The sequence below is a fragment of the Vidua chalybeata genome, chromosome 19, assembly GCF_026979565.1.
Source record: "Vidua chalybeata isolate OUT-0048 chromosome 19, bVidCha1 merged haplotype, whole genome shotgun sequence".
In the NCBI taxonomy this organism is placed as follows: domain Eukaryota; kingdom Metazoa; phylum Chordata; class Aves; order Passeriformes; family Viduidae; genus Vidua; species Vidua chalybeata.
Window position 1 is genome coordinate 4,040,673 of NC_071548.1, and position 121,896 is coordinate 4,162,568.

At 52.1% G+C, this 121,896-nt stretch overlaps 1 protein-coding gene across 1 annotated transcript; it reads right to left on the reverse strand.

The window, feature by feature from the left end:
• Positions 1 to 45,668: 45,668 nt before the first annotated feature.
• MGAT5B (alpha-1,6-mannosylglycoprotein 6-beta-N-acetylglucosaminyltransferase B) lies at positions 45,669 to 117,769 on the reverse strand. Its single transcript, XM_053960016.1, has 17 exons — positions 117,529 to 117,769; positions 111,196 to 111,308; positions 91,152 to 91,296; positions 77,474 to 77,586; positions 76,315 to 76,388; positions 74,725 to 74,895; positions 73,796 to 73,960; positions 72,650 to 72,819; positions 63,606 to 63,737; positions 62,134 to 62,267; positions 60,527 to 60,657; positions 58,126 to 58,281; positions 56,999 to 57,145; positions 54,714 to 54,830; positions 48,046 to 48,120; positions 47,342 to 47,616; positions 45,669 to 46,292 (listed from the first exon to the last, which is right to left on the reverse strand). Exons 1-17 carry the CDS (start codon positions 117,594 to 117,596, stop codon positions 46,094 to 46,096), a joined length of 2,385 nt encoding a protein of 794 aa, XP_053815991.1. The 5' UTR covers positions 117,597 to 117,769; the 3' UTR covers positions 45,669 to 46,093.
• Positions 117,770 to 121,896: the final 4,127 nt, after the last annotated feature.

Genomic DNA, 121,896 nt, shown 5'->3' on the forward strand with positions numbered 1-121,896 from the left:
GTCAAGGGGGTGTTCTGCTGCATTTCCCAGGATTTTAGGCAGCATGTGCATGGATGGGGGTTTTGGTGGCTCTGAGCTCTGGGCTGCCAGGGTAAAACCAGCTCTGAGCAGCTCTGCCAGGGTAAAACCAGCTCTGAGCAGCTCTGCCAGGGTAAAACCAACCCTGAGCAGCTCTGCCAGGGTAAAACCAGCTCTGAGCAGCTCTGCCAGGGTAAAACCAGCCCTGAGCAGCTCTGCCAGGGTAAAACCAACCCTGAGCAGCTCTGCCAGGGTAAAACCAGCCTTAAGCAGCTCTGCCAGGGTAAAACCATCCCTGAGCAGCTCTGCCAGGGTAAAACCATCCCTGAGCAGCTCTGCCAGGGTAAAACCAGCTCTGAGCAGCTCTGCCAGGGTAAAACCAGCCTTGAGCAGCTCTGCCAGGGTAAAACCAGCTCTGAGCAGCTCTGCCACATCCACACCCAGGCCTGGAGGTGCTCCCAGGGTTGTTACAAACCCAGAGTGGGATTTGCAGTGTGTTAAACCCCCCCAAAGATGCTTTTGGAGCCACAGGGGCCTGGGGAGGCTTTAAGAAACATGTTTGGCCAGATCCTGGCTGCCACATTTCAGGGTGGCAGGGGGACAGAGCGAGGCCAGCCCTGAGACCCCTGGCAGAGCCACCAGAGCAGCCCTGCCCTGGCTGCCTGAATAATTCATAAACACCAGGAATAAGAGCTCCACCCCAGCAGCTCCAGCAGCCCCGCTCCAGGCTCCAGTGCCAGCCTTTCTTGGGAAGGGCTGATACAAATCCAGCCACCATCCCGGAATCCACGGAGCCTGGGCGGGCTGGGGGCTGCCTCAGAGCTCCCAGCAAGCAGGAAAACAGCTATTAGGCTTTTTGAAGCCTTCTGAAGGGAATTAAAAAGGAATTAAGTTGCTCGCTTTAGCTTAGTCAGTACAAATAAACCTTCAGCTGTTGGATTAGCAATGCCAGAGCAGGAGCGGTGGCTGCTGGAATTTCTTTCTTTCCATTTTTCCCCCCCTTTTTTATTTTTTTCCTCTCTTTTTAATTTCATTCTTGTCATTCAGGGCAACAGAGTGTCAAAGCAGGCTGGATTTTCTCCAAGCAAGCTCAGCCTTTGCAGTCACGGTGCTACTGCTGTCATCCCTCATGGAAATTAAGGAAGAAGCAAAACCAACCAAACCAAAACCTTAATCCCAATTCTCACTGGTGCCTTTCACCCCCACAAGAGCCCAATGCAGATCTCATTTTTCATGTATTAGAGAATACTTGGGAAATTAATGAGCAGTTGGCTCTGAAATCCAGAGCAGGGCTGGCACAAAGGCAGTCAGGGTGATCCATCCCTGCCCTGAAATACTGAATTAATGTGAGGAGCACTCATTTCTTCAGGTACATGACAGCCAGCTTGGGCCTCAGTTTCCCCTACTGCAAAATCTCACTTCTGATTCCTCCAGTGCATGGATGCACAGAATCATTTCGGTTGGAAAAGACCTTTAAAATCAAGTGTAACCAGTAAAAAAAACTTTAAAATCAAGTGTAACCATTAGCCCAGCACTGCATGACTGGATATCAGCTTGTAACTGTGCTTATTTTACAAATACAGATATATAGACAGATATAGTGATATAGATATAGATATAGATATATATTGACATAGATATAGATTTAATCATGGAAACAGAGAATCATTTAGGTTGGGAAGGACCTTTAATATCATTGAATGCAACTGTTAACCCAGCACTGCATGATTTGGTATCTGCTTGCAAATCTGTTTGATTTATATAGAAATGTATGCAATTATGGAAGCACAGAAAAGTTAAAGTTTTAAAAGTTAAAACTCTTTAAAAAAAATAAAGATCATTGAGTCCAACTGTTAAGCCAGCACTGCAGGATTGGTATCAGCTTGCAAAGCTGCCTCTGTATCTATAAATGCACACACACACACATAAGTCCTATTTCTAGTGGGCAAAATGGGAATTTCTGGCTATGATGAAGGACAGACACTCAGACGGGGTCACAGCATTGCAGCCTGGAGCTGCATTTCCTGAGTTGAACGAAGCAGGAGGCAGGACAAACAGCCAGGAAAGTGACTGCTCTGAGGCCACAGTGGGTGCTGGATCCAAGTGGGATCCTGTGAGCCCCAGGGTTTTCCATCACTCCACCTGGACTGGGTGCAGATGCTTCATTTGGGCTCTCTCCGTGTGCAGGACACCAGCTGGGCCCACTTAAGCTGGGTTTTTGTGGTTTCCCCAAGAGGGTTTTAAGCAGAGCTTGGAACCCCAGCAGCATTGGTAAAGCCCGTGGTGCTGATCAGGTTTATCCACCTCCCATCCCCTCCCAGCTTCACCAGGTCTTGGGGTCTGGGTGTTGGGATGAGCTCAAGATTGGAAAAGTCCTCATTTCCCAGCCTGTGCAACCAAAGGAGTCTGAATGCGCAGGGTCGGCTTCTCAAGGTTGTTCATTTTCCCTTATCTAGAACATTCTTTCTCTGACCTGCTGAGCTCTGTCCAGCAGCTCGGCCATGGCATTCTGTCTGCCCTCAGGGCAGTGTTCACATTTTATACCAAAAACTCTGTGTGCCATGGTTACAATAACGTGCCAATGTCTGTCATTGATGTTGGACAGTGTGTCTGTACTTTAAACCAACAGAAAAGTGTCACCAGCACAGCAGGACATGGAGGGCAAGAAGAAGGAGAAAGTCAGGGCACGCCCAAATCCCTCCATTTTGTACCCTTGAACCCCATTCTAAAAGCCCCAAAATTCTACTTTTTCACCCTGTGTTAATTCAACTACCACACTACTCAAACCCTTGTGGCTTGTAATTCCTCATACAGAGTTGGCAGCTTTTCCCTTGGGCTAAAATGGAAGCCACAGGTGTTTTTGACTTCGTGCCAAGGTCTCTGAGCCCCTGCCAGGGTCTCAGACAGTCAGGGCAGCCAGGGGGATGTCCTAGACTCTGACAACCAGGGAGCCAAAACCCACACCCAGAACAGCCCTTCTGGCACTCCCTGCTGCTGGAAGGGGCTCTGGGGCTAACCAAGGGCCCAGAAGACACCCAGAGGAACACCAACAACTCACACCTATAACCCCCCCGGACTGTGCCTGGCATTTCCAACACCAGAGACTGAGAAGAGACTGAATAAACCCAGCTGCAACCCACAAAGGGGCCTTTTCTCAGTTTATCATCTCTTCTGAAGCAACAAGAGGTTTTATTGTTTAATATCATTAATTTCTTTGTGCTAATAAATGCTTTACCTATTAAATAAACAGTTTTTTCCACTTTTCTCCATGGAAATCTTTTTCCTGAACCAGCTGGGGGAGGGGCCGTTTGAATTTGCTTTTCTAGAGGAAAACCCTTTAGATGTTTTTCTCCCAAAATTACCCTAAACCATGGCAGTGGGGTGAAGAGGTGTGCTCTTGGGACAGGGAAATGTCAGCATGCCCAAGCATCCTGGCTGAGCAATGCCCTGGAACCCCATCCCCTGCAGGACAGATCTTCCCAACGGTGGAGAGAGAGCTCAGGGATCTCCCAGCACCCACACCAGGGTGGGCTTTTGTCACTTTTATCAGGCCTGGGGTCTGGGCTGGTCTTTTGGGTGGTCTCAGGGACCACCTGGCTGCCATTGCAGAGCAGAGGGAGCTCACCAGGTGGGGTTTGCAGGATGGAGCTGCAGGTTCCACACCTGCTGTGACACACGGGGAGCCCACAGACCACAGAGCCTCCCTGCCTCTGAGGCAGCAAGAAGCAGGGGCACAGCTGAGCAAATACCATCTCCACACACAGCTATTAATTGGGTAAACCTCATCTTTTGCTGTTTGCAGAGCTCTTTCAGGGAAGGTTCAGCAGCTGGGAGGTTTTTCCTCCTCACCCAGCTGCTCTGGGTGCTGCAGGGCGTGTGGGGACCCTGCTGCACCAGGAACTCAAGGAGTGAAGGATCCCCATGGCCCTGACAGGCTGCATCCTGCTGCCCCCAGCATCCCAAATGCCCCAGGCCCTTTCCCAAAGAACTATTCCAGCCACTTCCAGTGCTGCTCCCTGCTGATGTCCCCGTTTGCCCAGAATGTTTGCCCAAGCACCAGCCCAAAGGAGAGGTCCAAAGGCAGCTGGAGCAAACACATTTCAAAGGCTCAGGGAAACATTTACAGCCCTGAGCATTTTCTCTGGGTGCCTCACCCAGTACAGGCCCTGCCTGTGCTCTCAGGCACCCTCCTGCTCTTCTCTCTGCCCCCTCTCCCTCCTGAGAGCCCCTCGTACCCCAAAAAGTTGGACAGTGGGCTGAGAGCTGGATGGACCAGAGAGAAAACTCTAGGAGAGGTTCATGTGGCAGGTCAAACCCTGTGGCACAGTCTGGACTGGACTCTGGCACTGCCTGGATGCCCCAAAGCACCTCAGAGCTGGCAGGGGAAGGTTTTCCTGCCTGTGAGGGGGCTTTGGACAGGGGAGAGTCAAGGGCAATGCTCAGATGAAGCAGGAAGGGAGGGAGATGCTGAGATTCTCTCTCCAGAAAGGTCCCACACATGGCACAATGAGGCACAGATAAGGATGGGCTTAGGTCAGCGCTCCCAGCCCTGATCCTGGAATCCTTTCACAGAATTATTTAGGTTTCAAAAGACCTCCAAGATCATTGAGGCCAACCTTTGCCTGATCTGCTGCCAACCAGACTATGCCACCATGGGCCATGTCCAGCTGTTTTTTAAACTTCTCCAGGGGTGGTGAATCCATCACCTCCCTGGGCAGCCCATTCCAATGCTTGACCACCTTTTCCATGAACAAACTCCTCCTGATGATCAACCTGAACCATTGGCCCATTGGCCCAAAACCATTTGCTGTTAGCACTGAGCTGCTTGAGCTGAGGGCTGAGCTATCAAACCATTTTCCTCTTGCAGAGCCTGGAGATGAGAAGAGGGATCAGGAATTTCAACCCCAGTGTGCCCAGGGAGGGGGCTGGGAGCGGGTGAGGGTGGCAGGGCAAAGGGGACAGACAGATCTCACTTGGAACATCTTTGCTGCACCAAAAAGTGCTGTGATTGCTGGGAATAACACCCAGGAAAGTGTTCAAATGGGGTTAAAAATTTCCCCCGCTGGCAGCCTGGGGCTGGCATCACCCTAGATGAGGGCAGGGACTGACTGGCTGCAGCAGGAGCATCACCCCAGGGCTTTAACAGAGGGATTTCCCCCAGGGAGAAGAACATTCACCCAGTGCTGACCTCTTACCAAGTCTTTACACATCTCTTATTTTCCAAACTTCTGCTTGCTTGAGTGTGAACAACACCCAGCCCCTCCAGGGCTACCCCAGAGGGAGGAGGTGTCACACACCTGGGGACAAACCCCAGAGCTGCCACTTCCTGCAGCCCAAGAAGGAGCTGATCCAGCCAGGCATAAAACCCCAGCACAAAGCACCCATCCAGCACTCCCCAAAATCAGTGGGACTGACCTGCCAAAATATGAGTGTGGGAGCAGCAGCTCCTTCAAAGCAAGACTTCGCTGCTGCTACCAAGATGCTGAGCCCCGGTGCCTCCCCCTCTGATGCTATTCAGCTCGACAATGTCTCTTACAATAAATTCTCTGGCTTCCCAGGCCCTGTGCTGTCTGGCATGTCATACTTAGGCTGCTAAGAGGATGTTGCATCCCCGCTTTCCTCTCCTGCTGCTCACCTCAGGGCAATGTTGAGTGGGTTCCTTCCCCGTTGGCTCCTCCGGCCAGTCGGGGTCAGGGTGGGAGCAGCAGGGCCCTCATGGGGGCTCACTGGGCTCCTTTGAGGAGCCAAATTTCATACAAAGAGACCAAAACTGCTTTGTATGAGCCCTCTGGGATGGGTGGTGCAGGAAAAAAAAGGATAAAATGTATCTGGGGAGGGTCCTGCCCCTGAGGGTTCACCAGTCCGGGTGACAGCCCCTGAGTGGGTTTTGTCTTTGCCTTGGCTGCGTGTGCAGGGAAAGCAAAGCACGAGCTGGCTCCACCTTCAGACACACATTTCCATTGCTGCAGGGGCCATGGAGAGCAGGCAGAGCCTCTGGACATCTGGGCACGAGAGCCTCGTCCCTGCAGAGCCCAGAGCGTGGACAGGATCCCTCCCGGGCTGGAGAAATCCAGCTCAACAACTGCTGTGACAGCTCCCACAGGCTCTGGCTCAGGGTGTGTCCGGACAAGATGTGCTGGGACACAAACTGGACAAAGGGACAGTGGCAGATGGGACAGGGAACACGCCAGGCAGTGTGGGATCTGTTTGTTCCCCACAGGAGCCTGCTTGGATTGAGAGCATCCCCTCCACGTCCCCAGATGCACAGGCACGGCTGCAGAGCTGCCTGGCAGGTGATGAATTTGGCCCTGGCCTAAAAATGTCAGTTATGTTCTCCTTCCCCATGACAAACGTGCTGGGGTTTGATGATAATCAAACTGGGGGCACAACTCAGGGAAGCTCCAGACACAGACACAGCACCGAGCTGTCCAATAAAACTTAACCCTTGATCATCCTCTCTTCAGAGAGATCATTTGTGTTTTTCCAAAACATCAGAGGAAATAGGGAAAAAAGCATAAGAGGAAATAGAAATTCCTTCATTTCAAGCAGCTGCTCTGTGGTCCAGGCCAGTGGAGAAGAAGAGGCAGCTCAGTAGCCCTGGGGAGGGTGGACAGGGCTGGAAAACATGGAGCAAACAGCATCCAACCCCCCTGGAGCACCAAGCTTCTGCCCCAGCCTGGAGCTGGTGCACGGAGTCACCGGGGTGAGCCTCGTCCTGCTAATGAAATAATTGACCATGACTGCCTGCCCCACTGGGACCATGGCCAGCACCCTTCACAGAAACATCACCCACCAGGAGATTTATTTGTTACTCAGGAAGGGAAAATAACAGCTCAGTTCTGCTGCCAGACATGGCCCTGGAGCTCGTGGGGGTTTGTGTGGAGTGAACTGGGACCGGGGGCACTGGGACCAGTCCTGGGGGGCTCAGGCTGCTGCTGGACTGGGGGTGATGGTTTGTTCTAGCACTGAGGGTTTAAAAGAGGCTGAATGGGCAATGTCCCTGTTCCCATTCTCTGATTAATGGGGTTTGCTCCCTGCACCTCATTACCTGATCAGGCAGAACAGCTCAGCCACTCCTAAGGAAAAACAAAGAGCAAACAGAAAGATAAAAATGCCTACAATAGACTTTTGCTAATAAAATCCATGACAAGGATAATAAATGAACCTCTCCTTAGCTGTCCTTCCTGTCCCAGAAACCATCCCTTGCTCTAAAGCACCAGTGAATTTTTTCTCTTTCCCACACCCAGAAGGTCCAGCTGCCTGGCACAGCAGGATTCTTTCCCAGCTTGGAGCAAAGCATCTGAATCTGATCTCAGGGACCAGATCCTCATAAAGGCTGGAAATCTGTGAGCAGCTGCCACTCTTCACTGGGATATCCAGACTGAAATTAAAATGTTTTGAGGGATTTAGATTTTGATATTGTGTATTAATTCTTCCTGGATGTTATCAAAGGGATAACAGTGAGCTGGGATCCAGGAGCACATCCCACATCCCTGGGCTGCAGGGGGAAAATCCCTGGGCTACAGGGGGAAAATACACAAGCAAAGGGAAAACCTCAAGTTTTGTTTGTATATGTGCAGAAACTTATTTTTCACTCCCTGAGCATTGGGTAAAACCTGGATTTGCTGGAGGTGTGGGCCAGCACCCCAGGGATGTCACTCTTGGAGCTCCTGGGATGGGCCACAAACCCCACAGACAGTAAACCCCCTGAGTCTGCCGTGCATTAATCAAGATAAACAGGATATTTCCATGGAAATGAATCAGCTCATCAACCATTTGCAGATGGAGCAAGGGCCAAACACCCACCATAACCACGGAAACTCCTCTCTCCAGCCCTGGATTTTGACACATCCCCTGTCCCACAAGCACCCTGGGCTTTGTCCCTGTTGGCACTGCAGGGTCACATCCCTCCTCCAGCCCCAGCGTGGTCAAGGCCACAGCCCACTGGTCACTGAACAGGTTTGAAACACCAAACCAGACCTTCCCCTTTCCCAGGGCACAGGTGAATCCCTCCAGGTGCTGCAGCCCCGTGTCCCCAGCTCCCCTCATCCCCCTTCACTGCTGACACAAAGGCAAAACCTGCCCAGGACCGTTTCTCCCTCTTATTTTTCACATTTTTGCCCAGCCCTTCTCCCGGGCAATGTGCTTCCACAGAACCGAATTTGGAGGATCAGAGCGTTTAAATCCATTTCCACAGGATAGATTTAACTGGACAGGTTGTGCTTTAAACTCAAGTACCCTCCTGGGGATTCATTACCAAAATCCATCCACTTCCCATTTGTTGCTAATGGGAGGGAAGATGAGTTTTGAATAATTAAAACGTGGCTCCTCTCTGCCTGCTGCTGGACAGAGCACAGGATGTGCTGCTGCTCTGCCCCTGCTCCAGGATCCCAGCCCAGCCCCTGCAACCCTCCTGAACTATTTACCAATCCTGCAACCTCCTTAAATATTTACTGAGGCTCCTCTAAACTCTTTAGGAACCCTACAAAACCCCAAACTAATCACAGAAACACAAATGTGCCAGTGTTTCACCAGCCTCATCATAAAGAAGTTTTTTCCTTATATCTAGTCTGAATCAAACCTCTTTTAGTTTAAAAACATCTTTCCTGTCCCATCACAAGCTCTACTAAAAAGTCTGAATCCCACAAACTCCCAGCCAGCTCCTGTTTGCAGGACACAAGCAGGATCCTGGCTGGGGTGTGGATTCTGGGCTTTGCAGTGCATCAGGTGCACATCAGACTGAGCACCAGGTGAAACCAGACCTAAAACAAAAAAATCACAGCTTGAAATTCTTCCACATTCAGTCTGGAGCTGCTGCATCTCCCGAGGGCTGGGCTGCCCAGGCACTTTGGATGGCACTCGCTTCCCCTTCCAAGGGCAGGGGGAACGTGATGACAAATTCCTCCAGTTAATTAAAAAGCCCCACTTCAGCAACATGGCAGAGCTTTTGAGCTAATTTATGAGCATTTATTCATTTTGTCCCGGCACAATCTCTGTGGAAATGTAAAATTCAGCTCCTGCTTGATTTTTTCTTTGCATTGACTGGAAGGAGAAAGAACGAATAGATTCTGCTAAATTAATTATCAGCATTGATTTCTTGCCTTTTTTATATTTTTATCCCAAGACGGAGCCCTCAGTAACTTTGAAGAATCTCCAGCACTCAGGCTTGGAAAATTGATCTAGCAGTTTCTGTGAAGCAGCATTTCCAAGCTCCCCTTCCTCAAAATACACTCTAAATGTTAATTTGCATGCTCGAAAGGAACCAGGTGATTTGTCATTATATTTGCCTCCTCTCCCAGATGTAGCTACTCGTTCCCTTCTTAATTGATTTTCATATTTAGACTCAGTTCTCGGGAAAGTAATTTGGGGACTGAATTGGGGAGAGAATTAATAGCTGACAACAAATGGGAACTTGGATGGGACTTCATTAGGGCCATCCGAGTGCCCAGGCTGGGCCTCTCTTCCTCCAGCACTTTCATTTTCGTCATCTATTATAAATCATTATGGTGAAAAACAGCTACAGAATAGAGACTCCTCGCTGCTTCTGCAAAGCTGAGGTGAAAGCTGCCAGAGAAGGGAGAAGAATTTGCAAACATTCATTGGAATAAAAGCCCTGGAGGGTCCTTCCTGGCTTCATCCTTCGTTGCTGGTGGGAGATGAGATGTGCAGGACCAGGGAATCCCTGCAGCCAGACCCAAAGGCCATGGGGCTCGTCCCCAGCAGGGTGTGATGTGTGTCCCCAGCCAGGTGTCACCTCGGGATGTGTCCCTGTCTGTGGCTGCAGTGACCAAGATCTAATGAGGAGGGGAGAGGGGCCCAAGGAGGTGCCAGGACTTTCACAGCAGAGATCCCGTGTCCCAGAGGCACCCAGGGAAGTGCAGCTGCAAAAAGCAGCATGGAAATCTCCTGGGATAATGGCATGCCAGGCCTCTTACAGCTGCAGCTCCCTGTGCCCACACAGGACACACAGCAGCGCTCGTGTCCCCTCCCTGCCTGGGCACCTCAAAGCCAATGAGATGCTCCTGGTGGCCAAATTCCTGTGACTTTTGGCTGGGAGAAGCCTGAAGCCCAAGAGCTCCTGGTGCAGCTGAGCCCTCCTGCCCCTGGGACTGCTCTGAGCATCCCAGGGCAGCTCCACAGGGATGCCACAGCCCAGGAAAGGCTTTGGCAGCCTCACCCACCCCAGAGCTCTCCTTGGCATCACTCAGCTGACAGCCAGGAGGGCACCAGGCAGGGCAGCAGTGCTCCAGCTGATGGGAATCAGCAAAGCAGCAGAAGCTCCCTGGCTGGCTCAGCTCAGGGAGCTGCACTTCCCTTCCACTTACACTTTTAGCACCTGAATTTTAAAAAAACATGCCCAAACCAACCCATCTTTTAAGGAAGAACTGTTTTTTTTTCTATCAGTATGTTTCCCAGCCCTGGCTGACTGCAGAAAGTTTCATCCTCTCTTCTAAACACAGTTAATTCTCTTATAAATTAACTTACAGTGTCACAGTACATTACCCCACCTTGGAATATTTTTATCCTGAACTTGCTGTGGTTGATGAATGGAACAATGCATGGATTTTCTCTGGGGGTATTTTACCCACAATGGAACTTATTAAAATACAGCTGACTGCAGAAGAAATAGCACTTCCTCAACAGGGCCAGGGTCATCTGGTGAAACCCCAGATAATAAAGAATGGTTTATGGCAAAACTGTTAAATCAGCAGCTCTGGTATGGACCAGCTCTGGGATTTCCTGTAGTCACTGGAAGTTGCCAGGCAGGGTGCCATGGACCAGCTGGAAAGCAGGGCCCCCAGAATGGCACAAAGCCACCTGAAGTGGGGGACAACTGGGCTGAGCCCTGACAGTGACGATGTCCCTGGCACCTGCTGAGGCCAGGGAGCTGTACCCGCTCTGGCGGCTGCTGTGATTTATTCCAGCACTTCACCCCTGGCTGTGAAAAGCTGCTTGTTTACAGAAGGGGCCACCAGGCAGAGCAAGGCGGGCTCACTTGTGTGTGTGTTTGCTTTGTCCCCTGTGCCTGAGGCACCAGTGTGACCCTGGGGTCTCTCCATGTTCCCAGAGACAGGTTTCCACATTTCCAGGGCAGACGTGTGCCAGTGGCTCCAGCTGAAGGCACCAGGATGCCTCCAGCAGCACCAAAGCTCCTCGGGAACGTGGTGCTGGGGAAAGCCCTGGGCAGGGGGGATGAAACCCATGGGAGAGCCCTTAACCCTGCACTGCTCACCAGAGGCACCTCCTCCCTCCCCCAAAACAGAAAAGAGCTGCAAACCCCATTGTCTTGGTTTGAAAAGACAGGAGTCTGTGAAGGAAGGCAAGGGCTTCCTATGAAATGGAAAAGGTAAACCCCCTCTCTCCGAATTACCACAATTTCAAAATAAAAAGGCTCTCAGGCAAAGATATGGGAATGGGAATAACAGTTCTTTACTAGGAAAAAAAAAAAAAACTAAATTAAAAAAAATGTAATTAGGACAAACAAAACTACTGATAGAGTCAGAACCTGACACCCTGAGGAGTCAGGGTGTTGGCGCTAGTCCAGTTAAATGGTGGCTGCTCCTGGAGTGGCAGATGAAATGCTGCTGAAGTGATGGCCCAGTAGAAGGGTGTCGTTTTCTCTGAAGGTCTGGTGATAGAGTAGATGGGCCTGGTCTTCCTCTGGGAATCCAGTGAAGAAGCTGTGCTGATGTCTCAAAAAAATGCTGATTTTATGCAGGTAGGGATGCTTGGCTCCTCCCTCTGGGTGGAGGATCTTACAACGGGATGATGTAACCTTCTCAGTCATGCAGTGAGCCATTCAATGGCACATTAACAGAAGATATCTCCCCGGAGAGAGACATTGTTCTTGGAAGAGATAAGAAAACTGCCCAACAGAAGATACCTGCCCCACCTCCGACAGATGGCAAATAGAATAAATGCTTATCTTACAAGCTAAAACACCCATTTCCCTCCCTTTTACAGCTCTCTGAGTCAGGGAGGGGCCATTAACCCTTCCCCACCCACACACCCTCCACTGTAGCCCAGTTGCCTCCCCCAGCTGGTGTTTCCATGTTGGTCCCACCCCATTTCTTCCCTTTCCAGCCCCCCATCACTTCCCAGGGTGGTGTTTGGCTGCTGCAGGCAGCGCTGAGGAAAAGCAGGTGGTAAATAGAGACATTTTCTGGAGCAAGGTTGGAAATGAGCATCAGAGGAGCAAACAGAGCTGCTTAAAGGACAGAGGAGTTGTGGGAGATGTGGGGGGGACTTGGTTTGAACAGACAGGTGTCTGCTAAGGAAGGCAGGAGCCTCCCCTGAAATGAAAAATGCAAACCCCCTCCCTCTGAATTATTATAATTTTGAAATTAAGGAGCTCTCAGGCAAAGATATGGGAATTGGAATAACAGTTCTTTACTAGGAAAATTAAAAATACAAATGCAATAGAACAACAACAACAAAAAACAAGCCACTGCCACAGTCAGAGCAGGCCGTGGCAGGCTGTGGGTCAGGGTGGTGGCAGCAGTGCCATTCCATGGGGGCTCAGCCCTCCTGCAGTGCCAGCTGTGCTTCTGCTGGAGCAGGATCCTGGACAAGGCTGGAGTTTTCCTCTGAAGCTCCAGGGCTGCTGGAGATGGGCCTGGGCTTCCTCTGGGAATGCAGTGGGACAGAAAGCTGCTCCTCTGGGAATGCAGTGGGGCAGAAAGCTGCTCCTCTGGGAATGCAGTGGGCAAAGGCTGCTGTGCTGTTCCAAGGTCAGATTGTATCCAGGTAGGAATGCTTGGCTCCTCCCCTGGGCGCAGCATCTCCCCATGGGATGATGGAATTTTCTCAGCCATGCAGGGACACTCAGTGGCCATGAACAGAAGAGATCTCCTGGAGGGAGGGTTGGGTGTGGGAGAGATAAAGCAAAAACTGCCCATGAACAGCAGAGAGCTGCCCCAGCTCTGACAGATGGGAATAGAACACACACCCCCAGCTTCAGACATAGGGACAGGGAGGGAAGGAACAGCATCCCTCAGATGGAAGAGGAGCAGTCCAGCCAGCAGGATGTCACCCAACAGCAAAACTGCCCTGTGTCCAGGACTTGGATGTCCTGGGGTGCTGCTGGCACAGCCACCGGCTCTGCTGGGTCACGCCAAGGTGCCGCTTCAGAGCTGTGCCTCAGTTTCCCAGCTCAGACCCTCGGCTGCTCTGCACTGTCACAGCCTCTGCGGTGACTTGTCGCACACATCCAAAGAACAGCGAGAATCTCTGCTGAGGGATGTAAATCCAGGTCAAACACTTGCTCTCCGTGTCTCCTGGGGAGATCAGACGGCGATGAGCTCTGGCAGCAGAGCCCAGCTGCGGGGAGGGCAGCGCCGCTCCCGGCCGGAGCACCGCGGTGTCCCTGCGGCCGGGCCGGGAGAGCCCCAGGAGCTGCGTGCCCGGGCTGTGCTCGCTGGTCAACCACCCTGATCAATTCCTCCTGGCTTCCCTGCCGGGGCAGCAGGCAGCCACAGGGGTGATTTGAGGTGCCAGGCTGCTGGAAGAGAGAGGGCAGCTGCCCCACGGATTTCATGGGAATTCCCCCTGCTGTAGGTGCACAGTTTGTGTTCACTGGGGCTGGGGCTGTGTGTGGCACACAGTTGGTGTCACTGGGGCTGTGGCACACAGTTGGTGTCACTGGCACTGGGGCTGTGTGTGGCACAGTTTGTGGCACTGGGGCTGTGTGTGGCACACAGTTGGTGACACTGGGGCTGTGTGTGGCACACAGTTGGTGGCACTGGGGCTGTGTGTGGCACACAGTTGGTGACACTGGGGCTGTGTGTGGCACACAGTTGGTGTCACTGGCACTGGGGCTGTGTGTGGCACACAGTTGGTGTCACTGGGGCTGTGTGTGGCACACAGTTGGTGTCACTGGGGCTGTGTGTGGCACACAGTTTGTGTCACTGGCACTGGGGCTGTGTGTGGCACACAGTTGGTGGCACTGGCACTGGGGCTGTGTGTGGCACACAGTTGGTGGCACTGGGGCTGTGTGTGGCACACAGTTGGTGGCACTGGCACTGGGGCTGTGTGTGGCACACAGTTGGTGGCACTGGGGCTGTGTGTGGCACACAGTTGGTGGCACTGGCACTGGGGCTGTGTGTGGCACACAGTTTGTGGCACTGGGGCTGTGTGTGGCACACAGTTGGTGTCACTGGGGCTGTGTGTGGCACACAGTTGGTGGCACTGGCACTGGGGCTGTGTGTGGCACAGTTTGTGGCACTGGGGCTGTGTGTGGCACACAGTTGGTGTCACTGGCACTGGGGCTGTGTGTGGCACACAGTTGGTGGCACTGGGGCTGTGTGTGGCACACAGTTTGGGGCACTGGGGCTGTGTGTGGCACACAGTTGGTGGCACTGGCACTGGGGCTGTGTGTGGCACACAGTTTGTGGCACTGGGGCTGTGTGTGGCACACAGTTGGTGGCACTGGCACTGGGGCTGTGGCCCAGCCTCATCCCCAGTGGTTCCAGCTGTGAAAAGCAGGTGAGCAGCACTGACAGCAATGAGCCATGGAGTGCCCAGGTGTGCTGAGCCACCACCCAAGGGCACAGAGGGCACACAGGTGCAGTGCATGGACATCAGGGGTGTAAAAGGGTGGGCTAAAGCACAAGAAAGAGCAGATGCTTGCAGCCTTCAGAAGTGACCTGATGTTATTCTGTATGGGCAGATGCTTGAAGCCTTCTGGTACTGTATGGTGACACCCTGTGTATCGTGGCCATCTCAGCTGTGACATGTGCTGTGACACCTGACACTCCAGAGCCAGCACAGCCCCTTAACCTTCACCCCCTGACCTGGCAAGGCTCAGCTTGCACCACCCCAGACCCATCCAAAACTTTCCCATGTACTGATCATCTCTGCCCACAGCTCCCTGGGACCATCCCTCTTATCTTTAATAAACACTTCCTTTTCCTCCAGTGGCAAATCTGCCCAAAGTCCCCAAGGCCCAATGGCAGGAGCTCCCAGGACAGGGCAGTGCCAGCAGCCACTGCTTCCCAAATCCCTTCTTAATTATGAACGATGAACACTTGAAAATCCGACCCGAGGTGGCTGTCGTTGAGTCATCCTCTCTTTAATTGCTTGCAAATATTGCACTGTCTCACAGTGTGGGCTGTAAATTACCTTCAAATAAAGCGTGGAAGCTGTTTTACAGCTAATATATTGTTTCTTGGCAAAGTCTGGGATTAAATGGATCTTCCTGCTGAGCTAACAGCCCCTTTCCCTGGGAATTAGGCTGTGTGAGTGCTGGGATGGGGCTTGCTGACCTCTTGCTGGACCTTGCTTGCCCCTTGCAGGTAGGAAGAGCCATAGAGGGTGGGAAAACAAGAACTGGAGGTGTCCAGTCCATCTGCTGTGACGATATTGGTGCCTCTCGCTGAGAACCCCAGGAGTGCCAAACACTATTTATCAATATTTCCCAATACCCCCTAAGGTGAGTCTTTCTGAAGATTTCAACATGAGGGTTCATTAAGTGACTTCAAGTGAAAAAAGAAAAAAATAATAAAAGCTGCTGTTCAGCAGTACAGATTTCCCCAGAGGCTTCTGTTATTATCATCTTCCCAGTTATGAGTGATTTATTCTTAATGTTCCTGGCTTGGAACTGCAAATCATTGCTCCTGTTGTGAATCCACTGCAGCTCTCCTGGGATAAAGGGACACAGCCACCACAGGTACCAGCATCCCTGTGCCTTCCCCAGCAGTCCCCAGGGCCTGGGCTGTCCCTCTGCTCCCCTTGCTGATGTCTCTTAAACCCCAGTCCTGGGGCATTAAAAGTCATGCAGGATTTTTTGAGATGGGGATGGAATTTGAAGGTCTTTGCTGTGGGGTGGGGAAGCCTTTGGGGCAGTTTGGCTGGTGCCATGTGGAGTCAGGCAGGATTCCTGCCAGCAGTCAGCCCTGCCAGGAAAATCTCCAAGAAAAGGCTGTTAGAACTGCCCCCAGATCTAACCTCATTTATTAATTCCCAACTCCAGACTCTGAGGGAGCCTGTCCATCACCAAAATATATCTTAAATTAATTCCCATCTCTGGACTCCAAGGACATCTGTCCATCATTCCCCTGTCCCAGGGGAAGGTGGTGGGAATTGTTTGGGAATCTGAGGAGAGGGGATGAAAAGCAGAAAGCAGCAGCCGCCTCTCTGGAGAGGTGCAGAGCACCTTGCAGAACAGATGGTGGCCAAGCAGAGGAAGGAAAAGGTGCCTCCCTTCCATGCCTGGAGGTGTTGGTTTCTTTTCCTGGCACAGGATCAGATGAATTACAGAGTTACAGAGGGGCTCAAGGCTGAGCCACTGCAGCAAAAGTCCCAGCAAGGATTTGGCCCTGGCACCAGCAGGTGACAGCTCAGAACTGCAGCAGGATCTCCAGTCACATTAAAATGACAAATTTCCAAGCATGAGGCGATGACTTGGATGTGCTTGGTGTATGACTAACAGAAAATTAGATTTCACATTGTTTCTAGAGCATTCTCATAGTCACCCTGGGAGGAAATGGAAGGAATTCTTTGAAGCAAAGCATTCCCTCCCAAGAAATCAAGGTTATTTCAGGGGTTTATAACTTCCTGTTGGCCCTCAAAACACAGGAGGCAAAATCCACAGCAACCTCAATCAAACATCCCCCAAGCCACTGTGTCCCTCTGATTATCTAGAAAAGACAAATTAAGAGTTAAGAAGTGCTACTGCTTTTTTCCCAATCTTCCTCCATAACTCCACAATGAAGGATAATTAATTGATGAAGGCACTTGCTCTGCTAACTAAAATTAGCTTCTTTTTTTCCTTTCAGTGTGTGCAACCCACAAATTCTCAGTGATTCCAGGGGCTGCTGCTGGGGGATGGATCCTGGGCAGGTGTGGGGCAGGGGTCTGTCTTTCAGGCCTTTCCACAGCAGCTCATGGAACAAAGCAGGATTTTTCAGGATCAGCCAGTGAGTTTTGCTACATTTTAGCTCCAAGTGCTCTACAACTCCTGAAAGGAGGTTGAGGACAAGTGGGGTCAGTCTCTTCTCCCATGTAACAAGCACTGGGACAAAAGGAAAAGGCTCCAAGTTGCACCAGGAAAGGTTTATTTCAATACCAGGAAAAAAAACTCTTCATGGAAAGGTCAGGCATTGGGACAGGCTGCCCAGGGCTGTGGTGGAATCACCATCCCTGCAGGAGCTCAAAAATGGTGCAGCTGTGATGCTTAGGACATGAGTTAGGGGTGGGCTGGCAGTGCTGGGTTAATGGTTGGACTCCATGGGTTTAGAGACCGTTTCCAACCTTAGCAATTCTGTGATTCCACCCTAAGCAGAGGCAGAAGGAATTGATTCCACCCTGAGGCAGAAGGAAGGAGAAGTGGCCGTGGTCTGTCAGTCCTGCACCACTGCCAGCTTTGAAAAGCCCTGCACATTCCCCCTCCTCCCCATCTGCTTCAGACACCTCCACTGGAGACTGCAAAGGGAAACCACAGCTCCTAAGGTACACAGGGATGAATTAGATTTATGTTTATAAAAAGGGATGATGGATGGAGAGACTGTGGTTGTTTTCTGGAGGTGCCCAGTTGAGCTGTTCCTCACCCAGCATCTCCTGCAGAGCAGTCCCCTCACCAATGCTTAGAAAACATTACCCACCCCTCAGGAAAAGCCTGGTGCAGTCAGCAAACCATTTCCTCCACCAGAAATACCTGGAAGAGGGTAAAAGAAGTAGAGAGGAAGGAAGCTGTAAAGCAGAGGAAGCTGGAAGGCATTCCCAACCTCGGCACAGGGACACTCAGGAGCTGGAAAGGCATAAAAGAGTATCTGGTGTTTGTTCACCCCTGGAGCCACAGCACCGGCAAAGATGAGCAAGAACAATAAAAATTCCACCAGTCCGAGGTTTTCCTGGATGAATGTTAAGGCTTTTCTCAGTAAGAACTCTGAATAGTGTGAAAATAACAACAGAAAACATTTTTGCTGTCTCCAGGGAGGAAGATACACATAAAGGGGGATTTCCTGGCCGGGTTGTGCTGGGTACAAAGAGCTGCCACTCTAATTCCAAAACCCACCTTGAAGGAACGCTGGAAGGAAATGTGTCCTTCCCTCCTTCCCTCTCTCCTTCAGCTAATTTTGTATTTCTCTTTCTGGCTGTGCTGCAGAGTAATGAACATGGGTGATTTGCCATCAGATAAATTGCACACCATTAGCTGCCTGTTTAGAGACCATATTTCCTCTTTGTGATGAGAGCTCAATATCTTTCCAATGACTTATGACTTGGAGATCTTCTAGACCTGGACTGTAAGTACCAAGCAATTACTGTGCTGTAATTCCAGGGCGTAATTCCAGGGCTGCTCGCCTCCCTGCTGCTCAGAGTCTCTTTAGCCTCCTCAGGTGGACTGGAGGAAGCTTCTCCAGGTTTAAAAGAATGGCTTAATGGCAGCTCTTTTCCAGCAGCTCCCTTTTGCCTTCTCCTTTTCCATCCCCTGCCCGGCGATGCTCAGTGGGCTCCAGGGTTGCACTTTGCGGTAGGAGTGGGTTGGAAATCACAGGAAAGTGCCCAGAATCCGGTGCCTACACACAAATTAAAGCCTGGTGCTGCTGGCCCATGGTGCCCAAGCTCCCCTGGAGGGACACAAACCTCCCAGGGATGCTGCCCTTCACTGCCCTGCTCCCAGTGCTTGGTGCCAGCTCCAACGCCTTGGGCAACCACCCCCCTGCCCGGGGCCACCTTCCTGTTTGCATGATGCCTTGGAGTGGCTGTCCAGAGCAGAGGCTGGACAGATTAAGAGAATAAAGTGGGTGTTTATTAAAGGCCTTCAATAGATACACTCTGAGCAGTCAAGATGGACAAGATGGACAAGAGACCGACAAGATGGACAACAGTCACGAGTTTTTCAGATAATTTTAAGTTTGGTCCATTTACATTGGTTAATCCCCCAACTACAGCTTCAGGTAATGAAGTCATATTCCCCCAGTTTGCTCCCCCCACCAAATTCCACTCTTCTGGACCTGAGGCTGTGTGGTGTCCTTGGATCTCAGGCCCAGAGGAATTGTTCTGTCTGACCAAAATGTGAAGGCAGTACCTGACACTTCATATGAAGTTTAGAGTTATGCACTAATGCACTGCAGGATCTGAAAAATATAAAAGCTAAAATCCTAAGGCATCAGTACAACAGAATTTCCCTTTAGGAAAATCTCTGTGCCGTGGGACATGAGCCCACAGTCACGTTAGCACCTTTAATAGAAGTGATTATTGAGCTCTGAGAGCTCTGGGTGGTGGAACCTTCCCAAGCCCTGCTGGGAGCAGAGTCAGGAGCAGGGCCCAGCTCTGGCAGCAGCCCCCAGCTCCCAGCAAACAGCCTCATTCATGGATGATGGATAATATTAATTAAGGAAGAACATTGCTGATGAGCAGTGAAACACCAGAGTAACCTCAGATGGATGAATGGATGGGTGGGTGGTGAGCACCACAAACCCCTGATTTACCAGAGCTTCCCTTTCAGTAAAAATTATAAAAATGAGCTAAGCAGGAAACTTCCTGATCTTCTCTCTTTTTTATTTTTAACAGCTCTTCTCACTCCTGACATCACTGCACCATCAGGCCTTGGAAACCCTCCCAGTACACTCCCAAAAGGATCGAGTCCCTGATAGGCTTGGTGGGGTGACCCCAGCTCTTCCTGGCTGGGGAGCTGCTTGTTTGAATCAAAATTGTTCTGTTCTTAATACTTTAATCCCAGGTGAAGAACTCCATCCTGAGATAAACCAGGTTCAGATTTGTCTCTCTGTTTCCCTTCTCCGGAAAAAAAAAAAAAAAAAAAAAAAAAAAAAAAAAAAAAAAAAAAAAAAAAAAAAAAAAAAAAAAAAAAAGGATTATTCTTCGCCGTGATTTTTTTTTTTTTTTTTTTGAATGATAAGTAACAGCACAAACCTACAGGAGATATTTCAGCCTCCCAAACTGCTGACGTTGAAATGTATCCAGGAGACCATACTGTGAGTATTTTAAATAGATCAAATAATCCTCGCTTTGCAAAGCCAGATTTTTGTGTCCCAGGCCCCAGGCAGGTGGAGTTCAAGTGAGTTTCGATGGAGCATTAATAGTGTGTTAATGAAGCCTCCACCCGCTCGCAATCTTCAAAGGCACTCTTGGTTTTGAACTGTAATTGTCCACTGAGAAATGACAAAACAAACAGCAATTACTCTGGAAAAGGGGTTTTTAAAAAAATGATGCCAGGAGGGCTGGAGCCCGTGAAGCAGCATTAGTGATAGATACACATGAAACTGCTGCCAGTGCTGGAGAGCTGGAAGCACAGAAGTGCCTTGTTTTCCTATTTTCCTTCTTTTGCCTTTTCTCATTATTAAATTTTTGCAGCGGGAGCGATGCCCAGGGACGGAGGCAGATGGTGCCTCTGCAGCCAGACCCACGAGAAGCTCCCAAAACATCCCCGGGATGCGATGGGGACCGGGGCTGGTCCTCTGGCATCCCTGAGCTCACCGGAATTGCATCCCTGGAAATGCCAAATAATTCCCCCTCACCCAGAGGCCATTCCAGCACCAGCCACCACAGGATGTGCCCTGAAACAGCTCCAGCCTCTCCAAAAAGGAGATCTCACCCACCCGGGGGGCGTTTTTATTGGCATGATGCACATAATCCGTTATCTTTATTAGGATGGCCCTGTCCCTGTTTATGTGCAACCCGTGGAATTCTTTTCCTTGAGATAACAACCCCCCCCCGGATCTGCTGGGCAGAAAACTGCTGATAACAGCACACAGCCATTTATTTTATGTGGGATTGTTACAGTGAGAACCCCGAGCAGGCAATAGTGGGCAATTACTGTCGGCTCTGACCTGCAAATGGGAAAAAAATTCCCCTTCCCAGGAAGGAGAACGAGAAGTTATGGACTGGACTCAGTGCTGTGGCAAGGCAAATAATAATAATTCTCCGTGTCTGGAAAGATTGGGGGCTGAAGTGCTCCCTGCCTGCTCTGCCACAGCTCTCCACCTTTATTTTTGGAGTGTTTCCAGTTTCAGAGTGGTTTCTCTTTACCTGAAATACACTTTTTTTTTTCCTTTTAATTAAAAATTGAGTTTGTTGTTGAGATGTACTCCCCTGTCATTTAAGTAGCTTGTATAAAAAAATCAGGCAGCACGTGGGTGCTGTCAGCTCTATAAAGAAGCTCTAAAACCATGGAAGTTTTAGAGGCTGAAGGGGTGGATCCAGCACCTCCCAGCATCCTTACCCTCTGAAACTGCAGGCAAAATAAATTCCTTCTGCATTAACTTTTCCCAGTAATTTAGTCATTGCAAACCCTCGGAATTTGGGATGAGGAAAAGTGGCAAAGCTCCTTTTCCTTTTCCTGGCTGCAAATAAATCTTAAGTATTATATTAATTTTAAACCCATAAAGAATAGGAAAAGTGAGAACAAAGCACTCAGCTCCCTCCTGGTGGATAGTGCTTATCTTGTTTAGGAAATCAGCTTTAAATGAACGCTCAGATAAGCTAATTTCTTCATCTGTGGCTAGCACATTTTAAATGGTTTTATTTAACTAATAAAACCCATTTTTGATTCTGGTTTTTGGGCATCTTAAATTGAAAACCAATTTCCATCCAAATAGACCATGGCACATGGTGTGAGTCCAAACTTAATAATCATCTTATAAAGAAGAAATGCATCATTCCCTATATTATAACATAATAAAATCCAAACACAAAGAATTGCTGTAAATGTACATTAAGCTACATAATTGCTTAAGTAACCTTCCACATACAAAGTGTTTTCTTCTGTTTAGCAAAACAGAGGAGTTTTAAAAAAATCAAAGCTGCAGGCTGGTGGTTACCAATAAAGAATCAAATTATGGGAACAAATAAAACACACACAAATGAGAAACAAGATTTAAAGCTGGCAATTTAAACCAAGCTTTTGGCTTTGCTCATTCAAATCATCATTAAAAGAGGTGGCTGAACTAAATCATCTCTGGAGTTTTCAGCTTTCAACTCCTTCCCCTCCACTCCAGGAAAAGCCTAGGAAGGGTGAGACAGGCTGAGGGATGCAGCTGGAAGTGCTGGGACAGTGGCAGGAAGGGGAATTCAGCGAGGTGCTTGTCTTGGTTTGAACAGACAGGTGTCTGCTAAGGAAGGCAGGAACCTCCCTTGAAATGGAAAATGCAAACCCCCTCCCTCTGAATTATTGTAATTTTGAAATTAAGGAGCAATCAGGCAAAGATACAAGAATAGGAATAACAGCTCTTTACTAGGAAAATTAAAAATACAAATGCAATAGTACAAAAGAGAAAACAAACACTGCCAGAGTCAGAGCAGGCCGTGGCAGGCTGTGGGTCAGGGTGGTGGCAGCAGTGCCATTCCATGGGGGCTCAGCCCTCCTGCAGTGCCAGCTGTGCTTCTGCTGGAGCAGGATCCTGGACAAGGCTGGAGTTTTCCTCTGGAGCTCCAGGGCTGCTGGAGATGGGCCTGGGCTTCCTCTGGGAATGCAGTGGGGCAGAAAGCTGCTCCTCTGGGAATGCAGTGGGGCAGAAAGCTGCTCCTCTGGGAATGCAGTGGGGAAGAAAGCTGCTCCTCTGGGAATGCAGTGGGGCAGAAAGCTGCTCCTCTGGGAATGCAGTGGGGCAGAAAGCTGCTCCTCTGGGAATGCAGTGGGCAAAGGCTGCTGTGCTGTTCCAAAGACAGATTGGATCCAGGTAGGAATGCTTGGCTCCTCCCCTGGGTGCAGCATCTCCCCATGGGATGATGGAATTTTCTCAGCCATGCAGGGACACTCAGTGGCCATGAACAGAAGAGATCTCCTGGAGGGAGGGTTGGGTGTGGCAGAGATAAAGCAAAAACTGCCCAAGGAACAGCAGAGAACTGCCCCAGCTCTGACAGATGGCAATAGAATACACACCCCCAGCACATCTTGTAACCTGAGACAGTGCTGAACTCTCCTGGAATAAAAATGCTAAATTACAAATGCATAGAATAGATTAAAAAATCCAAATGAGAAGAGCCCAGAGCTTCCCAAGTCACTCAGTCCTCCCCAGTCCCAGCTCCATCAAGCACCACATGCTTGGAAAGACACTTGTCCCTCAGCTGTTCCTGAATCCCAGAGTCAAGGAGAGAAAGCTGGGACCTGGGGAGAGCCAGGGGCACAGAAAAGCAGCAGACTCATGGTTGGTGCTCCATTTTGCTGCACATCTCATGATGTTCAGACACTGATGGGTGACCCAGAGCCCTGGTGTGGGGAGATGGGATCCTGACCCCCTGCAGCCACCAAATCCACCCCTTCCCGAGTTTTTATGGGTAAGATATGCAAGTTTGGTAGGAAAATGTCAATAGGGATGCTCCCAAGGAGGCACCCCACCAGCAGGATGAGACGAGAAGGGGCAGCAGGTGTGTCCCAGCTGGAAATCCATCCCTCCTGCTTGGGAGATGGATCCACCTTCCTGCTGCCACCGCTGGCAGGATGCTGTGGGGAGCCCAGGGATGCAGGATCCCAAAGTCCCACAGAATCACTCATGCCAAGACCCCCTGGCACCTGGATTTGCCACCACCTGGGGGTTTCCCACAGCTGTGAAGCAATGAAGGCTCCACATCCCTCCATGCCAGGCTCCCGTGCTCTTGAGGAGGAGGAGTCCCTTTGGAGTGGATGGAGAGAAGTCTGAAGAGAGAATTTTGGATTTTAGCAGGACCTGAGGCAGCCCAGACGACATGAAGGGTCAAGGTGGGGCACCTCCCCACTGGCTGTGGCAGCATCCTGGGAAGACACTCAGGAAAAAATCCAATTCCTTCCTGGCATCTCTGGCTTTGACTCGCTTCCAGAGCACCTTCCTTTCATGAAACAGAGCAGCTCAGCAAAATGTAGCAATAATGTGTTGTTTTCTATTCCACTGCTCAGCGAGGAGCCTCTGGGGATGGCAGGGAAGGAAAGGGACCTCAGAATAGTGGCAGCCACTCTGTGCAGTTGGAGAAGCTTTCCAGAGCACAGAAATCCTGAAATAGGGCAAACATTCCCCTTCCCTGTTCCAAGGAAAGGGCTCGGGTGAGGGCGGTGTGAGGTGCCCTATGCTTTTGTTTGTTTGGGAATAGCTCCCAGCAGCTGCTGGGAAGAGGCAGGAGGATTCAGAGGAGCAGCTCAGAGAGCCCAGGGCCTCCCTGGTCACACCTGCTTGGGAAGTGGGGACACTTCAGTTCCCCCACCCACAGGGGCACAGCCTCCTGGCTTGGCATCAACTGCTGCATCCCAACAGGCCCTTGGCAGATGCTGGGCGTGGGGGAGAGGCGATCTCTGAGCAAGTCACCCGGGCCAGAGAGAGAAATCCTAAAATCACTGCTGTCTCCTCTGGGAGAGGCAGCCACATTCCAGCAGCCAGGCTGGCTCCAGGACCTGAGCTGGGTTAACACTGGGACACTGAGGCCTTGTGAAGGCTGCCCTAGAGCAGAGGCTGGACAGAGCTAAAGAATAAAGCAGGGATTTATTCAAAGGATCTCCTCCATGGATCCACCTTGGGCAGCACCAGAGCCCAGCCAGGGCTGCACCCAAGATGAACCAAAATGGTCCCAAAATGCACGAGCGCTCACGGGGGCTCTCACTGGGATCAGCTCTGCTCCATTTGCACCTTGCAGTTCATTGTCCCATTCCAGCTCCAGCCCATGCACTCCCATCCTGCTTGTTTTTCTCTCTTCAGCCCACGTTGTTTGTGCTCTTGGGTCTGAGATTTGGATAACTTGTCCTTGGTCCCCAGCTGGAGAAGGAATTGTTTTGTCTCCCTGCTCTGTGAAGAGAGCTCACCATCCCCTCATATGAAGCTCATACCCACACACTAAAGCAGCACAGAATCTGAAAAATATAAAAGCCAAAACCTGAGGCATCAACACGAGGGTCCTGCGGTCTCTTCCAACCATAATGATTCCATGGCTGGCCCAGGGCTGCTCCAGACCCTCCTGCCTGGGGACAGCCAAGGGACAGGGCCACCCATGCCCACAGCAGTCACCGTGTGCCCCAGGCTCTGTGCTGGCCCCCAGGGCCACCCCAGGGCAGGCAGGGCCAGACTCCAGCCCCCATTTGAATCCAGTGCCTGCAGTGGGACCACACAGAGCTGTGCCTGCCCTGTCCCCTCCATCTGTCCCCTGCCATGGCTCCAAAAGGACACCTGAGCATCTGAGCTTCATCCTTTCTCCTCATCATCCTCCTGCCCCCAGGAAAGCGAGAAGATGCCTCCAGCCAGCACAGGGAAAGGTGCCCAGTAGCCAGGGCTGTGGGTGGGTTGATGGAAGCATGAGGAGAGTCTAATTCCCTCTGCTGGAGCACCCAAGCAGAGATTTGGTGTCTGGGAGGGGTCAGAGGCCCCTCTGCACCTCCCCAGGAGGGAGCAGAGCCCACAGCTGGGTCTCTGCTCGAGGAGCTGCTGCAGATTTTGGTGCCTGCTTGACTTGGGCTCTGGCCAACCCCAGCTCAGTCACTTCCAAGTTCTTCCATGGCCTTGTTAAACCAAACTGGGCATCAGCTGAAAGCAGCAGCACCGGCACCAGCTGTCCCAGGTCCCACACGAGCTTTGTTTGCCGTATGAGGCACCAGCTCAAGGCTTTCTTTGTCTTGCCAAGAACAAGTGCTAAGGCAAAGCACGGGCCTTGTGCTGCCAGGAGGTACAAACTGGCACCCTTTAGCCATCCCAAAATAACCCAAACCCGTTTGACATAACAAGGAGATTAAACCAGTGTGAGAAATTCTGCTGCTCCAAGCCAACGGGACACGGTGACATAAAAGGAGTTTCGAATCTCAGCTCAATTAGGGGAAGGATGCAGATGGTTTTGGGGAGGGGGACATCTGCATGGGCCTCCCAGAGCTCACTGTGCCATGCCAGCAGTGCCAGGCTGGGGCAAACAGAGGATCTGCATTTACCCACAGCTCCGAGGGCTGGGAAAACACAGAGACTGCCTGATTTGCCTGATTCCACCCATTTTCAGCTCCCCAGCTCGTTAGGGCGTGCGAGGACACTGCTGCCATGGTTCAGCAACCTGCCACCCCCTCCCACACCCACTGGCCACACGTTCTGCTGCTGCCACACTCTGCAGTAGGAACGGGGTGTGTTAAAGCTGCTGTTAACACACACGGGTTGGGCTCTCTCAGCAAGGAACATTTTGGCACAGAGTTTTTGCTTCTGCCTCACCAGGCAGGGGAAGAAAAGCCAGGAAGAGGCTGCACAGCACATGGATCTGGCATGAAAGGGAGGGAATTTGCCAGGATGGTGGGAAGCACCCACACAGTGTCCCAGGCTGGAGCAGGAGAGCAGCTCCACACCACAACGCAGGAGAACATTGGCCAAGTATGAGCACGTGGGTGAGAGCTCCAGAATCCAACCTGCTCCCAACATCTGCTGCCCCAGGAGCTCCCCAGGATCCCTGGGGACATCCCAGACCCCCCAGCCCTGCAGTGCCTGGGGAGACCTTCAGGGACCTGCAGAGCTCACCCTGCAGGCCATCTGCCCCCATCCCCCTGTGCAGACACTTCCAGCAGACTCTTGATGACCTTCACAGGGCTGTCTCTGCTTGGCCAGCTCTCGTCTCGATGATTTGGAACCTCTCTGGTGGCTGTCATGCCAATGGAGGGACGGTAAATCTTTGGCCAGCAGTAATTCACAGCCAGACAGCGCTGGGACTGAAGATAACCAAGGGGTTTGAAATCCAATAGTCCCTAAACACTTTCAGGTGCTGCCTTTGCCTTTCTATCTCCAGGCTTCAGGGACAAATAATTCTTTGCAATCTTTGTTCCCGGCTCCTCTCGCCTGAACTCCAGAGAAGGATTTCAGTCAGGTCTAGCACAGCACGTGCCCATTCGTCATAAAATTATTTTCATTCATTTATCTCCATTCTGCCTTTTCAAGTTCTTTCTTTGCGTGCTACTTCGGCCAAATTCCCAATTCCCTGAATTTATTATCACTATAAAATGGTTGCCTGCTCCACAGCATGACCTAGACACACACCCCACTGCGATGCTTTAGAGGCCTTCGTCTGTTCCTATGGCAACTGGAAAAGGAGGCAAGCACTGCAGCCAGCACGGGGATGGATCCTGCCTGGATGCTGACATCCCTTCCTGGCTGCCAGGAGAGCACGGCAACGCTGGGGGGATGCTCAGTGCAGGAACAAGCAGGGCAGGAACACGTTTTCCTGGTGTTTTCTGTCCCCTGCTCACCTCGCAGCAGCTCTGCTCTGTCCACACCTGGCCAGGAGAATGTGGCAATGCTGGAAGGAGCTCAGCTTGTCCAGAGGGGCACAGGCTGAGCTGGGATGGGATGGAAGCACAGGCACAGGGAGCTGGCAGCCCATGGTGATGTCCAGCTGTGGCCCTGCTGGGCTGGTCACTGTGACGGTCACTCTGATGTCCACCCTGTTTGTGCTCCAAGTGAAACACTTCACACAAACCCACTCCCTCCAAAGCAGGCAGCTCTGCCCCAAAAAGCTGCTTCTGCAAATCCTACTGCCTTCAACCTGTTGATAGACACTGAGGCCTTTCCTTTCATTTACTGATGTTATTCTCTTTTAATTCCTTATTAATCAATTCCCACATCAGCCACTCCATCAGTTTGCCTGGGATCGAAGTGGAGCTGACAGCCCTGTAATTATCCAGGTCGTCTCATTTATCCTTTTTAAACATTGGCAGAAACCTCACCTGGGAAATCAGCGGAGCAGATTCAGTTCTTGCTTTTGACACAGCCACAATTTTGTTTTTCCTCCTGTGATGGGTCCCAGCTCTGAAGCTGTGGATCCTGTGGGAGCTGCCAAAGCAGCACTTTGCACACTGCCATGGGCCCCATCACTGTCTCCTGCAGCAGCCCAGCTTTCATTTAGAGCTGGGAAAACAGCAGGGAAGGGCTCCCCATCCCCTCTGCAGCACAGGGGCTGGTCCCTCTGCTGCTCACAGAGCTGAGCTCCAGGGAAGGCAGCTCTCAGCCCTCACCACACTGCACAGAGCATTTCCTGAGCACCCCCTGCTCTGGGGAAGCTCAGCATGCTTTCCCCTGTTTTCCAGTTTGAAAAATGCTGTTCAAAAATTAATCAAATTTTAATAAGTGGGGCAAACTGGATTATTTCCTTCTGGGGCCTACAGATTTCCCCACTCTGGGTGGTCCTGACCTGACGTCCTCATGTGGCTCAGGGTGACAGCACGCAGGAACATCCCCACAGCTGGCCATGGCTGTGGGCTCAGCCCCAAGGGGAAGGTGATGGGCAGGACCCCCCTGTGTCCCCTTCCTTCAGTGATGCTGGGACCAGCAGCCATCCCACAAGGATTCACAGCTGCTGAACTTTCCCTGGTCAATCCTGCCCAGGCTGAGCTTTCCCTGGTCCATCAAAACCCTGTGAAGCTGCAACAGCCTCCAAGAAAATGAGTAAAACAGCTTTTGCAGGCAGCAAATATCACTGCTAGGGCTCCTGCAGCAGGTAACTTACAGCACCCATAAATCTGTGTGCAGCATCTTCTGAGGCCAGGCTGCTTTTAACACCCATCAAAAGCCACTGGAAAAAGCCAAAGGAGATGGAGAGTCAGTCCTCTAGAGATGAACCCTGGCTGCATGCAGGGGAGGCAGCACATTCACACACCCCCGTTGCCTCTGCTCCAGCTCCCCTTTGCTTCCAATTTTACACTTAGCAAAGATGCTGCTTATTCAGGCAGAGCCTTGAGCAACTGGCCCAGCCCCTGGGCTCGTGCTGCAGATGGTGCAAAGCACTGGAGAGAGGCTTGGGAAAAGCTTCCCCTCCGCTGGCAGCAGCACAGTCGTGACACACTGGCAGCAGAGAGGGGCAGAAAGGCCTCTGCTCGCTGCCATCTGGCAGCCAGAGCTCAGGGAGCTGGGGCTGGAGGTGAAGGGGGAAGAGTTTCTCTGTTTTCTCACTTGTAGGAAGGAGGAGGAGGTTGAACTGGGAGCAAGAACCTGTTTACCAGCCTGGCAGGGAGCACCGAGTTGAACTGGTGACCTCTGCTCACCCCTGCCAGAGCTGCTCCCCGAGGGCAGGTGGAAATGCAGGTTTTGGTGCTGGGATGAGCAGAGCAGGCATCACCAGACTCCATCCAGTGCTTGTTAAACCCCCTCTGGGAAGCAGCTTTACACCAAAGGATTTGTGTGGGATTGCTGCTCAGCAGCACAAGGGTTTGCTCTGAGCAGGGGGATACCAGGGGATGAGAAAACATGGCATTTTAAAGCCTAAGGCTGCCCGGGGCTCCCTGGCATTTCCCTCTTTGTGATCCTGCTTTGTGCCTCCCAGCAGGTCCCACGGAGCCGAAGGGCAGCTGGGTGTGTGGAGGAGGTGATGCCTCTGAGGATGCTCTGCAGGGACTGCTCAGCACTGCTGCAGGGAGGGAGGGAGGCAGCAGCAAACCCCACAGCAGCGTTTTCCAGCCAGGAAAGCTTGGGAAAGGCAGCAGCCTCCAAGGAAGTGTTTGTGGGCTCGCAGGGGAAGCTCAGCACTGCTCCAAGGAGGCTGGAATTCAGGTCAAGAAGGAGATTGAGTCAGCTGCTTGCCTCCCCCCGACCTGAGGGCAGATTTGGAGGCTCCCTGGGCACGGGAAGGGATCCTTGCTCCAGGCAGCTTGGGGGACATCATGGGGATGGTCCCACCCAACACTGAGCCCCGGTGTGCAGAGCTGGGGGGCCCACACCGAGCTGGCAGGTGAGGGGCACCACTGTCAGAGCATCAGGGACATCTCCCACCGAGACTGCTGAACCTGACATCCCTGCCCGTGCTCAGGCTGCTTCGTTTTTCACCTCTCCTGGCTCTGAGCTGCTTTCCTGCTGACCCCGGGGGTTCCTCTCCCCGTTTCCTCCCTTCCCTGTCCTTTCAGCACAGCGCTGGGGTGCTCTCTCTCCAGCAGCACGAGGGGATGGCTGGAGGCAATGGACACCAGAGGTGAAGGAAGCCCAGCAGGATCCTCCTTGGCAGAGCCCTGGGCAGGGGAGGGAGTGCAGGACCACAGCCCAGAGGAGAGCAGCTCCACCAGTGCCACTGTGAGAAATGCTACTCACTTCCAAAAAAATTAAAGGTTTATTAAAACCTTATCAAAAAATACAACAGAACACTGAATAGAGAAAATATTATGGGAGCAGAGGATTTTTCCCACCACATGCTCATCCACACAATGGAGGTTTTGTCTTTTAACCCTTCAGCTCCTCCCAAAGTTTTGTCAGTCTTCTCTGCCAAGTGGTGGAGATCACTTCCTGCCATCCTGACTGGAGGTCAGGTGCTGCCACAGTAACGAGCCACCCTCCCAAATGTCCCAAGCCCAGCCCAGCCCCTGATAACCATGAAAAGGGGGGGGAGGGGGGAGGGACATAATTATAAATCTATAAAACTTCTCCCTCCTAGCATATACATAATATTTGCCCTTTCATTGTGAGAGTTGACCATGGCATTACTCATGTATCACACCACAACCCAAGCTCACACTGCAGTTTGGAGAACCCCCCTGGACACAGGACAAACACCAAACAGGCTTGAGCAAGGCAGCCAGCACTTCCACAGGTCTCTGTTCCCATCACATCACACAGAGGGAGCCCACTGCTGCTTGAAAGGCCCTAAAAAGCTTTGTTCAATACCTGTGTGGTTGTTAAAAAGCCTGGCATCGATTCTCTTTGCACATCCCCGCCAGCCCATCCCTCCCTGACCTCCCAAACTGCAGCGCTGGGATCCCTTTGTGTGGCAGCAGTTTATGTAACACATTCAAAATGCATCAAAACTCTGCAGAGGCACCTGCAGAAAGGCCTTCTGAGCACACCTACAGCTGTTTGTTCACCAGATGGGAGATACAGGGCACAATCTACTCACAGGGGTATTGCAGAGTGTGCTCTTTGCTTGCAGGTCCTGGCACTACCCTGCAAACTTCCCAGGAATTCAGGGGTGCTCAGGATTTAATAGCTGCAGGGATGAGGCTGTGAAAAATAAATGGGCTTTGTTTGGTAGCTTCCTGCCACTTGTGGGAAACAGAGTGGTTTCAAACCCCACGGCTTTTAAAGCTGGGTATTTTTGAAATAAAGAAGTGAAGGAGATTTCCAGCTGACATCTGAGCAGCAAGATGAGCTTGGGAAGAGCTGGGGAAGGAGATGGAGGCTTTGGAAACGCTCAGCCCTTCTTCCCTGCCACAGCAGCACTGGGAGAGAGTGAAAGAGCCTTCAGCCTCACAGGGTCTGCATCACACAGCTGTGGGGTGTGACCCCCATGAATGTCACCTCTCCGAGGTGCCGAGGTTTTGTGCAGGAGCATAAAAGATTTTGGGCAGGAGCAGAGGGGTGTATGGGGTGAGCATCACCCTGCTCACCTCAGGCTGGCATTTGAGGTAGGATGAAGAGCCTCAAGCCCCGGCTGCTCACCTGTGGATACACAGCCCAGCAGCTGGAGGAGGCATTTCCCTTATTTACAGCAACTTCCCGGGACCCCAGGTCAGAACTGAAAGTGCTTTTTGAGAAGCTATTTAGACCTCTACAGAGGAACACACACCATCTCCATAAATTCCAGCTGTGTCGAGGGCAGCAGGATCAGAGAATGTGTCCTGACCACGAATCCATCAATCTCTTCAGGAAAGAATCAATTTTTATGTGCTCGTAGCTGTGGGGATTATTGTTGACCTTGTGCGATCATAAATAGAAGGCACTTTTGGCACAGTCCCTGCTTTCATCTGGCTCCTCTTTATCTTCCTCTCTCTCTCCACTTCCCCATTTTTGGAAGGTAGCTGCCTACTTTGCACCTGCCTACAGCAACCTCCTTTGGAAACATCCATGCATCTTTAGCTGCTAAAGGCAGAATCCTGTCAGAGAATCACAGAGTGCTTTGGGTTGGAAGGGAGCCTAAAGCTCATCTCATCCCACCCCTGCCATGGCAGGGACACCTTCCACTGTCCCAGGCTGCTCCAAGCCCTGTCCAACCTGGCCTTGGGCACTGCCAGGGATCCAGGGGCAGCCACAGCTGCTCTGTGCCAGGGCCTGCCCACCCTCCCAGGGAACAATTCCTTCCCAACATCCCATCCAACCCTGCCCTCTGGCACTGAAGACATCCCCCCTTGTCCTTTCCCTCCACCTCACTGCCAAAAGTCCCCCTGGTGCTCCTGGGCTCCATCTCCGTTAGGGAACACAGTGCCTGGGTTCCCATGAGCAGGACACAGCCCAGGTGGGGGAGTGGGGCACAGAGCAGCCTGGGACATGCCCCCAGACCTTCACCATGCCCCTTCACACCTCCCCACAGCTGTGCTTTTTGCCACTCTGCACCCACAGGTTGATGACCCCAGGATGAGCTGGGCTGTTCTGCCCTCCTCCACCCAGCCCCCACAGCTGCAGGAGCCCGGGAGATCCATTCACAATCATCATGAACTCAGGAAAATTGGGACATGAAATTGGGACATTGGGACAATGCATGAAAATGAACTATTAATATTAACAGTGGCCAGCCAAGGCAGTGGGCAGCACAGAGCCAGCCAGCCCTGCTGGTTCTCTGGATACCCAGCCCAGGCCTGCCTTTTCCTCCTTCTGCAGCACCCAACCAATCAACTGAATAAACGAGGAAGCAGCAATTAACCCGGCCTCTCCATCAGCCTGCTGCCCAGCCTCTCCCAAATGGAAGCTCACAGCCCTCCCTGCTGCTCCAGGCAGCTTCAGAGCACAAGATCACTAATTATTGTTCACCCTCTGCTCATCTCCACCCACACCTGGGTCAGCCTGAGCTTCCCAAAAACCAAGGAGAGGCTCTTCCACAAGGTAGCTGGGGTAGGGTATTGCTGCCACACACGCTGTGACCTGGGGTTTTCCATTCTTCCCACTCTGCAGCCTCTCCCCAGAGCATCTCGCCTCATTCCTGGGAGCATCACAGCAGCTTTCAGCTCTGGGGTGAGCCACGAGGCTGGATCGTGGCTTTAGGGATCCCCCAGGAATGAGACAAGGCACAGGTTCTATGAAATTACGGACAGAAAGAAAAAAAAAATTTTTTTTTTTTTTTTAATTTTTTTACAGACCCATCTCCTGCACAGGCAGGCAGGTCTTTGAAATTTGGAGTGCCTTGTAAAATCTAGGTCAGTTTTGTGAGATTATTTTGAAGGAGTGGAAAATCATTCTGACAACATCAAACTGCCCCATTTTGGCTTTTTTTTTTTCCTTCTTCCCCCTCTGAATGAAGTGCCTTGGAATGACTTTTAGTTCTTTATAATCTAGTGAAGTTAAATCAAAGTTAGAGCCGAATAAAACGCCCCAAATGATTGGTGACAGAGCTGTGAAGTCTCTCCGTGCAGCCGGCAGGGAGCAGCCGGGTCTCTCACCAGGCCAGCACTGCCACAGCTCATCAAGTGAGACAGTTCAATCGCCCCTTCCCTCTCCCCGCCCCTCCTGCAAGCCCAATTCCCTTCTCTTTCCAGGCCAGCAGACATCACCCTGAGAAACAGAGCCCGGGGAGTCCTGTTCCCATCTGGGAACCGCTGGTGGCCTCTTCATGGGGGAACGAGAAACGCTTTGCATCGCGGCAGAGCAGCACCCCCGGCTCGGGGAGGAAGCTGGCACCCATGTGAGGAGACCCAGCTGGGGACATGAACCTGTGTGACAGCTCAGTGTGAGAGCCCTGGGTGTCACTAGGATTCACTGCTCCAGGGCAGATCCCCCTGATCAGCATCATCTGCACCCCTCTTCCAGGAGTGACTGACCCCATTCACTGCTGTCACCTGCCCTAAACACAGCCTGAGCAGAGCCAGGTGAGGCTGCGAGCAGAGCGGTGCCAAAGGGGACAACAAGGCCACCCCATGGCAGTGGGTCGCCCCAGACCCTTCAGGGAGGGCAGGGGATCACCCCAGACCCCTCGGGGGGCTGCAGCTGCCCCATCTGTGAGAGGGCCCCCACCCCAGGGTGCTCTCTTGGCCACCACCTCCAGCCCCCTCCCCGCACAGCTCATCAGGCTCTGCCTGTGAGGACAGCAGAGAGAGCAGGTGATAATTTCATTTCCCTTGCAAATGAGCCCACGTTCCTTCCCCATCCCCAGCACCTCATCAGCAGAGCCATCATCCCCACCCCACTCACTTCAGCTCATCCCCCAGCCCTAACAAAGCCATTCCCACCTCACCACCTCACTGCAGACAGGTTTGCTCACCAATGAAGTTACTGCAGTTAACTATTAACAAGAACAACTTGCTTTTCCAGCAGACATGGGTCCCTAAATCACCATCCAGCACCAGCTCCTGAAGCCATCACCGTGTGGATTAGGATGGGATAATGCAAAAGGTGACCTATACAGAAAAGGTCTTTTGTGCATGTGGGAACGGGGCTGAGGTGTGAGATGTGGGTGCAAGAAACTGGAAAACCCCAACAGGTCCCAGCCCAGCACAAGGACCCCCCCAAATCCCCTCCACTCCTCACAGGGAATATTTTATCCCTGTTTCCCCACCCCTTGCCTTCCTCCATCGAGGCTTTCCCAATCCCACTGCTACCCCTGCAGGGTGGGGGTCCAAAATCAGCCAGCCCAAATCCACAAGCTCTGCCAAAGCTCTGCTTTGCTGTACTTCAGCATCCCTGGGAGCTCTCCTGGTCTCCACAGACCATTCCCATCACAGGTGCTTTAAACTACACCATGCTGGAGCTCAGGAATTAAAACCAAGCCTGAAACCTTCCCAAGCAGCTCAGAGCAAAACCTAGCTGCAGAAAACTCCAGAAAACAAAGATTGGGAGCTCCTGAGTCCCCTCCTGGTCAGGGGAAGGGGGCAGGCACTGGATGGGGGTCACAAGGGGCAGCCACTGGGTGATGGTGTCACCTCGTGAGGTGCCACCTGCCCGGGATCCCCGCTGGGGTTAATGCACACACCCCAGTGGCATCAGTTCAGGTCCCAGCTGTCACCAACCTCCCAGCGAGCTCTGATCCTGCCCTGCCTTGGCTGGAAGCCCTGCAGGGAACAGAGAAGGAGCCATTCAGGGGGGGATTCCTTCTGCCCCCCAGAGCTGTCCTCACCCTGACCCAGCCCAGCCCCTTGGTATCCCCCTACACCTCTGCCCTGGATTTTTTAAGGCACTGGGGAGCCCTGACACACCAGAGATGGGCTCCATCCTGCCCCCAGCCCTCCTCCCTGCAAAACAGATGGGGACCAGGAAAAGCCAGGAGAGCCAGCAGGATCCAGCCCCACTCTCCTTAATTTCTGTTGAATAATTAAACCCTGGGAAGTTAATACTTTCTGCTTAAAAAACACCAATTCCAATGTTTGTAATTACTGTTTTATTGAAGCATTAAAAATTAAAGGGCATGCTGAGGTTACAGTGAACACGAGAGCTGTGTTCAGCCCCAGCCAGGGCAAGCTGAGCTCTTGGGCATCAGCCCAGCACTGGGGGGGCACAGCCCCTCAATCTATCCCCAAAATCTGGGGGTCTGGGCCACAAGCCCTGCCCAGCCCAGGCTGCCTCCCTGAGAAGAGAGCCCCCAAACCATCACCCCTGTGGTTGTCAGCACCTCCCAAATCTCCCCTCAGTGCACAGGGTGGAGATTTCAACCCCCAGAGGAACCTCAGGCCCCGCAACCATCCCTGCTCCTGCAGCCAGGGTCAGCCCAGAGCCCCCCACCTGCAGCAGCACAGCCCAAATCTCACCTCTAACAACACTTTAGAGGCCCCAGGTGCTCCCACCCTTCCTGCACCAAGGAATGGGCTCACTGAAGGCCAGGCTGGGCCCATCCTACTGTGTCCAGGCCCCTGGGAATAGAGAATAAGGGCAGAAAGGTGTTTTTAGTACCACAGCTGTGAGGAAACCTCCTCTCTTCCCTCCCCTAGGTGTCATGAGTTCCATCCCTTTGCCATCAATTCATCCCATCCCAAGGGGAGATAGCCTTGGGATTTGCACCCAGAACATCTCCTGGCCCTGCAGGGCACGTCTGGGGGGGAGGATGCCCTGGTATGGGGCAATTCCCCACCCCAGGGAAAGGGGACACGGCCAGTGCTGTGTCTGACCAGGCAGGGCCACAGCAGAAAATGAAGGGCTGGAAGTGCCCATGAGCGTTTCCATGCCCATGGAATGGGGGAGTGGGCTGGTTGGAGAATCACCAGCCCTGGGGAGGTGCTCAAACCTGCAGATGGAGGATCCCTCTGCCAGCTGCTGGGTGTGGGGAAAAAAAGGGGAAAGGATACAGAGCTGCTGGGGGCACTGAGCAGGTGACCCTCGGATCCCCCACCCCACCTGTGGCAGCCAGAGCTGTGCCAGTGATGCCTCAGGTTTTGGCTTTTATATTTTTCACATTCTGTGCTTCTTTAGTGTGAGGGTCTGAGCTTCATATGAGGGGATGGTGAGCTCTCTGCACAGAGCAGGGAGACAAAACAATTCCTTCTCCAGCTGGGGACCAAGGACAAATGATCCAAATCTCAGGCCCAGGAGCACAAACAATGTGGGCTGAAGAGAGAAAAACAAGCAGGATGGGAGTGCCTGGGCTGGAGCTGGAATGGGACAATGAACTGCAAGGTGCAAATGGAGCAGAGCTGATCCCAGTGAGAGCCCCCAGGAGCGCTCGTGCATTTTGGGACCATTTTGGTTCATCTTGGGTGCAGCCCTGGCTGGGCTCTGGTGCTGCCCAAGGTGGATCCATGGAGGAGATCCTTTGAATAAATCCCTGCTTTATTCTTTAGCTCTGTCCAGTCTCTGCTCTAGGTCAGCCTTCACAAGGCATCACCAGGAGCAAAGCTGGAAGGGCCAGAGGCATCCTGGAGTGTTTGAAACCCTGTGGCACAGGGAGCCTGGCCCATGGGCAGGGTGACAAAAGCCACCTCGGTCCCCATTGAGGACACCTCCCTCTTGAAAAGGAGAGGCTCAGCCCAGGGGTGTCGTGGCCTCTCCTGTTTTCCCAAAGTCCTACTTCAGGAAGTGAAACAAACACAAAACCCAAACCAGAGGTGTTTTGCTGCTTTGGGTGGAGAGGAAGAGCAGTTCAGGGCTGTTCCCATCACCTCAGTGCTGCCAGGCCAAGAGCATCTCCATCCCTCCTGCTGCTCCTGCTGACCCTCATCCCAGTCCTGCTCTTCCCTGCCAGCCTCCCCTCAGGAGGTGCCTCATGCTGCAATCCCACCCTCGACTGCTTTCATGTTCCTGCGCAGCTCCCAGGCCTGGCTGCTGCAGGTTGGGTGGCTGGGAGCCCAGAAATGCCCAGCAGCTCTGTGCCCAGAAATGCCCAGCAGCTCTGTGCCCAGAAATACCCAGCTGCTCTGTGCCCAGAAATGCCCAGCAGCTCTGTGCCCAGAAATGCCCAGCAGCTCTGTGCCCAGAAAAGCCCAGCACCTCTGTGCCCAGAAAAGTCCAGCAGCTCTGTGCCCAGAAATACCCAGCACCTCTGTGCCCAGAAAAGCCCAGCAGCTCTGTGCCCAGAAATGCCCAGCACCTCTGTGCCCACCACGTTACCCCAGTCTGGGCTGCTCTGTTACCCACTTTGGGCACTTGTTACTCCAGTTTGGCCCCTGATAACCCACATGGGGGGGATGCAGTGGGGCTCAGCCCTGCTCTGAAGCCTCAGACCACCCCAGCCATCCCATGCCACATGGATCACCACCCTCCCACCCGTGACCAGTGGGATGCCCCCATAAACTCCCACGGTTTCCATGGCAGTCAGTTTCCAAGCCTCTCACCAGTCTCCATGGCAATAACTCTTCTTGCTCCATCCAGGGTGGTGGGGCACTGCCAGGGCTCCCCAGAGCACCCCAGCAGATCCCCCAGTTTCCCCAGCACTCTGCCCTGCCAGCAAACCAGTACAACCAGTGCAGCTCACTCCACCTGCACGGACAGAGCCCGTGGGGTACCTGAGCAGCCGGGTGAGGCACAACCTTCCTGCAAACTCCAGGAAAATCCAATTTCCTTCCCTCTGCCAGCCCCTCACCCCATCCCTGCTGGTTCCCCAGTGCTGTCTGTGTTCTGGGGCTGCCTGGCAAGTACTTGGCTCTCTCCCAAGCCGAGGGTTGCAAACCATCCCCGTGGCAGCAGAAGGAGACAAGCTTTGTAAAAGTGACGCACGGCAGATGCAGATTAATTTTATTTTACAGTCCTGCTGAGAATTTTGAGCGAGTCACCAATACGGGGCTAAAAATACCACCGGGGGCCTCGAGTTTTTATTTTTCCTGTTCAACAACACTTACAACAAAAACACCCAGCCAAAATAGCAGCTACAAAACCGGCTGAGCCCCTGGTGGGCGATGGAGGAGCTGGGGGTGCAGGTGAGAATGCTCTGGCTGTGCTGGGGCGGCCAGAGGAGGAGAAGGAGGAGGAGGAGGAGGAGGAAGAGAAGAAGCATTCCTCTGCAGCAGAACAGGCTTCCAAGGAAGAGAGCCCCGAGATCTGTGGTGCACAATTCTCTGCAACTTTGGATGATGCTGAGCCAAATGTAAGGAGCATAATCCTCTATTTTTCTGTGCTGCTGAATATTGGCAGTGTGATTTTGTCAGTGAATTTGTTCTTTCTGGTGTATTTAATGGAGCTTTGTCTGACTGCCCTGGTGCATGCAGGACCCTGGGCATCCAAGATTCCCTTGTGGCCATGCTGGCAGCCAGCCTTTGGGGAAAAGCCTCTCCAGGAGTTTATCTTCCAGCCTCCTGGCCAATTTTCAAAAGAGCATTGGCAGAATCTTTCCCAGTGCCCGGGGAGGAGCCAGGCAGGTGTGGGGATTTTACATCCCACGGCTCTGGAAGCAAATTCCCCAAGGTAACACCAAAGGTGTGCTGGGGTGCTCCCACAGGAGCTTTGTGAGCAGGAGAGGGGTGCAGGGAAGAGGTTCAGGGGTTTTGCTGGTGGGATTTAGGGAGCAGGAGTGAAGCAAGGAGGGTTTGGAGGGAGGGCTGGGCACAATCCTGAGCTGCCCCTGGGATCAGAGGGGTCCAGAGCCCCTCGTGTGATCCAGAACAAAGCAGGAGGACAGGGCTGCTCCATATCCCTGCTGAGGCCACCTGGCACTGCTTGGTTAACGTGCCCAGAGAAAGGAGGACAAGCAGATGTTTTTGGTCTTTGCAGCACAAAGCAGCAGTGGGGAAGTCCCTGAAATGTCCCTGCACTTTGGGTTTCCGGTAGGAGCCTGCTCAAACAGGAGCAGGAGCAGCCGAATTCGCAGCATTCTTGAAAAAGTGGTGGTGATGAAATTCAGTCAGGGGACACTGAGTCACACAGGAGTGTCCCCTCACCTGTTCCTCACCCTGGGGAGCAGCAGGTCAAGGGACCAGACCCAATCCCCTCCCCAAGGAGACACCCAGGTGGCAGCTCTGGTGTCATGGACACATCACTGCACGACCTTCCCTTTGTGATGCAGTTAAGAGAGAGAGAGCAGCTGTGACTTGGGGGAAAGATGATTGATTAACCATTATAACCCCAATTACAGCTTCTAATTGGGATTAATTTGGTGAGTTAATTATGTGTGGAAATCTGTTGCCTCCCACTTTTCTTTTATGAACTTGCTCCCGAGCCCAGTCCCAGCCTGGCCACACCTGGGCACAGCTGGAAGGGCAGAGGGCTGTCACTACTGTGTGGTGACACAGAGATTGTGGTGCCTGGCCACATCTGGGCACAGCTGGAAGGGCAGAGGGCTGTCACTGCTGTGTGGTGACACAGAGATTGTGGTGCCTGGCCACATCTGGGCACAGCTGGAAGGGCAGAGGGCTGTCACTGTTGTGTGGTGACACAGAGATTGTGGTGGCACTGTTGCTGACAGCCAGGGGGGCTCCACTTTAGCACCCAGCCACTGCCACTGTCTGACCCAGGTGCAGAGATGGCAAAGGGTGGGGACGGGAACCAAGAGGGCTCAGACCTCAGTGCCAAACCTGAACGAGCCTTTGCAGAGGGGCAGGGATGTCACAGGAGCCTGGGGACAGCCAAGGAACATCTTCTTGCCCCCTGAGGGGCTGAGGAACCTCACAGGTAAATCTGATGGAGCCTCTTCCCTGCACCCCTCTCCTGCTCACGAAGCTCCTGTGGGAGCACCCCAGCACACCTTTGCTGTTACCTTGGGGAATTTGCTTCCAGAGCCGTGGGATGTAAAATCCCCACACCTGCCTGGACCCTCCTTTGTTTCCAGAGCAAACCATGCAAGGAAATCCTGGTGTGCCAGACTTGGTGAGAGTGAGGGACAAGGGGCAAACCACACCCAGGGGCTCCGTGGGCAGCAGAGGTGCAGGACTGGGAATGCCAGGGAAGGGAGGAGCAGCAGCTCCAGTGCCCAGGCTCTGTGCAGCAGCCAGGGCAGCTGGGGGTGCCTTTCCCTGAGGAAAGCCTTGCTGGAAGTGCAAAGCAGGATCTCCCCAGCTACAGCTTCTGCAGAAGGACATGGGGGGGTCCCTGTGGGTCCAGAGATGCTAGAAATGCTCCAGGGCTGGAGCCCCTCTGCTCTGGAGCCAGTCTGGGAGAGCTGGGGGTGCTCACCTGGAGAAGAAAAGGCTCCAGGGAGAGCTCAGAGCCCCTTCAAGGGCTTGAAGGGAGCTGATAACAAAGATAGGGACAGACTTTTTAGCAGGGACTGTTGTGATAAGACAAGGGGTGATGGTTTTAAACTAAAACACGGTCATTTCAGACTGAATATAAGGAGAAAAATATTTATAGTGAGGGTGGTGAGGCCCTGACAGAGATGCCCAGAGAAGCTGTGGCTGCCCCTGGATCCGTGGAAGTGTCCAAGACCAGGCTGGATGAGGTTTGGAGCAACCTGGGATAGTGGAAGGTGTCCTGCCTGTGGCAGAGGTTGGAATGAGATGAGTTTTAAAGCTTCCAAGCCAAACCATCCCATGATTCTGTGATTCCCATCTGTCCCAGCACTGTCCAGGCCTGCTGTGCTCCCTGTTCCATGTACAGACCCTGCCCTGCTCCCACTGCTGCACACAGCCAGACAGCTGGCAGAGCTGCTGGAGCTCCCTATTATTTTTCTCAGCACTCTCCTGAAAATTAATTAATTCCATTAATTCATTAAATAAACATTCCTCCACGCTCTGAGCCAGCTGTGCACGGTGTCAAGCTGCAAGAATATCACTCATTGCCAGGCTGAATTTCCAGGTCCCAGTCCCAGTGACAGCAAACTGGGGAAATTTTGGAAGGAATTGGGTCTGGGAGTGAGGGTTGCAATGCAGCATTCAGCAAAAAATTAAAATGAAATGCTTTGCACACAAAGCTCTGGAGTGGCTGCATTTCCATGCAGGTTGGGAAGTCTTCCCTTATTTCTTAGTGATGCTGTCAGATGCTTTGAATCCTTAGATGAAAGGCACTAAATTAGGCCAGATCGTTGTTTCCTGTTTTCTGGTTTATATTTAGAGAGAAGCTGATACCTCTGGCAGCTCTAACATGAAAAACAAACTTCTCTCCTGTTTCTAACTGGTCTCTGCTGGAACCTCAGTTCCAGAGGGTGAAGGGTGGTGGGAGCCCTCTGAGAGATGGAGAGGAGATGGGAACACCCACCATCCCCTTTCCTCTGGCATTCCAGAGCCAGCAGCCAGGGCTTGGGAATGGACACTTCATTCATTCATTTATTCTTGCCCTCCTGACGCCCTTTGCAGGCAGCAGTGGCAGCTGTGCCAAGGAGCCCTGGCTGGATGCCAAACCCTACAGAGCCACCAAACCCCCCCAAGCATTCCCCTCTCTCCCCATCCTCCCCAGATTTAATTTCCCCCCTCTCCAGAGGAGCTGGATGCTGAGGGCTGGGTCCTGGCTCAGCTGCCACCCTCCCTGGGCTGGGGGATGTCCCATCCTGTCCCCTCCTCAGGCTCGGGCAGGAGAAGCTGCTCCCTCAGCATTTCTGCTCTGCTCTTGGGATGGCTCCTGGTATTTCTCTGCCTGCCTCGGGGAATAATATTGAATGGGCCTTATCTCTCCCGAGAAAATATCGATCCCGAGTTTTAAAGGCTTTCCACTAACGAGCCACAATGAGTGGTAGCACTGCTGGAGCTGATAAAACCGGGAATGCTCAGCCCCACTGCTCTGAAAAGGACTTTCACCCCCAGTCCACGTCCCTTCTGCAAGATACAATAATATAAAGAATGAAAAAGAAAGAAAGAAAAAAAAAGGCAGAAGGTTTTGCTGCTCTTTTCACCCAGTAAGTCTGAGGACAGATTTTCAATTTGTTCACTTTCTTCACAGCTCTGGGTTTGCCACAGGGAGAGAGAGATGAGGGAAGGGGACAGGAGATTAAATGCATTCGTTTATTTTGGGAAAGTCATCCTAAAGGGGGAAAATAATATTAAAAAAAAAAAAAAAAAAAAAAAAAAAAAAGTAGGAAAAACCCTGCCATCAGGGAGACAGGACTCAATTAAAGCAAGACCTTGAGATCCACGAGCCAGCAGTGCCGAGCAGGGTCCATCAGCCATCCCTGTCAGGCTCCCGGAGGCTGTGTGGCAGCGAGATCCATCACCTGGGGAAATAACCGCGGTGCTTACATCTTCAGCAGCTCCTTGATCTGCTGATAAACCCGTTAGGGGAAATAAATGGGTTTCTCCTGCCCGGACCGTCCACATCAGCGATGCGATTTGCCGTTTTACCCAGCCGCTGATAAGCAGAGGATCAGGAGGGAAAAGCTCCTTTAACCATTTGCTGATAAAGGCCGAGATAAGATCGGAGCAGCCCCGTGAGCTCCCCCGGCTGCGATTTCCAGCCCCGCTCGCTGCTCCGGGCTGGCTCCGCAGGGCAGGAGCTGCTGCAGGAGAGGTGCCGGGATGCTGAGAGGGGACGCAGGGCAGGGACCACCCATCCTCCCCCCACTGCACTGGCAGGGGAAGGGTTTGGTGCCAGCGACATTAAAATAGAGAGAAAAAAAAAAAAAAAACAAACCCAAATCAGCTCCATAAAGAAAGTTCTGGGTGGAATTATTTAGAAGAAGAGTGAGGCTCAGAAACATAAATCGCCCCTGGCTTCATTTCTAGGTAAGGAAAATGGATTTCCAGAACAATATCATTCTTTTGACACGCCTGTCCTGGTTTCACAGCTGCCAGAAAACAGGTTAGGAAAAAAATGCAAGACATTCCAGGAGACTCTCCAGGGTGGATGCTACCAGAAATCTGGAAATCAAAAGGTCTAACCCCACCCTGAGGGGACCCCAGGGGCTCCCCACGCAGCCACTCTGGCTGTTAAACAAACTGTCCCAGCCAGCAGCACCGGAGAGTGCAACTGACAACTCCTCATTCCATTTTGTTTGGGTTTATTCACAGTTTTGACACCATTTCCCCTTCTTTTCCCCCTCCCAACTGGGGATTTATTCTTTGCAATTAGCTGTGGGAATTAGAACCACTTTCATATGGCTGTGGCTCTGCTTCCCTTCAAATCTCTTTCATGCTCCTGCTTAATAAATTGTGAATTTGATGTTGGCATCCTCAGATCTCCCTTCCAAATGGAAACGTGTCCTGGCCAGGGTAACCAGGCTGGAGACCTGCTCAGAAAGAGCTTGGGAAGGCAGTTGGGATGCCCCAGTGATCACCAGGCACAGCCAAGGCAGAGAAAAGCATTTCCAGGTGACAAAGTCCCTTCTGTTCCACAGCAGCTCCATCCCGTGCTGCCACCTCCACATCAGGGTGCCACTATGCCCCTGGCACGCACACATCCCCCACATAACAAATATTTTGATGCCAATTTTGTGCTCAAAAGTGATGTTAACACCCAGCACTGGCATTCCCAAAGCAGCCCAGCCCCCAGCCTGCCCCGTGGGATGCAATCCATGGGATTTTACAGAGCAAGGCATGTGGGATGTGGCAGGAGGGGCTGCCCCAGCACCCACACTCTGGTCCCTGCTACATCCAACATCCATGAGTGATGCTCCATCACCAAAGGCCAAAGGAGAAGCTTTTTCCCCAGGCAGCCCCTGAGCAGGACTCGGTGCCCACTAACAGGGCAGAGACACAACAGGCAACAGCAGAGCCTCACTCAGCCCCATCACCCACATTTACAGGCTGGCTTGAGATCCAGCCAGGTTCCAGACAGATCATTATTTCCCATGACAGCAGCAAAGGTGAGCCAGCCACCTTTTATTTCAGCCTGGAGAAAAATTCTCCTGCCAGGGGATAATTAGGGCTCTCTGCAGTGGGAGGCAGCGCTGCACTGCTGAAAGGTGAAGGCTATTTTAAAAGCAGCTGAGCAGAAACTGTGGAAAAAGCTGCCCAGGGAGCTGATGTGTAACAAGTGCTGCCTCACGAGGCATCCCAAGACTCTTGGTCTTTAAAACTTGCTCAGATCTCCTATAAAATCTGGTTTTATTTGGCTTTTACAACCCTGGGAAGTGAACTGCTGGTGGTTCCTGCTGGCAGACCCCCGTGCCTCTCCCAGGCCGGCTCCTGCCCACCCAGCACTGGCAGCAGTTTGTGCCAGGGGATGCTTTGAGGCTGAGATGAAAGGTGCTGTGGAGAGGTGTTGCTGCTCAGGTCTGCAAAGAGAGGCTTGTGCTGCTTTTATTTAGACACACGCTGGCTGCAAGACACAAAAATTGTTTAATCAATCCTTCCCCTCGGCCGGCGTCACAGGCAGGATGGAGGCTGCCCACGCAGTTTGGAGCTGAAGATGATAAATTGCTCTGGGATAACAGAAGAGTCTCCAGCTCATCCAGGGCAGGATGTGGCCAGGCTCACGTGGGGGGTGCCCAGAGGACACAGCACCCTGTGGTGACACAGCAGGGACACGGTGAGGGTGACTGGGCTCTGCTCAGTGCTGCAGCTCAGCTGAAGGAATGGGAGTTTCTCCCAAAGCCTGGCACCAGGAGGACAGGCTGGAGGTGCCAGGGGTGTGGCACAGCTCCAGGGCAACCTCCTGCACTCATCCTGCCACTGCTCTCCATCAGTCACTGCGAGCCAGAGGGGACAATTCCGCCAGGGATCCTGCAGTGACAGTGCCAGGTCAGGCTGCCACCCCACCAGCCTCCCTCGCCAGCCAGGCCAGGAGCGATTCCATGCAGGGAAGGGCTGAGAAGGAGTTTCCAGCCCCTGATTTTCCAGCCACACGTTTTATGGCATGCAGGAATCTCCCCATTCAACCTTGCAAACAGCAGCAGGGCTCAGCACCAGCCTTACAGCAACACCTTGCCCTGGTGAGCAACCCTACAAAAACAAACCAGGTCACCCCAGCCAGCACCAACCCAGCCAGGGGACGTGCCAGGAGGGGACACATCGGCAGTGGGGGTGGAACCACCCCCAAAGCAAGAGGAACAGCACTAAGGAAAGCTGAAGAAGCAAAGAGTTCTATGGAAGATGGTTGCTTGGAGCTCATCCCTTGCTGTGCTGGCAACATCTGGGGCACACAGAGTCAGGATGTTGTTCTTCAGCTGCTCTGCCCTCAGTCAGTGCCCACTAGGAATTCCTTTCAGGTGCCCACCAGGAATTCAGTGCCCACCAGGAATTCCTTTCAGGTGCTGCAGCACATCCTCCCCTCTGCCCACTCAGCTGAACCCTGAGCAGCCCCTGTGCCCTCACCATCACCTCCAAATACCCCTGGGGGGGATGTTCAGCTCCATGCATGGCCCAGCAGGGTCAAGAGCAGCCTGGAGGCTGGGGGGATCGCTTTGGGCACCTCTTCCCTGCCCAGGGACCGGCAGCTTTCCCCAGAGCCCACCCCAACCCCATCCCACCACTGTCCAACCCACACTGGCTCTTCCTGGAGCTACCAGGGCTGCAGTCCCCAGCGTGCCCATCTAACCCAGCCACTCTCCTTGTGCTTTGTCCTCCCCCAGCTCCACACCCACAACAGCCACCAGCATCACCCCTGTCCCCCCCTCTGTGCAGCTCTGCCCAAGAACTCCCACAGAAGGGCTGGGTGTGGATTCCCCTTTAATTTACCACTTGTCAGGGGGAGGGTTAAAAAAAATCAATAAATAAAACAACTTAGGATGCTTGAAGAAGATGAATACCCTGAAACTGCAGTCTGCTGGTGGCTTGTCCCTTTGCCAGAGGAGGGGAAGGGTGCCCCCAGCCCCTCTCTCTCTCCCCACCACCCCATCCCAGCGCCACCACGTCCAGGTGGGTTCAGATGCGGTCGGACGATGCTCCTCGGGAAGAAAATGACTCCAAAGTTCAGGACATGTTCACTCACAGCTGGCTGGTGGACGAAACAGCCCCCAGAGTCTGACAGCCCCGGCTCACCCACCGGGAGGGACCTGTCCCAGCTCCTCGGCTGCTGCGGAGTTCTGAGGAGAAGCCACCCGGTGCCGGTGCCACGAAGGCGGTGGGGACGCCCCGTCACAAGCAGTCCCTGCACAGAGCCACCTGTCCTTGGCGGAAGTCGCGGCAGGGGCAGAGGCGCCGGTACTTGGCGTTGTGGCCGGCGCAGCTGAAGAGCAGCGGCTCCTTCTGGAGGTAGCACTCGCGGACGTTCTCGGCCACCGCGGGGTACAGATGGTTCATCTCGTACTCGGTGCTGTCGCACGCGATGCTGAGCCTGGGGGCCAAGGCAAGGCGGTCAGGTCAGCTGAGCGGCCTGCTGGGGGTCACTGAGGGTTTTTGTCCTCCTTTGCTGATCTGTGTTTGCCACCCCTTGGCTACACGTGAGCGCCCGTCACCAGCCCAACACACCACGCAGCAAGGGGAGAGCCTGGCAACTCAACCCTGCAGCCCAGAGATCGCCCTGTCCCACAGATGGCTCAGAATCACCCACAAAACCCCACCCGAATCTTTGAGCTGGACTTGTTGGTCCTTGTGGGTCCCTTCCAGCTCATGAAGTTCAATAGTTCTCTTACAGCCCCTTGTTGACCAACTCTCTGTGGACACCTCCTACTGCAGATAACATTCCCTGGAAGGGACAGGGGATCAGTGAATGCCCACATGCTCCCTGTTAGCTGGGATTAGCCAGAAAACTGAGGTGGGCATCAGCAAAAGCCCCGAGGAGCAGCAGAAATGCCCAGTGTGGGTTTTAACACCCCTCCCCTCCCAGATGGAACAGTAGCACTGGCATTGCCCTCCCACCAACCCTTCTCAACCGACGAGTCCCTGAGCCAGCTTGTTTTAAGGTCTGGAGGAGGACGTGCAGGGGGAAAGAGTGAAAGCCAGGCCCCAGCTGTAATTTATCACATAAAAATGTCAGCGGGACACGCGGCGCCTGCCTGACCAGCGTGACAGCTCCGGCAACGCTCGCATTTAAATTGCCCAGAGAGCAGCACAGAGCCCAGTGGCAGATTTATACTCTATCAAAACTTCACCACTGTGTGTTCAAAATGCACTTTTATAGAGAGAGACATTAAAAAGGAGAGAGCATGCAGGAGGTGGAGAGGAATGGGGTTGGAAAGAGGCGGAATCATGCCTGGAAAGGCTGTTGTTGCCTGCTGAAGAGTGAAGCTGGGTCCTGCCCGCACTGCCTTGGCCATGAGGGCTCATCACTGGGATTTTGGGAGGGGGAACATGAGGAAAAAGGGTGCAGGGGATGGGGTGAGCAAAGGGAACGTCATCTGGCTGGTGGCCCCCCACAAGCTCCCTGAGAAGGCCCCAACTCACTGGAGAAACACCTCCTCCTTGTTGAGGAACCTGAAGAAGGTGGGCTCGCAGACCAGCCCGTGCCGCCGGCACGTCTCCGTGCACGTGTGCTGGGGCTCCGACACCCACACCTGCAGTGAGGCCACCGGGGGCCACGCCTGGGGGGCCCACCCGGCGCTGGGGGACCACACCAGGTGGGTGGAGTTGGGGGACAGGGCCAGCGGGCTTGGAGAGCTTTGCATAGCAGGACTCTTGGTCTTGGGAGACGGAGGAAGAGATGAAGTGGTGCAGAAATCCTGGTGGCAGAGAAGATAATGGGTCAGTGCCCTGAGATGTTAACAGTGGGGAAGGGAGGCCACTGGTGGGACAGGAGGGCACTTGGGATGATGACTTTGCTCATCAGGTTGAGGTCACTTGCATGCACAGATGGCACCTCCTGCTGTGGGAGATGGACCTCTGCTTCTCTCACCTCTTCTTCTCCCAGTGCTGCCTTACTCTCTGCAGCTGAAAGGCCCAGCCCCAGCACCCCCAGGTGTCCTCCACCAACCCCCAGCACCTTTAGCCCATGACAAACCTCCCCCAGCCCCATCTCCTGGTGCTCTCTGCAATCAGGGCACTGGCTGCACAATGCCCACGGGAGAACAGGGATGCTCCCCAGGGAGAAGAGGGAAAGCTGCCACGAGGACAGAGATGGTTCCCCAGGGAGGACAGGGATTCTCCCCAACCTGGTGCTGAATGTAGGCGTGGATCCGCTCCAGCATCCCCTCGCAAGTGTACTCGTAAGGCAGGTAAGGCTCCACCTGTGAAGGGCAAGAGCAGAGCACAGGCAGCAGCTGGGGACAGCCTTGCCCTGCCCCTGAGACAGCAGAACCTCGGGCATGGCTCTCCCACCCACCAAAGCCCACAACTCGTGTCTGTCCAAAGTGAGCATGGAAGAATCCTAGGGCTGGAGAAAGCTCACAAGCCATAAAGTGATAAAGAGAGGGAGAGATGTACTTTGGGTTCAACCTACTGGTGAAAATGAAATCACCCCATTCCACTTTAATCTCCCTTTTCTCCACTTTTAGTAAGTTTCAAACCAGTAATCAGTAATTCAAAACAGTAATTTAGTAAGTAATCAAATCAGTTTTCATCCAATAGGTCACTTCAAACTAAAGCATGAACTGTTCCAGCCCACAAAACACTCTGCAGCTGTGGACAAGGGAGGAGCAATCTTAATATATATATATATATATATATATTAAGGAACTTTCTGCCCTGGCAAGACATATTTTTCCACATTCCCTTATTTTTCCAGAGAGATGTTGCATGAGGTGCCAGTCCTGGGACCTCCCTTCCCCTTGCGTATCTCTGCAGAGCTTTATTCAGAAGGATTATAAGCAAAACCACCCAAAGATAATTAATCCAGAAAACACTGTTGCTTCTATTTTCTGAGCTCTGCACCTCCAAAATAGCTATTTCCCTTTGAAGTACCTGTCAAAACCAAGCTCAAAGGCTCAGTCTGCTGAGAACCCTCTAAGCATCTCCCTGCCATAAATATCCCACCTGAGATCTCAGCCAGGCTGGAAAGCACAGCTGCTTCATCTAATTACAGATGTGCACGCTAATCAGGGCTGACACAGTGACAGGCACCAATCCTGCCTCTGAATTCCTGATGGGCTCTCAGCTAACTGGGGCAGAGTCCTCTGAAAGCAAAACTGTCTGTCTCGGTTTCAGAGCCAGGCTGGGGCTGCCTGGCAGCAGTTTGGAGGAGACAAACCACCCCTTGCTCAGCATCACCAGTGCTCAGTCTCATCTCACCACTGCTTCCATGGGGGGCTTTGCCCAGGACCCCCTTTAGCCAGGCATAGTGCAGACATAATTCCAGGAACTGCCTCATCCCCCAAAACGCTGCAGCACATCACACAAACCCTCCTTGTGCCTGCACATGTATCCAGAGGTGATGCTCCAGGTGCAATCCCACCTCTCCACAGGCTCCCAGGGGCCCTGGGGGATCCCTGGGCATCAGGAGTGGGCTGGAGCCCACTGCAGCCCCTGCTCCTCCAGCTCCTTTCCCTCTCAGGAGGACCCCAAAGGCTCTCACTTCCCTCTGTTCCCCTCTCCACGTTTTGTTAGGATTCAGCTCGTGCACTCAGGACTGAGAAAATGCCAATTTTGAGAAGATAATTGTTTAATTAAAATCTGACAGGCTCGGCCTCTTCTCAACAGCCACGTTGTTAATGGCACTCCTCACGTCGGGGGAGCTCAGGATGTCCCCAGAGCCCTGGGAGGGACGAGGAGGAGGAGGAGGGGGGTTCTGAGGTGGGGATCACTGTACCCCACCTCAGAATGATGCACAGGATGGCATGGGAGGGAACAGAGGGGCTGGTAAGATGGACTTTGCCATCCTTTCCTCAGGTGGGAGAGCTTCCCAGCCCCAGTGCTCTCTCCATCAGCCAGGCAGGGAGTTACTGGCGTCCCTTGGGGATGCCACCACGAGAGCCCTGCATTTAGAGTCTCCAGCTGGAAGGGAGGATGAAGTCTCCTTCATTCAAAAGGAAAAGAAAGTGGGGCAGAAAAAAATCTGAACGTCATCAGACAAATAAGTAGAAAAAGAATGCAATTCTGTGCTGGCACGTAACAGCAGGCTGGAACATTTTAACCAGCTATTTTCACTGTGATGTTTAATGTGCCGCTCTTTCAGGCATAGTCTGAAATGTATAATTTTCTATTATGGTCCTGTATGTTTGACTTTAATATAATGAAGCCTCCTCCCTTCACTACACCAGAATATTGGGTCTATTAGAGTGCTTGTGTGAGGACTGGTTTTGACAATGGGAAAAGCTGAAGGCCCAGAAAATGACGGTGCTTGCAAACCTCTCCTTCTCCAGCCTCTAACCCCAGGATAACAGATGGAATCCATCACTGGGACAGCCTCCACCATCCCCTTTCCCAAGGGGACACCGCTTGTCTCTCTGCCCCCTGTCCCTGTGCTGAGATTTGATCTCTGGGGTAGAGGGGTTCGGCGCTTCCCTGGTTTTAATTTTCCTTGTAAATAGTTCAGGGATGCAAACCATCAGGGAAACCCAGAACTGCTCCCAGTGAGATGAATGGCAGAGACACAGCCTGCCAAAAACCTTGCCCAGCAGCTGGAGGGTGACCTGGAACGGGTGTCACCTCCAAAAGGATGAGAGAGGGCAGCACAAGGGCTGTTCTTGGGGGGAAAAACACAGATTGCAAACCCAAGCCACGTCCCAGGCATGATTCAGCTCTGCCTCCAGAAGGAAGAAGTTTCTTTCAGGCAGAACTAGGTTGGGAGGGACGCCGGCTGCATCCCAACTGCTGTGTTTGCACACAGGCAGCAGCCAGCCCTGCGCCTGGGGAGCTCTGCCAGCCCAGCAGGAGCTCTGGGATGGCACAGCCCGCCCCGAGCTGCAGCCCTGGGGGTCAGCAGGAGAAACTGGGGTGCTGCAGTGACACCGAAATACTGCTGGGAATCAGCAAATCCCCCTGCGACCAAAGCTTGTTGGCAGCTCGACCACACCAGAATTCCTGCCAGGTTCATCAGACAGCTCCCAAATTCCCAGACAGGCTCCCAGCATCCTGGTGCCCAGCACAGCTTCCACCTGATGGCAGAGCCAGTTTTCCAAGATGCCATATCCCCAAAAATGTCTTACTGAGTTCTGGCCTAGAAGATGCAAAGCATCTGCGGGATATGTGATTTTTCAGTCATACGACAACAAAAAAAATCCCTAAATTAAATCAATTTCAGGTCAGTTTTCAATTTTCAATGTTTTCACCCATCAGGGAGGGGGAAAATGTTGTGTTTCAGGTTCAATCTGTCTGAGTTAGTGAAGCAAAGGGAAATGCATCATTTCAGATCCAGCATTCCTTTCAATAAATTGGCAGGGTATTTCCAAACAAAGGCAGGCAGATGGGAAACAAAACCATAGTATTTCATTCCAGTAATTTTGAAATGAAATGTTTTGACAGAAAAAAAATAAATTGATGGTGGTTATTCTGAAACACAGACAAATTTATTAGATATTCCGATAACAGAACACCCCATTTTGCCTTTGGGGAAAAAAAAAAAAAGGAGTCAGTAAAATAATTTCTCCGAACTCCAGTAACTGGCTGGGAACAGGAACACTAAATTGCCCAGCTACCATCTTTCTGCTGCTTCTCCTGCTAATGCCCTTGTTTTCAATTCCTGCTGTAACAAACAGTATTTTAAAGACAAGATACCCATGGACTCCTGGAGCCAAAGCCCATAATAAGGCTTTTAAACCTGTAAGGTAGGTCAATTTTTAGGCTTAATTGCTTTGACAGCATCTCTAATAAAGCAGACCTTTCTATTTGAAAGATAAAAAGGTTGGGGGCAGGGTGGGGGAAGAGGCTGCTGTAAGTTATTCACACTCACTCCCTGCTCTGCTCTGGGAGGATTTCTACAATTTCTTTAAAACCCCAGAGAGGTGAGCTGTGGATTAACTCCTTGGTGGGAAGGAATCCCTCCTCTCCAGAGTGACTTCGTGTCCCAATGCAAATGAGGCCTCAGTGACTGGAGTTGTTCATCTGAGGCAAATTTAGGACTTCCAGCAGCTGAGGGTAATTCCAGAGGCTGGGATGCTTTATGGGAGGGCAATACAGAGTGATGGTCCTGATCCCACAGTGGTGAGAGGAATGGCAGATTTGTCTGTACAAACAAGCTGTGGGTCTGCTGGTAGATAAAACCAGCACTGAGAGAAGGGGAAGGATTCCACTGATTGATGAATGGAAAAAAAGATATTTGCCTGTACAAACAAACTGTAGGTTTGCTGATAAATGAAACTGGATATTGAAAGATGAAAGACACAATGGGGAAAACCCCTAAATTCTTTAAGAATGAAAAATTAAAAGGGAGGGTTGTACATTAGAGGGAAATCTCTGGTATCAGGTGTATTGGAAGTCTGAACCTCTCAAGTACCTCAGGCAATGGGGAAAGAGAGAAGGGAAATGTGGGAAATTAGGATAAAAAAGAGGCTGTGTCCTCCAAAAATTGGAGAGACCCCAGGGGAATGCCTCATGGCCTCTCCTTTTATTTGAATAAAGTAAAAGGACTCCTCTGTCTCCTTTTTGGACATAAACCTCTGATGTGTGGATTAATTTTCCTGACAGTGGGAATGAGAAGAAGAGCTGAGACAGGAGCTTGGTTTGGAGCACACCAGGATGGGCACAGCAGCTGCACACTCCAGTGTGCCCAGTTCTGGACACCAGCTCCTCCTGCCTATTCCCTGAAATCCTTTCTAGTTCTTTAATTTTTAACCAGACCATTAGGTACCTAAATGACCTGGTGCACATCCAGTGAACACCGCAGCAACACAACACAGCTGCTCAGGAACCAGCACAGCCCTTTCATCCAGCCTCAATCTCACCAGTCTTGAATTATTTTAACAGCACAGCAGCACCAGGCTTCACTATTTTCTTTCTTCTCTTTGAAAAAACGGAAAATTTCCTTCTCTCTCCCAAAATAGCTCCCAGTCTCCCACCCACAGCAATTCCTTCACTTCAGGACTGTCTCCAGCCCAGATGGTGGAGGGTCAAGCTCTGACAGCTGGCCTGGCAGCACAGCAGCAGGGATGTCATTATTTTTAATTTCATTCTAATCGAGACACGGGAATGAATGTGCAGAACAACAACTGTTTTCCTAAGTCGGGCTTGATGAGTCTTTACAAACTCACAGAAAAAATGAGTGAAAGGCTGCAGTGATCTGGGAACAGGAATCCCAGAACAGGAATCACCTGGAGGAGGTGAGACACAGGGCGATGGCATGGCCACGTTACCTGAATCAGGTCCCCAGATTGCCACAGGCACCCACCTCTGCAGCTTCTAATGCAGGGAAAAGCAAGGATGGCCCTTCTCTGACCAGGATCACCCCTGTCCCCCCCAAATCCCACCCAGCCCCTGGCAGAGCCCGGGTTCCACAGCACATCCCTGTCCTCCAGAGAGGATGGCTCATCCCAGGTGAAGCCAATGGCCAGCAAAATAGCAATCAGCACTTTCCTCCCCTCCAGGAAAACTTGACTTTAATAATCTGGACAACTTGAAAGGCTCCTGCCACTGGGTGGGAGCTAAATATTCATGACAGAGTGTTTCCAGAGCGGGCACAGCAGGAGTGCTGCCTTTCCTGGGGTTCTCCCCTTCCTTACATCCCTAACAGAGGCAACTCCTGAAGTCATTCCCATCGATTTGCTCCATCCAGAGGAAATGATCAGTGAAGTGGGGGAAAGGCAGGTGCAGAGGGCTGCAGCTCTCTGTGTTTATCTTTGTTATCAACCAACTCCCAGAACTGCTCTCCACCTCCAGCAACCTCAGCCTCCTGCTGCCAAACCTTATCTCAGCCTCCCCTTGCTCCAGGACTACCCCCAGGATTCCCAGGGGATCTTTCAAAGGCACAGCTCTGCCCTGGGGAAACACCCACAATGCCAAAGGAAGGTGGGAGAACATGTGGCCCTGGGGCTGCAGGAAGGGACCAAAAAATCCAAAGGAGAAAGGAAAAGAAAAGGAGAGCCAGGCTCCAACATCTGCTGCTGCTTGTTATCTTAGGTTGGAAATGGGGGTGTGTATTCTATTCCCATCTGTCAGAGCTGGGGCAGTTCTCTGCTGTTCATTGGGCAGTTTGCTTTATCTCTCCCACACCCAACCCTCCCTCCAGGAGATCTCTTCTGTTCATGGCCACTGAGTGTCCCTGCATGGCTGAGAAAATTCCATCATCCCTTGGGGAGATGCTGCGCCCAGGGGAGGAGCCAAGCATTCCTACCTGGATACAATCTGACTTTGGAACAGCACAGCAGCCTTTGCCCACTGCATTCCCAGAGGAGCAGCTTTCTGCCCCACTGCATTCCCAGAGGAGCGGCTTTCTGCCCCACTGCATTCCCAGAGGAGCAGCTTTCTGCCCCACTGCATTCCCAGAGGAGCAGCTTTCTGCCCCACTGCATTCCCAGAGGGAGCCCAGGCCCATCTCCAGCAGCCCTGGAGCTTCAGAGGAAAACTCCAGCCTTGTCCAGGATCCTGCTCCAGCAGAAGCACAGCTGGCACTGCAGGAGGGCTGAGCCCCCATGGAATGGCACTGCTGCCACCACCCTGACCCACAGGCTGCCACGGCCTGCTCTGACTCTGGCAGTGTGGTTTTTTTTTGGTCTGTACTATAACATTTGTATTTTCAATTTTCCTAGTAAAGAACTGTTATTCTAATTCCCACATCTTTGCCTGAGAGCCCCTTAATTTCAAAATTACAATAATTCAGAGGGAGGGGGTTTACATTTTCCATTTCAAGGGAGGCTCTTGCCTTCCTTAGCAGACACCTGTCTGTTCAAACCAAGACACTTGTCCAAACCCAGCAGTGGGGAGGTCACCCCAAAACTGCTCTGAGGCGTACCTGTGTCCTCATGATGGTTTTGATGGCAGCTTCAAACTCCTCAGAGTTGTTGTAGTCAACAGTCCACACGTGGGGCTTCCCGATGAAGTCCTCAGCATATGGGTGTTGGGAGGACACCTGAAACACAGCGGTGCCAGCTGGGTTTTGCAATCCCTGCTGGAATGGCTGCTGCTTCCTGCTCACAGCTGGATGGCAAAGAGGAGCAGCAGCCTCACCGACAAAGTGGGGTTTGACCCACTGCAACAGGGAGTGCTGGAAAATGGTTTCCTCTGGATCCAGCTGCTCCCCAGCCTCAGGATGATGTGCTATAATTCCCACTGGGTTGGGATGCCCCATTCCCAACAATAGTGAATTCCTTTGGCAGCCCCCAATATCTCCATCTCTGAACCCCAGGAACAATTTAACCTTGACCTGAGCCAGTCTGTGGATCTGGATGGTAAAAACACACCAAAGCAGGAAAGGTGTGTGAAGGCACCACATCTCCCAGGTTTGCCAGCTCTAGAAACAAGGCAGAGAGAAAATCCATCGCCACTGAAGGCTGGGAAAGGCTGACACTGGGAGAGAGCAGTGCTGGAAGCTGCATCACCCTGATGCCACGGGCAGCCCACGCACTGGTACTCCACAGGTACTGACATCCTTGCTTTTCCCTGGGCTGCCCACCCAGGTGATTTTTGAGGGTTTACCTCTTTTGTTTCAGCCCTGAGGTGCCTTTACAGCCCTGATCTCCTCTGGGAAAAGAAGAGAGAGGTTGCTGAGCAGAGGATGTGTTTTGGGGGCACCACAAAACATCAGAGCAGGGCCTGAACCCCTACCAGCTGGAGGAGAAGAGCTGTGTGGTTTATCCCCCTCACTGCTGTCCTTCCTCATTTCTCTCCCTGCGGATTGATCACCTCTTTCCCCTTAGGCACAGAAACACCCCGAGGCATTTCACAGCCCTCACCCTGGCTCCAGGCTGAGGTACAGCTCCAGCCCCACCCAAATGGGTGCTAACACCTAATTCAGGGGTGCATGGGGCAATCAGGGGGGGCAGGACAGCCCAGTCCAGCTGCACAATTAACACCAAATTCGGGGGGTGCTGGGGCAATCAGGGGGGACAGGACAGCCCAGTCCAGCTGCACAGCCCCCAGCTCGCTCCCTGCTCAGTGAGGGAGACTTGCACTGCATTATCCACTTTATTAATAATAAAAGAGGCAATTTTCCCAAGCCTTTAACTTTTAAAGAGCTCCTGCTCTACTTAGATTGAATTCCCAGTGCTGGGCAAGCCTGGGAGGGATTTCATAGCCCTGGCACACTGTGCAGGTCCTGGTGTCCCTCTGGGGGGACAAAGGGATGAGCAGGGGGCATTGCCCTGGGCTGGGAGCAGGGTATGGGGACGTGGGGATCTGGGCTGGTGGGGAAGGAGCTGGGAGTCTGCAGAAGGCTCCTGCACAACCTTCTCCTTGGAAACCCCAAACCTACAGCACAGCCCCTTCTATCCAAGGCAAATCCCAAACAGGAACCCCATCTGCAGACATCCACAAAGGAAATCTTGCAGAAAGAAAAAGTAACCTCAGCTTAGCAGCTGCCCTTCCCCAGGCTGGCCCAAGGCCTGGGGCCAAGGGAGTGGCTCCAGGCAGCCCCCACACCACACTCGTGTTATAGGTACATATTATAATATTGGCTTTTTGCAAATATTAAAATGGATTCTATATGTGTAGTGTTAAAGTGGCTTTGCTATAAAGATACAGATTTTATTTCTGTTGTTAACTAAAAGTTAGAAATGGCTGATAGATATGATTGTATTAAAATGCCTGCTTGGATGGGATAATATCCAAGGAATATATGATGAGGACCCTGCTACTGATATGCCAACTACCAACACTTACCATTGGTAGAAAATATGGACCAAAGCCCAAAAACTGAAGGTGATGATAAAAAAGGACTGAAACCCCAACCAAGGAATACACATGCTCTAAAAAGGCAGACCTGAGGAGGAAACATGCTAAACAGTTCTTGGAATATGTAATTAGTTTGGGGGAAAGTTTACTATTTATATATATCGATTTTCTTTTATATTTACTATTATATTTATATTGTTTTGTCTTTACTATTATAGTTCTATTGTTTATGAATATGTAACAGGCTGATGCAACAGAAATGGTATTTCCAAAATAGCTGGTGTGCTCCTGGCGGAGTGCCAAGAGGCACCCACCGTATATCTTTGCTTTATTGTCTTTGTCTCCTATTGTACTTTATTAAACCTTCTAAATGTTTGCAGGAGAATGAACGCTGTTTTCCACACTTGCCTCTCTGGACGTGGGCTTCCCGCGGAAGAACTCGTGGTTGAGGGAGCTGTGGGGAGGGTTGAAGCGTGCCTGCAGGAAAACGCAGCCGTTGGCGATGGCCTCCAGCGGGGCCGGGCCCTCGTAGGGGAACCCAAAGCCAATGAAGAGCTGCAAGGCACAAACACAGTGCTGCTGAGTGATCTTCCCCACAGGGAAACCTCCCAGATAAACCCAGCAGCATCTCCTCTCTGCTGCTCTGCTCCTGCGCACCAAGCCTCTAATGGGGTTCAACAAACTATGCTGAAAATTCCCCCTTTTCACAGAATTCACAGAATCACTGGGTTGGAAGAGACTTTCAAGATCATCGAGTCCAACCCAGCCCCAACACCTCAACTAAACCCTGGCACCCAGTGCCACATCCAGTCTGTGTTAAACACACCCAGGGATGGTGACTGCACCACCTCCCCGGGCAGCCATTCCAGAACTTTATCACCTTTCTGTGAAAAACTTTTTCCTAATATCCAACCTATATTTCCTTTGATGCAACTTGAGACTGTGTCCTCTGGTTCTGTCAGTTCCTGGAGAAAGAGCCCAACCCCACCTGGCCACAGCCACCTTTCAGGAGCTGCAGAGAGTGATGAGGTCACCCCTGAGTCTCTCCTTTTCTCCAGGCTGAACACCCCCAGTCCATCAACCACAGCCATGGAGTATCCAGGAGCTGCAAGATCCCCCGTGGTGCTTACAACCATCGCTTTGGCCTTGCATGGAGCAGCATTGCTTTGCCAAAGCTGTTTGGGCTGGTAAATCAGGAATATTTCCCCCGGCACCAGCTGAAGGCGACAGGGATGCACCCACGCCCACACACTCCAAGAATCTCGTTTATTTTTATCACAGCTATAAAGTGAAAAAAAAAAAACCCATACCCACTCAGCAATAAATGAATTAATGAGGAAACTTTGCACTCTGCCTGTGGACAGTCTGCAAGGAGAAACTCCTCAGACACATCTTGATCCAAAATGTGCTCTGCTCCGTTCCTACCTAATTATCCGGGCTGAGAGGCTCATGGTTAATTATCCCAGCTGGGAGTGCCTGCAGGCCTGGGAGGAGCACAGATAATGGAGGACAGGTCCTGGGATGCCCTGACCCACCTTTGCCTTCCTCAGCAGCTGCTGGAACTCGTGCTGAGGCAGCAGCCCGTGGTTCTTGACGAACGCCGGCACCTCGGGTGGCCTCTGTGTCTCATAATAAACCGTGCCATGGATCTCCATGTACTTGTTGAGGATGGCCAGGAACTTCTCCTTGCCCTGGGGAGGAAGGCAGACATGTGAACTACACCAAAGGATGGGTCTGACCTCCTCCCCATGGTTATGGGGAGGTGGTAACTCTCAAACTGCTGTCCCAGAGCACCTGCCATGCTTCAGGCAGACCCACAGCAGTGCAAAATCCCCACCTGTCCCTCCTCATGCTTTGGAAACACATCCTGGACTACCCCAGGCTCCTGGAGAGCCCGAATGGCTGCAGGATCCATCACTCTGATCATCAGGTTCCTGCCTCCCCGTCCCCTCCAAGGGCAGCTTCCACTCTGGAGCTGCTGAATTAAAGGCTTCAGAGGGTTCAGAAGGAAGTCTGCAAAGACCAGAGCTTGCTAATAGCCTCTTATTCCAAGTAACAAGTACCAAGGATTTTCTCATTCAGATTTAATCCTGTTTCACTACCTGGAAAATGAAGAGGGTCATCAATTTTCTTCTCTTGGAGGCTTCCCTCCAAGCAGCCTTTCTTTTTAACAATTTCTCTACTGCAGAATTTTTTTTTGCTTGAAAAAAGCACAAAAGGCCCATCCTTTGGATGCCGGATTTCCCAGTGCTGCAACAGCCCCAAAAGAGCAAAGACCAAGGGGAATAGGAAGTTATAAATGGGGAATTTGAGAAAACTCTGTATGTTGCCTTAAAGCCTCCTCAAATGTTGTATTTCTGCCCTCAGCCATGGATCCCTGGAATCCTCCAAGGCTCTAAGGCTTTCCCAGCTTATTAGAACTTCAGCTCCTATTGTGAGCCAGAGGCAAGAAGTTCAGAGAGGTAGGAAATGAGAAATAAAGGGAAGGGAGGTTTAATGAAATGTTTCTAAATGTCGAAAACATCCTGCTCTGGAGAGGGTGTTTGGTCCAAGACTGGTAAATGAGCACCTGGCTCCAGAAGATGGAGGTGGTCTTTGCCTTTTTACACCTCAAAATCACTCAAAATAAGGAAAAACTCCTCTATTCCCTTCTCTATTCCATGGAGGGTACAAGATGGGAAGCAAAGGCCAGGCAGCCTGGCCTCAAGGAACCAGCAAGGCCCAGCCCCAGCCTCTTCACCCAGCAATAAATGACCCCAAATATGCAGTTTGGGGAAAACTGATGTTGTTTGTGAGTTCTGACTCAAAACAGCAAATGCCTGTAGCACCCTGTGTGGAGGGAAATGTCCTTTCTGGGGTTTGAACTCTCTTTATTGCCTTCCCAAATTACCTTGACTAAGCTCCAAGGAAACTTCTGGATAAGAAGGGGCAGGGGAATGGTAGAAAAATAAGACAAGATGTTGCAGTTCTCCTAAAATGAGATTTAGTGGGTTTCAGTATGGCTTTTAGGGAGCCCCCGAGCCGGGCAGAGGCAGGGGGGATTTGCTCTCAGACCTGGGCAGGGATGGAAAACCCACAAACACGGGTAAAGAGGAGATGGCGTGGCTGGATCCTGGCTCACCACAAGCATCCCTGCTAATTAGCAGCTGCTAATCAGGAAAGCTGGGAAGGGGAGGAGGTACAGCCCCCACTGCATCAACCCACATCAATCCCAGCAGCTCCAGAGGACCCAGCCCACGTCAAGGCAAAGTCGACTCTGACAGAAACCTTTTCTCTCCCGAGGAGAGGTGCAGAGGCAAAGCCCAGCAGCAGCTGGTGTGGTACAGTACCTGCAACTGGAGCAGCCCCAGGCGGTGCACAGAGGGAAAAATAGAAATAAATCAACAGACAAAGAGAATTAGCGCCTTTTTACAGCCCAGGAAGGAAAAGCAGCTTGCTAGCTCTGGATAAGATGGGGGGAGCATGCAGAGCCCCTCTGGAGAAGCAGGGGGGTGTTTTGGGGGTCTGGAGGGGCTGTCCCCATGCAGTGACCCACCCCTCTCCCCCAGGTGCACGACCCCTTTTCACAGAGTGCTTGAAAGCAGACACAAATTATCCCCATCATAATGCAGCAATCACTCCAATTAATTAGTGGCAATGATTACGATTAATTACATAAAATCATTGATACAAAATCCTCAGCCTCAGAGCCTGCAGGGAGGAAGCACCACCCAGAGCAAGGAGCAGGGAACGGTGTCCCTCCAGCCTCTCCGTTTGTTGGAGGCTCTGGATGTGTCACATCACTCCCCCAGGACACAAGGATGGTTCTCCACAAACAGACCCAGATCTGCACCTCCACAGCTCAGGGTGAGATCCAGAGGCTGGGGCTGACTCCCAGCTCTGCCTGTGCCCACCCCTGCCTGCCTGGCTTGTCCCCACCAGCCCAAGGCCACCCACCTTCCAGATGCTGGCCTCCTTGCCGTACACCACGGCCATGCTGCTGACTTTGTTGGCCTTGATCAGCTGCCTCTCGGTCTGGTTGAGCTCTTCCGACACGAAGCCCATGAAGGAGTTGTCAGGGGTGTGAGCTGTGGGCACCAAGGGGAGGAGACAGGTGGCTGGAGAGATGTTTTTTGGGATGTCCCCAGGGTTGGGGATACAACCTGAGCTGAGCCCAGCTCCAGAGCCTTGCTGGAGCATGGAGGAAAATGGAGCTTGAATCCCTATCCAAGCAGCTCATGGAATCCAGGCTTCAGAGCCCACTCGAGCAGCTCTTCACACAGTGAGGCGTTTAAGGCTGCCAGAGGGGCTTTACCCAGCTGGGAAAATGGAATGCCTGAGTCACCCAGCAGCCAGTGGGACACTGGGCTCCTTCCAGACACGCACATCTCCTGTCTGTGCCACAGGCAAATCCCACTGAGCTGCTCTCACCTTCAGAATCCCAGCAGAAAGCAAAGCTGGCTCTGCAACCCACACCACCCCAGCTGGAAGCTGCTGGCTGTGCCCTGACTGTGCTGGAGCAGTGGAAGGAGCCTGGTCTCTCTCCCTGGATCATTCTGTAGCCCAAGAGGTGGCCCAGCAGGAGCAGAGCCGGGGAGGACAGCACTGCCCGAGCATCACCTTGTGGAGGATCTCAGAGCCCCAGAACCACCTGGCAGGCCCCCACTGGTGCCTTAAGTTTTTAGCTTTTATATTTTTCAGATCCTGTACTGCAGTAGTGAATAACTCTGAGCTCCATACAGAGTGTTAGTAAGCTCTCTTCAGTTTGGTCAGACAAAACTCTCCCTCTAGGCCTGAGAACCAAGGACACCATCACAGCCTCAGGCCTGAAAAGTATAGACGTTGCAGTAAGGTAGAAAAATTATAAGAAAAAGGCCTCATAAAATCAGGCCTGCTCTGTCATATCAGTGGCTGGCCTTGTCAAGCTAGCACTTTGCAAGTTCCATGTGCAAGCAATCCTGATGTGAGCAGTTAGTTAGCATAACAATCTATTCCTGGGTGAAAAACAACTAGCACCTGTATAAACTGGTTTTACACCGTTAGAAAAATGAAAACTATCTCTCACAAACAACTTTTCAGCACATACACACTGGGGGTTTGAGTGACCAATCAGTACAGGGTAACAACCTGTTACCTTGCTACCCTGACCAATAAAGTAATTGGCAAGAAAGCTCCTGGCCAATTGGAGTCACACATGAGGTTTGTAAAACTGGATAAAAAGGAGTTATGTGAATAAAGAATGGGCTTTTCCACCATGAAGAAAATGGAGTCTCGTGTGAATTATTCCAATATATAAACAAAAGTGAATTGGGGAGAAGCAAACTGGGAGAATGTGACTTCGTTACCTGAAGCTGTAATTGGACCATTAACCCCTGATAAGCAAGAAGACCAAACTTACATCTGTCTGAAAAGCTCGTGACCATCGTCCATCCTGGGTGTAGCCTCTGCCAGGCTCCTGCACTGCCCAAGGTGTAACTATTGAAGGCCTTTGATAAATACCCACTTTGTTCTGCAACTGAGTCTAGCCCCTGTTGTAGGCAGGCGCTGCAGGCACCCCCACTTACGGAACATGGTCATGAACTGGCTGGGCTGCAGGTTCCAGTAGCCCCAGTTGGTGCGGTAGCCGCGCAGCGTGGCGTACTCCTCGTGGTTGTAGGCTGGCTCTGTCCCAAACGTGTCGATGACCCGGACACGGCACCTGCGGGGCACACACCCCCTGAGGACATCTGCTGTCCCCAGGAACCTTGTCCCTGGTCTGCACCCCGAGCAGAGTGAGAGGAATGAGGGATTGTCTTCACAAAACCAGCTGTGGGTCTGCTGGTAGACAAAACCAGCACTGAGAGGTAAAAGAAACAATGGGGAGGGTTCCACTGAGTGATGAATGGAAAAAGATATTTGCTTTTACAAATAAACTTTAGGGTTGCTGATAAATGGAATTGGATATTGAAAGATGAAAGAAACAATGGGGAAAACCCTAAATTCTATAAGAATTAAAAATTAAAAGGGAGGGTTATGCATTAGAGGGAAATCTCTGGTATCAGGCATTTCAGGAAGTCTGTACCTCTCAAGTACCTCAGGCAATGGGGAAAGAGAGAAGGGAAATGCAGCCGGGAAATTGGGATAAAAGAGGAGGCTGCATCCTCCAAAAATTGGAGAGACCCCAGGGGAATGCCCCATGGCCTCTCCCTTTATTGGAATAAAGAAAAAGGACTCCTCTGTCTCCTTTTTGGACATAAACCTCTGATGTTTGTGGATTAATTTTCCTGACAAGAGGGTGCAGCAGCATCCGAAGGAGCCTTTCCCAGCACTGCTCCCTCCTCGCAGGACAATTTTCCTTTGCAGGACCCTTAGCTCCCAGACAGCTGCAAGAATGATGAACCTCCCAAAAGCTTATTAATGCCTTTCCCAATATCCTGGGAATGCTGAGGCAGGCACTACCAGCACAAGGCTGAGGACAGAAGAGGAACAACAAGCAAGGCAAGAACAAAACAAGCTGAATGCAAAAGCAAATGCATTTGTAATAAAAGCAATAACGCTGCTTGTCATTTTTCTCTCTAATAAAATTGTGTAGGATAGTGGAAGAGATGGTGAAAAATGTAATAAATAGCAGGTCTATCAGCACTAAATTAAACCGCAGATTTTCCAGGCTGGTGATGTACCAGGGGATGATGACATTTGTCTTGATGCTCGAGGAGCCAGGGACAGGGCTCCTTACAAATTCCCAAGGCTCACCCTCCCCTGCATGCTGTGCCCACCCCTGGCTGCAGGAATGGAACGGAAGCACACATCAACACATTGCAGGCACATACAGGGTTTGGTCTTTCCCCAACTCTCTCTCTTTTATTGAGCTTTTATCCTAAATACCTGAGGCTCAGAATGCCTCGTGCCGTGGCACCAGGGGACACAGCAAGGCACCAGGCAGGCAAAAATCAAAGGTAAAATCAAAGGGTCTGGCTCCTTGGATTGGTCATTAGCATTACTCTTTGCTTGCTAATTAATGAAATGGAGATCAAGAGCGGGCAGTGGCTTTGCTTACCTGTATTTCTTAAAGGAGAGCCCCATGTGCTGCTTCATCTGCTGGAGGCCGTGGTAGTCGGTGTAAATCAGGTCAAAAGGCAGAGGACTGGTCAAGGGGCAGTTCCCCCGTCCAGGAGGCACCCCTAAGTGACTGGGGAGAAGCAGGAGGGATCAGCCCCAAAGCCCTGCAGCACAAGATCTCCTTTCCCTGCTGGGCATTGAGCAGGAGCCATCAAACAGCTCCTCTTTGATGGAGGGAGAGGCAGATGGTTCTTCTCACCCCAGTTTTTATTTCCCAGGCCAAAGATCTGGAGGGTCCTGGTCCCTCCCCATCTTTGCACCTGCTCCAGCTGAGTTCCTGCTCCTCCCACATGGACTGTGAGGCACAGCATTCCCAGCCAGGGCTCACCAGCATCCCAGTCCCCATACACCCTCCCTTGGACCTCTCTTGTTGAAGACACCAGATTTCGTTTACTTTCATTGCAGTCACACCAGTGACAGACTTGTAAAGCCACATCTATCCTCTCCTCTCTGCCTGCAAGACTCCCAGCTGGGCCTAAAGCTCCCTGTTCCCAGCTCCCCATCCCTCCTAGCACACCCTGGAATATCTTTCTTATTCCAGTCCTTACCCACCACATCCCAGAGCACTCTCAGCTTCTCCTTGACTCTGCTGGCAATGCCTGTCCTTGGATGTTGGGCACATTTAATTCATATTTCTCAATTTTGGTCCCATTTATGAAATAATTCCGTAAAACAGGGGGCAGCTTGGCCCTGGGTCTCACTCAGGGGGTTTCCAGCCAGTTCCTTACAAACAGCCACACTCAGCCCCTCTTCCCTCCTCCAGTGGATAAAATGCATTATGAAAATCCAGATAAACTTGACTGACTGTAATCTTTTTATCAAGACCATCAGTTACCTCGCTGCCAGGGTGAGATGTGATTAATCCAGCAAGATACAGGGCTGGTAAACCTGTGGTGTGTCTCCTTCCATTTCCAATTACCTCTGTGAACTGATGAATCTCTCTCTCTCCAAAGCTGTTTCACCAAGTGTACCACTGATGTCAGCCTGACAGCCCATCTGCTTGTCTGGACCATGTTTCCTCCTTCTCAGAAAAAAAACCTCCTGTGACACCTTCCAGCTTCAGCAGGTTTCTAAAAATCCATGTTGCTTGTACTTGTGATTTCCCAGTGCCAGTTGCTCAGAGGCTGATTCACTCCGCAGTTTCAATGCTCTTGTATTTTGTTTTTCCTCCTAAAGATGATAATTCCTCATCCCCATAGCTCTACTCACACCCAAAAAGCAGCAGTATCCTCATGGAAAACCAAACTGCTGAGCTGATTTGGTCCACTCAGGCTGTCTCACTCCCACCACGCAGTTGTCCCATTCCATTCTCAGTCCTTCCAACAAGGCTGAGGAATTCCTGTTTTATTTCACAAGTCTGAGTTCAGACACTGTGAAATTTCACCCTTAGCTCCTGCCTGCCAGGACGTCTGTCTTTGTTTTCTTCTGGGCTCTTCGCTTACTCCAAACCCCTATTTGGAGATGGGAATTTATCCCAGCCATGCCTGTAGGTATTTTCTCTTCTTTAGTTCAGGCTTTACACTCCCAGGCTTTGAATCTTTCCTTCTCTGTGACCTCTCTTACTGCTTCTCTCAATTTCTCAGCATTTTCCCTTCTGAACCTGAGAATTCCCATTCCAGCCCTACCTGGGGTTAATCTGTTCCTCAGCTGAAGCTCAAATGGACCCATGGTCCCAGGGTCCATCCTCTGAGGAGCACTTCCATAAGGTCCTCACCCCTTGCTGAGCCCTTCAGCATTTCACCTGTCAATTAAATGGCTGCTTCCAGAGGGAATCAATGCTTTCCCATCCAGGGAAGGCCAAGGGACACAACTGTCACGAGGATTTGCTCGCCAGTCTCTCACTAACATCAGAAGGGGCCACACAGAGCTAGAAATTTGTTGGCCATAAGAAATATGATAAAGGGCTCTTGGTTGGCTCCTGGCCACACCTCCCTCTTCTTCTGAACCTGACCTGGTGGAACATGTCCCTGCTCATTGCAGGGGTTTGGACCAGAAGAGCTTTAAATGTCCCTCTGAACTAAGACTTTTCTATGACTCTGATGTGGCTCCAAGTCCTTGAGCACTGAGCACCAAGATCCTTCTTCCAGCCCCATCCCAACCTGACAACAGTGCAGGGTCACCCCAAACTCCCGACCATGACAGGGACACCAGAAAATGTGTAAATGTGGAACAACCATGCTGGCCAAAGCCAGAAAAAGCAGAGAATTTCAATTTAAGACAAAGAGCTGCTTTTGCAGCTGCTTCATTGCTCTTGTCACAAGGAATCTCAGCACCAGCTCAGGGCAGCCTGGCCGGGGATGCCGCAGGGGGAACAGGTTGCAGTTTTGTCACTTTTATGCACAATTTTACACGACAGGACTGATTGGGAAGATGGCAGGAATAGAAAGGCTCTCACCTCCCACAGCCACCTCGGCACAATAAATAGGGCACCAAGGAGACTCAACCTCCCAGGAAGGCTGAAGGGGAATTTTTAAGCCAGGATTTTGTAGAGATGGAATTCTAAACAACGCATTTGCTCACACAGTGCTGCTTTTTCCTCAGCCATCAGACAAACAGTGATTTACACCAACCTGCACTGTGGTGGAACCAATCCATAAACCTTGTATTTAACTAAAAATCCCCAAACCATTACACTGTGCTTGCAGCACACACCATCCTCTGGCTGGTACGTGTCACACAAGCCACTGCACTACAAAATAATCTGTAATTTAAGGAAGCCCTAACCAAGCTTGACGAGGGGCTGCAGGAGGCAGCAATTAGTGTAACTCATACTGAAGCTTCAAAAAAAGTTCCCACCAGTTGGGAAGAGCAAGTCTGATTCTCCCAGCTCCCATCAGCACCACAATCTGGCACACATCCTCTCTCCAGGTGCTCAGGACTTGCCACATCCATTTATACTCCCTGTGCCATGGCTGTGTGGCTGGAATAGCTCAGAGAGCAGGAGCAGTGGCTTTGAGCAGAACATCTCTTCATTTATCCCCCTTATCCTCCCTAAACACTTTATAACCATGATTTTAATATTCCACTCATGCAAATCCAGCCTGCACCTCTGAGATGGGGGCGGGGGGAGAATTTTTTTTTTTTTTATTCCTCCTTATTTAAACATTCTTTATTCAGGCTTTCATCATTTGCCAGTTAAGTCAACTAATTTTCTACTAAACCCAATTTCACTCATGGTTGGAGTGCAATTTCCCTGATTTTTCCTTGTGCCATGTACTATTAATGGCGCTTGAAATTACGCAAATAAAATTGATGAGCGCAAACGCCGCCCTCGCCACCAGCACAGCCCAGGGATCTGCTGGGGAATCCTCCCCTCCCAGACCAGCCATGGGTGGTGACCAGCTCAGCACCCCTGGCTGGTGGTCCGGGGGTTTGTCCCATCCCAAATCCCGGATCAGAGCATCGGCTGAGCCCTGGCTCCTCTCTGGGAGGGAGCAGCCGGAGCGGCTCCGATCCAAGCGGATGCCGAGCTCGACTCTCTGCCAGCTGCCTCCACCAGCTGTGCCTACTCCAGAATAAATCTCCAGCAGCTTCTTGTCCTGCTATTTTCCTCTCAGAGGTACTTTAATCAGCCAGGGGACTGTCCCCTCCCTGGGCATGGTGCAGGCGCTCTGGAGTCAGATGACTGCGGGGTTATCTTTACATCCCATTGACCTATTTTCAAATTAACCCCACGTTTCTTTCTGCGTTATCACTCCTGGTGCTGAGAAGTCCAGCACTAAATGGATCTCGTGGGCATCTCCTGGCAGCCTGGGCCAATATTTTGTATTATATTTAATTGCATCTTCTCTGCCCACATCTGCTGCCATCAGCAAGGCTGAGAACAGAGCAGGGATCCTGTCCTCGCTGCTCCCTCAGCTGAAAGAGCCCAGCAGGCACAGGGACGTTATCCAGGCATGGAAGGTGCCAGAGCCAGGCCTGAGCAGCTCCCAGGGGTCTGTGACAACCCCATCACAACCAACAAGTGCAAATCTAAGTCCATAAAATGAACATCCTACCACCTGCCTTCTGCCTCCAGCTCTTCTTCCCCTGCTGGAATAAACACTCACTGGAAATGAGGATTTCAAGCAATTTCAGCACCTGCAATGGTTTCGCTTTTGCAAAGTACACCTGGACTGTTTCTCTGGTGCATCATTGATCCTGTATGACACAGCCCTACCCATCCAGGGAGGAAGTCCAGTAATCCTTTTATTTATTTCAGAGATCTGGAGATGCACAGGACAGTGCCAGAACAAACACTTCTTTCTGGTCTGAGATTAAGCAAATATGAAGGAACTTCCCAGGAAAGGAGAAATCAATCACTTGGATTCCTGCAGGGAGCAGCAGAAACTGAGCACTCACGTGCTGGTAGTGCCTGGGAAGAGATGGGCTGTTCTTCTGCTGTTAGCTGCTCCAGCAGCTCCAAAAAAAGAAAGAAATTTTCCCCTGTGAGGGTGGTGAGGCCCTGGCAGAGGCTGCCCAGAGAAGCTGTGGATGCCCCATCTGTGGGAGTGCCCAAAGGCAGGTTGGACTCGAGTACCAGGAGCACCTGATGCTCCATTAAAGGCTGAAGGTTCCTCCCCAGCGGTGCAGAGCTGATCAATCCACAGCCTTCCCATGCAGCTCCATGAGGATCACACGGAACCAGCCACTTCTGGCTGTTTCCACAAGCAGTTCCTTTCTCTCCCACACAACAGCAGGGCTGGTTTTGCCAGCTGGCAAGGGGAGTGAAGCCAGAGCCTGGGCATGGTGCAGGTTTTCATGTGAACAGATGCAAGACTGAAAGATGGCTTTAATCTGCCAGGAGACAATCAGAAATGTGCTTTCTGGACATCGTGTTTCCATCTGAACGGCCCTTTTTGCAGCCTGAGCACACCTCAGTGAGCACAGAAAGAGGAAAATCGCAGCTCTCACTGTGTGCCAGGCACTGAGAGGAGATGGGGGCAGCGGGAGCAGAGCCAAGTCCCAGCACATCTCCAAGGGTCCATCCACCCCACCCCAGCACAGGGAGGGTGGCTCAGCACCCAAACCACATGCTGGCCACAGCAGGAAAGGGTTGCCAGCACAGGATACAGGCATGTGCTTCAAATCCAGCGCTTTGCCAGGACTGGAATTAAGAGTCCAGATCTTGACACAGGAGCAATTAAGCACCGGGAACACTTTGTAAAGCCCTGACCCCAAGAGGCATCAAATCCCATTTCCTTCGACTTTCTGTCCTGCTTTATGAGCAGTTAATTTCAAGGGGACCATTGAGAAAATCACCTTTCAGTGCTTTTCTGAAGTCCCCAGCAGCTCACAGCTCTTCAGCCCCTTCTCCCCCAGCCTCTCCCTTAGCCCCAGAAAAGCAGCTGGATGTGCCAAGATGACCACTCCCATGGCCCAGTGATGAGGGTAGGAGCTGGAGAATCCAAGAGTGCCCCTTGTGCTGCTTCTCCCAGGGAAAAAGGCTGAGAGGATCCTTCCTGCCTGACCCCAGGGCACGGGTGCTCCAGAGGAAAAGCCTCAGTTTATTAAAGCTTTTTTTTTGTGGGCACAGACATTGCTCCAAAGCGCTGCTTGTAATTTTCCAGCATCTACTCATGAGCTGCCTCATTAACAACCCAGCTCAGAGCTTTCAGGCACTTCCCACTCCTCTCCTAGCAAGCAACAACACCAACACTGGCCTGAATTCTCATTTCCCTGAAAGCACTTTTGGGCTACCAACACAGCACCAGGAGTCTTCAGCAAGAATCAAGTGTTGCTGTTCAGATTTGGGTGCTTCTTCCCTCCCTGCTTCAAGACAAGGCTCAAAATGCTGCTGGCTGCCCACCCAGCACAAATCTCAGAGAGAAAACAGCTCCTGGCTCCCTGCTCCAGCTCAGCAGTTCGTTTTCCTGCTGGGAAGATGCACACAGAATCACGGAATGGTTTGGGTTGGACGGGAACAGATAACCCCATGATTCACCCCTTGTCAGAGGCACCCAGAGGCACCACAAGCAGCTCACAAATTCACTGGGAGTTGAAAGGAGAATAAACACCTGCACTTAGCTCAACTACAGGAGAAAAAATAGCCCCTGGTAGGACTCAGCAGTGGAATTCACAGATCTTGAGAGTCTGTAGTGGGCAAAAGATAACCCAAATAAACTGGCCCTGAAAAACCAGTCTGTGATCTCAGACTTCACAGGGACATTTGGACAGTGCCAAATGAAGCCTGCAGATTCCCTGAGCTCTTTAGCTTTGTTCCAGATTAGCATCAGTCCCTAAACCAGAGGAAGAAGCATTTGAGCATTTGTCACCCTGCTCCTCACTGCTGGGCAGGGAGAGGTGCCCAGCACACCCATGGGTGTCAGGGTGTCACACTCCCAGCATGTTTACACCCCCAGCCCTCCATCACCAGCTTTTTTGACCAGGGCCTTACTTCTCCTCCTTCATTTTCTTGATCCTCAGCATTCCTGACCCACTCCAGACCACCTCCAGGCACTGCTGCATTGCAATCAATACAGATGCTAATCATGAACAGCTCTCAGATAACCACTGGCTAAAGTGTATGCAGGCAAATCTTCCAGTGATCCCTTGCCAATGATCAATACATGCAGAAAAATCAGCTCAGAAATTTGAAGAGACAAAAAAAAAAAAAAAAAAAAAAAACAAAAACACACACACACAAAAAAAACAAACCAGGAGAGAGGTTAATCTGTGCTGAATAATTTATGGGCTCCAGTGAAGGCTTTGCTGGGCTGGAGCAGCTACAGCTCCCAGCCATGAAAAGAGCAGGGGTTGCCAAAGAAAAATACACAAGGATGGATTCAACGTCTCACACTACTGGAGCAAAATATCCCCAAACCCACCCCAGCACTGCTGCATGGTCAGCAAGAGACAGCCAGGATGGGAGAGGACAAATTCCAGCTCAGTCTACAGAGGTGCAAAGCTTTGCTGTTTCAGGAGGGTGCAGGGGGCAGGAGGGATAAGGAATCAAAGTGCCTGGGTGGCCACTTCCCCAGGGACAGGGATTTCTCTTTGCTGCATCCCTGCAGCCCAGCTCCAGCCCTTTGTGCATTCCTGGTTCTCTGCAACCCCTGCCCAAAGCTGTGGCTACAGGTAAAACGCCTCCAGGCTTTAAGGAAGAGCCCAAGATTAACCCTTAGCACACCTCAGGACTAATTACTCATGTTCTGCTAAGCCTCCCACTCGCTGCTGGTCCAGCAAAAGCTTTTCCCAGCACTCCTTAGAGGCAGCAGCCCAGCAGCAGGGATGTCACTGACACATCTGCAGGATCCAGCACCAGGACTGCTGGCACCACTCGTTCCTCCCCTGGCACAGAACCTCTGCCCCCCTTCGTGACACCCACATTAACCCATCTCTTGAGGGGCTGCACGAAGGTGCCAGTGCTGGCCCTCCAAGCACTGAGCTGGGTCTCCAAAGGGACAGAGGGGACGTGGTCACATCCCCAGCTCCTGCCTCCATTCACCCCAGCCCATCAACATGACAGTGAGCACTCCATGTGGGTGTCCGGCATTTAAAACATCACCAAAGCCAGGCACAGGACATGTGCTCAGGGAGGTGGGGACAGTTTCTGGGACACAGAGAAGGGCAAGATGTGCAGCCTCAGCCCGGCTCGCTCACGTCCCATCTCAGCTGCCGAGGGGAAGAGACGGAGCTGCCGTGCCCAGGCGTCCCAAGGGACACATCCAAATATCCAAATCCGCGTCAGAGAAGGAGCTCTCATCACTGAGAAGTGACGTGGATGCTCCCAGGCTTCTGGCACAGGCAAAATACTACAGGCAGCAGGGCAGCTCTGGCCAGAGTCACTTGCAGGGGGAAATGGGTGCTGCAAAGGCAACCCGTGAGAGCGGCAGCTCCTTCCCCTCCCTGAACAGCCACCACGAGGTTTGTCATTACAAAACACAAACAAGAACACAACACACAACAACAACACAACCCTCCCAGCCATTAACTCCTTTCATCCTTGACTGCACGGGTATTATTTAGCATGTCACTCCCACCTCTTTGAGGAGATGCTGCCTCTTGCATTAGGACAGGGATATTTTTTTTTTTTTTTTTTTAGTTAATTAGTTAGGATTTAATTCCGTCCATTAATTCTGAATGCTGCAAGGGCTGGGTTGGGGGGTTTTTGTTGTTTTTCTCCAGGATTGTTGGGTTTTTTTCACTCCCTTTTCAGCATGGTTCATTGTGTGGCTGATGCTGGCTTAGCATCTCCCAAAGCCTGCCCAGTCTCCGAGGCAGCTTCAAGATTTCTTGATTTATAACCCATCTAATTTGCAAACCTTATGAGGTGACAGAAGGCAGCAGTGTCAGCCCAGTAATAACAGAACAGCATCAGCAGAGGGGAACAAGGCCCGCTGTTAGCTTCTCCCTTTTTCCAGGGAAGGGAAGGGAAGGGAAGGGAAGGGAAGGGAAGGGAAGGGAAGGGAAGGGAAGGGAAGGGAAGGGAAGGGAAGGGAAGGGAAGGGAAGGGAAGGGAAGGGAAGGGAAGGGAAGGGAAGGGAAGGGAAGGGAAGGGAAGGGAAGGGAAGGGAAGGGAAGGGAAGGGAAGGGAAGGGAAGGGAAGTAACTGCTCAACCACCAGCAAAGCCCCAGGGGTTGAGTGCAGCCATACATGGTGAGAAGAGCCAGTGACCTGCAGGACACCAGCCCAGCAGGGAGCATCCCTGGGGAATGGGGTGGCAAAGGGAGCTTTCCCGTGGCCAGCTCCAGGCAGGTGTCTGGGGACACAGGTGATGCTGTGTGCTGGCAGCAGGGAACCATTCTGCTCAGATCCAGCACTGAAGCCACAGGGCAGAGCCCTGCTCCAGATATGTCCACATCAGCTCCATGCAAAGCATCACCTTACACCAGTCCTTCCCACCTTCCTGGGATGTAGAAGGATGGGATCTCTCCTAGCCACGACGCTGGTGTTGCAGTACAGCACCAGCACTGTCTGAGATGCAGGTGGGCAAAGAGCCTCCCCCAGCCTTCTCAGACCTGGTGCTTCCACCCAAGACCTCGATGCAACCCAGCACCCACCTCTGCAGCTCCTTCAGGGAGACCGTGACCCTCAGGCTGTGTCCCAGCATGAAGAGGGCAGCCAGGATGTCAGCCCACTGCACCATCTCCCCCAGAGGGCCTCCCTTCAGCACCCGCGGGCTGAAAACGTCCCCGGACTCCTCCGTCAGGAAGCCAATATGGACCAAGATCTGCAGAGACAAGGAGAGGTATTGTAAAATGCAGGAGAACCCAGTGGGAAGAAATGAAGATGTCTGACTCCAGTTCAGAAGGCTGAATGATTTCTTTATTATAACTATGCTATAATACATTAATATACTATTTAAAGGAGATACTAAAACTACAAACCTACTTTTCTAACTACCATATCTAACTCACAACTTGTGACCCTGTCTCGAGAGTCCAGCCACAGGTGGGTTGGATTGGCCATCAGGCTCAAACAATCCTCACCAGAATCCAACCAAGCAATCACCCCAGGTAAACAATTCTCCAAACACATTCCACATGAGAAAAACAAGGAGCAGAAATAGAAATTGTTTTCTCTTTCTTTCTCTCTGTGCACCTCTATGAAAAATCCTGAGAGAGAGAGAAATGTGCTTGCCACAGAGAGGGCTCAGCACTGGGGAAAGGGATAATCTGGGTTTTCCAGCCCAGAATGACTTATGGTCCCTGATTCCCTCCAGCTCCTTTGCAGGCTGTAATTACTCAGGGAGCTCATTCAGGTGTGCAGACAAATGATCTATGTCCAATTAGCACAGACCCAATGGCCAGGGCCTGGCCCTTTGACTGCCACTGCGTGTCCCCAGGCCTGGCTCCTGCTCTCCATGTACATCACAGTCTGTACCACAGGCTGGAGCTGGATTTCCCAGCACACAGGGGCCAAAGGCCCAACAGAAACCAACAGGAGGGCAAGGAACCTCAGCTTATCCTCAGAGGAGACCTGTCACACTCCAACGGCAGCTGGACACCATCTCCACCCACCAGGACCCGTTTCCAAAATCCACCCCACCGCTCAGCAACACCAGTCCTGCCACATCCCAAATACCTGTGGAGTCATGCCCATGGACATCAGACCAACCCTACAGACCCACAGGCTCCCATAAATGAATTTTCCTCCCAGCTGTCCCGGGCTCAGCTGCCCGCCCGCTCCCCGAGAGCGCCCCGTACGTGTTTCTGGTCCCGCTGCCGTCCCGCCAGCCTCTGCTCGAGGCGCCGCGCCGCCCGCAGCCACTGCTGGGCCAGGTGCCGGATCCTCTTCTTCATGAAGCTCAGGGACTCCTTGCCCGTGCCGATGAGCTCCAGCAGGCGAGCCAAGTCCTTCCGGAAAACTGCCTAGGGAAGGAGCACGCTCTGCACGGGGAGTGTAGGGAAAGGGGCCGCCAGAGGAGCCCCTGGGCTGCCCCGCAGCCTGGGGCAGCTTTGTCCATCTCAGCAGAGGTGATCCCAGCCCTTCCTGCTCCCCTGGAGCCGTGGCAGCTCCTCCATGCCCCAAATCCCAGAGGGACCCCACGGCACCCAGGGGAACCCAGATTCCTCAGCAGAGGAAAGGCACGGACGTGTTGGAGTGGAGGAGAGGAGGCCACAAAAATGATGGGAAGGATGAAGCATCTCTGCTGTGGAGACAGACCGAGGGAGCTGGGCGTGTTCAGCCTGGACAAGAGAAGGCTCCAGAGAGATCTTCTTGCAACCTTTCAATACTTACAGGGACTTATAAAAAGACAGGGACAGAATTTTTAGCAGGGCCTGTTGCAACAGGACAAGGAGTGATGGCTTTAAACTGAGAGAGATAATTCAGACTAGATATAAAGAGGAAACTTTTTGTGGTGAGGGTGATAAAACACTGCCACAGGTTGCAAAGAGAGGTGGTGGATGCTCCATCCCTTGAAACATTCAAGGCCAAGTCGGGCAGGGCTTGGAACAACCTGTTCTACTGCAAGGTTCCCTGCCCACAAAGATCCCCTCCAACCCCAAGCACCCTGTGACTCTGTGAAAACCCACCTGAGGCATCATGGCCCTGCTGACACTGAATGTTTATTTCTGCTGATGCCTCCCCCAAAACCCCTGGCCCAGCAGAAGCCAGGCTGGGGCCACCTTACCTGTGCCCGTGGCGGCGGCGGCGGCGAGGGCACGGCCACCGTCTGGTTTCGCCAGGGCAGGGGGGGACAGAACCACTCGACCTCGCTGAGGTAGATGAGGAAGGAGCACTCGGTGCCGTCCACGCCAAAAAACGCATAGCAGGGGTCAGAGGTCCAGCGGGCCCTCATCCACTGCAAGGGGCAAAGAGACACGTGGGGCTCACGGAGGAGATGTGCCAGCCCTGCCAGCTGCCCCTGCTATGGAAAACCTCTGTTATCCATCCCCTTTCTCTGTCTGGGAGATAAAAATGAAGGGCAGAGGGTGGAGAAAGGGCTGCAAATCCAGCCCCAGTGCCACGGGGCTGGTGTTCACCCACTCGGGGCCTCCAGGGAATGCGGGGCAGAGGAAGAGCCAGGAGGGTTTGCTGGGGGCTCCCTGGGTCTCTAGCACCGGTTCCAGCCTCCCCTGGGGGCACAGCCATTAATCCCCAGGAAATGATTCACCACCAGGATTTCTTCTGGCTGGCTTTGCTGGGGAGCTGCTGATCTCATCGCCCCTGGGGCAGCAGGGCAGGAGACAGATCTGCCAGCAGTCCCCAGGGATGATTTCACACGAGGAGAGTAACCAGGGACCAGAGCAGTGATTTATCATCCCCCACAACGGCTCTTGCCAGCCTCTTCCTAATTCAACTACAAAAACAAATCTGCTCAGGGACAGGTTGCTGTGCCCAATCTGTAAAGCACAGCCATCACCAGGAGGGGAGATGGGATTACAGCCTTCCACAATTGCATTACATCCTGAATTTACTCAAATCGTGGAAGGAAAGGATGGCTAACACCCCTGAAAGTGAAAAATCCAGCCCTCCACATCATTTTCTTGTACCCTTCAACATCTTTCCAGGGAGACTGGGCGCTGCAGGAGCCTGAGCTTGAAGCAGGTTGGGAAGAGGAGGGAAAAGGGCAATGTTTTTAATTAGCTGATGTAAATATGCTCTCTGACAAAGCCATCATGCTCTGGGCCAAGTGCCAGGCTGCATTCCAGTATGAAGAGCAGGTTGGGTCAGGCAGGGCCGATTGAGGTGGAGGTCCGGGCCTCCTGAACGAGGTGCTGCTCTGGGCAGTGCTGGGCTTATTCCCCAGGCACCAGGGAATGCTCCAGATATCCAGAGATGGTGTGACAGAGCTTCCTCCTCACTGTGCTTCTGGCATTGAACACAAACTGCAGGCAGGGAGGGCTGCAGGCAGACATGGTCTCACAGCTGATTCTGCTGCAGCCTGTGGCTTCTGTGCTTTGTACCACTCCAGTTAAGGTACATTTGGGGAAGGTATTACTGGGGGAAAATAATCCCATTTTTGTAGCAAAGGCTGCCAGAGAAGGTTGGACACCTCCCTTGTGTTTTCTCTTCAAAGCACAGCCCTGCTTTGCTTTTCACACCTTTGGCTCTGCTCCTCCTCCTTCAATGGGCTGCACCTTTCCACCATTAATAAACATTTTATTCTGGAAAACGTCCCATTCCCCATTGCCCTTCCCAGTTTAACCCCCAGGGTCACTGCTTTGGGCCCTTCCATCCCAGCTGGAGACCCTCTCCCAGACAGGGAACCCCAACTCACCTCCACCTTCCCAGCACAGTCGGGGTACTTGGGGTCCCTGGGCACCTCACACTGATCTCTCCTGCCTTCCATCACTGCAGAGAGACAATTGGGGCATGGGGAGAGCTGGGGCATGAGAGAGGAGCAGCTAGAAATGCTGTGAGGAGATGGATGGGATGGGATGGGATGGGATGGGATGGGATGGGATGGGATGGGATGGGATGGGATGGGATGGGATGGGATGGATGGGATGGGATGGGATGGGACGGGACAGAGCTGGCAGCCCCCAGGCATGCTCACTGGTGCCACAGCTGGCTGGGAGACAGCCCCATCCCACTGGATGGAGCGGGACATCAAGATGTGAAGCGTATACTTCCGAAATCAAGGAAGAAACAGAGGAAACCACCCTGCTTCAATGCTGGGAATGTTCTCTTTCCCTGAGTCTCAGCAGATCCATTTCCAGCATTTCCCTGCACCCTCTTCCTGGTGCAGACCCCAAGTTCCACCTATCCCCGCTCTTGTAAGTAAGCTGCAGGATCTAGGGAAGTACTTGACAGCCTTTATGCTGTAAACTTGCAATAGAAACTGTCCTGCTGAGCTGCTGGAAGAAGACTCAGCCCCCAGGCTGAGTTCCAGAATAAGCCATAAAGCGGTTAAAATGGCATCAGGATCTTTTCTCCCTTCATGGCTGGGTCAATAAAAGCCACCAGCCCACCTCTAAGCCCTCCTTTGCCCATAATTGAAAAGCATGAGGTGCAAGAGGCAGCGGAAGGATCTTCAGCCTAAACCACAAGAACCACACAGGCATGTGGGGAAACATCTGCAGAGCCCAGCTGCCCTCCCAGCAGTGCCACAGTGGGATGGGAATGTCTCTCCTGGTGCTGAATCCCAGCCCCTGTGAATCTGGATCCAAACCACCAAATTTTTCTATCCAGGTGCTTGTGCTGGCCCTGCTCCTCACCTTTAATTTTGCATTTAATTCCCTGGCATTTACTCCTGACAGCCATTCAGATTTGTTACCACTCGTCCCCCTGGCAGGCACGAGTTTCCCAAGGAAGGCAGCCTCAAGATCAGCCTCCATTTCTGGGACTTTTACCAAATTTGTCATGGTTGGACCTTCCCAAGGGCACAGCACAACACCCAGGGGGTTTGGAGCACGGGGAGCCCCAGGGCCACTGACCTTTCCCATTCAGGAGGCTGTTCCGGAGAATCTGATCCACCTTTATTGCAATGTCCGACACGTTCTGAGCTATGGCCTGGATCCTCTCCATCAACCCAGCTGCTGGCTGGAACCTGGGAAAGAAACCAAATTAACCCTGAGAACTTGATGTCTCCCAGTGGTGACACTCAGAGGTGCTCAAAGCAAAATCCATGCCCTTGGAAGCTGCCAGCAGATTGAACTTAGCTCCAGGATGAAACATGGGAATGCCTGGTGCAGCATTTAACAGGCAAAGAAGTCACTGCCTTCCAGGAGGTTTGATTGAAAACCTATTTAAATCAGTATTTTATACATATTCTGCCATTTTTTGAAGTGTGCTGTTAAACATGGATCCACCTGTGCATTTTATGTGGGGAAAATATTAAATAGACTGACAAAAAAATGTTTTTTTTCTTATTTCAGATGTGCTGTGTTTGAAAATCCTCTGCTGTGATAATTGGCCTTGCAGTAGGAAGCTGTGCTGAGAAAAAAAAAAAAAAAAGAAAAATGAGAAAAAGAATAAAAATACAGAGAAAAGAAGGTAAAACTGAGGATGGCTGAGGAAGTTTATGGGCTTGGAGCAGAGTGATGGAAAACACACAGGACACGTCGATGTCCTGAGCCAGCCCATCCACCAAAGGTGGGGATCAGCTTCTCCTCCCGAGGATCAAGTGATAGGACCAGGCAAAACAGCCTCAAGTTGCACCTGGGGAAGTTTAGATTGGATATCAGGAAAAATTTCCTCACTGAAAGTGAGGCCAGCCATTGGAACAGACTGCCCAGGGAAGCAGTGGAACCATCGTCCCTGGAAGTGTCCCAAAAATACCCAGATGTGGTTCTTAGGGACAGGGTTTCGTGATGGGCTTCCAGTGCTGGGTTGATGGTTGGACTCAGTGATATCAGAGGTGTTTTCCAACCTAGAGATTCTGAGATTCAGGTGAGTGGATTTCCAGCAAGGAGCAGTGTCACCCTTGCGCCAAGAATGACACAAGAACAGAGAGACGCAGCACAAAAAGGAAGAAAAGAAGGCTTTAATGGAAAGGAAATTTTGGCTTAAATAGACCAATACGATACATTCTATTTGATTGGTTAGTTAGTAAAAACATCTTTCTCACGCGCCATCCTTGAGGGGAACAGAAAAGCAAGGTGGAAAAACACCACCTGCAGATTGTTTAGATTAACAAGTTATCACATTCCTACAACGCACTAAAAATTCTCACAAGCCCCTGTGAGAAAGGATTGCCGCTTCTCTCTCCCTGACCAGGCTGGCATCCACAGAGCAGCAGCCAGGGCTGTGCAGGACAGGGAGCCGGGGCTGAGCTGGGGACTGCAGCCCCAACAAAGCCCACAGGCACCTTCCACCAAGGCTTGAGGTCAGATCCCACCAGCTTGGATTGCTGCAGGAGCTTCCATGGAATCAAACCTGGAATCAACACCGTCCTGGCTGAAAAGCCCCATTGAACTGATCAAAGGAACACGCTGTGTGAACAGGAAAACAGAGCTCTGTAAAGAGCCTGGGTGTCAATTAAAACCTGGTGCAAGCTAGAAAAAGGCAAAGAGAATTCCATCCATCAGCAGTGGAGCCCTGCCAGGATTTACAAGGAGCGAGCCCTCCCACTCCAACGCCTCTCCTGTGTCTTGGTTTGAAGACAGGTGTCTGCTAAGGAAGGCAGGAACCTCCCTTGAAATGGAAAATGCAAACCCCCTCCCTCTGAATTATTATAATTTTGAAATTATAAGGCTCTCAGGCAAAGATATGGGAGTAGGAATAACACTTCTTTATTAGGAAAAAATAAAAAATAAAAAATATATATAAAAATAGAAATGCAGTAATACAGAAAAACACTGCCAGAGTCAGAGCAGGCCCTGGCAGCCTGTGGGTCAGGGTGGTGGCAGCAGTGCCATTCCATGGTGGCTCAGCCCTCCTGCAGTGCCAGCTGTGCTTCTGCTGGAGCAGGATCCTGGACAAGGCTGGAGTTTTCCTCTGAAGCTCCAGGGCTGCTGGAGATGGGCCTGGGCTTCCTCTGGGAATGCAATGGGGCAGAAAGCTGCTCCTCTGGGAATGCAGTGGGGCAGAAAGCTGCTCCTCTGGGAATGCAGTGGGCAAAGGCTGCTGTGCTGTTCCAAGGTCAGATTGTATCCAGGTAGGAATGCTTGGCTCCTCCCCTGGGCGCAGCATCTCCCCATGGGATGATGGAATTTTCTCAGCCATGCAGGGACACTCAGTGGCCATGAACAGAAGAGATCACCTGGAGGGAGGGTTGGGTGTGGCAGAGATAAAGCAAAAACTGCCCAAAGAACAGCAGAGAACTGCCCCAGCTCTAATTGATGGGAATAGAACACACACCCCCAGCACATCTTGCATTTCCTACCTAAGATACCTGCACTTCCACCACAAACAGCCACCACGTCTCCACGAGTTATCCCAGTAAATAATTTCCCCTTTTACAATGTTTGGGTCATAAGTTTTCCCCCGTGCTGCCGCTGAGGTCGTTATAATACAAGGGAATGTCACATGCAGTGAGCAAAACTAAAAGGGCTACCTTGAATCCTCATGGCACAAAAAATATGTGCTGATGTCAGGTCCTTCATGGTGAAGTTTTATGTTTGTTCTCCAGCAGATCAGTGAACCTGAAGGCTGGGATTTAAAGTACCTCTGTCCTCAAGGCTAAAAAAATCCTGGTTTTATGAACCGACACTGCTTCGGTTGTTGATTTAAAGTCCATTTGCCAGCAGCGAGCAGCCCACATTTTTCCTTCTGGCATGGTTTACGACCATCAATATTCAGGCTGCATATCTCCACAGGGAGCCACTGATCTTGGGCTTTTAAGAAATAATAATTAAATGCAGAGGACACCATTGCCCCCAGGTCACTTCCAACCTTTGCAGAGAATAAACCCCAGGTATCCTGCTGTAACCACTGCAGCAGGGAGGCTGCTCATGAGACCCTGGGAAAACATGGGCACAAAAATAACCTGAGAAAGCTCTGCTTGTCAGCATGGCTCCGAGGAGATAAAATTGTCCTGGTCTGAAAGCTCGCAAACCCCCATTTCTGAAACTCTTTTTCCACCAGCAAGCAGCCCCAGACCTTACAGGTGATGCAGAGGCACTCAGTAAACACCTGGGATGGGCAATTTAGGAGGAAACATCCCATGGATGCAGTGAATTTAGAGCCAGTGAGCCCAAACTCCTGTTTTCAACAGGAAAAGGATCTGGGCTTGGTGAAGATGCTCCCCAGGTTTCTCTCTTTTCTCCTCATGGCAAGGAGAGAGGATGGCCACAGGCACGGCAGCACTGTTCTCACCCTTCAGAACACTTAGATTAGCTCACAGTCCAGCTTCTGCCTCTTCCCAGAAGCTATCCCAGTCCTCACTTGCTCCCAGACACCCAAGGAACCAGGTGACCCTTAAAAATCAACAGCAACCTCAGCCCCACCTCCTCACTGATGACCTCCAGACTTCAGCTCAGCCAGGGCGGAGCACTGGGCAGCCACAAAAATGCCCAAACAAAAATCAGGATCGTTATCCTAAATAAATGGCTTTCTTCCAGCTCAGCCTTGTCCTGCCAGGCAGCCACAGTGCTGGCTGATGGAGCTGGCCCAGGCTCTGTGCCAGCTTGCCCAGCTCTTGTGAAGCTACAGCTGCTCCTCAAACACAAAGATTTTACCTCAAAGCCCTTGATGCAAAATGTATTTCTGAGCATCACACTCCAGTCCTCCAAACAAGCCAGGCATCGCATGAGCACCACAAGGCTTTCCCCAAAACACAGAGGATTACTGGAAAGGGACACAAAAAATGTCCACCATGACTTCTGGAACATATGAAAGTCATGCCTTGTGAAGGCTGATATAGGACAGAGGCTGGGCAGAGTTACAGAATAAAGCAGGGATTTATTAAAAGGATCTCCTCCATGGATCCTCCTTGGGCAGCACCAGAGCCCAGCCAGGGCTGCACCCAAGATGAACCAAAATGGTCCCAAAATGCACGAGCGCTCCCGGGGGCTCTCACTGTGATCAGTTCTGCTCCATTTGCACCTTGCAGTTCATTGTCCAATTCCAGCTCCAGCCCATGCAGTCCCATCCTGCTTGTTTTTCTCTCTTCAGCCCACGTTGTTTGTGCTCTTGGGCCTGAGATTTGGATCATTTGTCCTTGGTGCCCAGCTGGAGAAGGAATTGTTTTGTCTCCCTGCCCTGTGAAGAGAGCTCACCATCCCCTCATATGAAGCTCATACCCTCACACTAAAGCAGCACAGAATGTGAAAAATAGAAAAGCCAAAACCTGAGGCATCAAAAGGAGAAGGAGAAAGGTAGAAATGTCCCTTCAAAACAGAACCAGGCTCAGATCTCCCATGCTCCTCACCCTTGCATGTCAAACTGGATGCCTCCAAGCCTTCGTGAGGTTTTTCTGAGCGAGGGATTTCACACCTGGGGAGAAGTGCCACGCTCCCAGCTGAGAGCAGTGACAGGTGCCAGTGTTTGTATCTGCTGGGTAACAAGGCCATCACGGGAGCAGCAAATTTCGTGTAAGGCATTAAGGAGGTGACAAGCAGGTGAAGCATAAGTTACATCAACTATCAGCACAGCGATTTGTCACCCAGGCAGGGGACAAGAAAATAAGGCATTTAAAGGTGTATCTCCAACATGAAAAGGTTCTGTGTGCCTCGTAGGAGTTCGATGCCTTGTTAGTAACTGGAGACACCAGGAAGGACAAGGTAAGTGGTTTGTTCTGCTCAACAACAGCTCAGCAGAGCAGGAATACCCCTCCACATGGTTGTATCCAAGCCAGGATGCCAGCACAGACCTTGCCAGCCCAGCGGAAAAAGAATCTCCCTTCTTCCAGCATCACCACTGCCCAGGGAGCAGCTTTGTGCCTTTTCCCTTCCTGCTTTTTATATTTTTCCATAGCGACATGCTAAATGCCACCAAAATGTGCTGGCATTGTGCCAGCTATTGAAACTACACTAAATTACCACAGCTTTTCTAGAACAATTTTTTCCCTGGGACCTTAAAACCGTTTACTACAGCAAATACAGTATTTTACTCCTAACCATCAATATAGATTTCGTCTTTATTATTTTCAGATTTATATTTCCCCCCGTTGATTAAGATTCAGATCACACTGTGCCTTATAATGCTCTGTATACAGTATTCATCTCCTTTCAAAAACTGCTATTAAGATGTATCTTTCCCCACTGACAGATCATTTGCCATAGAATATAGCCGGAGGTTGGGTTTTCTGTCACTTTTTTATGCATTAATTTGGTTCCCTTCACTTTGCTCTTGTCCCCAGCTCCGCAGCACCAGCTCAAATTCAGCCTGTTTATCCCTTTACAAGCCACTGTATTTTTATTGCCTTTTATAAAAAGTGGCATTATGGAAAGATGAATCTCTTTCTCTTTGTGTGTTGTCTTCATAATACAAGCCCTAAACATATTTGCTTGCTCATCCGATATTTCTTGCTATTAACTTGTGAAAGCCATGGCTTTGGGAAGACCAATACAGATGGAGAAAAGCAGATGTTCTGAAGATAATACATCAACAAATTCAGCATTTGCACAGAGCAGTTTACCCAAGGATTTCCACTTGCTGACATCCAGTGTCTGTGCTGCCATTTGCCTCTTTAAATATGTTTTTAAGTTTTTTGCCCAAAGACCCAAAGCAGAGCAGAAAGCGGCAGGGCTGGGGCTGCTGTTTCACTGCTCTGGGGACACAAATCACATCCAGCCCCACAGCAGCCTCAGTCTCCAGGTCAGGGAGCTGAAATCCCACAGGGAAGGGAAAGGGAATGCCAGGGGACAAGGATCTTTCCTGTCCTCCTGGTTCCTGCTGCAGCTTGTGAGGTGCTGCCTGTTCAAACAGCTGGGACATCTCCAGGAGAAATGTGCCCCAAGGGCATCTCCAGCAGGTCACCCTGAGGGCTCAGGCTGCTCTTCCCATCCACCCATCTGTCCCTTCATCCCCAAGCCCTTCCAATGGGAAACACTCCGAGTGACCCAACTCTGTGAAGTCACCAACTCGGTGGCTGGAAAGCTCAGGGGTCCCAGGGATGTGGGGAAAAGCCCTCATCCATGTGCCAAATAACAAGAGAAAAATAATTTAAATGCCCAAGAAGACAGAGAAATTAAAAGCTTTGCTCCACTAACATAAGAGAATACAAGTAAAACTCACCCATGCTGGAGGAAAAAACATTTTTGGGAGATCCATGCCCTGGTCTATATCTCCACATCCTCTCCGAGATGGCTTGTATCCAAAAATCCAGAAACCAGGGATGTCCTGCCCATGTGGGAGAGGGCAGGACACAGACCCAGGGGGGGTTTTGGGTGGCTGATGCTGTAAAATTTGTGTCCCAATCCCCTGACAGGGACAATCCCAACACAGGAGGTGTAGCACGAGAGGCAGCAGTGGCTCAAGAGGCTCAGCTGTGCAGTTTATATTTATTGGCCTTGTAACCCTGGATTTAATCCTCATCACTCCAGTGCTGTTGCCCTGAGCTGGGATGAGCTGCCAGGCCTTGGGCTGAGCTGCTGCTCCTGTGGGGGGAGAGCAGCACACCCCGTGCTGTGCTGGGAAGCGCAGGGAGGGTTCCACATCCTGCCCCACTTGGGAAAGGCTCAGACCCCCAGCAAGCAGAGCCAAAGCCCAAAGCTTTGCTTATGATCAGCATGGTAGAAATTTAGAGTCATACTGGAGGAGAAAAGTGCAGGGGCTGAGGCCCAGCTGCTTTGCTCCCCCCTGGAGTGGGCTCTGCCAGGTCACTCAGACCCTCGGTGCCTTTCCTGACACTGGACAAGGACAGGGATGTGGCACCTGGCTTTACACATGTGAGAAGACCTATGCCACTGAAAAGTGGTTTTATTCTTCACAGGCTGTTCCTGCTAGTCAACTGGATGAGAAATTAAAATTAAATAAAATTATTAAAAAAAAAAAAAAAAAAAACAAAAAAAAAAACAACAGAGGGCAGCATTTGTTCCCAGTTCATTTTCTGTGGTCTCTGTACATCCCAAGGTTTTCCACCTCAGGGTGACACAAACAGCTCGGTCTCCCCTCCACAAACACCTGAGAAAAGACCTGAGCTCACTCTGGCCATGTTTGTGCTTACTGGGAAAGCACACTGGGAAAATACACCCTGGGAAAACTCACCCTGGGAAAATATCCCAGAGAACATGACTTGGGATGGGAGCATTCCTTGGAAACTCATTTGAAGCAAATACCAGATGATGCACGGGCAGAGCCCTGACTGAACTGCTCCAACACCAAGTTACATAATAAATCACATAATAAATACAGGAGCATTTAACTCACTAAAGCATTTCCATTTATTTTCATTTCAGTTGATTGTGGGTGATATTTCTCACACAAATACTTTTCTAAGAATCCCTGAGCTAACCCAAAGCCCATGGCTGCACACCCCAGGAGGGGGGACACTGACATTTCAGTGAGCTGGCAATAAACTTCATGAAAAAAATTATGAAAACCAGCTTTCCAACCAAATCCTGTAGTTCACTAGCACAGCCAGCAAAGTACAACCAACACCATTAATTAAATTATTTTATCAATGCTATGAAGTGCTTTGAGATCTTCCCCAGGCAGAACACAAGGCTGAAGCCACAAGCCCAAACCTTCATTTTTTTCCTGACCCTCAGAGCAGAACTGGGCTGAGCCACAGGCCTGGGCAGCTGTGGGTTTATTTATGGGATCATGAAAAGGAGGGTTATGGGATCACCACTTTGTTGGGGCATAAATGAGATATATTTACCTACAGGCTTGAGTAGCCTGATGCAGGCTGGGAGAAACCCCCTTCAGTGAGCTGGGAAGGCATTGCCAGCCTCACAGTCTTGACTAAGAGGGACCTGCCTAAAACTGAGACCAAAACCACCAGTTTTGATCAGAATCCTTAGGGTAGAGGATCCCCTGGGGCAAGACACATTCCTCAGCTCCCCATTTCCTTTGCCAGCTGTGTGTTTGGTGGTCAGGCTCTGTTTAATTTTAGCAGGGGTATTTTGGCAGCCTGTGTTTCCACTGCCAGCACTACACCCTGCCCAGACACCCCCTTCCATCCTGTCCATGCCTGAAGCTGGGAAGCCCCTGAGCCCATCCCTATGTTTGCTCCAAAATCAGGGGACCTGCTGGAGGTTAACAGGCTCTGATTTTCCTTGTGGGGTAAAGCAGACACACAGGCTGGGTAAAGGCAGCCCCACACCACTGCCCCAGCACTGCCCCTGTGCAGCCCCCCAAAACCAACCACAGCACAAAAAAACACCAGTGACTGCACTTGGCCTCAGGTGCTCATTCAAGAAGCCTCCTTTACCAGCCCTGTGATAAAGCAGTTTTCAGTGTGTCAATGGTTTGGCATGGAAATAAAATAAAATATTAAAAATATATATTATATATATAAATAAAATAATAAATATAAAATATAATAAATTTAAAACTAACTAAAATTTTAAAAATAAGCAGAAAGCAAAGCCTACTGCCAAATTAAGTTCAGCAAATTGAGCAGGAGGTGCAAGGCTGGGAGCAGGAGGGGAAGGCGTGAGTGACCTGGGCATACCTTGGCACCTGTCCTATCACCATGCTGGTGATGCCCAGCACCAGCCACCTCCCGGCTCTGCCTTAGAGAGAAAAGCAATTCATCTCAGCTGCCCAGGCCTGAATTCCCCCATTTATGTGCTCTCCTGATCCTGATGGGGACTCCAGACCAGCAGTGAGTCCCTACACTGTGCCCATCCCCTCCAAGTAACACTGAAATCATCCAGGGCCAGGTTGGAGACATCCTCAGGAGCCGGCAAGAAACAACTCATCACCTCTGCCAGGATGGAACGGGCTGTGGGACCTGTGAGGAAGGTGAGTGCTGGGGAGGAAGGCTCCTGTCTCCTGATGCACCCCTGCTTGGTCATTTAAATGCCCAAGAGGATGGAGAAATTAAAAGCTTTGCTCCATTAACGTAAGAGAATACAAGTAAAACTCACCCATGCTGGAGGAAAAAACATTTTTGGGAGATCCATGCCCTGGTCTGTATCTCCACATCCTCTCCGAGATGGCTTGTATCCAAAAATCCAGAAACCAGGGATGTCCTGCCCATGTGGAGAGGGCAGGACACAGACACAGGGGGGTTTTTGGGTGGCTGATGCTGTAAAATTTGTGTCCCAATCCCCTGACAGGGACAATCCCAACACAGGAGGTGTAGCACGAGAGGCAGCAGTGGCTCAGGAGGCTCAGCTGTGCAGTTTATATTTATTGCCCTTGTAACCCCCGGAGCTCAGCTCAGCAGGACCAACACCCTGCAAAGCCAGGCTGGACCACAGGACGGGTCTTACCTCCCCTGGGCTGCTCTGCACAGCTTTGCCCCCTCCCCTCGCTGCAGCCCCCACTGAGCCCCTCAGGAGATGGGGAGACAATGCTCAGAGGGGTCCAGGTCTGCTCCAGGCTCACCTGGGCAGCAGGAGACCACAGCATTGGCAGTGATTTCACTGCAGCCAGCTCTCCACCGGCAACAATTCAGGAATTAATAGAGCCAGGCTGGCAGGATGCAGGAACATCATCCATTTAGTGTCATATTGCGAGACTTTTAATTACTGGGGGAATATGGAGTCATGTAATGATTACAAGAACAAATACTTAAAGTGTGTGGAAATTAACTGAGCCTTGGCAGTAATTAAGCTTGAAGATTAATCAGGAGTTAGCAAATAACATCCTTTCCAGGCTATCCACCATGTGGGGAGAGAGATGACCAGGAATGCCAGTGCTGCAGACCCCAGCCCCCCCCCCCTCTGCCATGTCCCTGGGGGATGAGGTGGGCAGGGGCAGCCCAGCTCCTGGAAAAGGGCTTCTCCAAGCCCCAGCACTGCTGGGTTACAGTGCCAGCTTGGGTCAGCCACTTCACACCCCCTCCCCTCCTCCCCTCCCTCCTAAGCACTTTTCAGCAAGAGATCAACACTTCCCTACAAACTAATATTTCCCTTGCCCAGTAAACAGCTCTCCAGGAGGCTTCCATAAGTACTCCTAATTTCCTTCCCCTCTGATGATTTACGAGGGTTGCATTCAATTAACAGCAGTATTGATTTTCCTGCAGCTGACTGGCAGCCTGCTCGCCCTCGTTAGGGAATCCATCCTTCCCTTCCCAGCACGGGCAGGGTGTGGGCAGGATGCAGGAGAAGGGATGGTGTGAGCAGGGCTGGAGAAGGGATCCAGCAACCCCTGGGGTTCATAGGTGCAGCCTGTGTGACATCCCACAGAACCTTTGGGCAGCTCTTCTAAGGGGAAGAAAATTGGAGAGGGACATTTGGGTTTTCCAAGAGTTTTATCCAAAGCATTGCAAGGGGCTGGTGGGCTGGAAATGGAGGCACCCGTGGAGTATTCAATGAGACAAGCCCCAATGAAGCAAGAAAGATTTTGCAGCTTGGAAAGCTGGGGGGCTTTCCAAGGCAGGCCATTAATGCCACCCTGCATATACAGACTTCTCCTTGCACTTTCCAAGGGGTAAAGCCACCCCAAGCCTCTGCTGGAGCAGTACAGTGCTCACAGGTTGTGGCATTCACATTCTCTGAACAGAGAGACATAGTTCTCTCTCTCAGGGTTTTTTCCTGGAGAAGCACAGAGAGAAGAAGAGAAAACAATTCTTATCTGCGCCTGTGTTGGTGCCCATGTGGAACGTGGTCTGGAGATTGTTTACCCAAGGTGATTGCTTGATTGGATTCTGGTGATGGTTGTTTGGATTCAAGGACCAATTGGATCCACAGCTGTGTTGGGACTCTCAGCAGAGAGTCATGGGTTTTTTCTAGGTAGCGATAGCTCTTGTTAGTGTAATATAGTGTAATATAATATAGTTTAATAAAGTAATTAATTAGCCTTCTGAAATCATTGGAGCTGAAATCATGCCCACGTGCCGGGCATCCCAGCACCGATGACAGATTATTCCATAAAGCTCAGCAAAGCCTTCACCTCCTTCCTCGCAGCTGGAGCTCTGCAAAACCCAGCCCTCCTGATTCCATTGGAGATCCAGCCTTAAGCAGGAGAGCACTTTGTAACAACAAGAACTAATCCACTTTTGGGCAACTGGAACCACAAAGCCCACGCTGGCAGCTGTGCAGAGCGGGAAGGGGACAAAGGCAGCAGCCGTGCCAAGCAGGGAGATGCTTTGAAGACTAAAATCCCTTTGAAATTACCACCCTTTAATTGTATTATCTTGCCCTGACAGCCTCAAGTCGGTCACTGGTGATCAAAGAGACAGAGACGGGGAGGGAAGGAGACAAGCCCTCGGTGGAATCCCGGATCCTAACGAGGAACAGCACCCGGGTGTCTCCGTGGGGCTGATCCGGGCCCAGCAGTCATTGCTGGGTCCAGGTGCAGCTGGAGGTGCCCAATCCCACCTCAGCACAGGGGTGCCCAGGACTGCAGCTGGTTACCCTCAAAGGGACAGGGACCTCAGCACCCAGACTCCACAGGGGTTTCACACCAGCTGCTTTTGGATTCCCCCTGGGATGCTCTGCTCAGCTCCAGAGAGCATCCAGAGCTGTGGGACCAGCACAGAGCCAGCTCTGCTCAGAGCAGGACGGCTCTGAACCCTTCCAGCCGCCTCACGCACCCCTCACAGGGCAGCAGGGACAAGGACAAGCCAAGAAAGGTCACCCTGGATGAGGCAGCAAGTGTGGCAGCAGAGGTGGAGCCACTCAAACCTGCTGAGACCCAGAACAGCTGTAACACCTCCAACACATCACGTCCCCTCTGGCACAGCCCTCAGCCAGACCCAGGGCTGCAGGGAAGGAAGGGAGAGCTCAGGAAATGCTTCCCAAGTGTTGGCAAATACTGCCAGTGCTTCATTAGGGATTGCCACAGCAAAATCCCACCCACAAGAAACTCCCCCCTGGTGGCTGCTCCACCTGGAGATGCTTTGCCCCATGACCAGAACGGGCTCTTCAGAGGCCAGGTGAGAACAAGGAGAGGAGACAGATGGGTTTGGATGCAGAATCAGGTGAAGAGATTTGATTTCTCTTTAGGGGTGATTTATAAGGAGCAAAAGGTGAATAAACTCGTTGACCCTGACCTTCTGTTCCTGCAAATTAAGACATCTGTGATCTCAGCCACTCAGGCCCATCTGAGCACACACACAAAACCTGAGGCTCTTTTGATGTGGGTCCATCAGCTCCCATCCTCTCTCCAGGTAATGGCCCCGGAGCCATCACTCCCACAGCAGATCTGAAACACCAAATCCCCATCTGCAGCCATTGCTGCCAGCCCACAGAAACGCTTTTAAGTTTCTCTCTTGGCTGCTGGTGTAGAGAAACAACCATCACCTGAAATTACTGGTTCTTTTAACACAAGACTGGCCAAGAAAATCGTTCAGTGTGAGCAAGCACCTTCCAGTGGCTGGCTGTAATAGTCCTGTCCTGGGATTAGTCTCTGGGATTATTGGTGATCTCATTCGCTTGGGTACCAGCCAGCCTCAGAACAACAAAATCCCAGCACCTACCATGGCTGAGGCAGATTATATTTTCTCAGTGCTAGAAATGATGCTACATAAAAGGCAGGACCACGCTTTCCACGGCTGCCCATGCAGCTCCAACTCAGGTGTGCAGGTACTGTGGCAGAGCTCAGCCTTTAATTACAGGCTCACTGGCTCTGTTTTCTGTTATAGGCACAAAAGAGGCTCGTGAGGAAAGCGAGGGAGAGGGATGGAAATGCTGATGGGAGTAGGGAAAAGCACAGTGATGGCAGGAGGTGGAGGTGGGAATGTTATGAGCTCCTGTGCTGTCAGCACAGAACAGGGCAGGGGTGACCCCTGCATGTCACATCCCTGCCATTCACCTCTCCTGTGTCACCCGAGGCTCCACCTGAGCAAAATCCACACTGGCATGTTTTCCACACTGCTGAATTTGTCCCAAGTGCTGCCCCTGTGGTTTTTTATCTCTGTTCCCCCACCACCAGTTACCATTTGTGCACTGACACTCAAATTAGTATCAATGAATGTTTAAAGGCTCCCAGAGCACAGGAAAATGTCTCTTTAGCAAATCAGCATGCCACAACAGGGAGGCTGATGGCATCTCTCACGCTGCCAGCTGAGATGTGCATCACAGGGAGCCAGGGCATCATTTTAAGCCCTTCTGCACGTTTTAAACCTTGCTCAACTCCAAGGCTGAGTACATCAGCCCTGGATTTTGAACAACCACCAGCTCCAAAGCTACCTGAGGAGTACAGGCACAGAGCAAGTGTCCTGAGCTCAGGGGGCACATCCCACAAGCCAGGTGCTGCTCAGCAAGTCCCACCTCCAGCTGCACCACAGCACAGCAGTGCAGACACTGCCACACCTGCAGCTGGGACAGCTGCTTCAGGAGATCATGGAATCATAGAATATCCCAAGTTAGACGACACCCACAAGGATCACTGAGTCCAGCTCCTGGCCCTGCACAGGACAGCCCCAAAAATCACACAGTGTGCCTGAGAGCGCAGTGCAAACTTGGGAGTGTGATCACTAATCCTAAGAATCACAATCAGTTCAGAAATCCCAAAAGAAAAGGTTCCAGACATGGCAAATGAGACTGTAAAGATCTCCCCAAGCTCCATGTCCCGTTGGGTCCCACCACCCTCAGAGCAGCTCAGCACATTGGGGTGTTCTGCTCCTGCAAAGCCCCCACGCCCAGCGCTGCTCCACAGGGTCTGACTGACCTGTCCAGAGGGAATCGTGCTTCATCCCCTTTGTGGAAGTCAGTGCTGTTCTCCAGCCTGGCCAGGATGTCCATCCTCTTCATCAGCATCTCCAGCATGTCGCTCATCCTGCGCAGCACCCCTCGGGACTCCAGCGCGCCCATCACTGCAGCACACAGAGAGAGCTGAGACACGGCCACGCCTGGCACTGACAGTCCCACCCACGGGCCCCTGCCCCCTGCTCCAGCCCCACAGCTGCCCCTGGTCCTGTGCTCCCCACCCCCACGGGTGGGCTCGCTGGTGTATGGAGCGTCTCGGTGCCCTGCTGTCCCCGTGTCCCCTTCCTGGCTCTGCCCCACAGCCCCATCAGGGGCCCAAGCAGGGTAAATCCCTGCCCAAATCCAGCTGGGCTCCTCCAGCTCAGGATAGCCAGTGGTTATCTCAGCCTGGATCCAGCCCCCTCACCAGCCATGAACTCCTGACTTATGCACCTGATCCAGCCTGTCCCGAGGGCTTACGGCAAACTGACTTTATTCCCAAGCACCAAGCAAACAGCCTTTCATTTGGCACTTCTCTTTATCACCCTCCACCTAGCCCAGCATCCTGCCTTTGGCAGCAGCCTGCAGAGGATGCTTAAGGAAAAACACGGGACACTAATCAAAGGGGTGGTGCTCCCCCAGCACATCCTCCCAGCAGCACCGGATTTTCCCATTACAGAAAAGAAGACATTTTCTGCCCAAATCTGCAATGGGGTGGGTGACCCAGCACTGGATGTAGCTCAAGTGCTGCATCTCAGAAACCCCCCCAGCCGGGAAGGCCCCAGTTCCCAGCCCTGTTTAACACGGTTTCCTATGGGTTTGCATGGCACTGACCTGCTGCCACGTGGAAAGCACAGGGGGATCCAGGAGCTCCTGGCTCCCAGCTTGATTTGCCATCTAGTGACAGGCAGCGAGCCCAGAGCCAGGGAACAGAAAATAAAGCTCCTGTTTCATCTCAGCTCGGCTCATTTCACGTTGGTAATAACTTAATCAGTGCATAATCCCCTGAACCTCTCCCGTTTAGCTTATCTCTGCCATTCCACTCTCATGTGCTTTCCAAGAGGCAGCACATATTTAATTCAGGGAGCAGCAGGAGCCGGGGGGCAGCACCGGGAAGGCGAGCGGCTGCTGGATGTCCTGGGTGGCCAGCAGGTGGCCATCAGGTGGCCATCAGGACTTAGGGACACCTCATCCACCTCCAAACAGATGCACAACCAGTCTTGCAACCCTATCCTGGCACAGCCAGGGAGGTGGGATGGATCAGGCATCCCAGTGGCATTGTGTGCCAGGGACAGCCCAGGCACGGGTTTCTCCTCACCACAGGAGCTGACTGAGCACGTGAAACAGCACAGAGGCCTCGGTGTGGGTGTTTGGGTGGTTTGGGTGTTCAGATGAGAGCAGGGTGTGGCCGTGGTGGGATCAGGGGCACTGTGGCAGCTCCTGCTGCTGCAGAGCTGCAGCCCCGGCTCCATCCCCGCTCCCCCAGGAATTCACCCACTCTTCAGCCAGAGCTCCCAGGGGTTGGGAAGGCTGCTTCCCAGGGAAGGCAGCATTGGCACTGCAGCTGAACTGGAGGCTCCAGCTCCTCTGGCAGGTTCTCACCCCGGCGGGCACTGGGATAACATCGGATCGCTGTGGCACAGCACACGAACACAGGGTTATGAGCCAACCCTTAACCCCTCCAAGAAGCTGACACTGGGCCAGCCAGACCTCGCCAAAGGCTGCCTTCCACACTTGGCTGAGATTATCAGCAGCACATTATTTTTCCTGACGCTATCTAACAAAACAGAAGAAACATTGAGAGCAAAAGCAATTCCTCAAAAAAAAAGAGGACAAACCACCATTCATGGAGATTGAAACTGGGCTCTTCCCCAGACGTTCCCTCAGTTCCATGGCAAGAAGTCAGTGACTTCTGCTTCAATCAGTGTGTGCCCAAGGTCCTGTGCAGCCCCAAACCTTCCTGGGTGGGTTTGGGAATGCAGGAGCCATCTGTGCCCAAACCACCAGGAAGGTCACCCTGTCACCTGTGTGATACCAAAGTCACAGCCTGTCCCTCTGAACAGCAGCAGCACTAATGAGCCTGCAATTAAAAGATGCTATGGGGGGGGGGGTGGAAAGTGGAATCTTGGAACCTGGAGCTCCGTTTTGACAAGGGCTTCCCCAAACACAGCTGAGCAAATCAGGAAAAGGCACAGCCAAGGGAAATAGAACAGCTCTGACATGGGCTCAAATCAGAAAATCCACTGTTTGTCCACGGACTGAGCCCATTCCAGTGACATCCCTCCCACAGCTGGGCTGTGTTCATGGGTTGCAGCCCCCAGCACCCTCTGTCCATCCCAGGACTGACCATCCCCCCAATGGGGATTTCTACTCAGAATTTGCTCCTGCTCTGACATCCCAGCATGGCCAGCAGGTCAGAGATTATACCTTACACTCAGTTTTTGTGTGAGACAGTGATTACCAATCCCTCTTGGCTGCTCCTCTGCTGCAGTGGGTGAGGCTGGAGGTCAGGAAAAAGACCTGACCCAACCCCTACAGCTGTCCAGAAAGGCTGAAACCACCACCCCCAGATACCCATGGAGTCCATCCTGGCCTGGGGATTTGGATCCCAGCTTGTTTGGGGGGTCAGGTTGTGATGGTTTGCTAGGAACACACAAAGGTTGTGCCTGGGAAGGCAATGGAGATGGAGATTTCCTGGCAGTCCAGGCAAGTTCGCCTGCTCCAAGGCTTCATCACAGAAAGACAGCTGACAAGACAGCTCTGCTCCCAAATCACTAATGAGGGATGAGGGTATTCCCATCAGGGCACAAATCCATTCCCCGTGGATCCCAGAGAGCCACAGCTCCAGCTCTGCACCAACCACCAGCCTGGCCCCTGACATTCCCAGTGGCTTCCCTGAATTTCCCTGAGATGTCCCCTCCTGTCACTGCCACCATCCAATTCCCAGCTGGTTTCGAGCCATTGCAGGATGCTTTGAGAGCAGAGCTCTGAGCTTTGCTGTCAACAGTGAGCCGAGATATTCCTTCTCAAATAAAGAAATATTTAAAAAAAAAATCCCAAATACTAAGTAAAAATAGTAAAAAAAAAAAAAAATCCCAGCTTTCCCTGCATTATCTTTTGGGGCAGCCTGCCAGAAAGCAGAGCTGTGGCAGGACACATCTCCCCCAGCCTTCCCCTGGCACCCTGAGATGAAGTCGAAGCTCTTCCGCATCAACACCTCTCTCTTTCTGTTCCTGGTCTTTGTTGTTGTTGTTGTTTTTCCAGCAGCTTAAGGAAGCTAACAACGACTTGACATTTTTGGCAATGATTATTACATCTCTTGGAAAGTGTGTCTCATTAAAACCAGAAGAAAGGAGGAAAAGTGCTGAAGCAACTCTTTTAAAAATGCAAGAGCTAGGATTAATTTGTTAACCTGAAACAGAGACTCAGCTGCCTGAGCCAGGCACGGGGATCCAGAGGATGGAGAAGATCCTGGCCAGGAGCTCAGGCTTCTCCCCAAAGCCAGTGATGAAGATCCCCAAGGAGACTTTACCCACAGCACTGCAGGCAGCCAGGATAAACCCAAACCCACTTTGTAACAGCACAAAAACCCAGCAGAACAGTTCTGAAAAATTAAACAGTGCTGAAAACCACTTTATTTTAAAAAACGAAGACATCAATCTGCTAATTAGAAAGGAAAAATATTCTAATTTCCCCTGATAATCAGCAATGATGGGACAGCAAATACAAGTAAACCCAGATGATAGATTAATTGGAGTTTGTTAAAGTATGACAGGGTTTTGACAGTTTCCCTGAGTGGCAGCCACGCTTTCCAGGCAATCACTGAACTGACAGAGGTTTTCATAGCAGCACTAGGAAATAATGATTGCAATCAATCATATCTTACCGGATTTCATGAGACACGCTGGTAAACACAGCAGAGGGAGGAGAATTATTTATGGGGCTTCTGAAGAGCACACAGCTAAGTAATTGGATGAAATCGGGGGAAAAAAAGAAAGCAACCCCTAAGGGTGATGTCTTGTGGAAGAAGGAATAGCTTCTCTGTGAAACCAGCGGTGTTGTTGAGCAATAGTCAACAGCCAATATGCTCAAATTTGGATGGGTTGACACCCTGGGGAATTCACTAATGATGCACTTGTCTTTAAAATACCTGCTTGGAGTGAAAGCAGCCATGAGCAGGCGTCACCCCCTGCCTGTACCTGCCACTGGAACCTCCAGAACAGGAGCCTGGATGAGCACTCAGGAGAGCTCTGCTGCCTGTGCCAAGCTGACCTCAAAGGTGAAGTTCAGTGGAACTCGGTGATCCTTGTGGATCCCTCCCAGATCGGGATATTCTGTGTTTCTGCGGTTCTCTGACCATACAGGAGTGGAGAGCAGCTGAGAAAGGAGTGTCTCTAGTGCAGGGGACACCCAGCTGGGCAGCCCAGCACGGGGCTGGGACCAGTGGGGGTGATGTGAAGTGGTGCTGGCATCTCGGTGTCTGCGGTGTCGCTGGGTGTCGGGGTGACCCCAAGATTGTAAAAGTCTTTGTTTTCCAGCCTGTGCAGCCAAAGGAGTCTGAATGTGTAGGATCAGCTTCTCAAGGCTGTTTATTTTCCCTTATCTAGAACATTCTTTCTCTGCCCTGCTGAGCTCTGTCCAGCAGCTCGGCCATGGCATTCTGTCTGCCCTCAGGGTGGTGTTCACGTTTTATACCAAAAACTACGTGTGTATGTTTACAATAACGTGCCAATATCTGTCACTGATGTTGGACAGTGTGTCTGTACCTTAAACCAACAGAAAAGTGTCACCAGCACGGCAAGACATGGAGGGCAAGGAGAAGGAGAAGAAGGTCAGGACACGCCCAAATCCCTCCATCTTGTACCCCCTGAACCACATTCTAAAAACCCCAAATTTCTATTTTTTTCACCCTGTGTTAATTCACTACCACACTACTCAAACCCTTGTGGCTTGTAATTCCTCATACAGAGTTGGCAGCTTTTTCCACGGGCTAAAATCAAAGCCACAGGTGGTTTTGACTTCGTGCCAAGGTCTCTGAGCCCCTGCCAGGGTCTCGAGACAGCCATGGCAGCCAGAGGGATGTCCTGGATTCTGACACTGGCAAAGCCCAGGTTGTGCCACAGGGAAAGGAGCAGACAGGAAGGAGTTTCCTCAAATTTTCCACGTTTTGGCATCCTGAGCATCCTCCAGCACTGCTCACGGTGGGACCCCTCCCCACCCTGCACTTCCCAAGCACAGAGGATGTCACCCTGTCACCCAGGCTCTGGGTGCTTGGGCTGAGGAGTTCAAAAGGAGTTAAACCCCCCAGTAAAATAAGAAGAGCACTCTGGGGCCTGTCCCCTTGTGCTGGTTTCAGCTGGGGTAGAGTTAATTTTTTTTCCCAGTGGCTGGTGTGGAGCTGTGTTTTGGAATTGTGCTGAGCTCAGGGTTGATTTTCCAGAGATGATTTTGTTCTTGCTGAGCAGGGCTCACACTGAGCCACGGCCTTTGCTGCTTTTCACTCTGCCAGGCTGGTGGGGAAGCTGGGGGTGCCTGGGAGGTGGCACAGCCAGGACAGGGGACCCAGAATGATCAAAGGGATATTCTACACCCTATGGCATCACAGTCAGGGTATAAAGTGGGGGAAGAAGGAGGAAGGGAGGTCTGGCATTAGTCAGTGCATGGTGAGCAATTGCACTGTGCCATCACTTGTTTGTTTCCTTTTTGTTATCATTATAATTTGCCATTATTAATGTATTTTACTTCTGAAAATACAGAAGAAGAAAAATACTTCCTCTGTATTTTCAGAAGAAATATTTCTGAATATTTGAACCACTGAAACCACCACAACTTCATTTTCAATTAATAAACTTTTCAACATACAAGTTTTACTCCAGTCCTCCCCGTTCCACAGGGATAGGGGAGGAGGGTTGACAGAGTGGCTTTGTGGTGCTTAATTTCCATCACGACATCCCTTCAGCCACTTGGAGTGGCTGAAACCTCCCTGATGGCAGCTCCCATCCCTGGGTCACTCAGCCCCTTCCTGCTCACACTGCTCAGCAACAGCTCCGTACTGAGATGATGGGGGAAAAAACCACATTTCCACCCAAACCCAAGTTATTTCAAGGGCAGCAAAAGCCTCCCATGCCCTCCTGTGGGGAGACCAAGGCACAGCCTCAACCCACATCTCCACAGACCCATGTGAACAGCACCAAAGCATTTCCCTGACATTTACAGACTTCACAGAATTCACAGAATCACTGGGTTGGAAGAGACCTTCAAGATCATCGAGTCCAGCCCAGCCCCAGCACCTCAACTAAACCCTGGCACCCAGTGCCACATCCAGTCTGTGTTAAACACACCCAGGGATGGTGACTGCACCACCTCCCCGGGCAGCCATTCCAGAACTTTATCACCTTTCTGTGAAAAACTTTCTCCTAATATCCAACCTATATTTCCCTCAGTGCAGCTTGAGACTGTGTCCTCTGGTTCTGTCAGTTCCTGGAGAAAGAGCCCAACCCCACTTGACTACAGACACCTTTCAGGGAGTTGTAGAGAGTGATGAGGTCACCCTGAGTCTCCTTTAAAATGCAATCCCACACTGTATTCCCAATATCCATAACCTGGCTGCTTGGCTGTTGGTCCCCTCCCTTCCCAGACGTGTCACAGCCCTGCCTGGCCATCCCACAACAGCAAATCCCCTGCTGGTACTGGAGCTCAGACAGAATGAGATATTACCTATGTCCATTGAAAATACCAGCTGAATTAATTTCAATCTAAAACATCATTTGCTGTGGTTTTCTCCTTTAAAGGACAACTCCAGGCTACTTAAACCCCTCAAAAGGGCAGCACAGTCTTGAAAGATTTACTGCAGAGGAAACTGGAGGATCTCCAGTGGGGCTGAGGCAGACCCAGACCTCATGCCCAGCTCCTCGGGGTGGTACCCAGGGCTGTCCTGGGGGTCCCATCCTCCCGTGAGGGCACTCACCCTGGCATGTTCCCAGGGAGCAGAGCCCCAGCCCTTCGATTGCCTGCCCCTCTGATGTTCCTCTATTTACTTTCACTATCGATTTTGATTCAAGCAGATTAAAAGACCAAAGAGCCAACTAGCCAAGGACTGACTCTGACACATAATCCATTGCAATCACAGCCCAGAGACCCAGCTCTAACTGGAAACAAGAGAGCCCAAGGCCAGGCTCAGGTTTGCACCAATGGCCCCCTCCTATCTCCATCCTCTTGGGGAAGCTGCTCCAGGGATGGACAATGTCCCTCAGGGTGGCTGCACCCCTTAAGGGCACCCATTCCCCGGCATGGGCTCCCAGCCAGTTATTGCTGCCAACAAATCCACCCAAATCTGCCATTAAACTGCTCCAGATTTACTAATTTAAGTTACACAGAGAAAATACAGACCTGCTTAGCCGGTGCCCCAAACGAAGAGAGCACCAGGAGGCCCACAGGGAGCTGCCAGGCAGCTGGAGGTGCCCACGAAGGAGCTCAGGGGCTGCTGGTGAAGTGGACACTTCAGCAGAGCTCCAGCTGCACCATCGATCTGCTGCCCAGCCCTGGAAGTGCCAGCAGCGAAGCAGCTCCCTGCTAATCAGCCAAATTAAGCAGCCTTAAGTCACTGGCTGGTAAAGTAGATTATGTCCCACCTGCCTGCTATCAGCTACTCCCAGATTTATGCCTCCCCTGTTGCACTGCTGTGTCAATGTGCAGCCTCAGGGTGTTTTCCCTCCCTCTCCCTGCATCCCTGGGCAGGCAGAGCCTGGCAGAGCCTCTGTGCCCTTCCAACAACCCGAAGGCAGGGCCTGACCCAGGGCTCTGCAGGTGCAGCAGTGTGACAGCAGCAACTGCAACCTTTCCCTGGGCTCAGACCCCCCCCTGCCTTCCTGCAGCCCCCCACAGCAGCAGTGCCTGGGCTCCAGGGCACCAGGGGACAAATGAGCTGCGGGAGTTCCCTGCTGAGAGCCAGACCCAGCTGTGCCCTGCTGCCCAAAGCAGCACCAGCAGTGGGAAATAACCCCGTTCAGCCCCAAAAATCTCTCCTGGAGGCCTCATGCCACCCCTACAGCCAGGCACTGCTCTGCCCATCTCGCTCCCAGGCTGTCACCATGTGAGAAACGACTGCTCATTTTTTAAGATTTTATTAAACTTTAACAAAAATGACAACAAAAGGACTAAATAAGGAAAAATTACAGCACAGGGAGCCCCTGTGACTACCAGCCAGGTGCTCCTCTTCAAAACAGATGTTCACCCTTTTATATCTCTAGGACTCCTGTCAGTGACTCCTTCCTTGCTGTCCAGGGGTGGAGATCACTTTTTGACACCTTGGTTGGAGCTCAGGTTGAAGCTCAGCCCTCCCCAAACGCCCCAACTACCAAGGCCATCCCATGATAACAATGCAAGGGGCGAGGGCATGTTACAGTAACATAACTATACATCTACAAAACTTCTCCTAACATATACGTAACATTTACCCCTTAATGGTGAGAGCCAACCACCTCATTACTCATCTATAACAACAGCAAAGCCATCCTTGGGATGCACAGCCAACAGCTTCAGCAGCATCGAGCTGCAGCTCTGCTGCCCTCCTGCAGCTCTGCTGCCCTCCTGCAGCCCCTGCCCCTCACACTGCGGGTTCCCTGGCTGGCATGATGCCCCAGGAGGTTTCCTGGAGGAGGAAACCACCCCGAGGTGTCCCTGTCCCAGCCCCGCTGGCTCTGGGGTCTCGTTCCTCCCTCCCTCAGCTGCAGGACCCCGAACTGAGCCTGCACAAGAGGGTCCTGATGCTTTTCCACCCATCCAGCTCCCCCGTCCCTCCCATCCCAAAGGAAAGCCCGCAGGAGCAGCCTGCAGCTCCACCCAAACATGTCCGCTCCCTATTTCCATACAAATAAGAAGAGGCAGGAAAATGAACAATACGAACACTCACACTCCCTGTCAGGAGCGGTTCAATGCTGCAAGGGACAGCCCAGGGCTGTTCTCCCCAGCCTTTACTGCGTCTTACCCTGCCATACACACACCAGAGACCTGATGTCCCCTCTGGGACACGGGGACAGTCCCAGGAGTCCTGCCATGAGCCATCCCTGCAGGTAAAGGCAGCTGGATCATCTCCTCTCCCCCACAGCCCCTAGAGATGGGCTGGGGGAGTTGGGAAGCTGGGGAAGGAGAGATGAATACACACAACCCAAACACAAGCTGCAGTTCAGCTTTTATTTGTTTTAATATATCTTTTAACGCATCTTTCTTCCTCCTTCTCACCCCCCTTTCACTTTTTCTTTTAAAAAAGCAGCAGCAGGGAGTTTTTAGTTGCTTCTCTATTGCCAGCCAGAACTATTTTAAATTGCATTTTAAGCTGTTCTGCAGCACTTCAAACACCTCACACTGCAGGACAGGCTTCCAAATTACAAGATTAACATTGATTTTAAATTGCTTCCTAAAACACAAGGGCTCCAGCACAGGGATGGATGAAGGGCAGCTGCTGTAGCAAAGCCCAAAGGACACCAGAGCTCCTGGGGCATGGCTGGACCCCACACTGGGGTGGATGCTCTTGGGACTGGGGGCAAACTGGAGCCTGGATTTGCAGCTGAGACCCCCAGTTTCAGGTGAAAAGCAGCACACACAGGTCCCACAGGACAGGGACAGCCCTGAGAGCCCAGCCACCTGGGTTCTTGGTGTTTACAAGAGGCATTTCTCCAAGGGCACCAGCATTTGTCTCATCTGGCTCTCCTCCTGATGCTCCCCATTGCTCATCCAGGGACAAGTGTACTGCCAGGATCTACTGCCCCGTGGATTGCAGGAAAGGAAGGATGGCACCCAGCACTTGCACAGCCCAAGACCAGCCAGTGGAAGGCTCCAGGAGGCTCAGCACCCCCATCAACCCTCCAGCCCTGCACATCCAGCCCACAGCCACACTCACGGCTGCCCCGAAAGGTTCAGCTCAAGGAACAGCAGAACTCACTCATTTACCACTTCTAAAACGATCACCCTTTCTCCTTCAGCCAAAAAGATTGGCCAAACAGTGCTGGGCATCCTGCCACTTTGCTTCCAGGGGCAAATAAATCATCCCTTCCTCCAAACCCATCAATCTCCAGTGAGCCCAGGTGCCAGCTCCTCCAAGCAGCAGCAGAGCCCAAAGCAGGGCCCCCAGAGCTGGGGGGCACTGGCAGAGCTGCAGGATGAGCCTCAGCTAATCTCTTCTCAAGCTGAACTGAGCCCTGCTCTCTCGTTTAAGCCAGAGAATCAAATAAATCAATGGGAAAACCCAGCTTTTACAGAGGCTGCTATGGTTCCCACTGTGCTAGTTTTATTTTCTGAAGTACCTGCTGCCTCCCAGGCTCAGGATGAATTTTGATTTAGGAGTGAAAAGGGGTAATAAAAGCATAAAGAGCCATTAACATTCCTCCTGGCCATGGTCGGGTGTTGGCTCATCACAAGTTGATGGAAATGCCATTTGACTTCCTTATGAGCTATAGAAAATCAATTAATTGATTTAATCATTCCCCGGGTGTCCCTGCTTATGGAGATAACAGAGTGCCAGGGCAGCAGGAAGCTGCTCCTGCCTCCTCTGACACAGGGCCAGCAGGGAAGGGGCCAGCACACATCCCTGCTCCGAGGTCCTCATCACTGCTGCCCCACTTCAAGATGTGTGAATTCACACTTCCATTTTCCAATAAGTTTGGTGGCATAATTTTTTTTCTTCTCTTTAAGCCTGCAGGCATTCAATTCTGAGCAGTAATTGCATGAAACAGGCACTTCTTCAGGAAGAGACATTTTCCCAGGGTGGATTAAGCCTTAACCACTACAACAGCAGCCCTGACACTTCTCTTTACCCCTCTGTGCCCTGCAGAGCACCAGTCTGCGTTTTGCATTTTGCTCCCCCACCACATCCCCACAGAAGTGGGCAGGAACCTCCAGTGTCATGTGGAGCCCCAGGGATGCCTTTATTTTCATTATTTCAATGGCTCTCATTTCTCTGCCTGCAACACTAATTTAATAAGGGCAGTAAAGTTTTACACCTCCACTTTAAACTCCCTTTCCACGAGCTGGTCAAGGATGGGAGTACAGGGCACCTAACGATGGATGCAGAGCTTGGGACACCAGCAGAAGGAGGAGAGGCCACATGCTTTTAATCAACCCTCATTTTTCACAGAATGATTTTTCCAAGACCTTCAAGATCATTGAGTCCAGCCCAGCCCCAACACCTCTAAACCCTGGCACTCAGTGCCACATCCAGTCTGCTTTAAACACACCCAGAGATGGTGACTCCACCACCTCCCTGGGCAGCCCATTCCAGAACTTTTCTCCACCCAGGCAAAACAATGGTCTGCTCCCAAAAAACTGCAGATGAAGTTGGCCATGGGGGTGAAACCCCAGCACGGTGACACTGATGGCACTCGTGGGTGTTATGTCACCTGCCCAAAGAGCCTGTGGGGCAGTTGAGCATCCAGCAGAGCTGGCAAAAGGCAATGTTTGGGGCAGAAAGCCCTGCAGCTGGGCTCTGCCTGGCTTTGGTGTCTCCCCTAACTCCTTTCTCCCCACCAATGCTGGACAAGGAAGGAGGAGAATGGTGTCGAGCTCAGCATTTCCAGGGGAGCCCAGGAGCCAACCCTGCTGCTCCAGGAGAAATCAGAAACCCATCAGGTCCCAGCAAAGCTCCTCACCAAGAGGATGCTCCCAGAGCCAGCCAGCTCCACTTGGCACCAATCAGACAACTTCTTCCAGCATCAGCTGGCTGCTCCAGCCTCTGAGATTCATGGAGTGGCTTTGGAAGGGATGGATGCAGAGAGGCTGGAAGTGAGCCCCAAGCACTGAAGAGCTGCCCAGCACACTCCTCCACATGGCTTCCCCCTGGCTGGCACCCACAGGCTCCAGGAGAGTCTGATCCAGCTCTGCATGCAGCAGCAGGAAGATGAAGCACTGGGGACGTGCAGGATCTGCAGGTCCCAGCTGGTGCTGAGGAGGTGACACCACACTCAGACCCACACCTGGCACCTGGGAAAACAGCCTGGATAACAACCCCACAGGCAGGGCAGAGAGGGGATGGGAGAGCGTGTTGGATTAAGTTGTTTTTTTGGTTTTTTTTTAGAGATGGGGTAGCTGAGAGATGTTTTAAAAACACTAACAATAGTGTTACTCTTAATACTCTTAACAATATTTATCCTATTCCATAACATTTGTTATCTTAAAATTTACATACAAACACATGCTATATAAACCTTCTATCAAGTTCTAAAATTTTTCTACAAATTCATTTCCCACAAGAGGGGAACCTGCTGTCTTTTGAGGGAGTTTTACCTAAGCAAACTCTGGATTCAGGCCCTGAGAAGAGTCTCATCCTCCTCCTGGAGCAGCATCCCGGGCATCCAGCACCCGCTGATCCTGACAAGCTGCTCACGAGCGCTGCAGTTATCCAGGGCTGCTCAGCAGACAACACCAAAACATGACACCAGCACCCCGGGAGAGGGTTATAACTCACTCAGGAAGAAACTGGGAATAATTAGTGCCCCGTTTGCTGAGCAGAGCCTGCCCTGCTCCCTCCCTCCCCTGTCACTGTCACTTGCTTACAGGAGTCTTCACAACTGGCTCTCCTGTCGCCTCCGCTGAGCGTTACAGGCAGCAAGATAAATTTATAACTCACATGACTCCTTAAAAGCAAAGGGAACACGAACATCCCTGGAACCACGCGTCTGTGGGCTGAGTCTCAAGGAGGCAGCAGCCCAAGCCCTCACTGCCGGTTGCTCTCCCCAGCCAGAGCAGGTAAGAAAAGGGATTCCCAAAGCCAAAAAGCAACTTTTGGGTATTCTGCCCAACCCAAGCTCCTGTCAGAACTGTGTGCTCTGCCCAGAAGCTGACTGGGAACTGTCACAAGTGGCAGCGACCCAAATTTGCAAATGGGTCCTGAAATTACCTTTCCCAAGGGAGAGGGAGGGTGAACACATCTGTGTTTTATTTTAAAGCTCTCTTGGGCTGAGCAGCATCTCAGTGCAGCCAGGATGGAGCTGAACTGAGCTGTGCCCTCCTCTGCTGTCAGCAATGAGAGTACACAGGGGATCAGGATCATGGACAGACCTCCTCCTCCTCCTCCTCCTCCTGCCCTCCTGGCACAGCTGACTGCGAGGGGGATGACTGAGTTCCTCAAGCTCACTCTGATCATTAGCAAATCCAAGCTTGACCTTTCTGCATCCTCTGTGAGGAAAAATGGTGATGTTACCTGGCCATGCTCACCCAGCTGGGACGCTGCTGGAGCAGAAGGAAAAGCAGCAGAGCCGGGAGCAGGAGCAAAGGACCCCTCTGAGGAGATCATGTAGGTTCTCACATTTCTATTTGGCCTCTCTGCTCCGCTCCTCAGGGAGCAATCCAAGGCATTGAAATAACATGAGATCCCATTGCTTCACGGTGCTGTGGCTCTGAAATGGTGAAAATGCCCTACAAAACCCCGAGCAACCTTCAGCATTATCATCTGCAGCACAATTCCCACCCCTCCACAACATCCCTGCTCTGGAGAGAAAGAGAAGCCACAAACACCAAAGCTCACAGCTGTGCTGCACAGCCCTAAACATCTCCCTCTTTCCTCTCCTGTGTTCACTGATGGAAGAAATCATTTTAAGCAGGTGAGACTCCAGGAACTGGAGCAAGCAACAGCAGCAGGAGAGGCAGAGCATTCCAGGAGCTGGAGTACTGAGAGGGTCTGAGGAGAGCAGGGCAGGATTCCTGCCAGGTGACATTACACACCATCTCCAGCACAACATGCCTTGGCTGTTGGCTCTGGATCTCTCCTGAGTCCTGTAGCCCAATGTGACAAACCAGAGCCATTCTGACACCACAAAGAAGCCCCAGTGCTCAGCTTCCCCATGGTCTGCATGTGGGACAAGACACCTCAAGCCAGCAAGGGCAGGCTTCCACTTTTTTTTTTTCTTTTCCACATTTATTTTTATTCCCTCCAAAATGAACGTAAATGACCAAATCTTTTTGCAGCAGAAGCTGTTTTCTGGTGACCTGCAATTCTGCTGGATCACAGAGCACGGGAAGTCCCTGCAGGGGCTGCTGCACTGCCCACCTCCAGACAGATTCCAGGTGAGTTACCATTGCCCAGCTACAATGTCCCAGTGCTGTGGGACTGGGAAAATCTCTGTTCTAGCCCACAAGCTGCTTATCAACCCATCAGGGTCCATATCCTGCAGCCCTGAGATCAGACCCCAAAACACATCTCAGCAACACAGGACAAGGTGCAACAGCCTTGCAGAGGCTGAGCTTCACCTCTCCTTGCTTCCATTTTCCAGCTTGTGCTCTAAAATCATCTCTCCCCCACCCTTGTCCTTCCTTCACCCCATTCCCACCCATCCTGCTCCCAAAGCGGTGGAGGAAACACAGCACAGGAGCCCAGTTGTGGTCAGCCACAGGAAACCAGCTGGAGATGCTGGGGTGGGAAAAGGCAGGTGTTGATCTCTGCAGCTGAGAAGCAGGAAACACTTAAAAACAAATTGAAAAAACAGTTATGGGAACAGCAAACACACAACTCCAGCCGCTCAGCAAACCCCCACTTCCCCAAGGCAGCAGGATTCCAGGACCTCAGCACCAGAACCGCTGCTGCAGCAGTGACCCCAGGCACAGAGATACCTGTGAACCACTTCAAATGCTTCGATCAGAGTCCCAGCAAGGTCAGCTGAAATCAAATCAGGCCCCTCTTGCAGGAAGCAGCCAGCCAGCATGAGGGCAGAGCTCTGCTCCAGCCGTTTCAGGACCTGTCCTACACCTCCCCTGGGTCTGCAGCAAATTCCTCCAGCACCTGATACCCAACCCTGCAGGAATCAACAGCAAGAGGAATCCCAAGGCTTTTGATTCTTTGAAGCAGCTACAGCAGTTGCAGGCAATATTCCAGCCACATCTAATCACGTTTTAACACTTAATAACCTATTTTCCCTGGCTAATCCCCTGCAGCAGCAAGCTCCGCCAGCGGGATGTACATCCCACCAAATCCAGCCTGGGGCACAGCCACGGGCTGAGGGACCACAGCCAAATCCTCCCCAGCACCATGATTACAGAACTTGGTGCTTTTTCAGCAGTAGCCTCCTGCCCCCTGACTCCAGCAGTAAAACAACCACAAGAAAGATGCTTGGGGAAAAAAAAAGGATCATCAAACATATTAAATTCTAAATGAGAGGAGGGAAGAGGGCACAGTAAACTCAATCTCCTGAGTCTAGAGCCCTTCCCAAAGCATCTCCCACATTCAACATTTATAGACTTCTCTGTTTTCCTTTTTTATCTACATCTTTGTTTGCAGAATAAATTCTTTCAGTGGCCATTTCAAAACAAAGGAACCTTTGTCTGTGTTTACTTGACAGCAGTGGATTAGGATAAAATAACTTGCATTTCAGAAGGGCTTTTTTTATTTATTGTTAAGATGCAAAGCCTCTGCTGCAGCAAATCACCAAGCAGAGAATCCATCTGAGGAATGATTTCTGGCACACAACAAGAAACTTGGCTTTTGGAGAGAACCTCTGAGAAAGGTATTCACATACAAAAAATCAAATTTTAAATGGGATTAACTTCTGGACTGTGACATTATCCATTTCTCCTCTTCATGCTCCTGCCTCACATCTATGTTTATTTTGGTTATGATTGGTTGCTCACACACTCCAGGAGCCAGGAAAGCTCTGGGCAGGGCTGGGGCATTTTCATGTCTCCCTTTGTATTGCAATAGCTGAGGCTCAAGGCTGGGCTGGGCAGGTCACTCAGGGAGAAACAGGAACAGCCCCTGCCTACACTGCACCACGAACTTCAGCATTCCTCCACAACCCAAAGGATTTTTTGGATGCAGATGATTTTATAGCAAATGATTTTTTGACATCCCCCAGCTCTCTGCAGCCACCCCAACCCCGCAGGCACTGAAGGGCAGGGGCAGCTTCCCCTGCACAGCTGGGTCTGGCAGGACACGTGGGATCAAGGAGCAGCACAAACAGCCACAAAAGCTGGGATCAGCCCCAGGAAGGACAGCAGGAGCTGACACTGACTTACCACAAGCCCACCCCATTTCTACCCCAGCTCCACTGCAGAGCAGCCCAGCCCAGAGCACGTGGAGGAACATGTTGGCAGCTTCCCTGCAACATCCACCAGTTAATGAATAAAGCTCCAAGGGGCCCTTCCAGGAGTCCACGTGGAGCAGGGAACAGCAACAGGGACCAGGCTCCTTCCCCACCAGGAGCCCATTCCCGGGAAACACTCCAACCTGGGCATGGCAAACCTGAGGCCACAGCCCAGGAACTCTCCCCAAGTCACTGGCCATGAACCTGTCCAGGTTTGTGCAGATTCCCATTCTTCATCACACCAAGAGCTCGTCAGCCCAGCACAATTAACCTGCTCCTCTGAGCTCGCCTCCAGCCCAGCACTGTGTGCTTAACAGCCACCATAACTGCCAGGAATATTTCCTGGGCTTCCCTGGGATCCAGAACACATGTTAATTAAATGCCAGTTTGTTATTCAAACAGACCTTTGGAGACTTCACAGCGCTAATAAGCAGCACATCCACTCCTGCTCCCTCCCTCCCCACGTGGATGTTCACTCCACGTGAGCTGCACCTCCCCAGCCCTCCTCAGCCTCCTGCTCCAAACAGAGGGGACAGCCATGCCCACAGCCTCACCTCAGCTGGGTGTGCTCTCAGAGTCTGCAGGGATGGAGTTTCCCATCTCCCCAGAGGCTGACTCCCCATTTCCCAGGGAGGCTGCCCAGGATCCATCACCCTTCCTGCCTTTGCCATGGGTGGGACAGCTGGTTCTTCCACCATCAGATCCTCCCCCCAACAGCCAGAGCCTTTCCCAGGTGACAGAGGGAGGTCTGTGGTGACATTGGCCAGCTCCTGGCCAGCACATTCCCTGAGCCTTGGTCCCACTCTGCTTTGGGGCTTACTCACCCCTGCGAACAGCTACATCACCCTGGGGCACAGCCAGTCCCTACAAACCAGTGTGACAGGAAAGGCTGAACCCCAAAACCTGAACCAGGTGTTAAAGAGTGAGAAAAAGCCTCTCAGGTTGTGCCTGCCAAGCTCTGGGGACAATGAACACAACCTTCCTCCAGAGACAGGAGAGAGGATGCTTTGTGTTTAAAACCAGTGTGTGAGGCCATGAATGAAGCTCATCTTCCCCAATAAGAAGCACAGCAACAGCCAAATGTGCAGCAATTCATCTGGAAGCAATAGTTTGTTTGGCAAAGCCACTGAATATAGGAAAAAAGAATTGGATTTGCATTTAAATTTTGAGCTTTCTAACAAAGCAGGATTTGCCTTACCCATTTAGAAAGCTAAGAGACCAAAACCTTGAAAAATTAGAGGACCCAGGTCATAATTTACTTCTTTTCTTCTTTGAATGAGACCAAAGAGTCTGGCATTACCAGAAGCAACATTCAACCTGCACCACCTGGGAGCAGAGCAGCATCTCTCCCAACAGCAAGGCTCACAGTGTGCTCACAGCCCTCAGCAGAGCCAAAGAGGGTCAGGCAAGAGGGTGAACCCATTTACACACCTTGATTTAATCACCTGAACCCCTGAATGTGCAGGATTTGAGGTGTAGGGCCTGAAAAAGGAGATTTGTTTTGCATCTCCAGGGCTGTGGTGACACTGCTCCCAGGAAACACGAGACAGGCAAGGATGTACATTCAAAGGTCTGGATTAAATTAAGGATAAGGATGGGCAAAGCCACTTCCAGGCATCCAGAATAGGGGGTGGAGAGCTGAGTAATGGTCTTTTTGCCATTATTTCACCCCAACCTGGTGACCCCAGGTGCTTCTGCAGGTTTCTGGAAACCTTTGCTGCTCTTTGCAGCACAACCTGTGCCACACCTCAGCTGGCCCCACAGCTCATCAGTGTCTCTGCCTTTCTTTAAGTTCCCTACAAAATTTCAGGAACTCTGGGGGTCCTCTGGGCCACAGGGCAGCTGTAACAGTCACACCTTTCATTTCAAACTCAGCAATCTTTTCAGAACCCATCTCCTCAAAAGCCAGGTCTGGAGAAGGTTTGGAGAAGGTGCTGGTCTGGGGGCTTCTGCCCACTCTCCTTGTGCTGTTTCTTATCCCAAGAAGGAAGAAATCCCCTCAAACCAGACTTCACTCACCAGCCAAGTGCTTGGCTCGGGGACAGAACATAAAGCACACCTTCCCCACGGGGACATGTACCCTGCCCAAGTGCAGAAACACTGAAAAGCTCTGACCCTGCCACCGGCTCCAGGCTGAGGTCACCAGGAAAACACCAGTCCTCAGGAAAGGGGTTCAGTGGAGCTGGTGATGGGAACAGTAAGGGGAGCAGAGGGGGAGGAACATCAGCCACCGTGTCCTCCATCCACAGGGAGAACACAGATCCAGCTGCCACAGGCTGCAAATCCAATCTTGGAAAGTCAACTAAGCGGTTTAACACCATCCAGCTTCTGGAAAGCACCACTTTATCCCTCTCCTCTCGTAGGGAAGCAGCTGGCACTTCTTTCAGCACCTCAAGGAAAGGATTTAATGCTCCAAAATCACATCCTAGGTGAAGCTGTGGAGATCAGATCCTTCCATGGCTTTGGTACAGAGGAGGAGAAGACCACGGTGGCCTGACCAAGCCCATCTCACACTGCTCAGGGGAGCTCAAGCTGGGCAGTTCCCTCTGTGCATTTCATGGGACTGGAATCTCAGAGAAAAAGTCAGGGGAAGCTCAATTCATGGCAGCAGTGTCCTCCCAGAGCAGGGCCAGGCCATGACTGTCCCACCACAGAAGTGACTCCTGAGCTGACTTTGTGTCTCGCCAAAAAGAGGTGTTAAATGCAACATAACACAAACCTGCCAAAAATTAGAATATTTCTCTTCTACATTTCAGTACCTGCATAAAACCACAAAGGCCTTTTATTTTCCCTTCCCTAAGGAGCAATTCCCACTCCCTACAGACCACAAGTGCTCAAACCCACCGAGACCTCCAAGCACCTGAGCCAGATCCTCCACACGTCAGACCAGGGGCAGCCCACACAACCCACACCGCTGCCAGCTGAGGCTCTGATCCCGCTGCTCCCCATTTTCTGCCCTAAGCCAGGGTCAGCATCCACACCCCAGCACTCATCCCCACCTGTCACACCTCGGGATGCGAGCACAGCCAGGTTTGAGCCACACGGCAAAGCCACACATGGCAAGAGAGGCCAAAGGACCCTGAGCCATCCTGAAAATCCCAAAAAGGGCCAGGAAGGAGCCATGGGAATGAAAGATCCAAGCACCTTCCTCCTGCATCCCTGGCACTCATCAGCTCAGCTGGACCGTGCCCGTGGGGGCACCACATGAGGATCTTAGGTTGGAAATGGGGGTGTGTGTTCTATTGCCATCTGTCAGAGCTGGGGCAGCTCTCTGCTGTTCCTTGGGCAGTTTGCTTTATCTCTCCCACACCCAACCCTCCCTCCAGGAGATCTCTTCTGTTCATGGCCACTGAGTGTCCCTGCATGGCTGAGAAAATTCCATCATCCCATGGGGAGATGCTGCACCCAGGGGAGGAGCCAAGCATTCCTACCTGGATACAATCTGACTTTGGAACAGCACAGCAGCCTTTGCCCACTGCATTCCCAGAGGAGCAGCTTTCTGCCCCACTGCATTCCCAGAGAAGCAGCTTTCTTCCCCACTGCATTCCAGAGGAAGCCCAGGCCCATCTCCACCAGCCCTGGAGCTTCAGAGGAAAACTCCAGCCTTGTCCAGGATCCTGCTCCAGCAGAAGCACAGCTGGCACTGCAGGAGGGCTGAGCCCCCATGGAATGGCACTGCTGCCACCACCCTGACCCACAGGCTGCCACGGCCTGCTCTGACTCTGGCACTGGTTTGTTTTCTTTTTTTGTACTATTGCATTTGTATTTTCAATTTCCCTGGTAAAGAGCTGTTATTCTAATTCCCATATCTTTGCCTGAGAGCCTTATAATTTCAAAATTATAATAATTCAGTGGGAGCGGGTTTACATTTTCCATTTCAAGGGAGGTTCCTGCCGTCCTTAGCAGACACCTGTCTATTCAAACCAAGACAGTGGGCCAGGCCAGGCACGGAGCCGCGCTCACCTTCGGTGCGGATGGTGAAGGGGGAGTCCCCCAGGCGCTTGGCTGAGAACTGCCCTCCCAGGGATGTCATCAGGAAGCACAGGGTGAAAAATCCAATGCCCAGCACGAAAATCCTGTGGGAGAGAAAGCAGAGCTGGAGCAAGGTGTGATGAGGAGCCAGCTCCTCCCTGCTGGGCCAGCCCCCCCATCCCATGCCCCAGGGGTAATCCCCTTGCACAGCACCAGGAGAGGCTTTGGGTGTCTGGGACAATCCCAGCTCTACCCCTGTGGCTCACCACCCCACCCAGCCCTGGCAGGGAGCATCTGTGCAGCCCCAGCCACGCCAGACCCTCGTGCGCTTCACAAAGAGCCCAGGACACAAACCCTGGCACTGAGCAGGAGCTTTTGCCTGAGAACCCCCTCTGAAATCCCTGCAGCCTCTCCAACAGGCAGGCCTTGAGGAATCCTCCACTGCACTCAAGGGGGAGTGTGGATTTGCATCTTCAGCGGGGAAGCTGAGCCAGACCACAACTGCCTGTGATGCTCCACCAGGTCCAGCCCAACAACCCAGACCACAGGAACCACTACAATAAACAATACCTGTGTTCCTCTGGGACAGAGGAGCAAAGAGAGACCTTTACCTTCCCTTCCTCCCAAAGGATCTTAAAAAAACCCTTTTAGTTTTTTATACAAAGCCTTTTGTTCCCCTGTAACTTGGCCACTGGCATTGTCATTGTGTCCCCTGTGCACAACGGGACAAGGAGGGACCTGCAGGGTAGCACTCATGTGGCCTGGGGCCACCCCATGAGGCTGGCAGGGAAGTGGCTCCCAGGGGACACACTGGGCAGGATGTCACCTCCAGGAGGGGCAGGAGCTCCCAGCACTGCTCCTGCTCAGCCCGAATTCAGGCCAGTCCCTCTTTTGGGGGTGGAAGCGCTGAAGGCAAGAGCTCTGTGCCTGCCTGGCTGTTGTGCACCAGGGAGTGCACAGCAGAGTGCTCTGTGCCAAGGGATGGATGTCTGGCCTCCTTCCACTGCTCAGACACGCTGCCATCATCCCCGGGACTCCCTGGAGGTGCAGCAGCCTCCAGCAGCCCCACGGGAAAAGCCCTGGCAGAGGCACTGCCAGGTGCCAGTGTGACAGCTCCCAGAACAGCAGCGTGAGCTCAGCCACCAAACCCAGGGGAAATCTCGAGTAGGAGAAAGAGCAAAGACAACCCCCAGCCAGCCTCGAGAAACAACAGGTTTGTCTTCCAACAGGAAAGTCCCGTGTGGGACAGGGAGCTGAGGAAGCCCTCGGGGTGCCCTGGCATCGCTGCCTCTCAGCATCCCTGAGCCAAAGGGAAGCAAACCACAGAGGGCAGGAGCCTGCAGCTCTCCTTTGCAAGCTCACAGCATCCTCCACAGGGCTCAGGAGCTGCACACAGCCACAGCACAGCCACCCAGGCTCTTCCAGGTGCAGAAGAGCCCCCAGCCCTTCACCTAAGCATTCCTACACAGCTACAAGGCAGAGGAGGAGGAACCAACCTTCAGCTCTGGGCTACAGCACACCAGCAGTGCAATTATCTGCTGCTGGAAAGGGCTAACAAATAAAGTGACCTGCTTCAAAGCCCTTGTTAGTGACTGGAGATATTGTGGAGAGCTCAAGTACCAGGTCAAGCAGCTCAAGAAGGGCTGGGCTTCCCCAGGGAGATCCAGTGGAGGAGCTCCCAGGGCAACTCCTTACTGCGCCAGCCAGCCAGGCTTTCCTTGCCTGGAGAGATTCCTGGACAAGGCATGGCACTTCCAGGGGATCCCACGAGCTCCCTACCTCCATCCAGGCAGCTCTGACGCTGCTGTCACACAGACAGCACACACCTGAGGCCCAGATCCAGGGCAGCCTCACTCTCAGCAGCAGCCAGCTCAAGAACAAAGGGTTTCCTTTGCCTGCTCCGAGGAGGATCAGCCTTGCTCACAGCAGACAACTCCTACCCATCCCCATGGATCAGCCCTGCCCCATCCCTGGGCTCTGGACAAGCAGCACAGCACAGCTCCCCATCCCCTTCTCACCTCCCACCTAATCAAGGGGAAAAGCAACACCCTGGGCTTGTCAGCGCTGATGAGCTCTGCCAGCAGCACACTCAGCACCAGAACAAACCCTCCCTGACAGCCAGGCCAGAGCTGGCCTGGGAGAGCTGACACAGCTGGGAGAGCTGACACACCTGGGAGAGCTGACACAGCTGGGAGAGGGGATGCTGAAGTGCATCACTAGAACTGCCTGACATCCCCCGTGCAGCCTGGACCAGCTCAGGTCACTTTATTTCCGAATGAGCTGCCCCTGGAGGGGTGGAAAGCAGTTTCTACAAGACATATAAACCACTGTGCACTCACTAATCCAGGCTCCCAGCCCTAAAGGCCTGGCTGCAGGCACAGCCCCACAAGCAGTAAGCAGTGGGGCAGAGCCACCCCCTCCCCAGCAGATGCTGATGAACCATGGAGCTGTGGGATCTGCACACGATTCAGAGCTCAGCCCCTCCCCAGAGCAGACCTGGGAGAAGGGTTTGCAGAGCGCCGTGGTCCAGCTCCAGCAGGGAGGTGATTGTGGAGGCAGTGGAGCGTCCCTGATGCTGCAAAGTAGCGTGGTGTCCCATAAATAGCTTGGAGAGGGGGTGATCTGGGGACATTTAGTGCATTATCTGCCATTTTCACAGCCTGAGCCCAGTGCAGTGCTGGCTCTGGGAAAGGCTCTCAGGAACACCCTGGAAGGGATTGCTGCACCCAGCTTGGCTTGGGAAGGCTGAATTTGCCCTTAGGGAATGCTGTCTGCCATGGCACTTCCCTGGCAGGAGAGGCCAGCAGCAGGCTGGAGAACAAACAAGCTGAAAGGCGTCAAAGCCCAGGCAGGTCCTGCACCCCAGGGTCCTCCCTGGGAGCACATCCTGGTACAAAACCTACCCAAAGCCCTGTCCTGGTATCCCCTCCCCCAAGGGGCATTTCAACAAAACATCACCTGAAAAAATAGCTCTGATCCTGCTCTTACACCTCCTATTGACAATATCTTCATCATTATGCAAGACCTTGTTGACGCTTTTTAATCTTCATAATTATAGTCTGGCAAGGAGGGATCGTTAAACACTGAGCAGAAAGAAAGAGGGGAAGGGAAGAAAAAGATGCAAAGGTGATCTGTGCTCTACCATCTCCCTATGAAACAAAACCTTTTTCATTTTTACAGAGAGAGTAGGGGAGATGCAAGATGCTTTTTTCCTAAAAAAAAAAAAAAAAAAAAAAAAAAAAAAAAAAAAAAAAGAGAGAGAAATTGGAGCCTTACTGGAATTGCTGTCCTTGGGAGATCAGTGGATCCAGCCCAAAGCAGTGCTCCAGGGAGCAGGGATGGTGCAGGGCTGGACTCTCAGCCTGAGAACCCCAACTCCTTTACTTTTGCTGATGTTCTCCAGGTGAATAAAAGTGCCTGGCCCAGACTCACCTGAGTGGAAACTCCTTATACAGAAAACAAATTTACCACAAAGTAGGTAAAACATACCAGATCCCAGATGGTCCAAATGCACTGGGTCCTCTCCCCTAAAATCAAACCTAACTCCTTGACGACTATGGAGCTCCAAGGACCAAATAACGCCTATCCTGCTTGCTGGCTTTGCCTGTCATCCCATGTCATGTTTAATTAATCACTCGGGCACAGTTCTGATGCCAAGTCCCTCTCCACATCCTCCCCAAACTGAAATGTTCACAGTTCTGGGCTCTGGCTCGGTGCCCAAAAGAAAAGAAAGTGAAATTCATCAAGTCTTAAATGAAAATTGAAAGTGATGCCCCAGTTATGGAAGATTGTGGCCCATGGAACCGAAAGCTGGGTGTGACCAGGAGGGTCTGAGTGCTGAGCTGGGATGTGGTGGGGGGAGGAGCACCCAGCAGGATGGGACTGTGACATTGGGAATGTGACACTGGGACTGTGCCCATGGTGCCACATCACCCAGCTGCCCCCACAGGGACAATCCCACACTGGTGCAAGGGGAAACCAAGGCTACAGAGTCAGGTAACATCTTTTATTAGGCAAGTTTTCAACTCCCAAAAGCTGAGCCACCATTCCTACCAGCAGAGGTCAGGTTAATGAATGACTCCTCTCCCTCAAACCCTTTTTGCTTGGAGCCCAACAGGGTTGTGGTGCTGTCAGACTGACGCTGGGCCATGGGCACCGTGATCCATGCAGGGACCACAGTGAACTCTCACTGACCACTGTTACATGCCACAGAAAGCCTGGCTTTGGTTCCCAGCTGGCAAACAGAACTACAGAGCCAAGAGCTGGGCGAGCTGGACCAGGGCTCCTCGGTGAATTCTCGCCTGGATCCAGCACCATCACAAGTGAGACCCCCTTTGCTGCTGGGATGGTCAGAGCCACCCTTGAACATTCCTGTGGTTTTCCAGACTGATCTGCTCCCTCTCTGCAGGCGCTCTCCGAGCTCAGGGCTCTGCATTGCTTTGCTAAGCGTGTCTGGAGGGTGGTTAATGAAATGTTTTGGTGCACAGGATCAGGTTTCCTGTGTGCTGTTTGCCGATGGCACCTCTCCTCCGATGGCAGCAATCCACATCAGGAAGGGGGTTGCACCACGGGATTCCCCGGAGCAGCGAGGCTTTGCCCAGCCAGCAGCAGGGAACCCATTTACAGCACCCATCCTGAGTGCCAGGACCTTCTCCCACTGCTGGACCCACAGCAGCTGAGGATGCGGGGTGCTGATGTTGGGGGAGCAGAGGTGATTTGCACCAGCTTAAGGCTGGAGCTGGGCAGTGCCAACACTCACCCACGCTGGGCTGGGAGCAAGGTGACACAGGACTGTGGCATGGGGGGTCACATGCAGCATGACAGCAGCAGGGAGGAGGTGCAGAGGTCCTGGACACTGTGGGACAGTAAGGAGAGACTCTTGGGAATTCCTCCTCTTGCACAGGGAGAGGAGGACCTTGTTAACAACAAGGTAACCCCGCTGGTTCCAGTGGCACCAGTGCTGGTCTGTACTGGTTGGAGAGCAGAAGCCAGCCCAGGGTACACGGCCAGGACAGTGCAAGTTCTCCACCTGGACACCAGAAACCATCCAGCCGTCACAAACCCCTCATCCACACACATCCTCATCCCTAATGGGAGTTTGTGATCACCCTGAAATGCACTCCCTGTGCTCTCCCACCCTGACTGCAGGTCACTGCTGGGCTCCCCTGCCTCAGGGTGATGCCTAGGGCACAGGCATGCTCCAGCCAGTCACTTCCTCAGTGTGGAATTCAAACCCAGATTAGAGAGCAAACAGCCAGGCAGAGAGCATTCCCCGGGGTGAGTGTGCCCTTCTCGTGTCTCTCGCAGTCACTCCCTGCTCCACTCCTGAGCTGTGGGAACCCTCACACCTCTGCCAGCGCTTTGGGGCATCCCCTTGGCCAAGTTCCCCAGTCCCAGGGCAGCAGAAATCGCTCCAGGCAAGCAGAGCCAAGCAGTTCCCGAGGAGAGGCAGACAACCTCTCCACCTGAGAGCAAGAGATCGGTGCAAGCCCAGCCTGTCCTTTGCAACGCCGGGCGGTAGCCTGGGCTAAGCAAAAAGGCAGCGAGCAGATCCCTCCGGTGACCCCAGAGCTCCAAACACAGCGAGGAGTGCTGGGAACCACTAGGCTGGGCTCGCCCCACCTTGAGCTTCGTCCCCCGGCACGTTCGCTTCTATCTCTCAGGGGTTTTGGTCCCTCTCCCCATGGCAAAACCATGCCAACATCTCCCAACATCTCCCGTGTGTCTCAAGATCGGGAGCAACCCAAGCCATCTCCAGTAAATCAAAGAAGCCGGAGAGCAGGGGCTGGAGAGGGGAAGCGAATGTATGGAAGCAAAAATGGGGAGTTACAGCAAGGGGGAAAAGCAGTGGGTGGGTACGGGTGTGCTGGGGCCGGAGGGGTTCAGGTTTGGACATCCACCCCAGCCCCGGTGCCAGCTCAAGGTGGGTTTCGAAATCCCCAGCTGCACCAGCAGGCTTAAACCAGAGGAACCAAATCCCCCCCGAGTACCAACATCTCCGAGAACCATTCTCAAAAAAGCCAGCGGCGAGCAGCCCCGCGATAACCCCAGAGACACCGGCGGCGGGGCGAGCCGGGAGCTGGCAGGCAGCGAGAGCTGCAGGAGCCGCACGCTGCCCCGCGGGCAGACCTGCCTGGATCCCTGCCCGCATCCCTGCCCGCATCCCTGCCCGCATCCCTGCCATCCCCAGCTGGGCTCGATCCGCACACCCGGAGCCCGAGCCCGGCCAGCCGCAGCCCCCGCCCCACGCGCGCTCCGCCGGCCGCTCCCCGCCCGCAGGAGCCGGGCGAGGCGGCAGCGGCCAGAAGGAAACACCAACTTTACCTAAAGGGTCTCAAGGTGACGAGGCATCTTCTGACCATTATCTTGCCATCCGCGTTGACAGTGATCATCGTTCAAAGTTGCGGGCAGGGGGCGGCCCCGCACCCCCCCAGCGGCAGCGAGGGCGGCAGCGAGCGGGGCTCAGCGGGCGGGGCGCGGGGCTGCGCGGGGGCGCATGGCGGGGGCACTGGGGGGACGCGTCCCCCGCGCCCTACCCTTGCCCCTGCCCGCTGCCGGCCGAGCCCATGGCCGGGCCGCTCCGCTCCGCTCCGCGCACCCCGCGCTGCGGCTCCGCTCCGCCCCGCACCGCCCCGCGGAGCCTCCGCCGGGCTCCGCCGGGCTCCGCGTGCCATCTAGCGGCAACCCGGCCCCGCAGGGGGGGGGGCGGGCTGGGGGGTAGGGGACGTGGGGGTGCGGCAGCCCCCCGAGGTCAGGGGATGGCGTTTTGGGGGAGGGATAAGCGGGTTTGGGTGGAGAGGGCGGCAGCATCCCCGCGCAGGTGACAGCCCCCGGCGTGGGGACCTCGGGAGGCAAGGATGGCCCTTTGGCGGGGGCAGTCAGACCAGAAATGCCACCGAGCACCGTGCCCGGGTGCTGTTTGATTTGGAGGGGTTTAGGAGCAGGACACACCTTCCTTGTGGGGAAAGGCGGGTCTGGAGTCTCTGACAGCACCAGGCTGCAGCTCTGCGGCCCCATCACTCTGTTTTCTCTCTGAGGGGCACAGTCACAGCCACGATGTGGCTTCCCAAAGTCCCTGAGTGTTCCAGGGTGCTGCCAAGAGGACCAGGGCGGTGTCCTTGGGAAGACAAAGGGCCGTGGGAGCTGAGGCAGGAGAAGCAGTGCTGAGCTCAGCAGAGGTGTTTCCGGCTCTCCTGTGGAAGGTGACAGGCACAAAAAGCCTCCCAAAAGTTGGGACTTAAAGGAGCCAAGTGTGCACAGAGCCCAGAGACGCCCCATTTCCAGCCCCAGCCAGGATGGATACACCCCACTGGGGGTGAGGGAAGGGATGCAGCACCCTGGGGTGAGTGGCTGGAAGGACAACACTGTCCCCCCTTGGTCTGGGGGGCTGTGGTGCCAACAGGGCCCCCTCATACCACACTGGCCTCATGGCTGGCTGTCCCTCTTTGCTCTGGATACCACCACAGGTAACATAAAGCACAGGGTGACACCAGGGGACAGCTGTCCCTTTGCCTTCTCCACGGTGGATGCTCTCCTCCCATAGTCTTCCCCAGCCTTTCTCCGTCCCATTTCCCTCCAGAGAGAGAAAACTCCCTCCAGCCCCACCTGCCTGGCCTGGCTTAGTGATCTGCACCTCAAGTGCTGAGCAATTCCAACGCCCTCCCAGCACCAGCTACCCACTCCTCTACAAACTAACCCTGATTGTGCATAATCTCAGGGTTTTCCTGTGGGGCTGAGGAGGAGGAAATGCTGCTGTGGTACTGCATTTCCATAGGCACCCCAGGTGCTCACACTGCTTCCTTCTTCCCAGTGGAAAGCCCAGCAAAGCTCCAGGGAGCATAAAACTGCAACAGCACCAGCCACGAGTGAGCTCAGGGACAGCAGCTGGAAATTTACCCCAAACCAGAATTTTTCCCCATAAAACAGCACTTTTTTTTCCAAGCAGAAGTGAGAGGCAAAACCAAATTCTCCAGGACTTCTGAAACACAGGAGGATTTTTGTGTTCATCCACGCTTTTCGTGGGCAGGTGACAGGGAAGGAGTCATTGCCACGCCAGGTCTGGGTGGGATCACAGCAGGATGCAGAGGGATGCACAGACTGAGGATTTGCAGGAAGTGTGGCTCAGGAGCAGCAGCCAGCGCTGCCCAGCCAAACCCTCAGTTCATCTTGGCAAGGACACCCTTCCCTAGAGCCCAACCTGTGGGGACCTTATGGACACAACCAGGCAGCCCCAGTGCATGGACAGACCCCAAACACCAGCTGGGGGCTCAGTCCCTGCTATTTTAGGTGCAGCTGGGAGCACCTGGCCTCCTCTGGAAATGCCACCTGGCGTTCCTCACCTGCCCATTGGCAAGGAGGGGAGCAGCAGCCTGGTGAAGGTGCTGTGGGGATCCTGCTGCCCCTGATTTCCTGCCTGCTCACTCCATTCCTAGCTCCTGACAGGAATTCTTGGTGCTCACCTGAGCTATAAAACCACCTCAAAATCTGGTGCTGCCCTCCAGAGCCCGGCTCCAGTCGGCAGCAGGAGGCAGAGCCCTTCATTCCAAGAACTGCTTTCCAAGATCAGCTCAGCTCTGTGGGGCTGGAAACTCTCCCAGTGCACATAAACACTGCATGGAGTGGGTGGTGGAGCAGCCAGGCCACTGCCTGGCATGTGCCAGGATCCAGCTGTGCCTTCCCGAGAGCCTGGGAGGACAGGGAACATCCCAGCCAGGAGTGCAGAGCTCAGTGAGGGGTCAATTCTGTGGGGTGGGACCCTCTGACCTCCATAAGGATAATGCCAAGGTCCTTCTGTGCATCCCACAGGCTCTGGATTGTGCCAATCCAGCTCTTCCCACTGGCAGCAGCTTCCCAGCAGGAAAAGCCTGGGGTGTGGCAAAGCACCACACATTAATTATTTAAGAATTAGGGGTGTGTGATATTGAGGGGAGAAGGGATGGTGTCTTCCCATTCCTCCTTCCAGAGCTGATCCTGGGCTGGAAAACACCCCCAAAGGGTTTGGATGTTTCTTGGCCAGGCAGAAGGCAGCTCAGCCATCTTGGCTTCCTCCAGGTGCCTCCTGCAGCACTGACCAGGAAATTAAAATAAAATAAAAAATAAAATAAAATAAAATAAAATAAAACAGAAATCTGCTCTTGTCAATCTCCATGCACATCCTGACAGGGTGCTGGGGTCAGCAGGGAGCAATTTCTGCAGCTCCCAATTCCCACCAGAATCAGCCGTGCAGGATCCATCACCCCAGGGATGGGAATGTGTCATTCCCCACCCCCCAGGGCCCTCATCCCTGAGGAGAAGCGCTGCAGCAGCCAGTCCTTTCCCTGTGCTGCTGCTTGAAACAAAAGCTTAATTAACTACCAGCTCGCTGTTTAGAGGGATAAATCTAAAATCCAAGGATGGTAATAAAGCAGTGAATTATCTTCTTCGGCAGCTGAGAAGCAATAGCCCCAAAAATCAATATGCTGAAGTTATACTGCACACACACACACACACACATTTGTTTGTTATTCCAAATTCAGCAGCAGCGGGGAATGGAGAGAACCAACTCAGCAGCCAGCTGGCCCAAAAGAAACCAGTTTTGCACCAATTAGAGCCCCTGCCCACCCAGAGGCAGACATGGAGCATCCCCAGAGCAGGCTCCAGGCTGTCCCTCCCCAGCTGCCTGTAACTGGGACAGGGCCAAAGTTCCAGCTCCAACACCAGAGCATCCTCTGGGAGATGGGACTCACCCTGCACCACTGGTCCAGTGTCCTGGTTTAGGGCAGATTTGGGAGGAAACCTCTGAATGGGGTCCCTGTAGAAAGCAAATTAAGTGGCCCCTCCCTGCTACTGGTTTGGAAGACACCAACCTCCTACGAGAGAAGTGGAAAAAACTGTTTATTTAACAAGTAAAGTACTCACAGACATGGGAAATGAATAATGTCAAACAATGGAACCTCTCGCTGTTCTGAAGAGATGGCAAACTCAGAACGTCTTTGTCAGGCTGGGCTCAGCTCATTCAGTCTCTTTATCAGTCCTTCCTGTGCTGGAAAATGCTGCATCCCAGTCCCAGTGGGCCACAGGTCTGAGCTCACAGTGTTTGTCTGAGTTTTCAGCCCAGAGCAGGGCTTCTTTTTCCATGAAAACTCCAGGGAATTTCTCTGCCTCAGCCAGCTAAAAACTAAAAGCCAAGGAGAGAGAGCTCTGTCCTGCTGTCTGTCCGTGCTGTAGACAACACAGTCCGGGAGAAGGAATGCAGAGGAGCAAGTGCAGTTTCTGAAAACCACACTTTGTTATGAACTCTGTTATTAAACAATAAATGTGCTTAACGAAGAGCGTCAAACCACTCCTTGTTATTAACTTGTTATTAACTTTGTTAACAAACTCCACGCTTCTTCTCACCCCCTTTGCTCTCAAAATCAATCTTAAGGGTGCAGAACTTAACATCCAGCACAAACAGAACAGCCAATTGGGGATACAAGCATCATAAAGTCACCCTGGGACACCTGGCAAAAGACCTAGGGAATTTTCAGTTGATCCTTGGTAACTGTGCAGCCCCGAGTCCCAAAGCTCCCTAAGCAGCCATGGCTGCACAGAACGTCATGGATTGGGTCACCACAGCTGCAGGAAAGGGGTAATAAATGCAGGGGGGCTGTAACCCACCAGAAATAAAGCTTAAAATACATTCTTGCAAAGGTCACAGATGCATACGCATCA

Coding starts and splice junctions, on each gene's coding strand:
- MGAT5B (XM_053960016.1), bottom strand. CDS start 117,596: ATGATCACTGTCAACGCGGATGGCAAGATAATGGTCAGAAGATGCCTC. Junction 74,896..76,314: donor ACTGTGCTGGGAAGGTGGAG/GTGAGTTGGGGT, acceptor TGCCCCTTGCAG/TGGATGAGGGCCCGCTGGAC. Junction 72,820..73,795: donor GGCAGCGGGACCAGAAACAC/GTACGGGGCGCT, acceptor TTGTCTCTGCAG/ATCTTGGTCCATATTGGCTT.